The sequence below is a fragment of the Candoia aspera genome, chromosome 2 (genome assembly GCF_035149785.1).
Source record: "Candoia aspera isolate rCanAsp1 chromosome 2, rCanAsp1.hap2, whole genome shotgun sequence".
NCBI lineage: Eukaryota > Metazoa > Chordata > Lepidosauria > Squamata > Boidae > Candoia > Candoia aspera.
In genome coordinates, this window is record NC_086154.1 from 98,234,095 (window position 1) to 98,378,273 (window position 144,179).

Below are 144,179 nucleotides of genomic sequence, written 5' to 3' on the forward strand. Positions count from 1 at the left end.
CTGCATTTTACATCATTGGAAGTGAAGAAATGAGTTCGAGGCCTGCATTCAGAGACACAAGAAGGGGAAGTGAGATCTTGTGGCCACTGGTAATCTAGGTTCCAGGAAGGTTGACAGTAACTTCAGAAAGCGGCAAGAGATGGTATTCGCATGAAGGTGTCTAGCTGGAACTGTACCACCTTAGCTCTCTGGTAAAGGATCCTTTAGATAACTTGTGGTCCAGTTCTCCAGGCCTGAGGAGATCAATACTGTGGTATTAATCAGGGTTTCTGCAGACATTTTGCCCCTTGTCTTTGCCAGACTTCCTCAGGGCAATGGTTCAGGCTGGGGGTGAGCTTGCCCTGCAGCATTTGAAGTCTATAAGATTCAAGGGGATCACCTGGTGATGGGAGGCTTCCAGGAAAGTGTTACTTGGTTGGTGGTTGGGAGTGGTGGTGTCTCCATTTTGATTGGTCTCCTGTTTGTTATGGATCTGATTTGGATCAGGCACCTGACTGAGTGGTAGATTGTATCCAGTTGAAGGGATCTTTCTGCATTTTAAAACCTAGCAACCCTACCCACCCACCCCGATTTAAGCTTTTTTCTGACATGTTAATTTTAAGCCAGAACCTTCACTGGGATGGAGGTTTCCCTAACATTGGGGAGTATTCTGTTCAGCTCCATGCTTGCTGCCTAAAGTGGTCCAGTCCAGCCACAGATACATACATTACGTAGCAGAGCTGCTGACTGGCCTCGCATGGCTGCTGTCCCTGAGTTCCCAAAAGCCTATTAGTGTTGAAGCAGTGCTCACAGGAGTGGTCTAATTGTGCAAAAGCTGGAGCAGGCCAGCAAAGACTCGTAAACATGTTGGCTTCCTTCAGTACTCTGAAAAATAGCAAGCTTCAGCTTCCAGTTTCATAGAAAGAAACGGGATTTTGTATGAGTTTATGCTTCTACGCAATGCTGCTCATTCAGACTCACAAGCAGAGCTTTTGTGCATATTTGCTGTTGGCTTTTCATCAGAATAGGGTGACAGGCCTAAACACGTATGAGGGGTGATTCCCACTGATCTAGGATGGACTTGCTTTTGAGTAAACACGGATTAGATTGCAGTGTCATTAAGTCTCTTCTGCAAAGATTTCAGGAGCTGTTTATAGATTATGCAGTGAGAATGATAAGTTTCCTAGAATATGCATTCAGCAAGGAAGTCAGCAGCCTGCCGTATTTTTCTGAAAGGTGAGCCTGTGTGATACGTGAAGTTATCATATGTTTAACATTTGAAAGGAACATTGAAAGACCTTAGATGTACATCTGATACATAATAGGTGAAGCAGTCCCTCCTTGTATAAAGAAAGCATATATTGATATGCTTCGGTTTGCACAGCTCTTCTTTGGATTTGGAAGCTGTGTTTCACATTTGACAGTTTATGATGTAGAAATAGGGATGTTGGCCAGTGGCCATTGAGCACAAAACTGTATTGAGCACAAAGTAGAAACTGCCTGGTAGTGAATACCAGGCATCTAGACAAAGGTCAAATAGGCAAAGTTAGGGATTGGTTATTACTAAATAAAAAATGGGGGCTGGTATGTAGCTCTGTTGTGATTGAGACTCATTTCAAGTTTTTGAGGGCTGCCTTACAGCAATTTCTTGCTGCATTGCGGGGTGTGTGTGTGTGTGGAACAGATGGATGGACGGACAGATAGACAGATAGCTAGAGGGCACCTTGATTAAATTCTATGATGGAAAGTTGAACCACAAATATAATGGAGCCACCAAGATGGCAACTGGAATTATTTGATAGATTTGGACATGGCCTTGTAGGGAGGGTTAAAAATCTTTGAAATAACTAAGCAAAGGAATGTGCCTGTCTTCTAAAAGGGACAAGTAAAGCCCATGTAATAGTGTTTCTTCATCACCTAAGTGCAAGATGGGATTAATTCCTGGGGGGGGGGCGGGGAGTAGAAAGAGAAGCAACCATAATAATGGCAGAAATGGGTCATTTATTTTATATGGGGAGAGTAAAAGAATTAGTTGTGCCTGAGTAAAGAAAGAAAGAAAAATCTAACTAGCTCCTTAATAGTACTTGATCTGTATTTGATTGATTGATTGATTGATTGATTGATTGATTGATTGCTGCTCTAGTGTTTCAGTTAGGGTCCATGCTCACTCCTTTCCTAAATACATGCTTAGGGTGTCCACTTGCCTAAGCATTATACTTTTGCAGATAGATGTCAGGGGCTTAGTATTTAATACGTTGGGGGCTTGAATATTTTTTGACCAGATACTGCCTGCATATCGTACTTAGAGTCACAAACAGATTTTTTTTCATAAGCAAAAAATGGTGTGCAACCTTGGTGGTAGTGGTTCTTTTTTCATGTATGTGACCCATTGATTGCTTGTATGAGTGGACTTCTTTTTATGTATTTATTTATTTGTAAGGGCCTTCTGTTACGCTTTTCTTATTCTATTATGCATCTTCTTGCTCTCAGTAATGTAGGCTGATTTGTGAGATGGCTATGGGAAGGTGCTAGTTTACAGTATATGTGGCTGACTCTTTCTGAGTATAAGAACATGGGTGGCTGCCTTATTTCACACTGAACTTGTCTTCTATCTAGCCTAGTATTATCCCCTCTGCTTTGATTGATGGCAGCTCTCAAGCCGAAGTCTTATTTTCCCAGCATCTGCCATCTGATCCTTTTAATTAGAGATGCCAGGGACTATATCTGGGACCTTCTGCATACAAAGTATGTGCCCTGCTGTGGTCCTTACTCTGATTTTATGGTCTGTAATTTTATCCCACAGTGAGATAACATTGACGACTGCACATTTCCTCTCTTTCCATCTTTAGAATGCTTTGCTCCTAGGTTTTCCTTCCCCATCTGTCTTGCTGGCATCTGGGCACTGAGATCTTGCTACAGGAATCATTCCCTTTCCCGCTCCCACTCTTTTCAGCAAACAGAGTTTCAGAGAGAGTTTAAAAATTAGCTGTGCATTCATACTCTTAGGAATCAAAGACAGGAAGGGTAGTATACTGTCTTCCAAGTTCTCATCTGTACAGGGGTGCAGTACATTGCTGGGAATCTAGCAGTGGCCTATACCAGTCTCTTAGTGAACACAGTGTACTGAGAGCCTGGCGGTAAGAAAATGGTCAACAATCTCTGCAATAGTGCACAATTTGCCATTCTAGTTTTCAAGGAGCTATAAAGTCTCCATGGATTTGTGATTCTAGTGCCTTCTTGCAAGTGAATGCCTTTTCTTGGTGCAAGAACCTATTTGAGATCACACCATATCACCCACAACAATGGTGCCACTAAACTGACAAGGAAATTAGCGTTTGCCACATCATAGCTTCACCTTAGATCATTTGCAAGAAACCCTGCTTCTGATGGAGAGTGCAGCAAATGTAAAAAAAAAAAACACCTTCATGAACAATAAAGACCAGGGTTTCTCAACCAGGGTTCTGTGGACCCTAGGGTTCCACGAGAGTTCACTAGGAGTTTCCTGGGAGATCATGATTTATTTAAAAAAATATTTAAAATTTGGGCAACTTCACATTAAAGAGGTTTCATTCTTTACTTTTAGTTTAAGAACACTGTTAATGCATGTATGCAGGCCTACCCATGAAACAAATATAGTAATTTTGTAACTTCTGGCCTATATTTGAGCCTGAATGTGCAGGGGTTCCCCGAGGCCTGAAAAATATTTCAAGGGCTTGTCCAGGGTCAAAAGGTTGAGAAAGGCTGATGCAGACAATGGAGTGGCTGTTAATCTAGCATATACAGAGAAATCAACCTGGCTAAGCTGGCCCTCAGTTTATCACTAGCCTTTAGTCTTGACCTGTAATTTCTGCTCTCTTCCTGCTATTATTACAAAGCCAAAGGTATGAGAGATCTAGTGAACTAAAGAAGAAATAATCTTTGGACAGAACATCTATCATCTTATTGAGGGTGAAAAGGTAGAGAGAAAATGGGGAAACATAAATGATGAAGATGGGTTGAGATGGAGAAGTCACTTTTGCTCCTCTGCCATATGGAAAAGCTAGATTTGGAGATAGGTATGTTTCTGCTTAAAAAAAAACCCCAGTTGGGCGTATGATGGGAATTATATAATTATATGAATGTCTCTCTCTCCAAATATTAGGACAGGCCAAAGGAAGTGCGTAATTAACTTATAAAATGCATTACATGATTACAATTATCATTATCTTTGATATTCTTAGGAAAAGATTATGCTAGCCTTACCTACCCAGGCACCTTCTGAATGTGCTAAGCTATAACTCTAAAAATTAAAAAAAAATTAAAAAATTTAATTTACTGGCCATTCTGGCTATATTCTAGGGAATATAGCTCAATGTACTTGGAAAATCTCATGGAGGGGAAGGCAAATGCATGGAAGATCTAACAAGAATGATCTATTTAAATGGATCATTAAATGGATTGGAAAAACATTCATAGTTCGGAGTATTACATGCAGAGGATGAACAGCATCAACTGTCTGGCTATTAGGGGGACAAAATTCTGGACTAGATTAACTTTGTTTTAAACTAGCATGATGCCTAATCTTGTTACCATGATGACAATGGGAGAAAGAAGTAAAAAGGGCTTTGAAGCTCTTTCTCTCACTCACCTCCCACAAAACCAGGAATAGACTACACACTATAGTATAAAATTGACATTTAGGCAAAGGCTTACAGTATAAAATTGACATTTAGGCAAAGGCTTATGGGAAGGACATCCACAGCAATGGCTTTATCTTTCCTCTGTGCTCCATTTCTTTCTGCCCATCCCAATTCTGGCCTTCCCTTAGTTTTTCTGAAAGAAGAAGGTGGTTAGATTTGATCTCCCACCCAGCCATGTGCTTCTAAATATCTACCTGCAGAGCTACTGCCATCTTAGCTCTCATACTTACAGTCCTAAATCCTGACCTGCTAGAGCCATTTTAAGTTTAAGGTTAATTGATTTGAGACCATCTCTCTCTTTTGTCCTTTATTTACTACCTAAAATCTCATTAAAAATACACACAATGGGAGAAAGAAAAACTCAAGGGGCAAAGTAGCAAAACTCAGCATTATAAAGCTGTGGATTAAAAGAACACAGAAAACAATTTCCTAATTCTTCTGTAGCAGAGGAATAGTGAAGAGCTTCTGCCCAGGAGATGAGCCATCCTAGTGTGAGACACTGATGCTGTGATTCCGCGGCCAGCATTTGCAAAAGTCTGGGACAATAGCAACTTCAAACGTTGCCCATAGACTACAATTATTTTCAAATTTCTGGATCTCCCAATATGAATTTCCCAACCCCAGTGTCTGCCAGGAGGTACCCATCCTGTATTTCTAAGGAGCCACGAGTCCTTCAGCTCACATGAATGTAGACAAGACTACTTGCATTCCTAGACTCATTTAAAGAAATCCATTTCTGGTGACTCTAGAGAGGTAGTCATTTTATTCTCTTTTATTTTAAATCTTTCCTATTCTCCTTATACACAGACACACACACAGCAGAACTAGAGGGTAAATATGTATTAATAATGGATCCAACAAAAAATAGACCTCAAAGTCTAAAAAAGAATATGGTAGAGAGAAAGGACCCTAGCTATATCAGGCTCAAACTAAAAAAAAAAAACTGTCCCAAATACTGTATTCACAAGAGAGTGGATGAGGAGAAACAACAGGACAAAACCAGCTACAGGGAGAAAATACTTCTAGAGCCTGGAAACAGGGATTGAAAACATCGCTTCCTCCATTACAAAGAGGCCTTAGGAAGGTCCTCTGATCTTGATAGAAACTGGTAGCAGTTTCACACCTATGTCCTGGAACAACTCAATGTCCTAGAGACATAATGCAAGCTATTGGTCGTGATCCCTAGCCAAGGTGATATCCTGACATAAGCCTAAGGAGGCCACACAGACATGGATAATGTCCCAGTCTGATAATAAGAACAACAACAACAACAACAATAATTTATTAAATTTATATGCTGCCTGACTACCAGTGACTGAGCTGTTTGCAAACTGTTAAAAACATTTAAAAACAAGGAAATAACAAAAAAAGAATAAAGATGGCAGAAATTACAAAACCAGATGGGAACAAAGAAGAAAAGAACAATCACGCCAAAGGCCTGGGTGAAGACTCAGGTCTTCAGGGCCCTTCAAAACACCAGGTCAGGGCTGTTCAAATCTTGGGAGGAACTTCATTCCATATGGCAGACACTGCTATAGAGAAGGCACACTTCCAGGGTCCTGATAGACGGCATTGTTTAATTGAAGGGCCCCAGAGCACGCCAACCCTGCCAGATTGGACCAGCCGGGCAGATACTATGGGAGACAGGCAGTCCCTCAAGTAATCACATCCTATGCTATGTAGGGCTTTATAGGTAACAACCAGCACCTTGAATCACACCCGGAAGCAAACTGGCAATCAGTGCAGCTCACAAAGCAGAGGTGTTACATGGGCATACTGAGACATGCCCATCACTGCCTTCCAGCTGCTTTCTGGACCAGTTGAGGTTCCCAGGTGGTCTTCAAGGGCAGCCCCATGTAGAGCGCATTGCAGTTGTCAAGCCATGAGGTGACTAGGGCATGAATGACTGTCTGAAGGCCCCCAAATCTAGGAAAGGGTGCAACTGGTACATGGATGAAGCTGTGTAAAGGTGTTCCTGACCACCGCTGCCACCTGCTCATCAAGCAGGAGCTATGAGTCTAGGAAGACCCCCAAATTGCTCACCACCCTGGAATGGGGAAGTACCAGCCCTTCCAAGGTCAAAGATGGAATATCTCCAGATCTGGGTGGTCCAAACACCTGCAGCCACTCAGTCTTGGTAGGGTTTGGTCAGAGGTGGTTCCTCCCCATCCAAACACGCACAGCCTCCAGGCACTGGGACAGAACCTCAACAGCCTTACTTGGCTGGCCTGGAGTCGAAAGATATAATGGGGTATCATCAACATACTGATGATACCGAACCCCAAACTGGAGGATAGCCTCACCCAGCGGTTTCATGTAGATGTTGAAAAGGAGGGGAAAGGGAATAGAACCCTGTGGCACCCCACAAAGGAGGGGCCTGGGGAACCATCAGTCCCCCCACAACTAACATTAACTGGAGAAAGGAAGAGAACCACCGTAAAATGGTGCCCCCCATCCCCAGCCCATGGAACCGGCTCAGAAGGATACCATGATCAACAGTATCAAAAGTAACCAAGAGGTCAAGGAGCACAAGGATAGATGTACCACTGCCATAATGACTCTACCACAGGTCATCTACAATGCAACCTGTCTCAATCTAGGAAAACTACCTGTCAGAAACTGGGGGAGAGGAAGGTCATGAGACTTGAAGCAGGTAGGGGGAATATTATCTGCCAGCCAAAACTTTGATGTCAAACTATTTGCTAATTTAGAACTGTGTAAGTTAATGTGCTGAAACCTTTACTACTGATCATGCCATTAGCACTTGCTAAAATCCATAACTGGGTGGAGGGAAATCTCACTGTATTTTTATTAGTGCAGATTGCTGAACATATCTGTGGTTTTGTATGAATACAGTATACTGTAGATTGCCCAACAAAATCTTATCTCTTGGCCATCTATACTGGGCATTGTCTAGCCCAAGAGCAACTGGTGTGACAGCCATGAACACCAGGGTACAGGTGGACATTTCCCTTGGACCCACTAGACTTCCTGCCTCACTTATTTTTCATGTACTGTAGTTTTAAATTCTGTAACTTTAAAAACCCAGCAGGGTGCAAAGCACTAGTGTCATCTTCGTCTCCAAAAAAATGTTTACAGGACTACATAGGCCCCACAGATATTTTTAGAAAATAAATGTGGCAGGTGGCTAGAGCCATGTATGTGCTTTGTGTGAAAATGTGCCTACTTGTGCAAAAAATAGGAAAAACAGCATCTAGCTGATCTTGGTTGTTCTAACAAGCTAAGCAAGGTCAGCCTTAGATGTATTTGAAGGTAACAGAGAATATTCTAAGGGGCTGGGATTTTTTTTACCCACTGGTAAATGATCATTTGTGTGAGAGCACCCACACCATGCTGTCAACTATTCTGTAGAGCAGTGTTTCTCAACATAGGCAAATGTAAGATGCGTGGACTCCAACCCTCAGAATTCCCCAGCCAATTCTGGGAGTTGAAGTCCACACATCTTCAAGTTGCCAAGGTTGAGAAACACTGCTGTAGTGCATACCCACACCTGTCTCTCAAAATTCTAAGTGTGTCTCCCAAGTATGAAATCCCAGTAGGGATGAATGTGTTTAGCCTTTGGTTGGTATTAGATATTCATACTTAGTCATCAGATGAAATAGTTGTCTTATGAAATGTTCTTCTTTATCACAGTCAATTAATTTAGGTTATAATTTATAAGCAGCAGCAGCAGCAGCAGCAGCAGCAAAGAAGCCAATATTTTTATTTAGTTCTACTTGGCCAATAAAAGTCTTCCTATTGTTGGAAGAAATTAAGATCTCTCCCTGCTGTTTGTGTTGTCTTCCCTAGAAACACTGTCTCCATGCTCTATTGCCTTCTCCTTGAGAAGGTAAAAGGTTAAAGGTTCCACATGAGTTTGATGCAAAATGAATGAGAATGAGTTTGATGCAAAAAGGAGATGCCAGAGATTAATATGTATAAAGAAGCCCAACTGTTTAAACAGAGGACTTCCTTCCAATTCAGTCAGAAACCCTGGAAACACTGAAGGTTGCTCATTTACAGATATTAGCAGAACCCATTCAGGTAAACGTTCTTCCCCAGCCAAACAGATCTCCATAATCCAATCACAAAGGATTCCTTCCAAGGTGAACATTCCAAGCTAGTAGAAAAAAAGCCACAGCCCCGTGGGGAACCCAGCGGACCAGGACAGGAAACACCAACAGCAGGGGGCCAAGCCACAGAGCGCCCCCTCTCTGAAATCCGGGAAACGACACTTTTCTCAAATTCCTAGGGGGCGGGAACACCTTTGCACAGCCATGGCCTAGCTCTCCTATAGAAAGGGCTTATGGGGGAAATACTGGTGTGGCCACCCTCAACAACACGCTTACTCTGTATTTTGTGTTCTCGGAGAATAAACCTTCCACCTCTGTTCCAGCAACTGCCTGCGTCTTTTCATTCCCGGCTCGGGACGAACCCTGGTAAGAATTCCTTCTAACACTATTATCACATTGTGATTCTTAGTCTTTCAAAAGTTCCAGCATACAGTGTTGCCAGCATTAAAATGTTTACATTTATTTCTGATCTGATAAATACATAAAATTTATGAGTTGGTAAACCTTCTTGGAGCCTAGCTGTGTATCCTACTCTCAGGATTTACATTTCTTTACTCATCTATATTTTTATTGTATATACTGTTACCTGCAGTCTGAAGCTTTTATTTGTTCTGGAATTATTAGAAGTTTTGTTAGGTGTATTGGCACAGCTTGTACCAAACCTGTGTTTAAGATCTGGCATATATGTAAGACAGCCATCAAATCAAATTGAGATGCAGATTAGACCAAACTTCCCAGTTGTGTCCCAGTTCTTGACATTTCCATTGCCCTCAAGTCGCTGTAGGAGCCGAACTGATTTCGTATACAACTTCTAGGTCTACCTCATTCTACTGATGTCCAAGCCATCCATTAATTAGTATAGATGGTCTTGGTTTTGATGGAGTTTTTAAACGTTAATAAAAGAACTCCAAGCAGCTAACAGCAATCTTGCAGAGTAGAAGTGTGAACCAAAAGAGAACTTGCACATTAAGTTTAATTACGTTTAGAAATAAATTCAGTCTTCACACTGTAGTTAGATGAAGAAAAATAGAGATAGCTTACTTTTATTCAGTAGATCTGGATACAAGTAGATTCATAGTAGAAAGCATTTAGTTATCACTGGTTCTTGGTAGCAGAGGATGGTTGGGGGAGGGCTGCATTCCTGCAGCACCTCCTGCTTGCATGCCTGTCCAAGAGGTAATGGAGATTGTTAATCCCCAAGCCCAAGAAGAAGGAGGAAGAGGAAGTCAGGTGACCCATGTGACATCCCACAAGCACAATAGAGATGCGATTTGCTAGAGCGACCCCCTTATGCTTATGAGACAATGCTGAGTTGATCCCTGATAATTCCAACAGGTTTAATGTTTTAATTATTAACATCCCTTCTCAAGGTATTTCTGGTTCTCTGCATAGAATATAGTGCTATTGTCTTCACTGTAACAATAGAGACTGTTGAAGACAAAGGAACAGAGAGGACATGCAAATGACTGCAGGCATCTCTACTGAAAAAAATATGGATGCCTTTGAAGATTAACCTGAAAATCAGCCTTTGCTTAGGAAGGATTTCTTCCCTACTGAAATTTACCCCTTTATGAAACAGTGCTTCTCACTCTTTTCTTTCTCTGCCCAATTATCTCTTCTCCTCTTCTCATGTCCATCCAGTTTTGTTTCCCACTTTCCCTTCCCTACCCACTGAATCTATTGGATACATCATCCCTGTCTATCAAATTGTTCCCTGTATGGTTCAGAATCGAGGAGAGATCCTAATGGAAGAGAATATCTGTAACTCAGGGTTAAGCTGTGGAGCTCTTTGTGCTATCGGAGCTTGGTTGTTTCCTTGCAGACGTTTCATTACTTGACTAGGTAACATCATCACTGCTAGTGAGTGTGCAGTTTGCTTCCTGTTTATATACAGTAGTTTGCCCTGCCAGTGTTGGTGGAGGTGCGGTTTTCTCCTTGGTAGTTCCTTGATTAGGTCATTGTTTTCTGCTTGATTGTTTAGTATTCACTGGGGAGAAGAGATCTGTCTGGTGTGAATTGAGGAGGAGAGATCACCAGGTAAGAGGAGGAGAGATCACCTGGTGTCCTACTTTCTATCTGTACTCTGCTTTTGTTATGTACATAAAAGGGTTAAAGCTGGAACAACCAAAGACCACTTCCTTTGGGATTCTTCATACTAATTATACTTTTATTGTTTCCTGTGGCTCTGGGAAGTTCTGTATCTTTTGATAGATATATACTATAAATTCTTGCCTATTCATCTCTCTTTCCCTTTGTCTCTCTCTCCCTCCCTCCCTGTCCTTGTTCTGCCTGCCTTTTGTCTTGTTTGTGACAATATCCAGTTTACTGTTTTGATGTTTGCTGATGTTTAATAAACAAACATCAAGCTGTATTTGTTGCTAGCTGAACTAGATGCAGGGACTGACTGTGAGTGTGCTGGGTACAAACTAAACTGGATATTGTCCATCATAATTTTTCAAGAAAAAGGTAATGGGCCCAGCAGGGAGCCAGAACTAAACTCTGAGTGCTCAGAGTACCCCAACACACCATAGTCACAAAACATCCCAAATTATTTTCAGGCATTTGGTCAAGCATTCACTGAATTAGCACTCAGGGCCCACTCTTCATGGGTACTTATTAGGATTTAAAACACCCTAATTCAGGAACACTTTTTTCACATCTACAAAACTAGCATAAAGTTTTTGAAAGTGGCAGTGACATTGCAACTGGAAAAATCTTGTTCTTGAAGATGGAAAAGAATTCACATTCTTGAGCATGGAGATAGAGACACTATTTGAAAAGATGGACCTCTCAGACATTCTGGAGATGCCATGTCCAGAATAAGCCCAAACCAGGACAACTTGGATGAAAAAGGATCAATTACTTATATATGAAATAATTCTGAAGTTGATCTTGACAAACTGTAAGTTGATTTACCAGTAGTGCTTCAGAAAGTTGATCTGGGACAAGCTAAGACATATTCATGCTCAGGAATGAGCAATACTGTAATATTAAAAAAACTGAAATCTGAAATTATCAGGGAATGGAAGTTCAATGGAATATGTATCAGAGTATCTCTCTATTCAGAAGACAATAAAATAGTATGAAGTTTTCTGATGATTTAATCAAGGAATTGTTATTAATTTCAGTACCAGAAAAGTATAAATACACGCAGTAGTAGAGTTAATTAAACTTCCTAACAAATTTTCCCTTGAGAGTGGAAAATGAGAAGGCATACCAACATGATTGGAATGATGCAACTGAAGGGAATTCTCTAAACAAGAAAAAAGGGAGAAATGTCATCTGTCATTAGTGTAACAGAAAGGGACATATTAAAAGAGAATGCAGACTTAACAAAGCTAAGACTCATACAAGAGATAATGAGATCAAATGTCATAAAAGAAAAGCCAAGCCTGCATGGGAACTGCAAAAACAATGAGGTGCAAAGAAACAGTACATTAGCAAATAAATGCTTACTTGACATTGGATGTGATGCTGAATTTGGGGGGGAAAACAGTTTTTTGCTGGATAGTGGTGCATCAAGTCAATGTATCTGCAATAAGGAGGAATGTTAACTTGTAAGTCTTGATGAACCTTATCAAGGAAAAGTTAATTTAGCAAATGGAATGTTGATAGATGTGGAAAAGGCAGTATTAAACTGAAATGCCTTATAGATCATAATGAAAGGAATATTTCAAGAAGTATATTACATACATGAATTGTATGCAGATTGCATATGTTTTTATGCAATGTGACTGTAAAATTGCACTTAAAAATGAAAGTTGCACTGTTACAAAGGCCCATGAAGTAATGTTGAAGGGAAAGCATGGTGAAGCTAATTTGCTGGAGTTTATGCAATCTGAAACAAACAAAATAGCAGGATGGATACATAATAATAATCCTGCAAAATGGCTTAGAAGATTTAGTCCCAGAGATGAGTCTGTTATGAAGAAAATAAGGATAAGGACTTAATAATTGGACTGAATGTTTGTCCTTGCAAGAAACAAAGGAATCAAAATGTGACTGTTGTTTAAAAGCAAATGGAAAAAGGATCAGCTTTCCCAAGGCTGAATCCAGATAAGCCAGCCAGCTATTGGAGCTTGTATTTTCAGACTTATGTGATCCCATGCCATTCAAAATAAAAGGTGGGAAAAACTACTTTGTAATGTTCATGGACTGCAACTCAAAGTATAGCTGCACCTATCTCTCAGCCAATAAGAGTAAAATACTACAGAAACTCAAGTTGTACTGTCTTTATGTAGAAAACAAGTTCAACAGAAAAATCAAGTTATGAAGGTCTGTTAATGGGGGAAAATATTGCAGCCTGGAACTTGAGAAACACTTGAAGAATGAAGGCATAAAACCTGAAGAAATATTCATCTATAGCCCTGAACAAAATGGAAGACGGAATCAAAGACTGTTAAGTACGGTAGGGTATCTTCTGGTTGATGCAGAGTTACCAAAGGGCTTTTGGGGAGAAGCGCTTAACACAGCTGCTTGTCTGCAAAACAGTTAACCAATAAAAGATGAAGGTAAAACCCCACATAATTACGGAACAGGAGCAAACCCAATCTGTCATGCATAAAGGTATTTGGATGCAAAGATCATGCATATATCTCTAAAGGAAAAAAAAAGGAGCAAATTCAGTTGCAGAGCCTGATTCAGAAGAACTCTGGACTATCAGGTGGAACAAAAAGCTGTAGAGGTTTGGATTTAAAAACTGAAAAAAATAAACAGTGTTACTCATAGTAATGAAGAAGAAGGAGGAGGAGGAAGAGGAATGATAACCCTAGATGAGCTGCAATATTTAAATGCTAGTGCACACCAGTAGCACCTGGTATTGCCAGCTAATTGTTTTGAAGTTTGCTGCAGTTTAATAAATAAACATCGTTACTTTTTTTTTTTTGCTAGCTGCACTGAGCAGTGTGTGTGTTCTCTGATCTGGATGTAGGGATTGACTGGGAGTATGTTAGATGCCAACTAACTGAAAATTATCCACAGTCATTTCCCAACAGAATCTTAACCATTCTCTACTCTGTCTCCCCCCCCCACCCCCTTCTTTTTCTGGATTCTATGGAAGGAGAGAGCAAAATGTCTATGTGAGAGAGAGTGTGGTTGGATATATATGGATGAGGGTCAATTAACTTGGTGAATGAGACCATTTTAACCAGTAATTATTTGTATTTTTCAAATTAAATTAGATTTATGTGTTTATTTTTGCTTGGTCCTGTCCTTTTGGGGGGAGGTATGTATATAACATACCTTAACACTATATATCTAGTCCTGCCTTAGGCATGAAAGCCAGCTGGGTGACCTCGGCCAGTCCCTCTCTCTCAGCCCAACTTACCTCACAGGGTTGAAAATAGGAAGAAGAAGGAGTATTAGGTACAGTATGTTCACCGCCTTGAGTTATTTATAAAAATAATAAAGGCGGGATATAAATAAATAAATAAATATTTGCACCTGCAAATATCTCAGACATTTCCTGGGAAGGAGATTTCTAGGATTGGTTTGATCTGCAGTTGGCAACCCTAGGCCAACTGCAGATCAAACCAATGGGGAAATGGACAGTTGTATAGAATATTATATTTCCAACAATATCCCTGGGCTCCATTTGGGTTTTGTGGACGCTTTTTGAAAATAAAAACCATGCATGGCTGCTTTACTTCAAAGTATTCTCAATTGCCCAGAAAAAAGCAAAGATGGACTGAAAAGTGGCCAAGAACGCCTGACAGGGCTAGAGGAATAGTGGGAACATGTTCTAGCAATTTACTTTCCATTAAATCTGTGTTTTGTGACTGACCACATTCATCCTGGCAGCCATTTTGTGAGAGTGCCCACTTTTCGCTTTCAAAATTCGAAATTTGGAGCTGCCATGGTACACTCAAGGATCACTATTACAATGTATAATGCAAGTGAGATAACATTTTCAAAAGAATGTTTCCAGCAACTCTGAATGAAAAAATAAGTGTGGGGGGAGTGTATGTGTATAACTCTGTTCTTCGTGTCTCTGCTAGCTCATTTTTGTGCTAATTTGCTAGCATGCCTTTATTAGCTCTTGCTGAATGCAGTAGTCATATTTTTGTTGAGGTTAAATTTAGTATTTCTTGTACTGCTCTGGTTCTCAGCAACCATTTGTTTCAGGAGAAAGGACTCTGTGACCTTATGGTGCCTTGAGGCTACACTAAACATTTTTGGGGAGAGGAAAGGCCTGTAGGGTATGGGGCAGTAATACAACACAGCCTAGATTTGAATGGAAATTTAGGGGGTTTTTTCCCCTTTGCTCTTAAACCATATTAAGCCTACTTTGGGCTTTATGCTTTATTTTTAATGTTTTGTTTTCCCCTGCATCAATATGGTGGGAAACCATGTTATTGATTTTTAGCACTTATGGTTGAAAGTGTCCATAGAGGACAACAAAGGGATTTGGAGCCTCGGACTGACCACCCCAGTTTTGGAGAAGGTTTTCAACACTCCTCTTCATAGGGAGTTTGATCCCAAAATGTATTATTTCTAAGAAAATTGGGGAAATTGTGCATGACAGACATGACAAGCTCCAAACTGTAACTGCTGATAAAAACGGTTTTCCTTACCAAACAGCAAAGCAACACTGGTAGATTTCTCCCCCTCCACCACCCCAGTTCAGCTCATGCATTTTTCACTCAGAATCCGTTGAGAAACATTCTCCCATTTTGTCTAGGCTGGCCTTGAAATCGCTTAGATTGCCTCTACCAATGTAGCACCATGTCTGTCACTAAGTATTTTTCTTAAAGGAATGGGTTTTGGAGCAGCTGCGGAGAATAAAAGGAGAAGTGATCTGAGTCAAACTCCAGCGTTGCTGTTGGGTAAAGGAAAGGCCTGTCTGACTCCACAGAGAAGCATCCTGAGCCCAGGACGACAGAAGTCCCTAAATCAGAGCATCACCCAGCCAAGAGAGGGCCTGCTCTCAAAGGGAGCCTTTGTGAACACATTCTCCAGTCATCTTGGGTGTTAGCGAAGGCCAGAAAAGAAAGGAACGCATCATATGTGTACAAGGAGAAGGCCTCGTTTGATGGCCATCTCTTTAATTTCTCTAAGGAGCCTACTTTAATAAGAAATAGGTGTCCTGATGCTGAGATAAATCAACAGTGTCTAAGTGGAGAAAAACGGTATTTCCTGGGGCAGAATCGTTCACGCTGACAAATCCTGTGCAAAAAATCAACCTGTTCCTCAGAGATCTTGTACCTGAAACAAAAATGCATGCACAAACCAATTAGAGTCATGTCTCTCCCTCCCCCTCCCCCGGAAAAAAAAATACAAGGAAAAATGTGTCTACCTGTGTACACCATCGTGTGAGAATCACGCAGTTGTCTATTTTTTCTGATTATGTATTTTTGGAAATCACACTGGCTTCCAGATAAGCCTAGTTGTGGTGAAATAGACATTTGCCTGATTTGAAATGACAATGTAATGCTCTTCCCCCTACATTAGGATTATATCTGTGTAGGAAAAAAAATAATGTGTGCAATGGTCCATAGCCTTTAAAGAAGTAAACCAATTTTCTATTCCTCATGCCTCAGTCTGAAAAGGAAGCATTTCTGAAACTCCTTTGTGTAAAGACTGATATCTATAGTAGAAGGATTACAACGTTCAGGCAATGCAGTACGTTGAAGTGTGGATCTCAATGCAGTCCCTCTGCACTCTAAGTTACTTTGGTGACATCACTGACAAGGCTGCCTCCACAGGTATAGCATAATCGACTGCAGAAGGGAGCCTTTACATAATTTGCAGAAGTTTCCACATGAGCAGGAATCATACTAATACAGAGGTTCCCCTCACGTGGGAATGTTTGTGCGGATGCAGTGGATTCTCGCTGCAGACAATTGCAGTGAGCCCCTGGAGGAGATGATTTACTGAGGTCACAGCCTGGCTTAGAATGGGGAGGACTTCTCACCTTTCATTGTGTGCTAAACTCTACCAGGTAATGTATCATCTGAACAGAGTTTATGTTTATGTTTCTGGAAAGCTCACAGATCTCAACCCAGAGGAAATGGGTCCATTCACATGCCCACAAGAACAGTCAAGGAAAATCGTGTCATGTAACAGAATAGAGCATGTATGATAGCATGCTTGCTTTGTAAAAGGCCCAAGATATTTTGGTGTCTCTAATTTAAAAGGACTAGGATATAAGGGATGTGCAAAATGACTCGAATACAAGATGCATTTTGGAATGTGAAAGAGGTGTTTCAAGTATGAAGCAGTCTGGCAGTCCTTCAAGCTCAAAACAGTGTTTCATACGTACGTGCATGTGTGTTAATGCAGTCTTTTTCTCTTGCTCCAATACCATGCTTATTTTGCAGAAAATTGGACTCTTAAATGCTGCATCTAAAGTGAGTAAATTATTTCTAAATGCCATGAACCTTCAGATGGAATGGCTTCTGGGTATTTTGGATAGTCTTAAAGACCTCAATGTTGAATGCATTTCTAGCTTTATCTGTTCCTACAAAGTAAGTCTAGCAGTGGCAAAAGAAAAGAGAAGCCTTTGTTTGATCACAGTGGTTCAATGAACAAAAGGGAACCACTTCAGGTTTTAATTGTTAGAAGAAAATTCTAACCTCAGATTCGGAGAATGAGACTTGGGGAAGGTTTGATATAATTTTCTGCATAATGGCTTTTAAATCCTGGCACTGAAGATGTTGGGTGCAATGTAATGTGGGTATTGGCCTACCTTGTGCAGCATTACTGCTTACAGAGCAGTTAACAAAACAAACCCTATTAAAACAATAAAATCAATAATCAAAGGAAACACAATAAAACAGCAGGACAGTAGAAGCATAAAGTGGCAGAAACAGATAAAACCAAATTCACTTGGTACTTTAAAAGACCTAGAAAATTAAGAAGTCTTTAATTGGTGCCAAAAGATTTGACTCCACTTAAGTTTCCTCCAGAGGGACTAAAAGTACAGACCATACCCTAGAAACTCTTCCTGGTACAGGTAGTCCTCAACTTACAACCATATGTTTAACAACCATCTGAAGTTATGACAGTGCTGGAGAAAGTGATTTTCAACCAGTCCTTGCACTTATGACTGTTGCAAGGTCCCTGCAGTCATGTGATCAAAATTCGGGTGCTTGGCAACCAGCATGTATTTACAATGGTTGCAACGTCCTGGGGTCACATGATCACCATTTGCGACCTTCCCAGGGGGCTTCCAACAAGCAAAGTCAATGGGGGAAGCTGGATTCGCTTAACAACTGTATGATTCACGTAACAACCATGGCAAAAAAAGTCGTAAAATCAGGCACGACTCACTTAATAACCGTATCGCTTAGCAACAGAAGTTCTAGTCCCAATTGTGGGTGCAGGTCAAGGACTACCTGTAGTGCCTCCCCTAAGCTCTGAAAGCAGGGGGGTTAAAGAGAAGGGCCTCCAGATATGATCTTTGAATCCTCGCAGGTTCACGTGGGAGATTATCTTTAAAGTAGTTCAGTCTGAAACCATTTAGAGCCCTGCTGATAAACACCAGCATTTTGACTTTTTCCTAGAAGTGGACCATCTGCCAGCAGTAGTGGATTGGTTTTTGTTTTGTTTTCACTTGTGAGATGTATGCCCTTCAACTAGTTCCAACTTTAAAAAAAACACTTTTTAAATAATAATAATAATGCGAACTACCTGTTTTATTCTGAACTATAGTTTTCAAAGGCAGCACATTTATGTCATACAACAGTTGAGAGTGTATGGATCCCTGTGACCCAGTTATATTTCTTCACTAATATTGGAAGTTAAAAGTGCAACTAAACAGAACCTCACTGTACAATTAAAAGGTTCCAAAATATCAGCTTCCTGAGTGAGGGGAATCAGAATTTACAGTAGGACTGACATAGTAAAATCCTTAAAAAATGGAGCAAGAGATTTAGGGTACTTATCACTGTTGTATTTTATTTATCCGTGAACTTATAGGTCACCAAATTGGCTCTGGGTAACTCACCTTTTCTTCCCCCACCTCTATATATACATACACACACACACATGCATTCTGAAAACTAAGCTCTGGCTAGCTCTTTTCCACAGAGAAAAAGCAGAATTTACTATTGATGTCAGAAATATCCCTAGCAGGATCTGCAAAAGGTGCTCTACCAAACACCTGAGTACCTGGGGCACTGTATTGGAATAGGTGGTCTTGCAGGTAACTTGAGCCAAAGCTATGTGAAGTTTTGTACACCAAAGGAACACCCTGAGTTTGATAGCTAATTCAACATGAAGGTGATACAGCATCTCAGAGGGCCATTCTCTACCTGTGCTGCCTCATTCTAGACTATCTTCAAAGGTTGCCCCATAAAGAGCATATTGCAGTAATATGACTTTGAGAGCATCTGCATCACTGATGCCATGTGGTTGTCCAGCATCAAGAACCAAGAGAAGTCTTGCAAATCTATTACTTAAGAGCAACCTCCATAACCAGCAAAAACTTCATCCTGCCCAAATTCAGCTTCTGCTTGCTCTTCACATCTAGCACCTGAATGCCTGGAAACACTAGAAGATTCTCAAAATATCCGACCTGAACTTTCAACTACCTGGATTCAGCCATACAGTATGTATATTCGTGCTATCATTACTCATGTCACCTGTCCTCATGTTTCATTATTCACAACAACTCCATATATATGGGTGCTATTGACTTTAGTATGAGATGGGGCTGCTTAGGAGATACCATATCAAATGCCTAGGAGACTTCATTATTTCATTCTCAGCCATAAGGCAGGCAGGCAGGCAGTTTTGAGAAACATCTCCCTGAGATGCTTGGAGTACAGTGGGATCTACTAACCTTAGGAGTGGACCAACCTAGTTTAATCTCCATCACTGCAGAAGAGAGTTTCCTGTGACAACCCACCTACACCAGTCATTTGCGAGCCCTGTACACTGGACCCCCCTCTGGAACTAAAACCGGTTTCCAGACAATCTGGGGGGAAAACCATAGAAGCCACAAAAGCCTGAGGTGTGCCTGTTAAGTTAGCCTTGGCATCTCCCACGGTCAAAAGCCTTAAGATCTCATTTCATGCCTGAGATCAACAGTGGCAGCACAGTGGTCTGTTCATCAGTAGAATCCACCTTTACCTGAATGCTGAGAACAAGATATATGTCATTGAAATGATTAGAGATCCTCTGAGCAGGACCAGAACAGGAGTTAAGAGTACTTAGGAACTGTTACAACACTACCTCCCCAACCTCTAGGTATGTACCGTGCCTGGATGGAGGTAGGTGAGCCCATACAGGTTCCTTTGCCACTTCAAGCCATTTTTCTGGGATGCAGATCTGGCCCAAATTTGAGATTATTGAGAGACCAACAGGCACAGATCTCTTCCACCATATCTCTGTTTGGTCCATACTTCTTGGATAAGGGCAACACAGACATGGGAGAAGCCTAAAGAATATCCAGGCCACGACAACTTACTCCTTACTGAAACAACCATGTAACGCAAAGAATCACAAGGATATGAAACATACGGTGGGTTGGAAGGGAACTCAACAAGGGGAGAGAATAATCAGTATAAGGGAGTAAGTGGGGATGACCTAAAAACACCAACTATCCTTGCTGTCAACAATTTCAAACAATTAAAAACCCTAAAATATTTTTACCCACTTTCCCAATTAAAATAACTACAGTTGAACTACTCCCCTGCACACCTGTTCCTGCCCTTCTTCTCTCCATTAGATATTAACATGAATAAAATATTTTTCATGAAAAAAACCTAAATTTTTTAACAAATAAAAAATGAGAAGGATGACACTGTTTTCATATCATCAATATCTGCCAAATAATTTTGATTTCCCAGACCCATGAGAGGATCTTGGGGTCTGGGGGTTCTTAGACCATACTTTAAGAAACACTGGTATATAACAAACATTAAAGAAAAATCAAGGGAGACACCAGGTGTCTAATTTCAACAGCGCCATTAATTCAACTGCACCAATCTAAATTTTAGTTTATGCAGCCCTTAGAACCAAGCAAGATGTGATAGTTTGCTCTGAGCTTCTTCCTCTTAAGTTACTTAATTCAAAGTGCAGATGGACAATCCATTGCCCACCAATTACCTGTGCAATCCTCAGTAGCTGGCAGCTGATTGGTGGGTTGGGGGTGTAAAGTGCTATCATGTTAGGGAAGCTCTTTTTCCCAGGGGGAGAGCATGTGCTCCTGACAGCCTGCCAGTCAGCTGCCAAGCACCATGGACAGGAAGAGGAGCTTGCAGATGAGAAGCAGTGGAGGGAAGGGATGATATCTCCCCTCTCCAGGTGAATGAATGTGTGTATAATATGCGAGTATGCATATGCATTCAGAGCCCCCAACAAAGGGCCCAAAAGCAGATGTAGAAATGTTGCCTGATTTTAGGAAAAACAGGAGCGATCATTTCCTCTGTAAAGGGAACCTATCCAGCAATCCAGAATAAAAGAAGGGCCTTTCTCCCTATTGTGTGTCTGTTCAGATTTGCCATCTCCCAGGCCTTTCCTTTCCAGAAAAATAATTACTCTTTGTTTAAAGAAAATGGAAAAACACATCTTTGGAGCAAAGAGAGATGCAACTTCATGTTGTGTCTAGCTTCATCCTTACAACATGAAGTCTCCGTTTGCAAAATGACACATATTAATAGGGGAAGAAAATAATAACGCCCACTTTGCTTACATCCTATTGGGCGTCTTAATGAGCTATTTGTATTCAGTGAACAAATCTTGGAATAGTTTCCATAATTTCCTGGAAATATTGCGCAATGTGTTTTTCTCATGAAAAAAGTGAACAGTGTGTTTAGGACTACAGTAGTATTAAAAAGGAGAGGAGGGGGCAGCAGCTAGAAAATAATACAGAAAAATAATAATGGGGGCTGACAGCATAAACCCTATAACCCTAATTCAGTTCTAGCCTCTGTTCTCATCTATAGTCTAGACAAGAATATAAAGATTATTTCCATTCCTATCAAAATGCACATATCTTACTGGAGCCCAGCTGAACTCTGCAGTGCAGTAAAAAGTTTTCAGCCAGATGCAGATCTGCATCAGCTACATGGATGGATGGATGGATGGATGGATGGATGGATGGATGGATGGATGTTTTTGCAGTGGACTCCAGTTTGCTTCCAAAAGCATATAGAAGAACCAAGGGCAACAGTTTTTAGTACAGGGTTGTGCCACACAGATGAAAGCTAAAGGGAACTTATTTTCTTTAGACAATGAAAGTAGGGTATGTTGGAGATGTCTAACATTTTTCGTAAATCCAAATAGCTTTCTATTTCATGATAGATATACTCTAGGCGTGCTGATGAAAAATTGTATAAAATTTCTTTAAAAGAGCCCAGATATAGTTGTGGAAGATGGAGTCTGAGGCTAAGGTAGTTAGACCACTCATCATCTTGAAGATGCTGATCCCAAAATATAGGCTGTCAGAATCAGGCTATGATTGATGGAACTGGAATATCTGGTTAGGCGTCTTTGCTACTACATACTTCCACAGATAGAAGGCATGTCAGGAATAGAAATAAGTCTAGAGGGACCATAGATGGACACAGTAAGCTTACTGTTCAGATATGCATGCAGTTATGACATTTGCTCATGGATTGTCAAAGATGACAAATCTGTGCATTTCAGTTTTGCTCCTGGCTGGCTGACAAAATGTCATAATGGAATCTTGGGTGATGCAGAATCTCTAGAGTACCGGTTTTACCCAGAAGAGCCACATCATAAGAATTTAGAAATCATAAAAGGACAGAAATCTGGCTGTTCACTTCCTGATACCTGAGCCTTGTGTTACAAATAATAATAAGAAATATTGAAGATTACACTACGGCTGCTTAAAGTAACAGAAAATGGTGTGATTTTTAAACTTGTATAGTGAGAGATTCGGGCCAGACATATGTGTATCCCTGCCCACACATATACAAGGCCCATACTACGATGAAGGACACCATTCACCCCAGTGGGACGGAACAAGGATGGATCACAGAAAGGAGGAGGAAGACGATTAAAAATGTTTTCTCTCCTCCTTGCAGTTCTGATCAATAGACCTGTTTCCTTACCAATGTGGAAATGGCCATCTTGGTTGCACCTACCTACATACATACAGGGCAGGGGGAGAGATTATTCTTTCCTCCTCCTCCTTCATCCTGATGAGGATTGTTATTTTGCCATTGCTATTTAGTGTGGGCAAACAGTGGCCTCAGCTGCATTGCCATCCTGCAATCACTGAAAGACGTGAAATTAAATCAGGATGCCTATCTTGGTACTGCTAATAACAGTGCCAGAAGAGCAGCCTTTTTCCTATTGTCCAGTGATGGACTATTCAGGGGAGTGCAAGGAACAGTGGGCAAGCTTCTTTTGTCCCTGTAGACTGCGGGGCCAAAGGCTATTGATTGCCCATCTAGGAATTAGGCTTTGGCCTGCCGGTTATTGTTTCTAGTATTACTCAATTAAATTTAAAGAAGCGTGGAAACCTGGATTGCAGTAACCCAGCACTTGTGAACAGCAACTCAATGGATGTGGGCTTTGAAGCCCGTCTCCTTGCTGAAGGCTTGATGATCTGCATCCAGTTTAAGATCAACACACTGGGTGGATAAAGGGTTACACCTTGGCTGTTGCTCTAAGCTGTGTGAGGATAATTTATCAGCCAGAAAAAGCATTGGCTTATATTGATCTGTGCGCGGCCTTGTGCAAATAGAGTCAGAGGGAGTGAGAATTAGTCCCAGCATGATGGTGACATTACTGTTTCTATTACAGAGCAGCCCTGCTACTGCTTAAAGCCATGCTGTGCTAGGTGGTGAACAAATGCGGAACAAAAAGTGCCCTCTGCCGCAGAGTCCTCCCAGTCCCGGTTGTCAGGAATAGGGAGGTTTGGGAGGAGGGACTGGACTGGACTGGAGAGGGGCACATTCTAGACTGGGGAGGGAGCCTATCCCCACGTAGCATCCTTATCTGCCTGCCTGCCTTCCAAGAATCTCTTTTATACTCAAAAGTTTCAAGGGTGGCTTTTAGATATTTGGAAGCCTACAGTACACCCCTTTGTCTCTGCTTCTCTCTTACTTACTTACTTACTTACGTATTTACTTCCTTACTTATTTCCCAAATTTCTATTACCGCCCATCTCTCCCAAAAGGGGGACTCTGGGCAGATCTTCTTCAGGATCCCTTCTGCCTGATCTCATAGAACCTCCCTGAATCTTCTATTCCTTCCTGACCCAGTGGCTGCCTACGATGATGACAGGAATATGAGAGACAGATCAGAGGGTGGGCAGGCTGGCACTCCAGTTGAGAAGCTAAACCATCAAGTGCACCAGGAGTGAAAAAAAGCTCTGCGTTCTGCACCCCATGGCCAGAGCTCCCCACTCACCTGTGGGTAAGCCGTCCTCCCAGTCTCTTGTTCTTCACATGGCACCAGGGACTGGACTGCTATAGACTGCAGATGCTGGCCTGCAAGGGAGAAATAGGCAGAAATGGGAAAGCAAAAAGAGAGAGAAGAGGAGAAAAGGGAGAAGGAAAGAGAAAATATGGTTATCATAAGAAGGCAGAATTGGGCCTCATACATTACTAATAGGGGGCCCTTGGGAGTTGGAAAAAAGAAGTTGCTGCCTCTCAAGTTGCATTCAGTATAAGTGCTGCATCTCAGGTTGTATTTAGTTACTTAATTATTCTGAAGTCTCATATCACTGAAAGAATCAGGAGAAATTCGTATTGTAATTGGATCAAATTGGTTCCACATAAAGCCCTTTCTCTTTAACTGTTAGTATTTGTTCATAGGCCAGGATCTGCATTCAAGGAACAAGCAAAAACAGAAAACTCAGTTTTTTCCAGAGATAGTTCAGTATTGAGATTAAGAAAATGAAGAACCCTCTAGGGATCAAACAAGTATCTGTATTCTTCCATCAAGGGCAAAGCACACATCCACCATCGGTTGGTTTCTGGGATAGCCTGAATTCCCAATTTAGGGAGACAGAATTGTAATCAAATGAGAGGGGATCTAGAGAAGTTTCAAAAAACGATTAAAGGATTTTAGGGGATTAAATAAGGGTGATTAAAAATGCTCAGCATATTCAGAGCAAAGAGAGGAAGTACATAGAAACAGCCTGATACTATTAAGAGGCAAAGTTCATAAATAATAAAGGTAAGCAAGGATTTCCCCTCCCTTTTTAGCACAGAGTTGATGATAAAGAGGAGGTTAAGCATAACTGGAAAATGTAAAATAAGGAAAACAAAGAAGAAAATGCTGCTGAAGCACAAATGTTCCTCCTCTCTTCCTCCTCCTAGGGGTGAGAAAAGAACACCTGCAGTCATTACCCATTTTCATAACTTAATCCAGTGTTTCTCAACATTGGCAGCTTTAAGATGTATGGACTTGAACTCCCAGAATTCTGGGACTTTAAGTCCACACATCTTAAAGCTGCCAAGGTTGAGAAGCACTGATTTAATTTGTTTAAATACAAAACAATGTATATTCTCTGTTGTCTTCACTAAGGATGCTCTGGTGAATGTTCTGCCCACTTCTGCCAAGGATCTCTTTTATCCTTTCTGACACCAGAGAATGAGTTGATAAAGAAGGCCCAAACAGCACTTCAGGTTGGTTTACAATTTGTATAAAAAAGCGTTGGTTTGTGTTTGTCATGCAAACCAGAATAACACCCTGATTTCATAAGTTGGACAAAATGGCAAACAAATGGAAATTTCTATCCCCGAGTGGATGAGGAAAAGATGGAATATGCAAATCTGAAAGTTTGTGAGACTATCAGACAGTGGCGTGATATTCTGAACTAAGCCACTCTAGGGGCTTCTGGAGGGGTAGATTCTGTTTTGGTGTTTCCAGGAAGAGGAAAATTATCTCCATCAGATGTTTTGCTCCAAGTTGCATTGTTTAGAATAATTACCATTCAAATGAAAAAGATCTGTCCCCTGTGATACATTCCATATTAACCATAGTTGTGATTTTTGAAAACAGGAAAATCTTAATCTTGGTGAAAAATCGTTTTAGTGCTCTAACAGCTGAGTGATTCTTTAGTAGCTATTTTACAAGGTTGAGGTTACCAATTTCTTTTGTGTTAAACATAAACATTCAGGCCCATTGGGCAGAAAGCTTGTGCATGCATAGGAAGAAGTCATTTTCCAAGATGAGTGTAGTGAAGATTATTTTGGAAGCAGGGAACAGATGGGATCTGTCAAGAGTGCTTTTGCTTTTGAACGAAAAGCTTTGCTCTCAAGCCGGAGATTCCTAGGACTTACTGATTGCCCCAAGAATGCTGCAGTGGCTGCAAGGCTGTCCAGGATGATGGGTAAAAAAGAAGGAAAGGTTAAGGTTGTTCTTGGGGCTGATAAGCTCATCTATGGTGGGAAATTCAAGTATGCCAAAGTTTCCCAGGACCAGATTATGCCAGTATTGCTGTATAGTTCATGTTAAGGGTTAATTTTTTTTCACCAAGTATTATCTGTTAGATCAAACAGCATATATATTATCTTTATGCTGGAATGAAACATTTCACACACATTATGGTACACTCGAATGTTCTGTAGCTTACATTTGCACACTTCAAACAAAATAAAATGGCTGAGATATTTGTGTGAAAGGATATTGCATCTTCCACTTTTACAGAAGCAATCAACAGGATAAAAGTCTGGCTGCTTGGTGACCATGCATAAGATTCAACTATCTTCTCCTATAAAGCAGGCTTGGAAACTAAATTGTTTGTTTATTAAAGTACTACAATGAATTCAAATCATTACATCAAAGGAATACAATCATCAGTCTAACTCAGAGCATTAAAACCATTAGGAGAGTTAGAATCATCCACAATAAACCTTAAAAACTGTGTATAGTGAGGTTTAGTACTAGGTTCATCCATTGCATTGAGCCATGGTTGGTAATTAAGTTACAGCCGGCGAGCCTAGGTTCATACAGCATGCTAAGATAAAATTAAACAAGTCACATGAATCTGTCAGTCTGATGAAAGAGAATGGTAGTAATCTATTGATAAAGCAATTCACTAGGAAGCAGACATTTAAGAATAAACTAGTTCTTGAAGCAGAGAAGACGACATTGGCTTCAGGAATATGTGTTTTCCTGGAAAAATTGAAAGGAGAGGAATGGCTTTTCCTTGTGTCTTGGGGGAGAGGGAAGAAGGGAGGAGGTGTGGGACAAACTCTTTGATAAGAGTCACAAGTGATCAGTTTGAGAGAAAGATAAGTTCTCAGTGATTTCCTGAATCCAGGACCAAATATATTCACATCAGCAGGGTATGAGAAGCTGTGTGAACTTCCTTTCCTGTATCTTTTTTTTAAGCAGAATTTAATCCTTTTGCTCCTTCCAGTGCCTAAAACTTCAAATGTGTTAGCCTGAGTAAAACTGATTTATAATTTTTCTTTACATTTGGCTCTGAAGAGGAAGGTTAAACTCAGCTAAAATATTACATGATGGCTACTTGTATGACTTTTCCCCCCAAGCAAGATCTGCAGTTTTACAAGTCCTAATGAAATGGGGTGAGAACATTCAGAAGCACTCACAAAATGTCACTACACAATTCATCAAGGAATGCAGTGTGCTAGAGTTTCCATAATGCTGGGGCTTCTCAGGGCCTATAATTTATTCTGTTTCCATCTGGTCCCCTGTACCATACTAAGCCATGGTAATACAACCATAGTTTATTGAATAAACCACAGTTGTCTAGGAAACATGTTAAGCTACAAACCCTTAGATAGTTGGATTCACATAACACATGGGTGCTTCTGACTGACAACGTCCTTCCCAGCTGATCATGGCCACTCACTTGTGTGCTAAAGACTGTTATCTAGTCAGCAGCCATGTCACTTGTACCACCCACAGTACAACCTCCTTGGTTGCCACTCAGTTCATGTGGCCTCTTCTTGCCGTCTTGTTTCATCACCCAGCTCCCTAGCACTGAGTAATTATTTTTTTCTCCAATAATTTTGAAAGGACCATGGTTTCTATGGTGAACAGGGAGGTGAACCGGATGGGCTACAGAAATAGTCATGTATAGCTCCAAGGATACCCAGCATCTTGTCTTCTATTTAACCAGTAAGTCTTACTCCTACTTTTCAATTGCTGACCATAGAAGGTGGAGAGATCCTGATTCCAGTGCCAGCTCTCTGTTCACAAGGCCTTTGTCTGAACTAATAAAAACAGTGGTCCTGCTTATAAAAGCACAGGATACACTGCAGGGAAAAGAGTTTAATGACAGAAGTTGCCAGGGCACCTTTGTATTTAGAAGTGGAATCTAGTCCTCTTGACAGCCAATAAATCCACTGATACTGGTCTCTGTTAGCACTCTTGGACTCTCCTATTTGCACCTCCTTTGGAGTTATTGTTAAATGCTCTTACTCAGTGGAACTGGACAGAATTGGGAGGGGAGAGTTTTCTTTTAGACAACTTTTAAGGAAGCTTAATAAGAAATTTATCTTTTCCATTAGCACAAACCAGAGGCAGGCATGTAAGGCAGTTATTTCAGGAATTAGATAGGATGATTAGGATATTGATACAATGCCCCTAAGCGTGGCTTTCAAACAAGTACAATTTGCAAACCATCTTATGGCAGTAGGTTGATTTTTGAACCATCAAGTTCCTATAATGTTAGATATTGTTTTCCATGTGTAGAGACATTCTGTGTTCAGGATTACTGGCTTAAATATTCATTGTGTCTTGGTTTTGACATATACACTACGTAATTACTGTTGCAAACCTTGCGGGGTTTTTAAAGCTACAAAGTAGTATACTTTAAATATGTAAAATTAATAAATAGAAGGAGCCCTCCCCCAAGCCATTTCAGATTATCAGTTTGGAATAGTAGTTCATTTCTTGTGTAGAATACAGATCTTTTCTTGCTAGGAAGTGGTTTTCTTTCATTGCATTTTCTTGCAACTAAAGCTGCAATATAAGAAAGCTGTGAGACTGTAATTCTTTGCTGGGCTAGTGGTTTCATGGATAGCTATTTGGAGTGTTTAGTGTGGTTTCACAACTCTTGACTAAACCTTCTGAACAATTTTACTGTATTACACAGAGGAATATATCCTGCCTTTCATATATCCTGCCTTTCATAGGCCATCTCCTCTCTCCAAACAGTGACTAGGGCAAGACCTGTTTAGCTTCATCATGGCAGTTTCAGCGTAGATCTCCTCTTGATGCATTGCATGCTCCCTTTCTCATCAATGTATGCTTTGTTTGTCAATATCAACCCCTCCCCCCCATTAAGAGTAGAGCCACTGTGGACTGGATATCTGCCGTATGACCATCATTGGGGGTAGGTGACCTATCAGATGATCGAGGTGGTGAGTTAATCTGCAGAAGGCTTACCAACTCCAATCAGCTGAACTAAAGAGGACCAACTTGAAAGGGCACGAGGTTGAATGAGGGATGTAAAAAGATGTCAGTCCTGTGTGAATCTGATTTCTGGTTGGAGGAGTTCAGAATCCAGCCAATAGGCTTTAGCCATGGGTCTGGCAAGGAAGGAGAGGTCAGTGCTAAAAAGAATTCCCATTCCAAGAACCTTTTGGTGCCTGGGAAGGAAAGGAGATGTAAAAGCACCCATTTTCCTAGGATGATCCTCATATGCTGCTGCATTTGTGTCATGATTTAGGCTTGTAGGAGTCTACTTTATTCTAGGTCAGACTGTTTGTCCCTCTAGCTGGATGCTGCCAAGACCAAAAAAGGAATGGGTGATGGTTTGAACGCATTCCTTGAACATACTGTTTAAATAAGCTGAAAGAGAAGATCTGCTTACAAGCACATGGAACTAAAGCTCACTCATCTTCTAAAGTAAAGGGTCAAAGCTGTGCTTCCACTCCAGTGTTCAACCACTGGATCGCACAGCACCTGCTCAGAACACAACAAATGGCTTTTTGCTTCCCTTGTATAATAATCTCTTCTGGGCCTACATCTGGCTGCTGTCTCACCCTGGTGTACATTGCAGAGATATGTACATCGCTGCCCTCTTGGGGGTAATGCAATAATTTGGCAGTTTTAGATGTAATTAGGCAGTTTCTTAAGAAGCAGCATCTTGTCCCAAGAGAATGCAAGCAAGAGAGCAGCCTTGTGGAGAGTTGATAAATCCATAATTAGGGAGGGTTTTTGAGAGTGTCTTTAACGCATGCCGCCCTGCCTGGGGAAGTGTATTCCTGGTCCTGTTTCAGAAGGCCCAGAGCCACTAAACTGAAGCATCCTGGGACAAAGACTTGGGGCCCAGCAGACGAACTGCATTCTCTCAGCCCCAGGAAGGGGTGGGCAGGGGGCAGCCTCCCACCTGCTTGTTAAATCTCTAGCTTAAGCTGGGATGGTTTGGGTCAGTTTGCCTGGCAGAGCAGGAAATTAACATGAAAGACTCTGTGGGGATAATCTCTCTCATCATTAAGAGCTGACACAATTGGTCAGGAGCCAGCCGTTGCAAAGAAAGAAGGAAGGAGGTGACGGTTGGAACAAGGGTGCTTTCTCCAGCATCCCTACACATTGGCCTGGCACTAAGGCTGCTTGGTGAGATAAGTGTTTTTCCCACTGAATGCATTTTGAAGCCACAACAGATTCTGAAGCGCTTTATAAATGCTGATCATCATTGTGACCAGTCACATTTATTGTTTGGTGTGAGTGCTAACCCCACCTAGTGCATGATAATAAAAATCCAAATGTTGAATATTGGCAGTTTGGGACAGCTATTTCCTTGGAAAAATTAATAGCAGGGACTTTGGTCAGTGGTATGTGTATTATACTATTCTATTAGCTTGATGTGCAGTGTGATCATCTTCAGTCATAGAACCAGTACACCACAGAGGTACATGGCATTTAGCTGTGATTAAACTTCTGACAGAAGTTAATACCCCCAAAGATGTATTATTGGTCTTATCGGAATAAAAAAGATTGTATGGAGCTTCAGTGAAACGAGTGCTCTGCATCAAGATGTAGATTCACAAATCAACAATGTCCATCAGAGTTGGGGTGAAGAAAGTTGTGGTGCCCTGCACAAGTGCATTAGTACCAAAGGAGCCTCTATTGAATATGTCAGGCATATACATGTTTCCTTCTGTATTGCACAGCCTTCTTTGAAGGTAAATTGTTCTCCAGATTAATTGTTGGTAATGAACATCTGTTTAAGGCAGGGTTTCTCAGCCGGGGTTCCATGGAACCCTAGGGTTCTGCAAGAGGTCACTAGGGGTTCCCTGGGAGATCACAATTTATTTAAAAAATTATTTCAAATTCAGGCAACTTCACATGAAAGAGGTAAGTTTCATTCTTCATGTTTAGTTTAAGAACACTGTTAATGCATATATGCAAGCCTACACATGAAACCAATATAATAATTTTGTAATTTGTGGCCTATAAGTATAGGGTTAGCCTGAATGTGCAGGGGTTCCCTGAGGCCTGAAAAATATTTCAAGGGCTCCTCCAGGGTCAAGAGGTTGAGAAAGGCTGGTTTAAGAAGTTGACCTTCTATGTCAATCTTAGCTCCTCATAGTTTCAACCATAAGGAAGATTGGCTTCTTCCAGGATCTCTTTTATTTCTCAGACTACACTATAGCCCTGAGATTTCCTGAAAAGTACAAACCCAAGTACAAACCAGGTCCAATCTGGCTTAGCTATTGTCAAGATCAGTCAAGTTTGGCTGAACAGTCACCATGCTGGCACACAGAAGGCGCCAAAGAAAGTGATTGTTGTCTCAGCCCTCAGTATGCCCACAACCTGCTCAGAACACAGTGTTCCCTGGCTGTGATATATACAGTCCTATTTTACCCCATCTCCTACCCTATTCTACTAGAAAATTTACAGCTGCTTGCTCATGTTGTGTCCTCAGCTTCTATGGGGAATCACTGTCTCTGTGCCAGGGAACCAGGCACTGAAGCCAAGAGCTGGACATCTGTATCTTCTCATTCCCTTGGCTGTAGCTGTCAGCAGCCTCCTTCATGTTAGCGAACCTGGGAGAGTTACAGTGCTCAGTAACAAACACTCTTTCCCACAGGGGTTGCAATACCTTCCTGCCACAGTAGGAAGAACTCAATAGCAGAGGGCATAGGATGTGAGAGTAACTGGAAACAGCAGTTTAATGCTAGTTCTGCGGACTTTATTGAAAACGTTGAGTGATTTATTATGCTTCTCTTCAACAAAGCGTATCTTTTTTCATATGCAGAACTCACATTCCAAATGAATGTAAAAGAGGTTGTGGATCTCCTTTATAGGACCCACAAGCCCTGAGAACTCCCAGCTTGTGATGTCTTTTTTATTGTTAGGGATTTCCTAGAATCAGCTTCCAAAGTCTTTCTTCAATACACACTTCATTACTCTTCCAGGTCAGAGAATGCAAATAGATTCCTGCACAAGGCAATGGAAGGTGGCATGGTGTTCGTTTGTTTGTTTGTTTTATGACAGTATAGTGTACTGTTCCATTACTGAGTGGACATTCCTTTGGTCACAGTGTGTAAGGGGAATGCTGTTCTGGGCCATAGTACATGAGGTGGCCAAGGAGAGGAAAGATCCATTGCATTTAATTCTGCTAAGATCTCCAGTAGCTCAGCTGGATTGAGTAGTAGTTGGTGCAGCATCTATCTATCAGCAGGGGGTTTTAACGCTCAGGAGTGGATTATTGTTTTTTCTGTGTTAAAGATACTTAATCCCATGTTTACTCCCTCCTTTGGGTGAGCAAAGGCTATGGGACAACCCTACAACAGAGCAAATCTTCTATATAAATGGTGCTCATCTCAGAGCTGGATCAGAACCCCTGTGTCCAGTCCTATTTTCTCAAGGTACATTAAATTTCAGATGTTGGTGTATTGAGAGGCAAAAGAATTACATGATTCTGATGATTATTGGGTCAGCATTAACCAAGATTTACTTAGCATCTTCCTTTCTCTAAAACTAAGAGAATACAGATAAGGCCTTCTAGAGGTAGGCCCCAGAATTTGGATTTCAAGTCCATTGCCTTGGAAGCTTGAAAAGTCCATTAGTGAAAGTTCTGTCAACCTCACATATAATCAGGACCCTTTATGAAAAGGAATCTTAATCCACCAATGATTATGCAAATGTGTGGCGTAGTGATTAAGGTGATGGAGATCCAGGTTCAAATCTCTCTCTCTCTCTCTCTCTCTCTCTCTCTCTCTCTCTCCCCCCGCCCTTGTATTTTTTATTGTTGTCTCCAATACAGTATACTGGTGTGGTGTAGGTATCTGATCATCATTACTTGCTTTATTTCAGCATGACCTCAGTACTCTCAAAGTTAGCATGCAGTAATCTCTGTATTCCAGTGTACCCACCAAAACTGACTTATTCCATTGAGTTTTGAGCTAAGTATAAAGGTAGATAACAATCTCCCTTTAACTTAGATCAGCACAACAATCAGATCCTTACTTCCTGACAGAAGAATTCCAGATAACTGTGATGTAATCCAACTTTGGGAGCAACAGCAGTTCATGTGGTGATGACAGGGAAGAGTCCTGCTTTATATCTTGTGTTCCTACTGCTTTCTCTGGAGGTGGAGCCACATGGAAAAATCAGAGTCACTTTTCCCAGGATGTTGCAGGTCCAAGGGCCAGCCGGCCTGTACGTGCAATTTTCTTAGTGGAATGTAAAATCCGTGTGTACCATTGGGGAAAGAAGAGTGGATCGGAACCATGTGACTAGAAAAGGTATTTGAGGAAAAAAATGATATTAGAGAAGAAAAAAGGGGGAACAGAGATGACAGTGCAGAGAGCTGTGTAGCGGAAAAAATGGAAAAAGGAAGATTGATGGAGATACAGAGAAATCTATTCTACAGCAGAGAAAACAGAGGGTGCAATTTGTTGTTATGTAAGTGGACAGAGACACCCTCCCCCCAGCTCACTCTTCTCTTGCAGCCTCCCATATGCTCTCATATGGGTTCAGGGACTCTCACAGATATTAATGATGCCTAGAAGGCTTCAGAGGGGTAGAAAATCATCCCTCCTATTCTGTGACCTGCTTCTACTTCCATTCACTGAACTTTACCACTGGTTTGCATGAGCAGTTATTGTAGGGGGTGGGGTGGGAAACTTCAATGTTCATAAATTATCTAGAATCAAGGTAAACAGTGAGACTTGTAGAAAAGTTCTAATTATTCAGGATGGAAAAATCCTAGGCCATTGAATTTAATTCCAAATGTCTAAACTGAGTGAATGGTTTGGTATAAGTAAATATAAAAAATAAAATCCATATATAAAAATGGGGTCTGGGCTATCTTTGATTTCAGAAGAAAGGGAGGGAAAGAAAACCTTAGTTACCACATCACTGAAAAAGATAACATCAATATGAGAAATTGCAAGAAAAGAAACTGAAAAGAAAAATCAAATGCCACCATGTGTTCAATAAATCTGAGTTACCACTGTATCGAAATGAGGAAACAAAAAGACATAGAGATGATTTGAAAATGGTTTTTATCAGATTTGCAGATGACACTGAGCTAGGGGGATTCCTCATTCCTCAGAGGACAAAAGCACATATCAAAATGACCTTGAAAAGCTTGAACACTGGGCCAAGTCCAATGTTCAGTTGTGGAAAGTACAAGCTTCTGTGTCCACATAAGAAAAATCAAATATTAAGGTTCAGGTTTGGGAAGACTTGGCAGCAGTTGTGTATGGAAAGGAATTACAGGTACTAGTCAACCATTAGTTGAACATGAGCATTCCATATGATGTGGCAGCTAAAAAAGCCAATAGGATATCGGGCTGCATTAACATAAACATTGTATCTAGATCAGAGAAAGTAGTTGTTTGATTATTTTCTGCCAGGGTTGGACTGCACTTTGAGTACAGTACTGATTTCTGGGCGCTGCACTTTAAGAAGGGTGTGATATTGGAGACTGAGAGGAGAGATACCAGTATGTTAAAGAATCTAGAAACTAAGCCCAAGAGAAACATTTAACGAAGCTGGGAAGCTTTGCTTGCAAAAGAGAAGGTAACAAGGAGATATGATAGTGGTCTTCAAATATTCATAAGGCTGTCACATACAAAAAGGGGCAGACCTCTTCTCGGTTGAAACCAAGAGGAAGACAAAGACCACTGGATTGAAAATAAAAGAAAGGAGATTCAGGATGAATTTTAGGAGGGATTTCCCAATTGAAAAAGCTGAAAAGCAGTGGGACAGTTTGCCTATCACACTGGTAGAGTCCCTCTCGCTGGAGGTTTTCAAATGGAGGCTGGATGACCACCTGTTAGAGATGTCTTAACTGATTCCTGCACTGTAGGTCATCTAGTCAGGAGCTGGACTAGATAACCTACAAAGTCTCTTCTAAATCATATGTAATTCTACAATCAAGAAATACCTTCCTGGTGATGGCTAAAAGCCCTCAGCTAACTAGTGGAAGTAACTTTAGAAAAATTGAGACTGGGAGCACAAGTTATAGGGTATGGAGAAAACAGAGAGCAATTATTTCTCACTCCTCAACATAGTAGTAGATTTTGGGAGTCACCAATAAATCTAATTGATTGGAGATTCCTGCCATATAATTAAGTTCTGCAATTCACTAACCCAAGATGTGTTAATGGCCATTTGTTTAAGTAGATTTAAAAGGAGATTAGACATGGTTCCTGAGGGATGATAACTTAGTGAAGCCTGCATGTATATAAAAAGTATACCTCTGTCTACCAGTTGCATTGATGGAGACCTTTCTTTCTTGTGTGATTGCTTCCTGGAGTTATTTGGCTGCTCATAGTGCAAAGCAGATGCTGGATTTTAGATTAAAGATTTTAAATTAATTCAAGAAATATTTTCAGATAGAACTGAAAGATGGAGGTGAAGAGGGGGAAAGAGAAAGAGAAAAGATAAGATAGATAGAGAATAGTTAATGGACGATGTGATTTGAGCTGTACAGTTTTTTTCAGGTTTCGTAATAATGCCAATGGACTAATGGACATTATTTCTTCTTTCTGATTTGTGATGATGACTGATTGCCCTCAGTGTTTAATTTAACCAAGGTGGGGAATATGTGGATAGTGCCATTATATTCTAATTATTAAGTAGCATGGGCATTAATTGTACCTTAGGCTATTTCTTCATTTCAAAAAGAGGGGGGGAAAGGAGGAGATGTATCATCAAAAAAAGAGGAGGATATGCATTTGCATAAACTTTACATTTGCAGATTTTGAATGGATTATTATAACTTGAGTGTGGAAGACTAATTACCAGATGGCAACTCAGTATGCTGTCCATGTGCTAAGGTTTGCTGTATTTTTAATGATTATCTTTAAACCAGATTTGAATTGGACATCTCTTTAAAAAAGGAGTTTCTTTGTAAAATAGGACAAAAAGATACCCTGTCACATCTGAATGAATAGTGTTGTTGGATAGAAACAATTAAAAAGCATTTAGCTTCTTGATTGGTGTGGCCACTGTTCCTTTCTTGGCCCTGTGTTTAGAAGTCAAGTCTAGGTGGGCAACATTTTTGCAGCCAAGAGCCATACTAATAGTTGGGGGGGGGGCAATGATGCCAAGCTGGTGAGCTATGTCATGCATATCAGGAACACATTTTTCCAGGTTTCCCTCTCTTCTGGGAATGGGTAGGTGGGATTTTCTTTCATTCTTTTAAAGTATTTAGAGCTTATTTTAGGATGTAAGAATTTTCACCTTGATTTTCCACAATTGTCTGATAAATATCAGCAGTGCAGTTAGAAGTTCCAGGAGCTATAGGAAAGGATGCGTACTTTGCTTTAAACTTTAGCTTTCCTAATTAGAGGAAGAAAATGGCATTGTTTCCTATATCAGAAGCCTTCAGTTTCAGTAATTGTGTGTCGTAGCATCAATGGAGGGATGGATGGTAAAGGTAAAGGTAAAGATTCCCATTTAGTCGTGTCTAATTACTAGGAGGGGTGGATGGCACAAGTAAATTCTCTCCTTTGTACAATGAGGAAATAAACCCACAATATTTATTAATATTTTCCCTTTGTTAAAGATAACCCCAGTTTTAAGAATGTTCTCACTATGTTTGATGCCCATTTCATCCCTGAGAGAAATGTTGTCTTTGAAAGGCCACCTTCAGTCAAAGAACTCAGAAGCATGGAAAAATAGTTGAACCATTTGTTAAAGCTTTAAAAAAGTAGTCTGAATACTGTGCATTTACTGATTAAAAAAGAGAAATGCCTTAGAGATTGGTGCTTGGAATTCTAGACAAAAGCCTTTCTGTAACATTTCAGCTAATACAGGACTTAATTCTTCACAAAGCCATAGAGACGGCAAGGCTCTGTGAATTGATCAGAGAGTAAGTACAATTAGGGGAGGTCTTGAAGGAGATAACCTGTATTCCATAAATATTGCAGGAGCCATTTTGAGAATTCACTCATAGTTCTACAAAAGTCCTGAAAAAAATACAGCTCAGCGTTTGGAAACCAAAAGCCACACTCTCTTAGATAACATGTACAGTGTACCATTTCAAAAGGTTCATAGGATTATGAACTGTTTCCCAGTTAAGGGAGGACATGATTTCCAAAAGGCCTTACCTGTGTCTTGGGCTGCATGTATTCAGGTAACAGAGGAAACGGCCACAACAGTAGAAGAGCCAATTTTTCATTTCAACAAGATATATTCTGTCAGTGCCGTTGAGCTGAAGACATCAGCGCAATGGCACACATGACAATAACAAGGAAACAGAGGAAGGGGCTCAAGATAAGTAGCCATCAACTTACAAAGACTAAAGGACAAGAGACAATGGCTAAGCGGATCGCGAGGCACACCCAAGCTGTTAGCGCTAGCGCAACGGAGATCGCCCAGCTGACAGCAATCACCGGAGGAATAGGGAAACTGATGATGGGCGATCCCGGAGCGCCAGCGGGGCCTCGCAACCCCTCACCTACCGGCAAGACAGCGTGTTGGACAAAGGGGGGTGACGTAACCGCAAGTGAGGGGGCGCTGACCGGCGCGGGGTATTTAAACCCCGCACCGGCGCGCTCCTGTCACTCTCAGCTTTTTTCTACCACTGTATCTACACTACGAATAAACCAGAGCCTGCTTCATCGGAATCAGCGTCTGTGTATTACTCGGAGGTAGGCAGCGCATGACATATTCTCACTATTGCATACATTTAAGCATTTGTTGGACAGCTATTAACTTGAAAATAGAGTCATAACCTTAGATAGTTTCCTCACTTGTGAAGTAGTTCTGTAATAGGACTGCTAAAAATGGGAGAAATAGAAGGGGTTGAAAGGATGGTCAGTCAAAGGTGATTCTGTGAACATTTTGTTCTAACCCTATGTCAGACCATGAGACATACAAACACCCTGTAGGATACTCATTCCGTTCTTTACATGATGAAAAAGAATCTAGCAAGAAGAAAAATTAGCGTCTTATGAACAGAAAGGCAGGCTACGCTTTGTAAAATAAATATATAAATATTACACCATTAAGAAAAACGTGATGCCTGTGTGGTACCAAATATGCATTTGTCTGGTTCCAGAAATTTGAAGTTGCATTTAAAAAGCACATATTTCCACTAATAGAAGTTGTTCTCTCACAAGTGGCAGAAGTCAAAGTATTTTCCAAGCTGTATGCCTCAGGTGGTTTGTGGAAAACCCAACCAGAGGGCTAAATTGGCTGCCTTTATCACACCCTTTGAGAGCTTCTGTTTTTAACTTTCCCATCATAGTAGTACTCCCAAAGTTTTTCAGAGGAAGATGAGAGGGCCATGGAAACACAAAGGGAATCATTTTCTTCATAGACAGCATTCTAAAGCATGCATATAAATGGAAAACCATGACCAAAAGCCCAGCCTTTTATTTGAATAGGATCCATGAATCCATCCTTAAATTGAACAGAGGGAAATGTGTTTTTGACGAAATGGATAGGCTTCTTTTTGACTGGATAGGCTTACAGTCTACACAACATGGGACAAAGCCAAGGAAGGTAAATGTCATTTGTAAATGAAAAGCGCTCGCACAGTCTGGAAATGGTCAGGTTTGTTGTTTATTTGTTTAGTCGCTTCCGACCCTTCGTGACTTCATGGACCAGCCCACGCCAGAGCTTCCTGTCGGTCGTCAACACCCCCAGCTCCCCCAGGGACGAGTCCGTCACCTCTAGAATATCATCCATCCACCTTGCCCTTCGTCGGCCCCTCTTCCTTTTGCCTTCCACTCTCCCCAGCATCAGCATCTTCTCCAGGGTGTCCTGTCTTCTCATTATGTGGCCAAAGTATTTCAGTTTTGCCTTTAATATCATTCCCTCAAGTGAGCAGTCTGGCTTTATTTCCTGGAGGAGGGACTGGTTTGATCTTCTTGCAGTCCAAGGCACTCTCAGAATTTTCCTCCAACACCACAGTTCAAAAGCATCTATCTTCCTTCTCTCAGCCTTCCTTATGCTCCAGCTCTCGCAGCCATATGTTACTACGGGAAACACCATTGCTTTAACTATGCGGACCTTTGTTGTCAGTGTGATGTCTCTGCTCTTAACTATTTTATCGAGATTTGTCATTGCTCTTCTCCCAAGGATTAAGCGTCTTCTGATTTCCTGACTGCAGTCAGCATCTGCAGTAATCTTCGCACCTAGAAATACAAAGTCTTTCACTGCCCCTACTTTTCTCCCTCTATTTGCCAGTTATCAGTCAAGCTGGTTGTCATAATCTTGGTTTTTTTGAGGTTTAGCTGCAAGCCAGCTTTTGCACTTTCTTCTTTCACCTTCATCATAAGGCTCCTCAGTTCCTCTTCGCTTTCAGCCATCAAAGTGGTATCATCTGCATATCTGAGATTGTTAATGTTTCTTCCAGCGATTTTAACCCCAGCCTTGGATTCCTCAAGCCCAGCATGTCGCATGATGTGTTCTGCGTACAAGTTGCATAGGTAGGGTGAGAGTATACAGCCCTGCCGTACTCCTTTCCCAATCTTAAACCAGTCCGTTGTTCCGTGGTCTGTTCTTACTGTTGCTACTTGGTCGTTATACAGATTCTTCAGGAGGCAGACAAGATGACTTGGTATCCCCATACCACCAAGAACTTGCCACAATTTGTTATGGTCCACACAGTCAAAGGCTTTAGAATAGTCAATAAAACAGAAATAGATGTTTTTCTGAAACTCCCTGGCTTTTTCCATTATCCATCGGATATTGGCAATTTGGTCCCTAGTTCCTCTGCCTTTTCTAAACCCAGCTTCTACATCTGGCAATTCTCGCTCCATGAATTGCTGAAGTCTACCTTGCAGGATCTTGAGCATTACCTTACTGGCATGTGAAATGAGTGCCACTGTTCGATAGTTTGAACATTCTTTAGTGTTTCCCTTTTTTGGTATGGGGATATAAGTTGATTTTTTCCAATCTGATGGCCATTCTTGTGTTTTCCAAATTTGCTGGCATATAGCATGCATTACCTTGACAGCATCATCTTGCAAGATTTTGAACAGTTCAGCTGGGATGCCGTCGTCTCCTGCTGCCTTGTTATTAGCAATGCTTCTTAAGGCCCACTCAACCTCACTCTTCAGGATGTCTGGCTCTAGCTCACTGACCACACCGTCAAAGCTCTCCCCAATATTGTTATCCTTCCTATACAGGTCTTCTGTATATTCTTGCCACTTTTTCTTGATCTCTTCTTCTTCTGTTAGCTCCTTGCCATCTTTGTTTTTGATCATACCCATTTTTGCCTGGAATTTACCTCCAATGTTTCTAATTTTCTGGAAGAGGTCTCTTGTCCTTCCTATTCTATTGTCTTCTTCCACTTCCGCGCATTGCTTGTTTAAAAATAATTCCTTACCTCTTCTGGCTAACCTCTGGAATGTTGCATTTAATTGGGCATATCTCCCCCTATCACTGTTGCCTTTTGCTTTCCTTCTTTCTTGGGCTACTTCTAGTGTCTCAGCAGACAGCCATTTTGCCTTCTTGGTTTTCTCTTTCTTTGGGATGTATTTTGTTGCCGCCTCCTGAACAATGTTGTGAACCTCTGTCCATAGTTCTTCCGGGACCCCATCTACTAAGTCCAGTCCCTTAAATCTATTCTTCACCTCTACTGCATATTCCTTAGGAATATTAGTGAGCTCATATCTAGCTGACCTGTGGGTCTTCCCTAATCGCTTTAGTCTGATCCTAAATTGTGCAAGAAGAAGTTTGTGATCTGAACTACAGTCAGCTCCAGGTCTTGTTTTTACCGACTGTATAGATGTCTGCCACCTTTGGCTGCAAAGGATGTAGTCAATCTGGTTTCGGTGTTGTCCATCTGGGGAAGTCCATGTGTAAAGCCGTCTCTGAGGTTGTTGGAAGAGAGTGTTTGCTATGCAGAGTGAGTTGTCTTGGCAAAATTCTATCAGCCTATGTCCTGCTTCGTTTTGTTCTCCCAGGCCATGCTTGCCTGTAATTCCAGGTGTCATTTGACTGCCCACCTTAGCATTCCAGTCTCCCATGATGAAAATAACATCTCTTTTAGGCGTGTTGTCCAGTAGGTGCTGCAGATCCTCATAGAACTGCTCTACTTCAGCTTCTTCAGCATCTGTGGTTGGGGTGTATATTTGGATCACTGTGATGTTAGATGGCTTGCCCTGAATTCGAATTGAGATCATTCTATCGTTTTTTGGATTGTATCCAAGCACTGCTTTAGCCACTTGACTATTAATTATGAAGGCTACTCCATTTCTTCTGTGGTCCTCTTGTCCACAGTAGTAGATCTGGTGGTCATTTGATGTGAAGTGGCCCATTCCGGTCCATTTCAGTTCACTGACGCCCAAAATGTCTATCTTTAATCTTGGCATCTCACCAATAACCACATCCAATTTGCCCTGGCTCATAGATCTTACATTCCAGGTTCCAGTGGTGTGTTGATCCTTAGAACATCGGATTCGCCGTTCACCACCAGCACCGTCGGCCGCTAGCCGTCCTTTCAGCTTTGAGCGAGCTGCGTCATCACGTCTGGGGCTAGTTGAACTCATCCTCTGTTCCTCCCCAGTAGCATTTTGACCATCTTCCGACCTGGGGGTCTCATCTTCCAATGGTATACCGACATATCTCTGGTTGTACTGATCCATTTAGTTTTCATGGCAAGAATACTGGGGTGGGTTGCCATTACCTTCCCCAGGGATCGCATTTAGTCTGACCTCTCTGTCATGACCTTCCCGTCTTGGGTGGCCCTTCATGGTTTAGCTCATGGCATCATTGAGGTGCTCAAGCTCCAGCACCACAACAACGTAACTATCCTTTGCTGAAGAATGGTCAGGTACTTCCTTGCAAAAAGCAAAAATAGTTCTGTTGGCTGTGAGAGAATTTTCTATCAAAAATCCTCACTAGCCAATACTTTTATTAGACTAATTCAAAGTTGCAGACAATGCAAATATAAAGAAAGCTCACACAGTATTTTTTAGCTGTTGACTGACCTAATACTGTAAAGGCATTAGCTCAATATAGCACATCAAGTTGCATCTCTTTGCATCTATTGTACAGAGCCAATCAATAACCCTACTATGAAATCTATTATACCCCAATTTTGAGAATTGGATGAGGACACTGTCTTTACAAAGATAAAGACAATTTTCTAATTTCGCTGTCAAGAAACCTGCATTGGTCCACGCTGATGCAAGGAATTGTCAGAAAGGGTGGGAAGTGCGCCTGCACTTCATCTAGTTCAGAATAGAGGCCAGCTGTAATCTGCTTCAGAAGTCTTAACAAAGCTGAAAAATTCTATTCATAACAGAATGTATTTTTAATATTTGGGCATGAAAACAGTTTTAAAGATTCCTGCATAGATATTGATTAAAGGAAAAGATGTTGACCAAGTATCATTACGATGTGATTATTTCTAGTAAGAATGATATTCTTCCCAATAATTGAGTGTGTTCCATAAAAAACACTGATCATGACAGTTACTGTGTCTGCCCCACAGGACAAGTAGAAAAAAGTTAAGGGGTGTGTGTAAGGTTACATGTTTCTCAACTGCTATTTTTGTTATTTTTATGCAAAAAAATGGTTTCATTAGATCCAATCAGCTACTCACAAAGATAACTTCAAGACACTTTACATGAAGTTTCACTAAACTGGTGCAAGCCAGGTATTTTGAAACTAGAGCTCACAAAATCCTCCATCAATTTATTGGCTAAGTGTTGTAAAAGTGGAGCTGGATCTCAGCCCAGGAGACTGGGAGTTCTAGTCCCACCTTAGGCATGAAAGCTGGCTGGGTGACTTTGGGCCAGTCACCCTCTCTCATCCCAACTCACTTCACAGGCTTGTTGTGGGGAAAATAGGAGGAGGAAAGAGTATTAGGTATGTTCCCAACCTTGAGTTAGTTGTAAAAAATAATAAAGGTGGGGTAAAAAAATAAATCTAAAAAAACAACAACTAAACACTTCCTAGAACAACATTGTTAAAACCCAGAAGGGTAGAGACCATTTATAGTTCCCAACCTTGAGTTAGTTATAAAAAATAATAAAGGTGGGGTAAAAAAAATCTAAAACAACAACAACTAAACACTTGCTAGAACAACACTGTGAAAACCCAGTAGGGTAGAGACCATTTATATCTCTGGGGGAGAGGGGGGCATTCCATAGAATGTGAATGCCATTGAGAAGACTTATGGCCTGGTCCATCCCCCTCATAAGGAAGGGGAACCTGCCACAGGCTCTCCTGTGATGACCAGCCTGGCATGGCAAATGAACTTATCAGCTGGAAAATTTTCCACTCAAATTATTGATTCCTAAACTTTGGAAAATACCAGGTTGAGGAATGCGTCCTTGTTCTATATGAGGTTAGGATGTTCAAAGAACAGTGTTTCAGAAAAACTAGATTTGGTTGTGGGTACGTAAATACATTGTAAATTATAATAAAAAGGAACTTTTATTATTATACCATAGTATGGGGATGAATAACCAGTATTTTGCAGTACATATGGGTCCCCAGCCCTCTTTTTTTGCAGCTTTCAACCACCCCCCGCTTCACACTGCCAAATGTGAGCAGCCAAGTGCCAAACAGGCATACAATGGCCATGATCAGGGGGCATCTGGGTATATAGATTGCAACATGCTAGCAGAGGGAACCAGCATCTCCCAAGTCACACTAGTGAGGTTATTGAAGAGCCACAATTGATGGATACAATATGAAGGTGGATACAATATGAAGGTACCACAGCCAGGCCTTCTTGTGCCCATGAAACCTCCCTGTTGCAGTCAGTTGTGAGTTCCCATGGATGACTATGGATGTCACAGTATGATTTTACAGTGGGCACTACTGCTCATATGTTCAGTTCTGTACATGAATGTTGTCTGAATAGGACTGATTTCCTGTAAAAAACCTCAACCAGTAGTAACAGGCTGTCCTCAAAAATCAGCCTTGCCCACTTCATGTGATTACCTCTAATCCTTGACTGCTAAAGATAATAATTTAAAAACGTGCAGCTTCTGGTTGTCAAAACATGACTAGTCCCTGATCAACAAGTAAAGAAATCTTGATTTTTTTCCTCACCAAATACCTGAAATTAAGTGCATCAAGTGTCTTAAAAATGAACTACTATTTATAGTAGATATTATTTTTACTTTTCAGATGCAACTAGATCCATGGTCCTGCAGAGACCCTAGTTATTGGTGTCAGAAATAGGGCCAGTAGGTACAGGATGAACATCCTCTGAAGATATAGCCAAGGGCTAGGAGAATAGACTCCAGAGAAGCACTTTAAGCTTTGAAAAGAAGCAAAACAAAACAAACAAAAAACCAGAGGAGAGCAGAAAAATGGGTTTGCTGTTGGCTCTCTGGAAATGCCAATGCTAAAGTTGTTGGCAACCTTATATGTGTGAAAGGAGTCACTGAGAAAAGAATAGCTGGGAAAACATCTCTCAGACATATAGAAGAATGACCATGTACTCTGGGCTTCCCCACAGACAGTTCCTGAAGCAATTCTACAGTCTTGGAGCTGACAGGCATTTCAAGCCTTGAGTCCTTGTAAGACGTCCTTTAGGCTGGCAGCTGACAACTGCCTACTCTAAAAATCTGCTATTAATATGAAATGGTAGCCTGCATGGCCTGTTTCCTGAATCCTTCTATAGCTGAATCCAATAAGTGACATCTGGAAAAGAGGGAGTACGACCTATTCACTATATAGCTGTGGCTTACATCATGTCTTATTTTTCCTATGCTTGGCTTCACCAGATTCTCCCAAGGCAGGGACCAAAAGCCATCTGATTGAGAAGCTGGACAGAATAATCCTGGGGTGAAAGACTGTGCTGTCATTATTGATCTCTTCTTCAGGTCTTCTGTGTAACTTACCCTCTTTCCTTAAGGAATTATTGTGCTCTGATATGAGAAACACACACATAACAAATGCTAATAGTGTTATTTGCTCAGTCATATGATTGTGTTGTGGTTTTCTGACAGAGCTCCAGTGCCTTCAAAAGTGGTTTGACAAGCAGAAATGTAGTAGGTGAAGCTTCTCCTATAACTTCTTATCTGTGACATGAAACACTTTTCCTGCTATTTTCTGCTGGTTCTTTTCTGCAACTTTTTGGTGAAAAGGGGCCACACTCAACATTTGAGGGAGAGGGGAGGGTCAGAGTGGGCATGATGGTGATCGGCAATGAGCAGAGTAACCAGATTTCCAAAAGTAAAAGCCAGGACACATTAATTTGGAATATATTTACATATTTATTAATGCTAATCTATAACATCAGGTACATGTGCAGGCAAAATTAGGCCCCATGTCTGGGATGCAAACATCAAGACAACCACTAGATGATAGAAAAGAACAGCAGAAAACTCTCTTTGCTGCCATCTAGTGATGATCTAGTTTTTTGCAGCCCAGACATGGTAACTCTAAACACCATGAAGAGGCAAATGTGGATGTTAATTTTTCCTGTGCCATGACTTGTGCTGGTGCTGTCAGCTGACCAGGCTGCCAGGATGTCTAATCACACCAAAAATGAGTGAGGTCTTGTCACACACAGGGCCAGGATTTTCCCTTTCCTCCCTCCCAAATTTTGAGCCAGCTGAATGGCAGTTTTAACTGTTACATTTATATTAGAGCTTATAGAGCAGGTATTGTGCAATTCCTGCCTCAGAAAGATGGAAAACCATGCTGCGTATTTTTGGCAATCATGTAACTAGATTTTACAAGCCACAAACATGGATTTCAGAGCCTCACACAGTTCAGTTTGCCCATCCCTTTACTAAAGGAAGACTGTACTGAAGGAAGAAGCAGAATGCTGCAAAGAAAAAAAAATCCTGCTTATTTTGTTCAACTCTTGTCATAATGTTATTACTTTTGATATAAATTGGTAATATTTGAGTAATGCTGGAGTACCGAAGAGACATTTCAGGGTTTGGGGGGGAGGAGTGGGTATTTTTGTGGGAGGGGGGGTCCTTGGTTAATCTGATTTCAATCAAGTAATCTTGGAGGGTGAGGGGTGAAGGCACAATTCAAACTGAAGAAGACTTTGAAAATGGTATTTTGGAGACTCCTGAGTTTCCTTGGAAGCTATTCAGGATTACTGAGGGACAATAGTTGACAAGCTTCCACCAAAAATGCTGAGTACATTCCAGGGCACATACTCAGTTCACACAGGGAGACTGCCAGATCCAGAAAGTCTGGCATGTGCCAGGGATGTGCTGGATTTATGCTCCCTCATGTATCCAGCCTCTTTGCAATGCACAACTGCTTCCATGTCTTGTTTGTTGTTTATTCGTTTAGTCGCTTCCGACTCTTCGTGACTTCATGGACCAGCCCACGCCAGAGCTTCCTGTCGGTTGTCAACACCCCCAGCTCCCCCAGGGACAAGTCCATCACCTCTAGAATATCATCCATCCATCTTGCCCTTGGTCGGCCCCTCTTCCTTTTGCCTTCCACTCTCCCCAGCATCAGCATCTTCTCCAGGGTGTCCTGTCTTCTCATTATGTGGCCAAAGTATGTCAGTTTTGCCTTTAATATCATTCCCTCAAGTGAGCAGTCTGGCTTTATTTCCTGGAGGATGGACTGGTTTGATCTTCTGGCAGTCCAAGGCACTCTCAGAATTTTCCTCCAACACCACAGTTCAAAAGCATCTATCTTCCTTCTCTCAGCCTTCCTTATGGTCCTTGTCTTAGATGCAGGAATTTCTCAGCAGATAGGTAAATAATGAAACAGTGCTCTTGATTTTTTATCTACAAGAGAAAAAGACAGAAATATGGTTTACTTTCTGATAGAATATTTGAAAGCCACTCCCTTAATGTCCAAAATAACTTTATATCTCAAAAGTAAATCTGACAGAATTTAACTCAGTTATACTTCTATATATGGGCTTGTATCATATCCAAAATTTGGGTTTCCCTTAACATAAAGTCTTAATATTCTAGCTCTAAAGTATCTGTTAAATCCGAATAAATCTTCAATAGCTGGGATAGAACTTACGTTAACTTTGAATCTTATATATAGATTCTATTAATCTTAGATATATACTTTGCTGGCTATGCTGTTAATACTTACATATCACTTGGATTTTAACAACCATCTCTAGTTTTTAAAATTATATATGTTCAAATACATGAAAAGAAGTAATGAAATACTGAAAATTCTAATCTGATTATGACATTTATAAATTCCCTGTTTATTCACTCCTTGTTTTATCTTTCTATATTTTTCTCTGCTCTTCCTTCTTTTCTTTTTCAAATTCTTAATAAAACATGATTTTTAAAAAGTGAAAAACACTGCATTTTAAGTTACCTTAGCTGTGAAGTATTAGAAAGCTTACCACTGTTCCTTGGTTTCAAGAACTCAGAAGGAACACATCTCTAGCTGATATCAGTCCTTGGTAAACTTGTGATTTAGGGGCATTCAATGGAGGATACGTTTACTGTAAGTGGCTGTTGTTTTTGAAGTTAAATGGTGGACAGATAGCTGTGTGTCACTGAAGACACTTTGTAGGGATATCTTAAGTTTTGAGACTTGTCAATGGACAAGCAGACGAACCACCCCCCCTCCAAAGAAACAAGTTTTCTTTTGGAAAACAGAGAGGTGTAAATAGAATCTGCCTTGAATGTTTTTAGCATTTTCTGGCAATGGCCAGAAACGAATCCTTGTGGTTTCCAGCTTCTTCTATCTAGAGATGTTGGTTTCTTGGCAAGATGTTGACCCATGTTGTCCATTCAGTTATTGCACAGTATGTTCTGATGAAAATCTTGTTAATATGTTTTCTACTACAGATTAAGGTTACTATGGTAACTAATCATTTTGGCTGGGGTGAAGAGGTTGAATTTAATTGTCCCCTTTTCACGTGTTAATGGTTGCATTGCCTAAGGGGAAGAACTTGCCAGGACTTGTTTTAGTTTCAGTTTCCCTTCTGTGTAGGCTTGCAGAGAATATGCAGCTGAGAGAAATCTCTCTTCTCAGCAAACAGCCTTTAAATATGTTTGTTTTCTGTAAATAAAATTATTTTTATAGAAATGCCTGGTGTGTGACTTTTCTGATCTCTCCTGGGCCAAAGGCTTTCTAGCACTCTGCCAACAGGTTATGGGCCCAGTAAACAGTCCAGTAAACTCAGTAAGCCGAGTAAAACCCAGAGAGAATAGAGAGATCAGCTCCACACATCATGCACAATTTAAAGGCAGGTAGCAAAGACCTGTGAAGATTTTCTTTGGAGCCACCTGGAGATTTTCCAGCAACTGCCGGTCTACAGGACAAAGAAGCCAGCTGAGGTGACTTGCAAAAGAAGGAAGAAGCCATGGCTACCTCCCAGCCCTCAGCGATGCCTCTGGAGCGCCTATCAGAGACCAACTATTTGAATTGGGCCCTGAAGATGGAGATGTATCTTCACAGAGAGAATCTTTGGCTGCCAATTGGTGAGCAACCCCCCCCCCAAATCCCAGTGCTGAATGGCTTAAACAGGATGAGCGGGCTAGAGCCACCATTATCCTGGGAGTTGAGGACAATCAGCTAGTCCATGTGCGAGGTATGCTGTCTGCAAAGCAACTTTGGGACACTTTGAGAGACTTGTATGTAAAGGCAACAGCAGGGAGTAAAGTTACCCTGACAAGAAAGGGAGTAAAGTTACCCTGTACAAAGTCTACCTTGCAGAAGGAGATAGCCTTCCTGAGCACCTGCATTATATTCAGCAGCTGTTTGTTGAGTTGCAGGAGAGAGGAATGGAATTTACACCTCTCACAAAATCCTATATACTCCTGTCCTCACTGAATGAAATGTGGGACACTCTGATTTGTACCCTGGAGGCTATGCCTGAAGCAGACCTCACCCCATCGTATGTTACACAGCGCTTACTCTCTGAATGGGAGAAGAGAGAGGAAAGATGCCCCCCCATCTCTTCTGGAAAGCTGCAGTACCAGAAAACTAGGGAAAAGAAGGGAAAAGAAGCTGAGGCTACAGGACTAGCCAGCCAGAGATGCTTCACTTGTGGTTCAGCTGGACACTTGCAGAAAGACTGTGCCTTGAGACCCAAGAGTAGAAAGACAGAGAAGAAGAACACAAGGGCAACACAGAAGAAGGCTCTTCAGACAAGCCAAATTGCACAGGTTGCTGAGAAGGGTAATTCTGATGTATGGGTGTTAGATTCTGAGGCCAATTGTCATTTATGTAATTGTAAAAGCTCTTTTGTGTCATCACTGTCTAAAACTGAAAGACAGAGTGTATCTTTGGCTGATGGGTCTGTGACCAGAATTAAGGTGACTTGTATTTATCCTGCTTGGGAGAAGCTGTAAAAGGTGTGTTGTATGTGCCAAATTTACAATCAAACCTTTTATCTGTGGCACAATTGGCTGCAACAGGGTATATCATAACATTTAAGAAAAATGGTTGTGAGATACGTAAAAATGGAACATTGTGTGCTACTGGTATATTAAAAGACTCCTTGTACATTGTGCAAAATGCAAGGAAGCCAAGCTGCAAGGCTGCAGTTGGCAACACTCCATATCATGACCAATGTGTACACCTGATGCACAGGAGATTTGGTCATGCTAATTTCAAGTATATAGCACAAATGCCACAGCTGTGTGCTGACCTAAAGATAAAACCCTGTGACAGATACTTAGATTGTGTAGTTTGCAAAGAATGCAAAACACTAAAAGCTCCTGTGAGTAAGCACAGTGACAAAGTTACAACTAGACCTTTAGAAATTGTACACTCTGACATTATTGGTCCTTTTGCTCCAAGTCTTGGACAAGCAAGGTATGCAATGACCATCATTGATGATTTCTCAAGATACACATTTATCTACATCTTAAAACATAAAGATGAGGCATATGAGACATTTAAAGGTTTTGTGACATGGGCAAATAGAAAATTCCCTAGGCCTGTATCTGCACTCCAATGTGATAGAGGAGGAGAGTACCTTTCTCACAAATTCAAAAGGTTCTTAGCTGAAAAGGGGATAGAACAAATTCTTTCTAACCCTTACACCCCTCAGCAAAATGGTGTTGCTGAAAGGAAGGGCAGAACTTTGCAAAATGGAAATGCTATGCATGCTTAAAGATTCACATTTATCTTTTAAGTATTGGGGAGAGGCAATATCTACTGCCTGTTATGTACAAAACAGATTGTATAACTCTGTGATTCAGGACACTCCATTCCATTTGTTTTATGGTGTGAAACCAAAGGTAAACCATCTTAGAGTGTTTGGTAGCACTGCTTGGGTTCATATTCCAAAACAACAGAGAAGGCAAGGAGGTCCCACAACAAAGAAAGCCATCTTTGTTGGCTATGAACAAAGCCAAAGAAGCTACAGGTTCATAATGGGAGAGAAATTAATGATTAGCAAAAGCGCTTCTTTTGATGAACAAAACTGGGGGAGCTCTCCAGTTGATCTGACCACCACAAGAGAACACCAAGGACTTGCTGATGGTGATCTTTTGCCTGATGAGGATGTTAAACCAGAAAAGCAAACTGAGGTTCTGTCTGATGAGACAGATGCTTCTCAGGAAAGTGATAGGAGTCAAAATTTAAGCCCTGTATTACCTCGCAGATCTCAGAGAAGTAATAAAGGCGTTCCTCCATCACGTTTTCAGGCTGAAACAGTAAAGGCTTTTCACATATTCACAGAACCTGAGTCTTTAGAACAAGTGAATGCTTTACCACCTGAGATTGCACAAAATTGGCATTCTGCCATGCAACAGGAATTAGCATCCTTGAAAGAAAATAAAACATGGAAACTGGTAAATCTACCTCCCAATGAACGCTGTCTAGGTTGCAGGTGGGTTTTCAAACGGAAAAGGGATGCTGATGGCAAAATCCAAAACTATAAAGCAAGGTTAGTTGCAAAAGGGTTCACTCAAAGGAAAGATTTAGACTTTGACAAGACTTTTGCACCAGTTACTAAAGGTGAATCAATTAGATTACTGTTAAAAATTGCTGCACTCAAAGGAATGTCAGTTCATCACTATGACATTCAAACTGCATTTCTCTATGGTGATTTAGACCACAAATTATACATGCAGCAACCCCCTGGCTATGAAAAAGGGGAGAATCTAGTCTGTGAACTGCAGTAGTCAATCTATGGGTTAAAACAAGCTGCTAGATCCTGGAACCAAAAATTAGATGAAATTTGGTTTTGAAAAAGGAAAAGCAGATCCATGTGTATATATGAAGAAAGACAAACAAGGCTGTATGTATCTGTGCATTTGCTGCTGTTCACATCAACAGAAAAACAAAGGCTTGATTTTGAAGCCTGCATGAAAAGCCATTTCACATGAAAAAGCCTTGGAACTGTAACAAATTACCTAGGTTTGGAAATACACAGGGAGAAGGATGGTAGCTTTCTGTTAAACCAACATAGTAAAATTCAAAAGCTCCTAGAGGATTTTAATATGCAAGACTGTAAACCAGTCTCTACTCCGATGATAACAGATTTTCAGAAAGATATTGGAGAAACTCAGTTAACTGAGGCAGAGAAATATAGATCTGCAATTGGAAGTTTACTGTACATTGCAAATCATTCTCGCCCAGATATCTCAAATTCTGTGGCCGTTTTAAGTAGACAGGTAGAGAAGCCTACATCTACTGGAAAGGCAGCATTGAAGAGGTTAATGAGGTATTTGCAAGGAACAAAGAATTATTGCCTGAAGCTAAATGCCTGTGGAACAGAGAAATTGCAGGCTTTTGCCGATTCTGACTGGGGAGCAGATGTCAGTGACAGGAAATTCACTTCTGGGATTTTAATTCAATTTGCTGGATCTAGCTTAGGCTGGCATTCTAGAAAACAAACACTTGTTGCTCTTTCCACTGCAGAAGCAGAGTTTTATTCTCTAACACAAACCTGTAATGAGGTTACATGGTTTAAACATTTGTTAAAAGACATAGGCATGGAAGTGAACCAGCCTATAACTGTTTATGAGGATAATCAAGCTTGCATTGCTATGGCAAAATCTGAAGCCTGCAAAAATAGGACAAAACATATCGATATTAGATATCAATATATCAAAGATATGATAAGCAAAGGAGAAATAATGTTGAAATATTGTGAATCAAAAGTGTCCTAACAGCCAGAAGTCACGCTGAGATGAGGAGTAGGTCTCTAGTGTTTATTACTGCTACATTAAACAGAATCCTAACAAACTGAAGAAGTGTGGGAAAAACCCAGACAGATAAACCCCGAAAGTCAAGGCGGGTCTGATCTGTGTCTCTTTGAATGGCTGCTTAATTCCTCAGTACTACGCATGCGTTTTCCACCCTGCATCAAGGCCCCCTCCTGCTTGTCATCAGTACTCATGACAAAAAGACATGATTGCTGATATTTTAACCAAACCTCTTGCTGTACCAAGACACAAAGAGTTAAAGCAAATTGGTTTGCATCTTATTCTGTAGTATAAAAAGGGGAGTGTTAATATGTTTTCTACTACAGATTAAGGTTACTATGGTAACTAATCATTTTGGCCGGGTGAAGAGATTGAATTTAATTGTCCCCTTTTCACGTGTTAATGGTTGCATTGCCTAAGGGGAAGAATTTGCCTGGACTTGTTTTAGATTCAGTTTCCCTTCTGTGTAGGCTTGCAGAGAATATGCAGCTGAGAGAAATCTCTCTTCTCAGCAAACAGCCTTTAAATATGTTTGTTTTCTGTAAATAAAATTATTTTTATAGAAATGCCTGGTATGTGACTTTTCTGATCTCTCCTGGGCCAAAGGCTTTCTAGCATTCTGCCAACAAGTCTTCATGAGAAAATCTGCCCTTTTGGGGTACATGTCTGTTGGACAGAAGCAGTACTTCCAGTTCAGTGCCCTGACTCTTGAAATATCCTCTTCTAGAGAGAATAAACAGGGTTTCATAAAAGGGAAGACATGGATATGTTCTGGGAAGACATGGATATGTTAATCTGAAGAGACAGAGAAATGCTGAATGGAGATGCTGATTGGGGACCACAAGGTATATACTTTAGAGCAGGAAAAAGAATGTAAGCATGATTTCTACAGGAGGCAGATTAAGGACAGGAGGTAATAATTCACCCCAGTGCTAATTCTGTTTGAAACCAGGCTCAAGTCTTCTCCTCTTTCTCCACCAGGCCTGCTGTGATTTACTCTCCCTGGGGATGAGCAGAGTGGCTCCTGGTCGCTGACTACTCCAGCATTCACTGCAGGATGGCCCAGCTCATCCATGCCCTTTGGAGCCTTTGCATCACCACGGTCCTTGTCACCTCAGCCACACAAGGTAAGGGAACGGAGGACTGGCATTCCTCAGGAAGGAGGGCAGCTTTTGATGAATCAATTCATGAGCCTGCACCACTCCACCCTAGCAAGAAGCTGAGACAGCCCAGGGAGGAAGAGGGACACTTTTTTTTTCTCTAGACAAAATGGAAGATGTGAATTCTGTTGCAGTTTCTGAAATAAAACCTTTTATTTTCCTTTCACAATAAACAGTAAAAAGAATTTTAGAATAGTGTTTAGCGACTTCCCTTGACAATGTCAAAATATTTTCTAATTAAGTACTAAAAACAGAACTGCCTTATTTAGAAATGTATAATGTTTTACTGTTGAAATCTCTGTCTCTTTGTCTCCTGTATATAGGTACCTGATCAAATGGTATTTAATGTTCTGTCTTCCTAACTAGCAAGAAGAGGCTACTGTCTCTAGTAATGCAAAGCTGATCCTGGGACTCTATTATAACAGGGCTCTATGGACAGTTACTAAATTCCATCCGATTTTTCTTAGGCCCCGGGGTGGGAAAAACATGAGCAGCAAATGGAAGGAGCATGCTGATGTTAGAAGCCTTGTAAGCAAATAACCTGAAGCTGCTTTTGGGAGACCCAGTTCTACTAACAGAGGGTTAGATATGTTCATTGTGGGGTGACACTTTTTTTCCTGAAAAATTAGCAGGCTACTTTGGTGCTCATGCTGCATTTACCTACATGGAAGGTTTTTGAACTTTACTAGAACTTTACTGTGACTACTATCATTTTTTTTTTCTGGCAGGCATCCCCTACTTGTAACAAGTATGGGAAAGGTGAACATTAAGAAGGAAACCTTGTGTAGCAATGGGTTTCCAACCAAAACTTTTTGAGACAGTTGAAAAGAACTGTCTCATAAAAGAACCAGGAAAAAAAGAGACCACCTATATTATCAAATCATGGGCAGGGCGAAAAAAAAAAAAACTAAGCAGAGAGGAACCATAGGCTTCTCACTTGATATAATGGTTTTTGTGGCGGGGGGTGGGGTCCAGCCTTTTTCTCAGTTCATTCCTGTCTTCTGTTTTTATGCTTTTTGAGCCTTTCTGCCCTGTTTCTTCTCAGTCTTAGCAAACAAAAGCTCAACAAATGCTTCCAGATCATCCCCTCATACATAATTTTGCCACATTGTGGTTAGAGCAGCTTTCTCAGATTTGGTACTCTCCTGATGTGTTAGGCATTCTGGTGGGGATGATTGAAGTTGTAGTCCAATGCATCTAAAGATCCTAGATTGGGATAAAGTTGTAAAAGAGGTCGATTGCTCTAATATGCAGTTAATTAATATATTCTGAGTGCTGGCTAGGTAGTCATTGCTTTATTCATTGCATTCCAAAATACCCTCATGTGTTGCTCATACATGTGGTCTACTTAAGCATACAGCTGATATTAGAAACAGGAATCCTGGTTATCAGCTTTGGTCTGTCCCCATAGATTTCACACTTTATAGGGGAAAGGTCTGAGTCATAATCCTATTTGTTAATAGGAAAGGATCCCCCCACCCAATACATTAGTTAGTGACCACTGCTTTTCTATACATGTTCATTTCCTTGGGCTTATATTCCTCCCTCCTCCCCACTCCCCCAACAGGAAATACTGATTTCTGAGTTGGATTTGAAATGTATCGTACAGGTAAAAGGGTCTCTGAACAAGGACTGGAATACAGAAAAAATTACATTATGTGTTATCAGTTTAATTTAAAAGAAAAGAGGAAAAATGGGTGAGGATATAAAAGGTGCTCCTTAGAATAAGGTATGGTTTCCAATCATTATTGGTATTTAATCCCGCTTATATTAGTTGGGCAGGACTATTCTTCAGTAATTATATGGCATTACCACATTAAATTTTATGTAGCATTAGGTATTTCCTGCTTTTGGATACAGACATCCCTCAAGTACTATTTGAGCTCTAACTCTAAGGTTCCTGGAGGGGAAGGAGTGATAGAAGAAGTCTTGTTTTTTTTTAAAAAAAAATGGATCCACACAGCATCATCTGCCTCATATTCTAATCTTTAGACTGGATGACTTTGACTAGTGAGAATAGAGTTGATCAGAAGTCTCAGGTCTCCTGCCAAGAGGAAGAATAGGCATCCTTGGTCTGAGAGTGCAGGGTGACTCTATTTGTTTAGATGAACATACCCTTGAAGATCTACCATATTTCAGAAGACATTGCCAGGGTAAAAGAGAACAAATTTGTTTCCTAAAGAAAAATGCTCAGAATTCATAGAATGTCGCCTACCACATTTGTCCTAATGGAAGAACCTTCAGCTGGCTTCCTTTTGCTTTGGGTTTTCAGATTTTGGATGATAGGAAGATGGGTAATTGAGTACTGCCTATTGGGACCACAAAAGGCCAATTCCATTTAGACCCAGGTCTCTGGGCTCATCGGAGCATTTGTCCACATTCGTAACATCTCTTGGCTAATACACTTAACCACCAATGCTTCTTACTCAGATGTGTACTGGCCCATCACATATCCTTTATGGGCTACACATTTCAATATTTTCTATACTTGTTCTTTTTTACAAAAATCCTGCAAAATAATCTTTACTGAATCCCATGATGAGCTATATGAACTGTGCAAATTAGGATGTTATCATTTACTTTTCACTGTTTTCCTCCTGTAACCAGTATACTACATTTCTTTTCCACTTCCCCTTGTACTATGAATATAGCCAAGAAATTAAGGTGATGGAAATGTGGATGCTTTAGCCATATGGTTTCTGTCCTAAATTTTATTTCATATGACCCTCTTGGGTCTTTGCTCAGCCAGATTTGATTGGTAGTGGCAGTTTATATGCCTAAATTAAGGATTTGATGTAGTCTCAGTTTCCCATTTGCACCTGTATGCTTTTAACTTGACACTTCTGAATAAAATAACGAGAAAACTGTTTTAAAACAGTCTTGGTCATTATAATACTGAGTACATGCAATCTGTTAAAGTCCTTCTGATGTCTACTCTAGTTGGTTGTTTTAGTATGATAGTCAGATGCTTTGAATTGATAATTGTTACCTATCTTGAGCCTTTCAAATATTGAAAACTTTTATCAAACAATAAACAAAACTGAGGAAATATTGATCAGAATCATTACAGTATATGCAAGTCTTGTCTTTTTAAAAAAGCTTTGAATGCCAAAGGCAGATTATTATGGGAGTTTTCAAACGTTGTGAGTTTTCTTAGGCTTCTGTGTGAAAGATTTTAGATGAGAGATAAACCTGGAGAAGCCCTAGCAAAGCATTAGTCCTTCTCCCAAACAACCAGAAGGATTATTAAAGAACCCTTAGTTTAAAACAGGAATTCTTTTTGGAAACAAACCTTAATCAACTTTAAACCATGGGCTCAGAGGCCAGTGTTTTAAGTCAGGATCCTTGCTTAGGATATAAAGCTATAAACAGATTAAAATGAAATTTCACATTTCTGAATTCCTCCTGCTATCAGAAACAGATTTCTCTGGCTTTGACTTAGCATGAGGTGTGAACCCATCCCAGTGTAACTTGTAACTCAGTGTGATGTCTGAACCAGCTCACTTTAATTAGTTCAACAAACCCTAGATAAAACGTTAACCTTGAAAGAAATCTTGACCATCTCTTCTGGAATGGGTAGGGCCACAATTTTCTTTTTCTTTTTTTTGAGGGACAAAAATGGGTGCCTAAGCATCTACAAGTCTTAAGCCTCCTGGACAATAAAACAAAACTAAAGACAATTGAAACAATAGGAAAAAACAGAAAGTCATATACCAAGCTAAAATTACCTCATATGCATAATGGAACCAGCAAGAACTCTGACCAAAGTCACACTGAAAAAGCAGTTTTTGCAGCCTTGCAAAATACGAGGGCTGGAGCCAAGCATACCTTTGGGGGAAGCCTGTTCCAGCTGTGGAGGACTTTGAAGGTAATGACCATCACTTTGAAATGGACCTGGAGGTAGTAACTATACACAGATATGTAACCACAAACAAACAACATGTGTGTACTATTGCAAGAGAGCAGAGGGCACTGATGTGATTTCTGTCTGATCCAGTTTGCTGTGAGAGATGAGCATTCTCCCTTTCTAAAGAAAGCTGTTTTAAAGATGGTTTCTCCATAAAGCTTCCAAGCTGCCCCGAACCAGGGCCTTTCTGTTCTCTGCTTTTCACTTCAAGATGGTACTGTAGTGATGGCTGCTTCTGGCATTTCATTTCTCATACCCCTTTGACAATAGCCTGGCACTTGGAAGATGCATCAAGCCAATAGGCACATGGCCTTTGTGTGTGTGTGTGTGTGTGACTCTAAACAAAACCAGATGTGTGCTAATGCTTGGCTCATAATCTGCATTATTGATCTTGAGGCCTGAACAGAAAGGGGTGATGCCCGTCAGTGTTCCACATAAAGCAGTGTTTTGACTTATAGTGGACAGAAACATAATTGATACCCAGGAGGACAGTAGAACTCACACAAACAAAAAATTTCAATCCAGATTCTTCCCCCATTTATCCCGTTTGGTAAATTATCTCAGACGCATTATCCTGAATGTCCAGGATTCCTATCATCCATCATTTGAAAGTCAGCAAGTCACAAGCACGCCCAGGGTGTGGGTGATTCCTTGAGCATGAAGGTCTCTGCATTCTGTGATGAATAAAGAGTCAATTCATGGCAATTATATCTTCCTGACCATCTTCCTGTCCAATTCTACCTTTCTGCCCAATTCCAATCCTCAGTATACCCTTCCCTATGTGTCCACAGTGAGAGTTAAACATACAGTACATAGGTATTCTGCAGTGGAAATGTACCCTTCTGTAGCTAACCCAGCTAGATGTCAACGTTATGGTGAGGGGGAAAGAAGACAAGTCTAGAAATGGTGAGAAGAAGTAAAGAGTGAAGTTACAATAGTTGGAAAGCAGTGACTAAGTGTATGCACATCTTTGCCCCACGCCCGTAGGATTGCCAGGTTCAGATTTCAAGATTAAACTTAATTCTTTAGGACCCCAAACCTTGGAAGAGTCAGCCTATGTGAAGAAGAAGTAGGTGCTAATCTGCCACTTAGAGATGTTTCATATTTGTTCATAATTGTCATTTTAGCTATCCTTCATTCTAGCTGTGGATAAGTGAAACGAGAGTCCAGCTAGGCAGCAAGGAAAGGAAAGGAAATTAGACCAGAGAAGCACAAGGACTGGCATTGTCACTGCAGACCATTGTCACACCCTGCTGGAGCCTTTAAAGCTTCTGACACAGATATTTGGGGTTTCGAGCTAACAACAGTACCCAACTCTGTGATCATCTTTCTATTCAAAATCACAGGCATGTAGCAAAAAGCTGTAGTAAAGGCAGCTAATGGAATGAGGAGGTGGAAACAAAGGTTTCTTCACAACATGATGCCCGTGAAGTGTTTAGCAAAGGCTCTGATCACACCTATCAGGACCAGTGGAGGGGGGAGTGAGTGTGAATTGCTGGAGAACAGTAAGTATACCATCCCTTTAAGTTAGCCTGTTATTCTCCGATGCAGCAGAGGACACTGTCCTGTTGACCATGTTAAAGCTGCCAGCCAGCCTCTGTTTGGTAGAATGGGGGTGGGTAGGATATTGTTCTTCACTTCAGGCTGCCAGTTATTTGGAGACAATTCTGACACCTACAATTTTCTATAGTCTGCCCTGAATTCAAGTCAGCGCCATAGCCTTAGCAGTCGCAAACACTTTAAGATGCAGTTGGGAGGCTGTGGTCTTTATTGAAGAGAGCCTCTCCCTAGGCTACTGGTATGAAAATCCATAGCTTTGACAGCTCCTTTTCTACTGTATTTGGCACCCAGCTCTTTCATCCCTTCTTCATTTACTGTCCTCCACTGGTGTTACTATTCTCAGTTGCCCTTTCTTATTTTTTCAGCTCTGACCTTCTCTTGTCTGCTGGGCTCTCCCCACATCTCAAGCACCAGCGGCAGGCTGTACTAGTTAGTTACTCAGCTAATGGTTTAATTACAGACTGCCTCCACAGGGCTCTTCCATTAACCCAGCAAGGGGGAAGGAAAAATTACACAAAGAACAACTACGACATGCTTGCTTTCTAGCCCCCTCTCTTATCTTCCCTTTGAAGTCCTGAGTGCCGCTAATGTGTGCTTCCCACTAGAAGCTTTGACAATTGCCCTTGCATCGAAGGCAGGAACCTCTTGGCTGATTAGAACAACCATCAAGGAAGAAATAAGAAGCCCATAAGGAATGCAGATGTTCTGCCAGATGGGGCAATAATGTGCCCCCAGGCACCACTGCTAAGCTCTCCCTGCCATTTTTACCTGGTGGTGCACCAGCACCTTCCTACTCTCTCCTTGGAGACAGACAGACAGACAGACAGAAAGAAAGGGAGACACAGAGAGACAAAATGGACATATTAATCAATGTGAGGCAGATTATAGTGGCTAAAACAACCAGAAAGAGGGCAGGCCAAAGCAAATAGAGTGCCAAACAACCAGGACATTTCTTCCTGGATGTTGCTGTGTAAAACCAGATTATAGTCATCCGTTCACAGTTGTGCTCTTGAGGCACACAAAAGTGTATCATTGCTATCCTTACCATTTTGTCAAGCTCCTGTCTTCGTTAGTCATCCCTCTAAGGGATTATGAATACATACTGTAGGGCTGCATTTTACCTTTCAGCAATTCTGTCCACAAAATGAGAGCAGCACCTGCCAGGTAAGAAGTAACACTACTTCATCCTTCCAGTTTAGCATACAGAGGAAACGGTGGGGACTGAGAACTATAGAGAGAAAAGGTGACCTGTAGGCCAGATGTTGGTCATCTGTGCACTAGGCAACAAGTCATCTTCTTTCTGAGACAGCTTTCATTGTAACTGGAACACAGCATGACATTAGTATGTAGTTACAGCAAATTTACAGTAGAGAAATCTTTGGGACAAAGGTAGTCACTAAAGGTGGCTAGATATTCCAAAGTGATGCTTGTAAAATAGGGTGTTCATTAACAGTCACAGCAGGGGCTGGGCAAAGGAAGGATGAATCTGGGTGACGGAACAATTGGTGAAATGGATGGACCTTGTGTGCCAGAGTGAATTTTTGCCTGCAGCATTCCCAGGAATAGCTGTGCCCAGAAAACCCTCTTCCACACAGCTTTCGTTACATCATATAGAAAAAATGATAAAATAAATACTTAACCACTATTATTGCCTGATGACTAGGAACTAGTCCCAAAGATCTAACTATTAGGATGCTTGATGTCCTTATCATCATCTCTCTGTTGCTTGTAGAGATGGTGACAGAATTCTGGAAGTCTGGACTTCCAGCTCAGTCTCCATTGCTATCCTTCCTCCCTTTAACAAAAATGAACAGAAACATCTAGCATGGATCTTTCTGGAAACCTTCCTAATAGCATGTTTGGCCTTCAAATGGTTTTTCCTCTTGTTTACTTCCCACCTCCACCTCTTCAGTCTCACAAAACCTTGCAGGATTCAAAAGGATTGCAAAGAATTTTCTCAGACCCTTTTCTTAGCGGCTGTCTCTAAAGTGGGTCATGAGTGGTGTGGGAAGCCAAGAGCTTTATGAAAAACATGTCTGGGTTTTTAAAGACATACCTGCCTAAATCTGTAGAGTTTAGTTGGAATATGCAGCTCAGCCCAGCGAATAGGAGCCAATTTTTATTTTCTTTTTTTACTTCTTTGGTGGTGCCATGACACACATACCTTCACATTTATGACCTACACAGATGTGCCACAGTGGAGGTATAAAGGATTCCAGATCCTTACTATTCTCCATCAAAGATTGAAAGCAAAAGATGTGGAGAAAGATGTTGCAGGTCATGCAACATGCAAAGTATAACAGAAAAATAAAATTCTGGTTTACCTATCTCCTGTTTTGTGCAGTGGGGAAAATACCCTTAGATTTCTCAGGCTTTGGCCTCATTGAATACTTAAGCAGGGGAGAAAGTTACAGTCAGCAATCAGGAGATGGAATTGAATTTCAGAACTGGGTTGCATACTAACCTGGGTCCTTACTCTCTCATTTTTTATTCCAGCAGGTCTAAGCCGTGCTGGCTTACCCTTTGGCCTGGTTCGGCGGGAACTGGCATGTGAGGGCTATCCGATTGAGCTGCGCTGCCCAGGCAGTGATGTCATCATGGTGGAGAATGCGAACTATGGCCGCACAGATGACAAGATCTGTGATGCTGACCCCTTCCAGATGGAGAATGTCCAGTGCTACCTGCCGGACGCCTTTAAAATCATGTCCCAAAGGTAAAAAGCTTTATAGGTCTCCAGGAAACATTAAGGAGCAATTCCCCTTCCATGACCTTCCTCTCTGTCACACTGCTAGACACAAAAATGATACTGTAGAGCTGGAGAAATTGCAAAAAAGGACCTCAGCAGCTTTGCCATTGAATGCCTGAAAAATAACAGTGGATGCTATAATGATACTCATATAAAACTGTGGCATATGGACTTTTGTTACCTCTCATGCAATACTGGAATTCAGGGTCACTTGCTGAAGCTAAATGCAAGGAGGTTGTTCTTCTTTATTGTGAGGATAAACGGGGGGTGGGGGGATCACATATGCCTCCTGATCACTTGAGAGTAAAGGTGGAATATAATACTCTCATCATCATCATCATCATCATCTATTATAGCTATAGTTAAATACTAGTTGCATTTGGTTCGGTTTTACCAAGGTTCTTCTGTAACTAGATTTCACATAATGAAGACTGCATGAAATTAAAAGGAAATCTGCTTGCAACCTTCAGCTTACTGAAAAAGTTTGAAAATCTGGTTCATTGTAGCGACCAAAGCCCACTTTGTCCAAGAGAGGCTAACAAAGAGAGAACGTGCACATGCTTTAGAGTAAATGAGCAGAAACGGGTGGGTCACTTTGAACAGAATAAATTACAAAGAAAACTTTGGAATTCACAGCACTGGAAATGACAACTGCTCAACAATTCAAATCTCAGCCAGTCTACCTTCATTGTTTTGAGCCTAAAATAATTCAAGTTTGTACAAGCCATCAACTATTCTATTTATTATTCCTCATTAAAAATTCCCTGAAGTCTCCATATCTTCCATTATGTATACAGGTCAGGTAGTCACAGACTTTCCAGGAGATCTTTCCATCTAAGCGGTTTGACCAGGTAACTTTAATGGGAAATGGTGTGGATATAATCCATCCCGAATCCAGCAATGCTTTTAACAAGGTTCCACAGGATCTCACTGACAAGTTGTTAAAGTGGGATCTGGATGGCACTACTGTAAAGGAAGTCTAGAATTGGCTGGCCAACTGCACTCAGTCGGTATTAATGGCTCTAGATCAAGGTGGAAAGCAGTAGCCAGTGAGCTCCAGCAAGGATATATCTCAGGACAGTACTATTAACATTTTTATTAACAACCTGGGCAACAGGATTGATGGTCTGCTTGTCAAATGTATGTATGATACAACACTGGGAGGTCTGGCCAACCCTCAGAATAACAACTGCGGTCTAATATAGGCAGGTCAGATGACTGGGCTGAGAAAAACAAAATGTCCTTCATCAGGGAGAAATGTAAGGTAATACATTTAGGGAGGGAAAACATAGTGCACACGTGCAAGATGGCCTGGAAGCACTACATTGGAGAAGGACTTGGGTGTGATCTCTGACAACAAGCCATGAGCTAGTAGTGTGACACGGCAGCTAAAAAAGTTAACGTGGTTCTGGACTGCATCCAAAGAAGCATTGTTTCAAAGATGCATGAAGTCCTTCCTTATTTATTTATTTATTTATTTATTTATTTATTTATTTATTTATTTTCTCTGCCACCCATCTCATATACAATGACTCTGGGTGGCTTACAGATAATAAAATGACAATAAAAACAGCACAATATAAAATCAATACAAAAAAATATACATAAATACCAATAAAAATATAAACATACATAAATGTAAAGTATAAAATTCAAGATGGCATTAGGATCTTATCCTTGGCACGATCACAGTGCCAGCCACCCCCATGAATGACTATCCCCCCTCCCATCCCAACTGAGGTGGCATAGCCATGTTTTCACCCCCTTCCGGGAGGCCGGGAACATGGGGGCCTGTCTTACCTCCAGGGGTAAGCTGTTCCAGAGGGCTCTGCACTAGTGAGACCATACCTGGAGTACTGTGTACAGTTCTGGGAACCACATTTCCAGAAGAACATTGATTGATTAGAACAGATCCAGAGGGGAATGACAAGAATGACACAGGTTCTTGAACACATACTGTACTCTTATGAGGACAGGTTGAAGGAACTTGTGATGGTCAGTCTGGAGAAAATACATGGTATCAGTATAAAGGCATACAAAAAGGTGCCATAGGGAATATAGTTAGCAACTGTTTTCCATTGCCACAGAAATTAGGATGCATCTAGTTGCATTGTTAGTGCATTGTGTGGCAGGATGACATGTGGTCAAAACATAAGGCTTCCAATTGTCTTCAGGCAAGTAAGAGATGAAGTGTCCATTTAGTGAGCTGCATCTGTCATTCCTTTTCCCTAAACAGAAACCAAGTGAAATTTAGATCTGGTTGTAAAGTATACAGTATGACCATCAGTGTAAACTTGGGCAAATAATACTGAACTCTGACAACCTAAGTTTTCTTTCGCTTTATTTCTTTTCCATAGTTTTATTTAACATCTTCATTCTTTTTAAATATGCATATGTGGAGTATCTGCTAAATATATGGTGTATGCATTTCTTTGAGAACCAGTTTGCAGTAGTGATTAAAGGCACCAGGCTAGAAACCAGGAGACCGTGAGTTCTAGTCCTGCCTTAGGCATGAAAATCATACCTGGAGTACTGGTATGACTTTGGGCCAGACACTCTTTCTCAGCTCCAGGAAAGAATACAAGGGCAAACCACTTCTGAAAGCACTGCCAAGAAAAGTGCAGAGATTTGTCCAAGGAGTTGCCAGGAGTCAAGACTGTCTCAAAGGCACACAAAAAAAGTATTTATTTACATGACAGACCATAATTGGTGGTATTTTTTTCCCAGGGAATTCTTTGACAATTCTTTCTCATTCCTTCTTGTAGCTTTAGTGGGAATAAATTAACAATTCTGGACTGGTGTGGCAGTGATCTTACACTGGGGGTTTCAGGAGCATGAAGGGGTTTTGGATGCAAGGAGTCTCCAACTTGCCCTGGATTACCCTGTTTCTGGCCAAGTTCTCCCAACTAGTGGACCTGGGAGTTAGGAGTGTTTCCTGAGAAACCAGAGCTATTCAGAATGTTTTTTCCATTTGCCAGTGACAGACACATCTTTTTTCACTATGCTGTAGTTTTTCATTTCTTTTTTATCACCAGCATCATCTTTACAGTTTTTATTTTAGATCCAAAAAGCTTTTCCAGAGTAGTCACTCATAAGCATAAAACGTGGTAAAAGATCAGCCAATTTAATATTACAAATCTTCAAAACAGGATCAGTTGCATCCAAGAGGCTTAAAGGAGTTTCATTTCAGAGTTCATTTTTGTGAGCTTTGAAAAATCATGGAGAACAGGTGTAGTGCCAGAGGATTGGAGGAGAACAAATGTTGATTCCTAGCTACAGTAACTCATACCTTCACCACCTGCAGTGAACACTACATGGGTCTGCATTTAAGACCATCCAGAAGCTATAATTGGTTCAAAATGCATCCACCTGCTTGTTAGTGGGACACATCATCAGGAATACATTACAAGGCCCTGCATTAGTTTCTAATAGTCTTCTGGGTGCAGTTCAAAATGTTGGTTTAGACCTATAAAATCCTATATGACTCGTCACCTAGATATCTCCAAGACTGCATACTCCAACCTGAATTAAATTGGCCCACTCATTTGTTCAGGAAAAGCTGTTGGTAGTGCCCCACTTTCATGAAGTGAGGGGGACTGAGGCATTGAAGCCATGTTCTTAGGAACGGCCGCCCAGCTGAGATCAGGCTGTCCCCCTTGGTGTGCTCTTGGAAAATGCTGAAAACTGAACTCTTCCGAAGAGCTTTTGTAGTGTGAGTGGTGCTATCTGGTTTTTTATTTTATTTTATTTTATTATTTTTACTTACTTTTGGCTTTGATTTGTTTGGAATATTGTTGCTTATTTATGGATATCTTATTCATATTATGTGGACATGGTATGTTATATATGTTTGTTAACCAACAAGAGTCCTTGAACATTATAGCAGGTCACAAGTTGAATGAATGAATGAATGAATGAATGTGAAGAAAAAAGAGGACCCAAATAACTACAGACTGGTCAATGGGGGCAAAACTGTGGAACAGGTCTTTAAGCAGATTTTTACGTGGGCCAGACTGTACTGCCGTTAGACAGATACAGAGCTGGCTGAACAATCATACCCAATGAGCATACACCAGGAGTTCAAGCTAGAAGAAGGTGTTGAAGCATATTGCAAAGTCTGTCTTAGGCTCTGTACTGTTCAACATATTTATAAGTGACTTGGAGGAGAAATCAGAAAACATAATTATCAATTCTGTGGATGACACGAAGATAGAGAAACATGGTATCAATGATCAGAAGGCTATTGACAAGTTGGATCAGAAATCAGCAAGATACATTTCAAAAGGGACAAATGTAAAGTTCTTCATTTAAGTGGGAAAAATGAAAGGCGTGAGTATAGGATGAAAGAAGCCATGCTGAGCAACAGTACATGCAAAAAGAATCTGAGTGTCTTGGTGGATCCCAGGTTCAACATGAACCAACAGTGTGATACCGCTGCCCAAAACCCCAAATGTTATCCTAGGCTAAATCAACAGAAGTAGAACGTTAAGCTCAAGAAAAGTCATTTGTCTCTATTCTACATTGGTTCCGACAACACCCAGAATATTGTGTCCAGTTCTGGGCACTGCAATTTAAGAAGGGCATTGACAAACTAAAGTGTGTCCAGAAGAGAGCATCCAAAATGAGGAGGAACCTGGAAGGAAAATCTTAGGAGGAATGTTCGGTAGTATGTTTAACCTGGAGAAGAGAAGAATCCAGGGAAACATGATAGCTGTCTTCAAGTATCTGAAGGGCTGTCATGTAGAAGGCTGGGAGGAATTGTTCAGAGTTGTTCCAGAAATTCAGACAAAAACTATTTAAATTACAACAGTGTAGATATTGATTGGCCATCAGAAAGAACTTCCAAATGGGAAGAGTTGTTCAACAGAGGATCACACTGTCTTGGGACCCTTTTCTGCTGGAATTATTTAAACAAGGGCTGGATGGCCATCTGTTGGGGATGCTGTGGTAGTGCATTCCTCAATTGGGCAGGTAGTTAGACTAGGTGATCTCCAAGGTACATCCCAACTCTTAACATTCTGTGACTCTACAACACAAAACAGAAATGTAAAGCACTTCCAATTCAGCATAGCAAAGCTGCTAAAACAATTTAAAATACAGGCATCAGCACCATAAAACAATTAAAAATCTCTAACTAAAAGTAGAGAGAGCCAGTTTGGTGTGATGGTCAAGGCACCAGGCTAGAAAGCGCAAGACTGCAAGTTCTACTCCCACCTTAGGCACCAAGCCAGCTGAGTGATCTTGGGCCAGTCACTCTGTCTCAGCCCTAGGAAGGAGGCAATGGCAAGCCACTTCTGAAATCTTGCTAAGAAAACTGCAGGGACTTGACCAGGCAGTCATCAGGAGTTAACACTGACTTAAAGGCACAAACAACAACAACAACAACAAGTAGAACCCTTTGCTATATGTCCTGCATTTCAACTCCTATGACATGCATTTTTCTACCCAGTTATGCCTGTATCCAAATATAGTGTGTAAGCTTTGCTCCTTGGCTCCCTTTCTTCACCTTTGTGCTTCCTTTGCCTCTTTCCACTATTAGTCTCTAATATTCCAGTACAGTTCTTTCTCATACCCTGATTTGTTTATGGATAGCAAATCTGCCTTCCATTTTTCAACCATCATATAGTAGGATTCACTTCCCAGATAGCTTTCCAACCTTCTCAATACACTTCCCTTTTTGCTGTTAATAGCATGCAAACATGCATACTCATGTTGTTTCCCCACTAGACAATCCTTGAATGGTTTACTACATAAGGAAATAGGATAATTCAAAGTATAAAGTCAACAATTACAAACATCAAAGACAGTGTTAGCAAACAATACATCAGAATTTTCAAGACACTTATATTCTGTTGCCTATAGGTCTTGTTTGAAAGTTTTCCTAGCCAAGCTAATTTGGTTTTCTCTTAAAACTATGGTCATTATTAGAATTCTAATGCTGAAAGGAGCCGTCTGAGCAGTTACACAGTTCATAAACATTATATACAATCAAAAAACTTTCTGTAAATAGCCCATTTTTAGCCTGATGTGTACATACTTTTCTATGTACAAAATTCTCTCTGCCTAAAGAGCACTTTCTCAGATTAGAACACCTGGAACAGTCTTGCACAGCTCTTGGTGAGAAACAGATGTGCACCTCATTATAGATTCAGGAAAGTTATCCATTGCTTAATTTTTACTCCACTATCACCACCAATTTTGTTATTTTGTTTAATTCCTCAATTCTTCTTTCCCCACAACTTTTTTTTTTAATCTTGACTTATCTCCTAAGCTTGCAGTCAGATGTACTCTTGTGATTTTTCTCTGAACTGTAATCCTCAAATCTCATGTTTGGACCCTTTGAATGAAGCATTCAGAAATGAGGGACATGGTGCGTGGGTTTTCTAAATATGATGACACGTCCAACTGAGTAGATATTTTATGGGGCTGCGCAGGTCTAGAAGCGCCACTGCCCCAGCCTTGTCCAACTTACTTTACAGGTAAGCTGAGCTTCAGTGAAAGCAGGTGGTGCCTGTTTGGTCCCAGGAGACCTAAGCTGATACGGGCTCCAGTTGCTCTGGCAGCCGGCAGCCCCTGGGAGTCCCCTTCCAACCTCTCTTGCATGTTGCATCAGCCTTTTGAGGAGAGCAGGTGGCAGGAGCTAACGAAGTGGGAAGTAAGGGGACAGTGATTTTTGGTTCTCCTTCTGGATCTCCATGCTGCTAAGAGTCAAATGATTGATTTAGCAGTAAGCTGTGAGGAGACTGCTTACTTGAAATGTCAGATGGTATCTGGAAGGATGGGTTGGGGGATTTTTTTTGTTTAAAAAAACATATACAGATTTTTAAATTTGACTGGTTACCTTTGGGGATCAAGTCATTATTGCCTGATCCCCAAACGTAACCAGTCAAATTTGCCCATCTCCCTGCCCACCCTTCCCCATTTTGTGCTTGCTTTTAAGATGTAGTAAGTTCAATGTTTTCTTATGGTAGATGCCCATATTGGGCCAGATGGACCCATTATCCAACAGCAGGGGAGGACTAACTGAATCACTTTTTCCCCTATAAGACAATATCCAGGTCTAAATAGCAGTGCTATACAGGAGTTATGCTTCTTCTTCAAATACAAATACATATTTGTACAAATACATGCTTGATCTTGACAAGAAAGAAATATAGCTCAAGTACTCAAGCATCTATGTGCACTTACAGATTTCTGGACAAGCACTAAATACTAAACTTCAGTATTTGAATTTTATTTGAATTTGCTTGCGGTATTCTCTGTCAAGATCTGCATCTCAGACAGTACCCAGACAGTACAGTAGTTGGGGGTCTACCGTCCTTTCAGGGAAGAATATTGCCTGATTTCTGACAAGCCTTCAACAGATCAGTTCTGTCATGGGACGGGTGGAGGACTCCCTATGAGTACATTAGGACAGGCGTATCATTTAGTTATCCTAGTATTAGATGTATCTGCTCTCAGCTTGTAGCTTCATATCTGAGATTACCACCTGCACCTGAAGCATCCGGTGCAGTCGTTTTTTAAAAGCTCTGGAAAGCATGTGCAATTAAAAGTGTCAGTCAGGTCCATCTAGTGGCGTCCTTTAGAACTGCATTATGTCTCTGCCTTAATTATATTTTCCTCTTTTTTCCTTTCTCTTTCAGGTGCAATAATCGGACACAGTGTGTAGTGGTGGCTGGCTCAGATGCTTTTCCAGACCCTTGCCCTGGCACCTACAAGTACTTGGAAGTCCAGTATGACTGTGTCCCCTACAGTGAGTTCATTTCTCATTGTATTCTGATGCATCATCTTGTTACTGTTCTTGATCCAAATGAGATCCCCGCCTGACCCAGGGAGGAGAGATTCCACAGGCTGGCACACCCAGACAGTACTGGCACAAAGCATGGGATCTACTTAGGAAAAACACTAATTAGCACTGAAACAAAGAAACAAGTCTTGACTATAGTGCCTATCGTGTTAGGGGATTTCAATGGCTAAAATAAGAGTAGACTTCACCTAATTCCCGAGGTCTAAGAATGGGATTGAATCGAATGCATTAGATCTGGAAAGCTGAGCAAGAAGAACCCTGATTGTTCCATTGTTAAATCGCCTTATGTTCTATGATCACTGTTCTCATTTCTCTACCTTTTCTTGCCATCTAGTAGTTTGTATCCTTGGGTGCCGTGTATTTGACTGGGTTAGAAGGTCCAGTTCTAAATTTGGGGAATAATATTTCTTGAGCAAAAAAAATTATTTTTTTTATCAGATTTTGGATGAAGGTTGAATGCCAGATCCTTTCTTTGTTTTTACCTGAGCCCAGAGCCCTTCATGACCTTTGAGCATTCACGGTTGAATATTGCCCGGCATTGGTTTTCTTCATGATCATATTTCAGTCCACCTCCCCTGAAGCCAGGTTTAAGAAAAATTAAAATTCATCGTAGAACAGGTCTTCAGGGAAAAAAATTCCCCCTGCGTCCATGTAAGGCCACCCACGACTGCAAATGGAAGGTGCAGGTGCTTGAAATACATGCCCCTGATGTGCACTGTATGTTTCTGATTGTTGTAGATTTGTTTTTGTACATACGTATGGATCTATGGCATTTGGCTAATCCTTATGTGAGTGTCCATCTAAAAAATATACCCACAATCTATCTTATCTATATCTATATAGACATATGGATATACATACATACATATTCATGCTTCATAAGGTTTGAGTATATATATGCATTGCATCCATGCATATATGGTCTGTATGCCCATATGGATGGTGGAGTGAGGTATATGGCTATCTCTGTGTTGGTGTGCAGTGCATGCACATGACTCTGTGTGTGTACACACATGCATGTCTCAATGTTTCAGCGTGTGCTTGGGGGTGGTTTTGTGTGCTTTGTATTAGAGCTAAATCATCATCTGGGAGGTGGGAGGTGGGAACCTGTTTTAAGTGTAGCCATGGCAGCAGTAGGAAGGGTGCTGCCTCTTCCCAGGAGAGAGGCAAGTGGAGAATGACTCTGTCACACGGCTGTCCTCACATACTGAGGTTAGAGTGTTTGCATACCCACATGTGCTTTGAATGCCGCCAGGCTCAATTGGATGTGTGGCCATTTGGGTGTATGTACATTTTGGTTTTGAGTACCTGTATGAATGTCCACATGTGTGAGTGATATATCAATGGCCTTATAAGTATGTGTATGCATATTTATTGAATATGGGCATGTATGCACTTGCACCATCATCCAGACTAAGAGACTTAAAATGAAGCTTGACAGCTGTTCTCTTCCTTGGAAAAAGAGGAAATTGAGGTAGGCATCCCTTAAAAAATTGAGATAATGCAATTATTTTTCTCAAAAAGGACATGTGATTTTTAAAAAATACACACAAGTATGCTGATAAATTGAGAGGCTTGTGAGATAATCATGAAAACTGGAACCAGGACAGTTTTCTATTACAAGCTTCCCTGTCTCCTGGAACCAACCTTTTTTTCATTCCTACTGATGGATCAAGCTGAGTAGTTGTGGGGTGGTGGGATGGTGGTGATATAGCTGCCACTCCCTGAGCTGGTTTCTCAACTATCTGTGACCACTAGGACTTGCTGAGGAATCTAAACTATCTACAGTTGGATCCTGTGATGTTGTGGGGGTTGGGGGGTCAGGCAGGGAAGAACCTTTTCATTTCAGAATAGCTCCACAGAGCCTGACTTAAATCTGTTTCTCTTTGTATCATGGATCTGGACCAAGCCTAATAAGTCTCATCTGGCAAGCCTAATAAAAGCTACTGAATTGCTAGCATGGGATGTCCTTCCTCCCTGGGTCAGCAACTGATACACCCTCTCCTTTCCTATTCTGTGTTTTTTGGGGGTGTGTGGAGAAGGTGGCTCTTCCTCGCATCATGTCTTACCCACTCTCCACTGGGAGGGAAAACCTTTCAGGGTGTATCCCCTTCCCTCCATGCTAATGCCCCTTTGGTTTCTCCTCACAGATGAAATGGAGTGATGCAGGGCAGACGTGGCCTCTTAACTTCTTAACGTTCATTCCTGCCCCTTTTCCTTCCAGCTATCTGATGGTGCCGAAACAAATCAATCAACCAACGCTCATCTCAGGGTGTAACCAGTCCTGACCCCTCAGAGTTAACAGCACTGAGAATACACCAAACCAGCAAAGGGCACTAAATTGTTTGCTTTATAAAAGGGGAGGGAAGATGAGAATGGTTGTGACAGGAAAGCAAGTTAGGTAGATGTGCCAATAAGCATGATAGCACAGTTGTGGAAGCAACCATCTTCTCAGCACAGGTGACCTCAGGGCCTGTAAATGACCCACGGCATCCATTTGCATACACCGCAGTTTATATATGATTTGTATAAGTAATATTTATACAAATAAATATTAAACATTTATAAATGCATTTTAGTTTTACACAGTCATTTGCATGTTTCCATAATATAATGTATTTGTATTAAATATGCACACATGCACATAAACTCCCTTCCTCACATTTTTCAATCTCGCACACACATATTTATATATATGTAGTATAGTGTACACACAGAAGTGTGTATTGTATGAAAGTGAACAAGGATTGCCAGGTAAATCTCTTGGCACAGTTTATAATTACTTATGTATTCCATATCAATTTATCCCAGTTATACCTATCATATAAATGCTCTGGCCAATTTACTTGTTCAGACATTCATCCACCAAGTTTATGAAACTGCAGTTGAGCACATTACCATGAACTCTTCTGTGATCCCCTTCCTTTCTCTTTTTTCTCACGTTCTGGTCTTTGAATGGAGAGACATTGACTTTGGTTAAACCAAAGGTTCCTATAAAAATCACTTAATGAATGAGTAGAACTCAAGCTAGAAGATCCACAGCACAGGCCTAGAGTGGACATCTACAGCTTCCAAGCCACAGTTTATTAAACTACGGACATATGTCTAAGTGAAGCCACTGTGTCTTCTTTTAAAAGTGCTTTGTGGTCACAGTAGGTTTTCTGAGGAACCAGAATTCAGTTCCTGTTCTTGTCACACCTCATCCTGTCTTGGTGTTTCTGCTACTCTCTGCTGGTTGCTCTGTCCTGTTTCTTTAAACAGGGGATAGCTTGATCCAGTGCTGTTGCTGTTGGGGTCAGGACTGGGGCAGGCAATGGGAGGGAAAAGCCAGGAAACTGGAGTTGTGGGGGAGAGAGATGGGTCACAGAGGGAGAGCAGAGATGAGAGGGGCCTCTGGTGTCAGATCCTTTTGCTTCTTTCTTTGCAGCTCCTTCCACTCTAACCATACACCAATCTTCCTTCCTCAGGGGCCAGTCTGTCATGTGGAAAAATAAAACCATTTAATGTGTCCTATTTTTGGTTTTGATTTTTTTGAAGTGGATTTTTATTATGGTGTCAATATTTTTTAAAACACAACCTCCCTCTCCCCTACCTTCTTTCAGCTTCTTCCCAGCTGTCCTTTCTCTTCTTTCACTCCACCTTTTTCTGCCGCTTGCTTTCTTTGCTTTTTCATAGACCAGGGGTGCTTGGTTCCTCTCTGCTCAAGGAATCTTTCACATGATGGGGTGTGGATGTTTAAGCAACTTGCAATGCCACCACTCGCCCAGGGAAGTAGTTGTTTGTACAATACCTGGATTCTCTCCTATAAATGATTGAAATTGCCTAGGTTTTGCCAAGTGAAGACTTGTTAAAATTAGGCAAAGAACAGGAAGTTGCAGGGAATGCAGCACTTAATAAATCTGGGGGTTGTGCCAGAAAGAATCCACATTTAATATTTATATCTGCATTGGGCAGATTTAGATTAGATGAAAAGCCTCATATTATCACCACTTTTGCATAAGACTGACCAGATTTCTAAAGTGAAGGTATGATGTAGTTTTTAAAGAGAGATCGTTAGGAGATCCTTTATTCATAATGTGTGAGAGCTTAGCTTCCTCTTAATTTAGCCGTTTGTATAAATAATCTAGTTTAGTGTAGTTGGGTTAGGCCAGGAGATAGATTCAAGTCCTTGTTCAGTCACAAATTCCTTGGATGTTTGGCACCAATCACTCTCTTATTTTTGTGGGGATAAATTGAGGAGAGGCCTCCTATAGTAACTTGAGCTCTTGAAGAAAACGTGTGTTTTTGTGATCACCTGAAAAAAAATCTGAGTGGCTTTATTGTGGAACTGAGAAGCCATCGTTTTCCCTAAAGGACATGATAGGGCAGCCTAAGCCAAAGAGCTGGACCCAAGGTGAAGCAGGAGTGCCCTTCACTAGGGAAATGTACTGCTCACAAGCTCTGTGAAGTCATAGCATTTCACAGTATTGCAAAAGAAAATGCCAGTCTTCCTGCAATTTCACCTACACTGTATCTGAGCAAGAAATAAATTGATTCATCTCTCCAACACTGCCAGCATGATAGGATTGGAGAGATCCAGAGGTGCTTTGAGATCAATGCAGAATTCTTATGAGGTACAGTAGGAATCAAGGTATGTGAGGTGGAGGAATTGGGAGGCGTAATTCCAGAGACTATTGAAAACAAATTTTGAGCCTGTATTCAGACAACCTTACACCTGATTTTACGCAGTATGTTCCTTCTTTCTTAATACTATGTTACACATGGCTCCGATTTTGGTTCTTGTTAAACAAAAAAAGGAGGTACTGCAAATCTAAGATCTACCTGGCTACATTTATTCAATCCATTTTTAAAAGAGTTTGAAAATCTTACACACACACACACACACACACACACACAAATCAGCAAAAATAGGATACGTATACCCATCAAGAAATGAAATTCCTCTTTTAGACTGCCTTTAGCTGTCTGCCAAAACAAATAAAATCATATTATGTTTCATTTGAAGTCAGTTCTGTAACCCAGAAGTGGCTATATTCAGGATTGTGAATTCTATCTAGTTTTTCTTTTCTAGAATCGCAGGAGTAAAACCAGATGCAGAGCTTTATACATACATAGAATTAAAGATGAGGGCACTTCTGAGCACAAACCTAGGGATCTGTTTTCAACACCTGAATGAACTAAATGCAGAGTTATTTCACATGAAAGTCCATTCCTGCCAGCTCTAAGGCTTTTTTTCACTACAGTAACAGGTTTAGGCAGAAGAAAATCTTACAGTTATAGCTACTTTTAAACAATTGGAAGACGTTGTTGCAAATTTATTGCAAATCACTCCAAGTTCTACAAGTAGATACCAATTTAGCTTGCGTTTTTCCTTGCCCTAATTAATTTAATCATTATGACTACTGCCAAAAACATCTGTAAAATATTTTATAAAGATGCTGAGAATGTCTTGAAAGATCCTTCCCTGTTGTTTTGGGGCATTAAGTTCCGAAGATTTATTTTTTGCTTCAGAGCCATGAAATCTGACTCCATATACTGTATGTCTGAAGGGTAGAAAAGGAAACTATGTAGCTATTCCAGCTGTGCTGGCATGTAGAATGAAGAGTGATTTCCAAATAAAAAGATGGAAATTAATTATTATTGTTATTATTATTATTATTATTAGAAAAATATTTTGACTTAATTTTTTGACAAAGATCAATACTCACACTGTACCATTAAATTTAGAGGTAGGAGCACATTCTATTTTTGGCATCACTTTAAAAAAATGAGAAAAAAACAAAGATCAAGGAAGATAATAAAGAATCGAAAGGAAGTATGATCAAACTGACTAATAGTAGTCAAAAATAGGTAAAGGTTAAATGGAATCTTAAGTGGCTTCAGCTATTTCAGTTGATAATTCCATAGAATGCCAAATAATAGTTGCCATGGCCAGTGAGAGTAGGACTAAAAGAAACAGACTTATGATGCAGTACAGTAGAAGTACTGGAATTTTCTTGTAGTAACAAGAGCAGTTAACAAAGGAACTAATTGCCGAAATAAACAATGACTTCAGTACAAAATGACTCAATATGTGAGGAAAGTTTTAGGACTTGTGCAGACTCCATGATTCGTAAAGAGCTGTAGTTTGATTTATTTTAATAGAACAAGTCTTCATCCTTCTGTTTTTTTCTTCATTGATTCTCTGCTCACATCTATGTGTTGGCAAAGTTGGAGGCCCCTGCTGGCCCTGTAGCTGCAATCCTGTTTACCTATCCTTACTTATGAACACTTGCAGATGCAGTCTCTCTTTATCCTGATCTTCTTCATTCAGACTACTCCTACACTTCTGATGTTCTGACTGCACTTCTGACCAGAAGCAGAGTGGTGTGTGGTTCTTGGAAAACTCTGGGAAGTGGTTCTCATAGATCAACCTCAGGACTCAGTTAGTCCGAAATGTCCTTTGTCAATAGAGCTGGCAAGACTGATTATGCAACTGACATCAGCTAGAACTCTTACCCTGAGACTCCATTACACTTTGCCCTTGAGAGGAGAGATAACCTGAGCCTCAGACTAGCATCCTACATTCTTTTGTAGGAATTTAGATACTTCTTCTGCATGATCCTTTTAATACTACTCTGCTACTCAAGGCTTTTAACATATAAAATGTATAACTTTGAAAAGAACAGCTATTCCCCTTGACTTATTAGATCCTTGTGCAAAAAAATGTTTATCAAAATACCTGTCATTCAACCTATTTGTTGCATATGTTTCTTGTAACATAACTACATGAGGTTTAAATGATTTGACATAATTAACACCCCTTTTAGTTCTGATAATCCAGACCTGGAATCACCTTCTTGCAAGTTGATTCCAGGGACAAAATTAGATGTCTGTGGTATATTTTCTCTTAGAGGATGCAAAAATCTGAACATTAGCCAAGTGCCAGTCAGCTGGTGTTGTGATTGCCTAAACAGGGTTCTCTTTTAATTTTGGAGGCCCCTGTGTTCCATAGGCCTGGTGCAGACCATATAATTTTAAACTAGTCTGAGTGACAGCTTCTCAGTGTTTCATGACCCTGCTGGCTTCAACTGTCCTATAATCATTCCTTATATTCATGTTTACACTCATACATTCAAGCAATTTAGACTCACTCTTTTATATACAAGAAACTTGGATTTATAAGGCTCATAAATAATGATTATCTGATAAACATTCTGATAAATCATGGAATGAAATTCTAATCTTCTGAATTACAAATCCTCTTAGCAATCCACTTGTATTATATTTTCCTCACTCCAAATTCTATGTAAGTAATCAGTTAATCAGGTGTCATATGTATACTTATTCTGACATAAGCACTGGTATATTTTTAAGCAATTCAGAGAGCTGCCTCCACAGGCTAATGCCCAGCAGGCGCATTGGATTACAACTCCCATCTTCTATAATGTATTATCAATGGTCATATGAACTAGGTGTAAGCATCTGACACACTTGTCCCAATAATGGTCTGACTCATGCATCAGTTAAAATGCAGAATTCAGATTTATTGTAGATGTGTACAGAGCAAAGGAAAAAGCCACGACTAAAGATTCCTGCCTAAACTACCTAATTAAAAACAAGCAGGCAAGCCAGAACCCCCTTTCACATTCCTTCTCCCCTAGCTCCAACAGCCCTGCATGCCAAGTCCAGATGTCTTCAGTTGGTATGACCTTGACTGTCATCATTAGCCCAAACAGCGTACTTTCACACTCCTGTTAGATCCCCCTCCCTTCTGGTGCTTGACATGCGTTGGCTCAACATGGCAGATGAACACGATCAAATGATTAATCAATTCTTTGATCATGGATTCTGACACTAGGCTTATCAGAAGTTCTTATAGAGGACATGAGATTGGTAAAGGCTGATCCAGAGTCTCACTAATTGAAAAAGAAAAATATCCTATCTGTTAATGTTTGATATGAATATGCTACTAAAGGAACTGAAAAGTTAAAATTAACCCTTCCAAATTCATCTCTCCAAAAGACAGAACGGGAGAACTACAGATAGAACTTGAGGATACTATGAAGTTATAATTTCATAGTATCCTCAAGTTCTATCAAGTTCACAGTATCCTCAAGTATTTGAGGTATCCTCAAGTATTTACTCCACCTGACCTTTAGAACATCTTGCCCCCGGAGGTGAGATTAGCCCCATCGCTCCTAGCCTTCTGGAGGAATTTGAAGACCTGGCTCTGCCACCGGGCTTGGGGCAGGGAGGGGAATTGTCATACTTGGGGTTGGCTAGTGCCTTGAAGTGCCCCTCCTACACAGTGACTGAATGAGACCACAGCCATCTGGATTTTATTATATTTGGTAGCTCTGTGAAATTGTTTTATAGTGTGTTTTATATTGAAATTTTATTATATATATATTGTTTTATATTGTAAACGGCCCAGAGTCCCTCCGGTTGGAGAAGATGGGTGGTGACAAATTTGACAAATAAATAAATAAATAAATAATCTCATACTACAGCCTTTGCCAAGTCATCTGGGACCATGCAGTCTTCCCTGAAGTTTCAGATTTTGAAATGTAAAGTCTCCTTTGATTTCTGGTGACTACGGGCATGCCCATAAGGTTTCCTTGGCAACAGTATGAAAGTGGTTTGCCATGACCACCTCTGGATTTTTTTTCAATTTCTCACTCTAGTCTGTGGCTTGAGTGTGTTCTAGTAGACTCCCAGCCTAGTATTAACCAGATCTGTCTCTGCTTCGCAAGAATTCCAGTGTTCCTCTGCATATATGTGTATATACCATTAATTGCATATGCCAACTTTGTTAATTTTATAAAAGTGCTTTTTTGTGCTTCTTCCTGAAGTTAAAGGCAAAGTTCACCTCTGATAATCTTACTACTTTGCTATTTCTTTTCACTCAAATTTTATTTTAGATTGATATTAGAGTATAAAAAGCATATAGGTCTATTCAGTTTAGCACTGTTTCCATACTGTGGTCAGACAGATATTTCCATACAGGCCACGGTCAAAATATTAAAGGGAAGGGCAAAGGAACTTTGGAGGAACCCTATTCTGAATGTGGAAGTTCCAGTTAGATATCATGGCTAGTAGCTAATTATAGACAAATTCTTCTATGAATTTGTGTAGTCCAGTGTTGTGCAGCTTAGTGCTCTCCAAATCTTGGGAGTTCACAACTAGCTGGAATTCTGGGGGTTGGGTTCCTTGCCTATCTGGACTTAGGATCTTCCATATGTTGTTGGGCTCCTAACAATCCCAGCTAGCACAACTAACAATGTTGGAGAAGCCTACTTATTTCCTGCTGTTTTTTTAGCCATATTGGAGCTCTCTTGGGGTGTGATTACTGAAGCAAATCCATTCTCCCCTTTTAACTTAATTTATATATTATCCTTACCACACTGTACAGCTACCCTTTATTTACACTCTGAACTACAGCTTGAATCAGAGACATGTTACCATTGGCCTCAGATCACCAGTTGGTGTGATTGCCACTATATGCCATAATTTATATACTGTAGAGTTCAGAAAGGTTTTAGCTTCATTCAAACCACAGCTCTCCTTATTACACTATATCCTTGCTTTTGTTTCCTGCTTCTTATTATAACAATTCCCTCAAAGGGTAAAGAAATGCTACTTCTAACATTTCCTTCTTGCATCTCTGCCTAATTTTGTCCTGCATACTATTACAGTTACCCGTAGATTACAGAAGTCACCACTCCAAAGTTTGTTGCTTTAGATCTTGCTTTGGAGGAATAAATTTATCTGAAGAAACGAGGACTGCCAGACCTTAACTTGTATTATATATTTTGTTATGTAAAACTAACAGAAAACTGTATAGAAACTCACAACAGTATTAACAATATAATACAAATACAAAATTATAATCATGACAATAAAACATGCCTGGAAAATTATATTATAAACTGATCAACTCCAGAAATTTTGACCACATTTCTTGAAAATCTAAACTATTGATATATGTTGTTTTTTACCATTTGAATTGGTTTTGTTTTCTTCAACAAGGGGCAAGAAAAAGGGGCTTTGGGGCTTAACTCAAATATTACTACCTTCTAAATTATTCATCTGCCATCTATCATATCTCTACTATTTGGGGCCAGTCCCAGCATTGTTCCATTCATTCATTGAAGATTGGGTATGACTTGAAAAGAATGTCCTGGCCCTTCATAGAAAACACATGGTGTGAGCCCTAATTGGATCTGATTTCTAAAGTGGGGAGAAGGCTGAGAATGGCACAGGTAATCAGTAGCAGCTGCCTTGAGGCCCTGGTAGGCTTCTTGGAGTCCTCTTGCATTCTGCCTCCAAAATTTAGGACTGTGATTTGCCATTAAAATTTGGTGGCATAATGTTCATCTCACTACTTGTGAGAGTTTTGCTCAGGGTGTTGCCTGTAGCAAGTGTTCAAAGCAAGTACCAATCTCTGTAAGTCTACAGTAGACCTATTGGCCTCTTTGGATTTGTAAGTGCAGAAAGGCTGTTGGAGAGTTTTGAATGTGAATGATACACTGAAGATTTTCAGTGAAATGTAGAATGACTTTTCTTTCTGAGATGCTTCTACCACCACCACCCTCCTTCCTATTCCTTGGTTAGGCATAGATGATTGCTTTTCAAAATCTTAGTGGCAAGAATGTGGAGCTATCATGGCCCATGATGAACACATTAGTGTTTGTATGTAGCACAGTCATACCAGCTTTTCCAGTTTCTATAATACTTAATACTGTTAGAACACTAGTTTTCAGATATTAACCTCTGCTGACATAGGGGTGTGTGCATGTCACAGGTGGCTATTTAATACCATCATGACAATTGCCAGATATATTTGGGCTAAAGCTCTCAGAATTCCCAAGGATAGATGGGAAATTGAATATATCAGTTGCACTAAGAATTACTAAAATTAGAAAAAAGCTGAAAGAGAACAGGCTTTATACAGAGAGAGAGAGAGGCCCCTTTCATTTTTTTCTTAGAATACTGTACTTCTACATTGCTTAGGAACTTCTTGATTATACAAACTGTTAGCTAGCAGAACAAGCTACCTCATGAAGTGGCAAGTTCTCCTTCACTGGAGGTTTTCAGACAGAATTTGGTTGGACATCAGAAATACCGTTCAGGATCCTGCACTGAGCATGAGGTTGGACTAGATGACCTCTGTCTCTTCCAACTCTGATTCCATGATTATTTTTATATCAGTATAGTAGTAGTGATTCAGAATCCAAGACAACTTCCCATTAAGGGATGAGGAATTATTCTTGTTCTACATAAATAATTATATAGAGGATAAAAGAGGATGAAAGAAGAATTCCATCTCCATTGGATTGTCTTTAATTTTAAACATGAACCTGCTATTTGAGATTTTAATCTAGAAATGGCTTTGAGAAGCTGCAGTTGAATGGCAGAATGTCTTCATAAAGCCCTAGATTGAGGGCTGGATTTTCCTAAAAGGCCTTGCAGAGCTGCTTCCAAGTTAGCAGATCATTGGTTAGACTCTGCACAATGTTGCACTTCAACATCTATAGAACTGCAGAAAATGTATTTATTTATAGATGTATTTTTAAGTTTAGATGCTGCCCACTCCAAGAGCTCTCGGCAGCTTACAAAAGTACACATATAACAGATAATTCTAAACTATTTAAAAATTCTAAAACAAATATTAAACTCAAAAGTTTTAAAATACTCTAAACAGTACAGGTGAGAGCCAGTTTGGTGTAGTGGTTAAGGCATCAGGTTAGAAACCAGGAGACTGTGAATTCTAGTCCCACCTTGGATACAAAGCCAGCTGGGTGTCCTTGGGCCAGTGACTCTCAGCCCTAGGAAGGAGGCCATGGCAAACCGCTTCTGAAAACTTGCCAAGAAAACTGCAGGGACTTGTCCAGGCAGTCACCAGGAGTCACTGACTTGAAGGGACCAATTTGGGCCTAAGCCATGAGGAAGAGAGAGAGAGGAATAATATTAATATGTAGAAATATATATTGAGCTATAGTTTACAGAAGAATAGGTTTGGTTGGTTTTAGAGTAGACGAGCAGGTAGTGCATGTCTTTGCTCAGGTTGGGTCAGCTGTCCCTAGACATTAAGTCAAGATTTGGGGGATTTTTCTTTTCCAAGTCTTATTCTTTCCCCCTTCTTCTTGCTCTCTCTCTCTCTCCCCAATTCTGCCTTTCTCTCCTGCAAATGCTTTCCACCCAGCAGACCCCTTTTGTGTTTTGCTCTTTTGTTGTCCTTCCTGGCTGGTTTTGATTTCTGACTTTCCTTCTGAAGGGCAGTGTCGCTGGCACCAAATTTAAGGGCGGGGGGAGGACCCTGCACACCTCAAACATGCTGTCAGGAGGGGGAGACCCTGGGGAGACCTCCCCCAGCAAACCCCATGCGCACCCTCTGCCTTGAAGCGACTCCAAAGCGGGAGGGGCTGGTGTTCGTTGGGCTGGCGGGGTGAAGGGGGGCGGGAGATGGACAGCTGAAGAAAAAAATGATTACTTTAGGGTGGGGGAGAAACAAAAGGAATTTAATCTCTTTTCTCTTTTTTTTCCTTCTTGCACTTTTTTTTTCAATATATTTTTTCTTCTCTCCCTTCGATGCATAAAGTAGAAGTGGAACAGAAAGGTAAACAACAACATTACCACTGACCCCACCCCTAACCCAGCACCTTGTTTTTTTCTCTGTGGCCATATTTAATGTGACCTTCCTTTCCCTTCCCTCCCCTCCCTGCCCCTTCTTCTCCTAACCTCCCTCCTGCCCTCCCCTCGGCTTCCCTTCCTCTTCTTTCTTTGGTCTCACTAATTCCAATTGGCACCCTCTCTAGAAACAAATCTGCCAATCACTAAACAGCCACCCAGCAAATAAAGGAGGTAAAGCCATCACCTAACAACAGCCCTGCCAAACGTGCCATGTTTCTGTGCTCACATGTGGAGGGGAAGCACCATGAATGCTTGGGCGATGCCTGTCCTTCTCTGGTTTTGCTTCCTTCAGGGGAAATACACTTTTCCAAACCGTTCTTGCCTGCGTCTTTTATCATTCAACTGATTCTCTCTGCTCCTTTCTTCATGTTTCCATGGCAACCAACTGGGTACCTTGGCCTACCTCAACCACTTCTTCTTTCTTTCTTTCTTTCTTTCTTTCTTTCTTTCTTTCTTTCTTTCTTTCTCTCTCTCTCTCTCTCTCTCTCTCTCTCTCTCTCTCTCTCTCTCTCTCTCTCTCTCTCTCTCTCTCTCTCTTTTAACCCAATTTCTGATTCTTAAAATATGCTTGAAATTTTCTGGAATTTACACATAACATTTTGTCACCATGCAAAAGAACAGTAGGAGCTTCTGTTTTCATTTAATTTTTTTCCCCCTTGATTGCAATTTGGGCATTTTCAAATACTTCTTCCAGGGCTTCCTGCACTTTTTTAAAAAGTCTTTACATGTATACATTGAGCATTCATTTTCTCCATTATGGAATGAATTTGGTTTTAAGCAGTCAACAAGATCCCAGGAGAAATGCATACCTTTGATCCTATATTCAATGAAAGTAGATGCCCTGAAATCAATGGGGCTTTTTTTTCCCTCCTCCCAAGTTATGTGTTCAGCCTTATAGTGTAAATCACAAATTTAGTTCTCTCTTGAAATGAAAGGCTTTTTAAAATCCACTATTGGATAGAATGGGGATGTTCTTTTGAGCTTCTTAGCATGCTGGAGCCTTTCCCAGTCCTCCAGAAGTATGGAATGACAGTTCCCAGACCATGGTGACTGCAGATGATGAGAGCTGTAGTTTAGTATATCAAGATGGCACCAGGCTGGGAAAGTCTACAATTAGTAGTATACTACATAAGGAACAGATGCTCATGCTAAGTGGCATCACCTTAAGCAAGGATAAACTCAGCCTTCACCATGCTCTGACAAGCAGAGTGAATCAGATGTGTGGCTAAAGCTGAGCATTATGACTTCATTTGTAATCCTTCTTTCAGTGGAAATTTCACTCTAAGCTTGTACAGTTCTTTGATAAGAATTCCCAAGTTGTATTTGAAATTGAGTTTACTTTCCTTGCAAGTATACTCTGAGTTGGCTTGAAAAGCCTTCTTTTCTTTTTGGTGGGCTCTACTACCAAGATGACATGGAAATTAGATAAGCCCATAGTAAGGAGATTTTTCTAGAATATATATGCAGTAAAATATTGTGATATATTAACCACTTCAATGTGGCCATTTTTAATTTTTGTGCATATTATTTCTTTTTCTTTCTTTCTTTCCTTCCTTCCTTCCTTCCTTCTTTCTTTCCTTCTTTCTTTCCTTCCTTCCTTCTTTCTTTCCTTCCTTTCTTTTTTCTTAATTCCTGATCAAATCCTGGGTGATTTTGTGTTTTTTAAAAATTCTTTCCCATTTCTGCTTTTTTTTAATTTAAAGAAAGTTGCAGTCATGATCATTGGCTCTGTCTGTTATTGGGGGAAGATGGGGATGGTGCATGAAAGAAGGGGGTCAGTGAATGTGTCATATTGGCTAGATTTATTAACCTAATGTAAGTATCTGAAATCACAATTGCAATGAGCCTCTTTGAACAAGAGACAAGCTGTCAAGTTAGATCTAGGAATTTAGCAAATTAATTGGAAGGTAGTAAAACTCAAAAGCCAGGCTTGATTCTACGCAAACCATGTCTTTCTTTTCTCCCACTCCCCCCTCTCTTTCTCTCTGTTTAGTTTGTTCTAAAAGCACGGTTGATTTCCCGCCCCCCTACATTAGTTTGGAATTTTTTCCCAAGATTGGGGATGGAGGCATATACTTATACTTTTCTTTTCCACAGGTTTCCATGGTTTTGGATGTGGTTTTTTACTGATCGTTTCCTTCTCTGTTTCTGACATCTTCTCCCCCAACCCCAGAACACAGTTGCCCCCATCCCGAATTAGAAGGCTGAGTCGACACTACCCCATCCATGAGGGATCGGAACCAGTTAACGTTTTGTGCTGCCCCCCCCTCGCCAGCGCTTCATTCTTTAATGGTGTGTTTCTCCTCCCTGTGCCAGGAGTCATCCATCCCACCCCACCAACCCAGATGGGAAACTGGGCTGAGCTGAACCTGTGAGAGTCCAGGAAGCTGCTGGTGTTCAGAGCAGGGAGGCAAGATTAGACACCTGAAATTCTTTGAATCTTGCCTACCTCCTCCCTGTCCCCATCCTATTCCATCTAACGTTCCTTAGCCTCAAAATGGGGGGCATGAATCTGGAAATGGTAAAGATGTTCATGTAAAACAAATCATTGTTAAGGTCAAATTGCAGCTGACATCTCCAGTTAGATGGGTAAAGATAGAAACTGGAGGCAGCCCATTCACCTGCATATAGATACCTACATAAACAAAGGAATATAGAGACCTTTACATTAAGAAGTATATTGCTGTATGCATTAGAGTGTGTGTTCGTGTATGTATGTATGTGCATGTATGTATGTAAAAATACACATGTGCAAACAAATCTTATGCAAATGCACAAGAAACACAAGCCACAAGTTTCATTAAATAGGTAGTATACTTTTAAGTATGGTCCAGCTGTTCCTGTAAGCATCAATGGATAGAAGGATGTGCAGACATCTCCATGAATAGCCTATAGAAAAGCATAAAAGCTTATAGACTGTAAATCATGACATTCATAGTAGTTCCTGGTCTTAAGACTCCTCTTTTTCTTCACGTTTGTAGTGTCCTTACTTGGGCTTAGCTGCATGTTTTGAAGAAGCAGGATCAGAGAATGGCTCCAGGCAACCTGCCCATTCCCAACCCATAATTGACAGCCTTGCTTGAAAGTAAGGAAAAACACAATGTGCAATGTGTGACAGAATATTGACACAAAATTTATATAGCTACATGTAGAGCAGCCAACCATTCCTAAGGCCTTCTTGGTTCAGAACAATAGCAATTGAAGTTCAACACATCTGGATACTGTCAAATTAGATAGGGCTGGTTAAGAATTGTTAGGATAAAGGCAGCTTTCCCTTGAATTTCCCATTCATTAGGATACTTTATAGATAGAGATACTCATAAAGTTACATTAACAAGTAGAGGGCTTGAGGTGCTAAAATAATATGTTAATAGATATGACTTTTGGAGCTCACAGGTTCAGACTCTGGCTCTCCAGCTATGACTTTCCAATTATGAGCTGTTTCCCTGACACATGACCATCATTTTGCAGGGAGAGTTATATGGGTTTGGACGTGGTATAATATGGGTCCCTGGCCATGTGGTTGCTTTGATCTTCTGGGGGTGTAAGAGGGGAGGTCTCCAGCATGGGAATTCCAACATGGCCTCTCCCAATAATGAGCAGAGAAACTTACGTTCCAGAAGGGAGGAAAGGAGTCCATAGTAAATATTGGAGGAAATTATCAGAGGAATGTGATCATGATGAGTGAGTGATAACATTAGCAAGTTATACACTTTGAGATTTCTGCCATGGAATCTTCTCCATGGCTACCATTCATTTCTAGACTTATTTTACGACAGGAGCAATGTATGCAGTTATTTCTCACATTACTCTCCAGGGTTTTGGTGTGTTTTTTTTCCCCTGGCATGAGTACCACAAAAATCAATAACTTTTCTGGGAGTAAAACTGATCTTTCCAAAAACTGGTTTGTGGAATACAGGTGTCAACATCATGAAAGTAAAAATTGTGTTCAGCCAAAGTGATGCAACACTGGCATGGTCTTAAAAACTAAGTCTTGAGCCCCATGCCAGTAAATACAAAACCTCTGAAGTGGTCATCACTTACACTTAGTGAGTCTTGAATAAGTTTGCTCTTGACTTAGGGGGATTCACTATGACAGAGTTTTAAAATCATGGATTAGACAGAGATAGGTAGCTAATACAAGGAACATCATGCAGTGCTATAAAATCCAACTGCTTCGCATTAAGCACTTCTTGTCTGGTGATTCACAACAGAAAACACTACAGGGATCTTTAACAGACCTTGTCATTAACATCTAGACTAGTTGGCTTCTCTCCTCCCTGACTCATTGTCATACAGTGGTAAACCCATTCATCACTTGGCATTCCTCTGCACCATAGATCAAATAAAAGCTATGCTGTTGTATGCAACAACACTAAGTGGAGAATCTTCAAACACCTGGTAGACAATAACTGAGACAAAATAAATTGTCTTTCTTCCTAATTAAAAGTGAATAGGCAAATTACAGGTGGTCTTCCTTGGTCTGCTATATCAATGCAATCTTTACACAGGTTGCTTAAGGTATTTAGAAGGTCAAAAAATGTATACACTGTGGATCTCTAGCTGGCACAATTATAGCTATGATATGAAATGTAACTTCCAAATAACCATTGTCTCTCTCAGCCTGGTTCCTTGAGAACTGTCTCCAGTTCTCAAGGGAAAAATAATGCTTACTAGTTAGGTTTATAGTAGCCAGCATTCTTATTCTTGACAAGAGATGGGCAACATGTGGGTCACATGTGGCTACTCCAACCTTATTTTCACTTCCCCTATTGCCCTCGAGGTCATAACACTGAATTTCATCAGCATTTTTTTTACAGTATTGGAAGGGACAAAATAGATATGTTAACCCTCTAAAAAAAGAATAACGAATTTGTTTGGCATTAAAGGACACCCTCAACTCTAATAAACCCTGTCTCCTCTACCCTTCAAAATCAGGCTGAACATTTCTGGTGTCATCACAGTGTTATTGGTCATAGTCCCTGCAGCCTTCATAGACAGAATAATAATAAAATAAAATAAAAGCATGGTCCCTACAGCAGAAAATCCCTGGCTCAGCCCTCCTCTAAACTCATTATTATCACTCACTGTGAATACCTCTTTTCCATTCCATGTACCAGTTCTCCAAATGAGCTCAGGAGGCAGAATTTGCCAGCAGCTAGATTGGCAGAATATTTATTAATCAGAATTATTTATTATTACTAAGTAGGATTCAGCACAACATCTCCATGGAGACCCAAACACTGTGAATAAGAGTGAACTCACCAGGTTGCTGACTCAGCCCTGCTTGCTCCTCCTGGAGTTATCCAGGGATGTGGCCCTTGAAAACAACTATCTGTCATACTCTTATGACCACATAATCCCACTGATTTTGATGGAATATAAGCTTTTTTAACTGTGGCATAGAATATGCTCAGAATCCTAACTTAATCTTCTCCCTTATGCAAAACTGGATATGAAATGCATTTCTGTCCTTTTGCACTGAAGCTCTGCCTGAACCTGGGAAATCAGAGGGGGTTTATTTATAATATTTATGGGAGCTGACACTGCCAAAAATGCTATTTTCCTCCATGGCTGATGCCAGTCTCCATCCTGGATTATTTGCCAATAATTTCTAGAGCTGTTGGTATACCTCATCTACTTCCAAGTGTGTGGTGGTATGGTTTGATGTGGAATCTAAGTTATGCCCAACTCCAATTAGCCTTGCTACATCTGGAGTGATGTGGCATTTCATAGCAACTGTGCAGATGTAATAATGGCAGAGCAGAGAATTCACTACTGTATCCACAAAACCCATTGCCAGACATTTTAGGGCTGCTATAACAAAGCCCAAGTGCCGTGTGAGGCTGCAGAGAGAAAAAAATACCTTTACGCCCACAAGTGGAAACTGTGAACTAGCCCCCAGCAGAAATTGGGTTGCTGACAATCCAGTTTCCCCTAGCCCTTGTACCGGTACATCAGTGCTTATACATCACAGCATTATAATGCTGGGTTTCCTTAATACAAGCACCTTGCAGCCTTTAAGCCCTACACCTTGGATTTGGTTTGACTGCTCCAGTGTCTCCTGTATACAGTAGCTGCTTAGTGACACTGTGCTATAATAGACAGGTGAATTCTCTGCTACGATCCTGCTCTCCTCACTCCGCTCCACTCCGCTCCACCCCTCCTTCCACCACTAAATGCTTTTCTTTCCTCCCAGCCTTGCTCCAGCTAACCAGAGGCAGATACTTGCAGAATGCTGGCCTGCTTTGTCTTCCTTTTAAACTTTTTCCTCCTGGCTTTCCCCAAGACTCTGGGCGGCCAACTGGGGTGTGGGTGGAAGGGCGGGGCTTCCTTCCCCCTCTGCCCAGGCCTCCCTTCTCCCCACCGTCACTTCACTCCTTCACCTCCTGCCATGTGCACTAGCCTCATGTCCTTTGCTGCTCTGAATCAAACCTGGCTGATCAGTTGCTCCAGTGGCACCCAGGATACTGGAAGCAGAAGCTTTGGGTAACTTCATCCTTCTGCTCTGATCCAGAAGGGAGACAGTCCCTCTGCTAATCTACAGCTCTCTGTCCCCAGGGTTTAAAGTCTGTTTCAGAGGAAGAGGAACACCCTTTTTTTTATACTCAGTGGGCTTCTCAGCAGCCAAACTCTGGATTTCTTTACGCTTGTTTTTCTTTCCCCATTGCCCATTCAGTAATGTTTTTATAATAGTAGAGCTGGCAGGCCCTCATTCTTTTTCCACGGGAAGGCATTCCCTCAGAGCTGTTTGGAAGACAGTGATAAGGTGTAGAAGAATGTTCCTCAGAGAGCGTGAGATAAAGGAGTCTGAAGCAATGGAAGTTTGAAACCTGGGCTCCTAATTTCTGCTTCTAAATACATGATTATTTTCTGTTTTAGGAACTGCACTGAGCTAACTTGCAGCTCTGATATTCTAGCTAATTACTGCAGCCCCAAGGAAAAGAAAGACCACTAATAATTGCCTTTGTAGATGCAGAAATGGGTCCAGTTTCTGTCTGCCTCATTATTATTGATTGGTATGCCAAAATAAAACTGGGCTTTAGGTGCAGCATGATGATGGGGATAGATTAAGCTTGGTCCATGGAGCTGGTGAAACAAATTCCTTTTGTGGGTGCTATAATCCTCTGATCAGCCTATTTCAGGATTCAGTGGAACCAATATGTTATAGGTATCCAATAAAGTAAAAAAGGTGTCCTTCCTCTAGAGATACCCATAGAAGATAAAATTCTACCAGTCCTATAATCCCAACAAGCATACACTACTCAATGCATTCCTTAGGATAGACAGTGCCACAATTCCATACTTAGTTTCAAAGATATGATGTGGAAGCTTAACTTCCATACCATTAGATGTATCCCCTTGGTATCTCCAGTGGAGAGGACTTGTGAGGTCTAGCTCATTGTAATTGCTTTTCCAGAGCTTTTAACTCTTCTGACCTCCAAAGAATGAGTAAAACATATGGTCAGGGAATAGGGTTTGTAGCGGTAAGCTTACCAGCACTCCTGTTCATATTTCTGGGTTATCCAAATGATACCACTTAGAACTTGGCAGGGAAACAATCTGACATTCCCTGCTAAATTCTGAAGTATAGCAAAGGAGGGAGGATGGTTTGGAATCCTTATATTCCCATTTTAATTTGATCTGGACAAAGTGTTGATTTCCTCTGATGCTCCCCACCCATTCCTCCCATTATTTAACATCACTGAGCCATCTCAGCTCAATAACAGATAAAAGTGTCATGATTGCAGCTGCTCTGAAAACTCAGCGCGGATTTCACTTCTCCTGCCAACAGCCTTTTACAAATTTATCCTTTCTCTCTCTCTCTCTTTCTCTCTCTCTCTCTCTCTCTCTTTTTTCCTTGTTCTGTCACATTCTCTCTGAATTTTCACCCTTCCCCTTTTACCCAAACATCCTTTCCTCCCTTACATCCCCTCCCTAGTATTCGTTTGCCCAGGGACGTTGCACAAGATCCTGGAACCTACCTCGGCCCACGAATCAGAGCACCAGTCTGGAGCTTGGTGCAAGGATCCTCTTCAAGCTGGAGACCGAATATATGTCATGCCTTGGATCCCATACAGGACAGATACCCTGACAGAGTATGCTTCATGGGAAGACTATGTAAGTGCCCGACATACCACCACATATCGCTTGCCCAACAGAGTCGATGGCACTGGCTTTGTGGTGTATGATGGAGCAGTCTTCTACAATAAAGAGCGGACACGCAACATTATCAAGTATGACCTGCGGACACGGATTAAAAGTGGAGAGACGGTCATCAACACAGCCAACTATCATGACACTTCACCCTACCGCTGGGGTGGCAAGACTGACATTGACTTGGCTGTAGATGAAAATGGGCTATGGGTCATTTATGCCACTGAAAGCAACAATGGACGGTTAGTGGTGAGCCAGCTCAATCCTTATACACTACGCTTTGAAGGCACATGGGAAACTGGCTATGACAAACGCTCGGCATCCAATGCTTTCATGGTGTGTGGAGTCCTCTATGTGGTACGGACAGTCTATGTTGATGACGACAGTGAGGCTGCAGGGAACCGTGTTGATTATGCCTTCAATACTAATATGAATCGTGAAGAACCTATCTCTCTGACATTCCCTAATCCTTACCAGTTCATCTCTTCCATTGACTATAACCCCCGTGATAATCAGCTTTATGTATGGAATAATTACTTTGTTCTGCGTTACTCTCTTGAGTTTGGTCTACCTGATCCTAGCACTGGTGAGCTATCATCCTAGGACAAAGGTTTGGGTGGGAAAAAAGGAGCTGTCAGTGATTGGAAATTATGGATGCTTGATTTTTGTTCCAATTTTTATGGGATTGATAAAAATATTTGGGGACAAAAATATTGAGTCAACTTGCATAAATGTGAATTTCTTAATTACACAATTTTGCAAATAGATCTTAAGAAATTATCTTTTAAAAATAGATGCTTCAATACATATTTTATACCAACCTTCTTCAAATCAGTGTCTTCCAGCTGTGTTGGTCTACTACAGTAGAATTACTATTTGCACATTGGCTGAGAATGATGGAATTTGTAGACCAACACTTCTAGAAGGCACCAGGTTGGAGAAGACTTTTTACATTTAAGCTTATATATTTCCTGTTCCCAGTTGCGTATGAATTAGGAATGCTATCTTTTGACTTGATCTAAATGTCAACAAATATATATTTTGCATATCCTACAAGTGATTGCAGGTTTTTGAGGCAAGTTCCTCAGCTTCTACTATTTGATATGAGGGACAATAATCACATTCCAAGAAACTTTCAAGTATGTAGTAGTAAGATGGCTTTAAAAAGAAAGGCTTCAATTTTTGCGCTGACTTCTGAAAATATCTTTACTTTTGCCACTTGCTGCAAGCAGTTTTTCAAGCTCCAGTCAAATATTAAGTATTGGAGAGTTTGTTCACCTCAGTTCAAACTCACTGTGACCTCAACAGAGTCAGCATGTGCCTGAAAGTCTGACAGTTAATATCACATGGAGTTTAAATTGAGAGATGGATTGTCTGATGTTCAGTATTTGGCAGAAGCCTAGAGTCTACAAATAATAATTCCTTGAAGCTGGACAGAAGAAGAAAAAAAACAGTCTTGTTTTGAATAAAAGAGGTCCAAGATTAGTCATGCTCTGGTACAGGACCAGATCCAGATCGGTTCATCACAATATGCCACTAATTTGTTTCTCTCACATGGTCCATTCATCCCTGTCACACAGCTTCTGCCTGAATGGCATTCCAAACTGAGCATTTCCCCAGTTAATATCCCCATGCTGTGGCTGGGTGAATGGGATTTAGCCTTAGTGAGAATACAAGATCCGTTGTATCTGAAGAAGGAGTGACACTCATATTTTTAGATGGGATGGGATGGAATAAAGCTTACCTTTTCTTAAACTAGCACTAAATGCTACATTTTGCTATATTTTAGAGTTAAAAATGATTTCAGTGAAAACATGGCTTGTATTTCATATTCTCAAGGAAGATCTGACAGAAGATCTCATGAATGGTATGTGGGCTAAGAGAGATACAAGGAAGCTGGTCCATATTAACCATCTTAGATATACTGAATCAAAAAATGATATAACTTGGAAATTTGTTGAGTTTTTGCAGTTTATATAATCTACACAAGTAAGATCCAGACACACTGATATATAAAGGAATGATTGTGCCTCGTGGAATATTTGTCATCAGTGAAACAAGGATCAGAAAATTGGGGCTGGAATCAGTAGAGAGGAAGAAAGAATAGACATAATTCATCTGGTAACAGTAACTCCTTTTCAGAATATTCTACATTTGAACATTTAGTAATCACTACCGCCCTTTTTTAAAAAAAATATTTTTGCAACCATGGCAACTAGAATTTGTGATACTAAAGAAAATCTGGGACTCTTTGGAACTGCATCTTTTGTCACAAATGTGATCATGTATTAAATGATTATTCCATGCAATGGGATTTTCTGGCTAGAACAAGTAATGCTGCAGCGATAGCTCAGTAAGAGAACACATGTTTTACATGTACAAAGTTTTCAGTTCAGCCCCTGACATCTCCAGGGTAAAAGGTCTGAAATAGCAATGCTGGGCAAGAAAAGTCTCTGCTTAAGATTTTAGGGATCCACTGCAAATCAGAACAGGATAAAGAAGTACCATTAGATTGGATCAATGCAGGACAACCTTGTGAGAGTAGAGTTATGATAGCATGGATGTTTTTTGAAATTAAAATTCTATAGCTGAAGACCTGAACAGGAAGGGAGGGATATTTTGTGCCTGGGAAGGATTGCTTGTCCTCAACTGTCTTTCTGCCCACAGGCCCGGTCACCTCGACGCCACTCAGCACGACAACAACTATTCGTCCTACCACTGTCACCAGCACAATATCACCTGCTGTTACGACTACTCGGCAGCCACCCCTTACAACCCACCCCATAGGTGCCATAAATCAGAAGGGTACAGAACTGCACCCAGTCACTGCCATAATGCCCAGTACCCGCCGTCCACCAGCAAACAATCAGCACATCTTTCCAGAGCTCTTCTGTGAAGCAAAGGAGGTGAGGCGTGTCCAGTGGCCAGCCACACAACAGGGCATGCTGGTGGAAAGGCCTTGCCCAAAGGGCACAAGAGGTAAAAATAAGCAGCTTCCCCACGGGTAACCTTAAAGGTAAAGGGTAAAGGTTTCCCTTGACATAAAGTCCAGTCGAATCCGACTCTAGGGGGCGGTGCTCATCTCCGTTTCTAAGCCTTAGAGCCAGCGTTGTCATAGACACTTCCGGGTCATGTGGCCAGCATGACGACTCGGAATGCCGTTACGGGTAACCTTACTACAGGCAAAATGTTCTGATCTTTATTGCAGAGGAGAATGCCTTTGAATGCTTACCAGATCCAGATGAGAGAAGCTGGGGTTCAGGCAGAGCATAGTTCCTCCATTAGCCAACACTACAAGTGGCAAGAAACCCTGTATTGGCATGAGATTTGCTATCCTTATTCCTGTTTCTTAACCTACCTTTGTCTGCCAATTACCTGACTTCCCTCCAACATACAGGGTGAAAAAACCTAACAGTCTTTATATACCTTCAGGCTGTCCTTGGACATTGTTGGGGTTACTACTGGTGTATCTCTCACTCACGAACTTGGGATGAGATGAAAACAGCAGTAGGGGGAAGTGGCAAGAAAAAGATGCTGCTGGAGCATATTTGCGCTGTAATTAAGGGCAAGGGAGGAATCTACCTGGGAAGCCAGCTGGGCATGACCGCAATAATGATTCTTCAGAGACCTTTAACAATGGGTTGTTTTTGTAGTAGAACACAGATAAGGATGAGAGGCTGAAACCACATCAACTGAAACTGATTAACAAGTCTCTCCCATGTCTTGCTCTCCCACCCACAGGTATTGCCTCTTTCCAATGTCTTGCTTCTCTTGGTATTTGGAACCCACGAGGGCCTGATCTCAGCAACTGCACAAGTCCTTGGGTCAACCAGGTGGCCCAAAAGGTATCACCTTTTCCCCAGACATTCTTCCGTACTCTAGTCCTTAATCAGACAGTTCATCTTCATGATGGGTATCAGGCTTCTTCACGCCTGCATAACTCTTTTACTGGATTGAGGCTAGTCTACATTTCTTTCCTCTTGACAGATCAAGAGTGGAGAGAATGCAGCCAATATTGCTACTGAGCTTGCCAGACATACGCGTGGTGCCATCTATGCTGGAGATGTTAGTTCCTCTGTCAAATTAATGGAGCAGCTCCTAGATATCTTGGATGCTCAGCTGCAGGCACTGCGTCCAATTGAGAGGGAGTCGGCTGGCAAAAACTACAACAAGGTGCATGGTGGTATGGTAGTTGGGAGACTGTGGGAGCCTGTTCTCAGCAGGTTGGGTGTTCTAACCTTATATAGTACTTCACTTCCCTGGGCCGTTGAAACAAAACAGCAGTTTCGGAGTGTGAAACAAGGTATTTAATAAAGCTTTTAGCAGCGTGAAGACGCAGTGTTAAGCTTCTGCTCGCCTTTCTTCTCTTTTTCCTTTTTCCTTATAATAAACTGTTAGCAATTTAGTTTTGAAGTTATGAAGAAAAATCTTTTGATGACTGCTTTTGAGGTACAGTCTACCAGATGCTGCTGCTATATAGACTCTGCTCACGTTCATTGGTTTTCTGTAGGATGCTGTATTAGCTCTATTGATAACAATGCAAAGAATAGGTATCGTGTTATTGAGTTAATACGACTTAAGTGTGTAAGATTACATCCTAACAACTCTGGTGATAATTTTGGATTTGAACCTGAGAGCATTAATCAAAAACTTAAGAATTTGACCAAATGTACAGTGTGAGAAAATAAAAAAAGTTAGAAAATGGATCTAAAAAATCGTCCAATTCAACTTGTCTGTTTGAATAACAAATTACCAATGAATTAAAAATTAAAATTAGATTCACATTGTCATTTAGAATATTTCTTTTTATTACCTGCTGTCTGATATCTGAAGTCTTCATAGCCAGAATAAACAATTTTAAGCGAACTCATAAATAAAACGTATTGGGGTAGGGAGAGGCCTTTTGGGAATTCTAATTATTTTCTCCCTATTTTGGCATATGTACCATTTTTGACTCTGGGCCTCTATGCTGTATCCTACAGATGCATAAGAGAGAAAGGACATGCAAAGACTATATTAAGGTGAGGACCATCAGTGTTCTGAATCCAGGTAGGAATGGCTGTGGGCAAGAAGTAACATGCCAATAGCTTTGGGTCTCAGGAAGATGCTGACATCTCTCTGAGATCTGCAGGTTTCTATCTCAAACAAATTGCTTCATTTAGAAGTACCCTATATTTAGAGCCGCATTAAAAAGTTGTTTGTTTATATTTATTAAAATATTCATATTTTGCACTTCTGATGTATTCATATTATATTGTATAACTTTCTAGCAGTACATATGAAAATGTTCAGCAACCCATAGAAATTACAGGAAAGGGACAAGTGAACCTTTTGGGGAAGGACTTGCTTTGCTACCAAAAATACTTTTTTCTTTTGTCTTGCCCAATCTTACCTGAATCACAGGTGAGACATAGGACAAAGTCCTTTCTACAGCAAAGGTCCTCATTTAAATTGCTCTGGATATACAACTGAGATGGAGATCCAGAAAGCATAACCACATGAGACAGTCATATGTGAAAATCCGAACATTGGAAACAATACATAGAAAACTTCCATCAAGCCTATATCATTTTAATTTTGTGTAGGAGGCTATTTGTAGTTATCCAAGTAATTTCTCAACTACTACTGCTACTAGTACTACTTAAAAACTACTCTTCATTCTATGCCAGGGTGGCTGATTTAATAGAATATAAAGTTTGGTGGTTTCAAACAAACAAACAAACAAAAGTTTTGCAGAACAGCAGAACATTTATTTGGCACTAGGGACATAAATGCATGCTCTTGAACTGAATGAGACAAAAGAGGCTCTAAATCAACCTTCTCAGCCTGGCACCAACCCCATGTCTTGAACCTCAATTCCCAGACTAAAGGCAGGATTTAAATAAAATAAATGCGGGGGTGGGGGGGAACGACCCACCAGCAAAGAAATCTGGAGGGTGACATGCTGGGAAGGAAAAGTCATCTAAAATAAATGAGAAAAAACTTTTGAACCTATGATAAATTATATGAATATTTAAACATGGGGGCTATGCTTCTCCTCATCCTGCAAACAAAGGCAATATCTTGTAGTTGCCTGTAGAATTGACCTAACCACCTTATAATACCCAAAGTAATGAAGAGCAATGCCTATGGTTCCTGAGATGAAAAATTGCATTTTCCAGTTGTGGATTGCTTGGAAAATACTGTGGCTTGAATACAGAATTAGCATTTCAGAAATTGAAATGCTCCTTCCATCCATACAAGAATTTTGATCCAATGAGAATAAGCAGTAGTTAGGTAAGAAAAAGCGGGTGGTGGTGGGGATAAGCTAAAGTTACTACTTCCATAAATGGTAGCATCTTTGGATCTGCTCATTAGGAAATGCACCCAACTAGCAATAGCAAAATGACAGGCAATCTTAGACCCTCCAGGTTTTGAGGATTATAAAACACACAAGGCCCAAGTACCATGGATAAAGATCAGGGACACAGACCAGTCTTTTGTCTGTCAGATGTAAGTGGTAGCATGAATCAGTCTATAGCCAGCTTAGCTTAGTGGGGAAGAAGAGGAAAGGAAAGTACAAGAGCAGAAGAGGAGCTGGTTGGAAAGGAATGGACTATGAGAAGTGTGTCCATTCCCTCAAGCTCAATGTCATTCTAGGCTGTGGTGGAGACTGTGGACAACCTCCTGCGTCCAGAGGCACTCGAATCATGGAAGGACATGAATGCCACAGAGCAGGTGCACACTGCCACCATGCTCCTTGACATCCTAGAAGAGGGAGCTTTCCTTCTGGCTGACAATGTCAAAGAACCAGCCCGGTTTGTCACTGCTAAGAATAATGTTGGTAAGCATCAGCCTGCCTGCTTCATCTTGAAAAAGTCAAGGGGGAGGAAGGGAACTGAACAGAATGTGTGGGTGCAGCAGATTTGTGTCTCTCTGCAGTAGTTTTAAGCCAGCCATTCTTGCTTCAAAATGTGTACTGAACATTATTGTACACAGTGCCTGTGCTCTGTAAACGTAGGGAGGAGGGAGCCTTTATCAAATGCAGGCTGTCAAAAAGAGGAAGCTGCTATTTACTTTTTAAAGGCTCTTGAGTTATACCTCCTGGCAGTGTCCTTATTTCTCTGTTGTACTCATAGAAAAACAATCTGTATTTCTGTTGCATGACACATTGGAGAAACAGGTTTCTTACATGGAAGCATCATTCATTTCATTTGTTCTTCATTACATATAATGAAAGCATATATGTAGCATTCCCCATGTTCCTTGCTTCAGCAACCTGTCTACTAATAGGTCTGTGGAGTCCTGGTGCTCTCTGGGCCTTGTTGTTTTCATTGCCAGACTAGGCAACATCTTCAGTGTGAAGAGGGAGTGGGCCTTGCTCTCAGTTTATATACTGTGGCTTGCCCTGCTTGTGTTGGTAGGGGTGTTGTTCTCTCCTTGGGAGTTCTTTGATTGGGCTGTTGTTTGCTGCTTGGTTGATTGACTGAGTTAATAGTCCCTTGATTAGGGTGTATTGTGCTGTTCGATGGTTCATCTGGTGTTAATCCTAGTGTTGATTTTTGCATATCTGGGTGTTGATTGCTGGCAAGGCAACGTCAAATTCTGGCAATGAAATGTCAAATTCTGGCAATGAAACGTCTGCAAGAAAACAACCAGGCTCAGAGGGCACCAAGGACTCCACAGTTCAACCCTGAGCTACAAATATTCATTTTGATTGGTACAAATAGGTCTGTAGGGTAAAAACAAAAGAAAGATTTTCACAGATCAGGCACAAGGGTGTGTCTGCCTGGCACAGACCCTCGCAGCATGGTAGCATGTTGCCATTCAGACAAACTCATTCAGACAAAGCATCATCAGTTGGCCTACTTTACAAAGGTATTGCGGTGATACATAGCAGTAGTAAAGTAATAATGTAAGATTATTATATTATAACACAGAAAATTATGAAGTGCTTTTCTCATTGTTTTGTGCTATAGAACTAATAGCCATGGCCTATAAAATATTATCAGTTCCCTTTGCATGTCTGTCATGTTCTACAGTGACCCAGAAATTGAGTCACAACTTCCCAGGCTACTGCTTTAAAGGGTGCTCAGATTCATCTCTTGAACAAGACGGTGCTGCCACGGGGAGAATCCTACCAAACACAGCTACACATCGGATGCCACATTAAAACCATTTTTAATAGGCAACAAGTGCAAGTGTAGCTGATGGTGTTAAAGCAAGTGAAGAAGAACAAAGCATGAAACCAGACTATAGGAAGAAGAGAAGAGTAGAGTTAGGAGAGGTAGAATTTAGAAATTTCCCAGCCACTCTCTTGGCCATAACCTGCCCTATTGAAGATGGAGATACCCTCCTGTATCTCAGGCTGTGGTTATCTGTTCTTGAAGTAAAATCCATTCATATGCTATTGCCAACCTGTAGTCCAAGCCATTTTGTTACATGGAAATGCCATATTATGTGCTGCTAGCTAGACCAAAACTATCAGAAAATCCAATCAGTATTGCAAGCCATTCTCCTTGAGTGCAGAAAATTCTAGTAATAATGTTATGCAGAACTATAAATTAATATCTTGCCCAGGCAACCTGGAGAAACATACCTTTTGTGTCTGGTGCCAGACTGAACCCATAGCTCTTGAATAATAAATATAGAAACCAAGTCTCCTGCCAGGTTTCTCTGGTGTGTCACTGCTTCTTGGATTAAGTGACCTCAGAGCAATGGAGCAAGCAATAAAACTGTAAAATGGCTCCAGCTCTTTAGATACAAAATGAAAACAACAATCCATAATGGAGTGGAAAACAGATCAGAATAAGTGGAAATGGTACAGTTGCCTATACAGAATTCTTCAATTTAGCAAACAATTTAACTGTAGCAATATGAGCATAACAAAACCAATTGTAACCAAATATAGTATTAAGAGAAACAAAGTAGAGAATGATAATTTAACATCTACTAAGCATTTGAAGGTCATAGCATAAAATTAGCATGACAAAAGAGAGATTGAAACCAAGTCACCCCATTTCTACTCTGGTAGTCTAAACATGAAGTAATATGAAGGTTACATCCAGTATCTGTACAGAAACATGCAAATTTTCAAATAAAAGGGTGATTGTTAAAGCTTTTTAGATTGTTTGATCTGTGTTTCTGTGTTAACCCATTCCATTGTTCTCTCCATTGTAGTGTTGGAGGTCTCTGTGTTAAATACAGAGGGGCAAGTGCCAGATATTGTGTTCCCACATGAATATACTACCAGAAACTCAATCCAGCTATCAGCCAACACAATCAAGCAAAACAGCCGTAATGGTGAGCAAGGGAAGGAATTCCAGGTTTGGGGAGGACCTTAATAAACATTTTCCTGGAACATTTTGGAGACCATCATCATGCAGTTGTCCCTTTTCCTCCCTTTCTAGCAATAATTGATCCTGTCTATTATACCTCGGGGCTGTAGGCCTGATCTCCTTTCCCTTTGTTCCTCAGGGGTGGTCAAAGTCGTTTTCATCCTCTACAATAATTTGGGATTTTTCCTCTCTACTGAGAATGCCACAATCAAGCTTGGAAGTGAAGTTGGTCCACTTAGCCCCTCACTTGTTGTCAATTCCCAAGTTATTGCTGCTTCTATCAACAAGGAATCTAGTCGTGTCTTCCTTATGGACCCTGTCATCTTTACACTCTCCCACCTGGAGGTGAGATAAGCATGATTCCTGGGATCACTGTACCTGTTTCCTTTTCTTTGCCACATTTCAGTAAGTCCCATACCCTGGTACTTGGTGCCTTGTAATCATCTCTGTACTAAACTACAACAGTAGCAACGTTACACACTGTAAAGGCTTCACTGCTGATGTTCTGGGCATGTATAAAGTCACTTTGTACCAAGTCATATATTTTTTCTATATAATAAACTACCTGTATTCAGGAAATGCTACACCTTCTTCTCTCCCACCATTATTCTATTGATGACACCCAGACACATTCCTCTTTCCACATAGGACAAGAATCATTTCAATGCCAATTGCTCTTTCTGGAACTACTCAGAGCGTTCCATGATGGGATACTGGTCCACACAGGGCTGCCGACTGATGGAGACCAACAAGACCCACACCACCTGTGCTTGCAGTCATCTCACCAATTTTGCTGTCCTCATGGCACACCGTGAAATTGTAAGAATATCACTTGCCCGAAGAAGGATGGGAGGAAATATGCCAGATTGTTGGGGGGAAGGAAATGGTTTCCCATCATCATTGCAGGTGTACTCATGGTCATCCTTTTAGCTGTTAATGCATGCTGAATCTTTATCGTGTTATATGGGTCATACATAATATCAGGGTAGCTGTTACCCTTCAAAATGTTAATGAAATGGTCAGTCTATGATTTTAATAAAAATGAAATGGCTTCACAGTATTAAGAAGATGACTGAATCAGACAGAGGCAACCCAATAGTTGAGACCATTGTCTAAATTACTAAGTTCAGTCTAAAATTCAGCTGCACAGCTGAACTGCATAGGAGGATGGGGAGCCACACACACCAGGCTTATTCCCTTTTTCTTTTCAGTATCAGGGTCGCATCAATGAACTTTTGCTGTCTGTCATCACCTGGGTGGGCATTGTGATATCTCTGGTCTGCTTGGCCATTTGCATATCCACCTTTTGTTTCCTCCGTGGATTGCAAACTGACCGCAACACCATCCACAAGAACCTCTGCATCAATCTCTTCATGACTGAGCTCCTTTTTCTTATTGGAATTGACAAGACACAGTATGAGGTATGTGATGGTTTTCCCTTCAATTGTTCAAAGTCACCATGAATGTGCAGTGAGATCTGGGAGGTACATTAGGAGGCATGATATAGAATATGCTAGAATGGGGCTTGCCAAATCAGTGTGACACTGATAAGCCATTTTGATTCAGAAAGTAATGCATATGTGTGTATGCCTGCATGCATCTCTTGGACCGCTGTTCCACTGAGGATCTAACTGATCTCTGAGCATTACTAGAAGAAATATTAGACTGCAAAAAAAAATTCCAGATGTCACATTTTCAAATATTTATTTTTGTAGTTCACAGAAGTAAATTATTCTAGCTTGGAAGCAGAATTCTGTTTTCTCTGTGAAATGTAAATGTCTCATCATGGAGGAAGGTTGCCTGCTGTAAACTGTTGCCCCTTGCTCAATGCAATGACAGCTTAGTCCTAAGGTGATGGTATTGATTATGATCATGTGGTGGTGATGATGATGATAATCATAGAAGGAATAGTATTGCATCACGCATTTACCTCAGTTGTGTGTGGGGGGGGCTCCGTCTGTCTGGGCTATGTGGATAATATAAACAAAAAAAAGGTAAAATGGAGCAGCTTACTCTCATTATTTGGCAAAGAGAGGGAACAGGAAGGAAGAGAGTAATAGGAGACTGGTCCTTCTAGGAATTCAAGAGCATTCGTCATAGTATAATCTCATCTTATCAAAACTCAGAGAAGAATCTCTGTGTTATGAATAACAGGAATAATATTTAAGGCTGTGGAAGCGGGAACTTAACATAATTCAGCACTGCTATGTAGGCAACCAAGAGCTGCAGGTTATGCAGTTGCTCCCAAAGAAGTTTTCTAGTCCTAGGGTCACATGATGAGTGGAAGTAGGGAGATTGATTGGAAGAATATTGTTGTAGGTGGCCAATGTAAAAAAGAAATGGAAACAGTATGTGGCCTTGCATATATTGTTACCCTGCAATTCCATCACTGCTCACCATTACCCAGGCTGGCTATGCTGATGGAAGTTGTAGTCTGGCATTTGGACAGTCTTTAAAGAGCGACAATTAGTGCACAAAATGATTTGTAGAGACCAAGGCAGCCTTCTCTTTTTCTAATATTAACAACATATAAATTGCATGCTATTTTATTTTATAGTAATTACATTGGAGGCACAATAAAGAGATCTTAAATAAATCAATATATTCCCCCCACATACACAAAAATCCATGCTAATTGGAATTCTTTTCCCCTCAATCCCAGATTGCCTGCCCCATCTTTGCAGGGCTACTGCACTACTTCTTCTTGGCAGCATTCTCCTGGATGTGCCTGGAGGCCATTCACCTTTACCTCATGCTGGTTGAAGTCTTTGAAAGCGAGTACTCCCGCAGGAAATACTATTACTTGGGTGGCTATTGTTTCCCTGCTCTGGTAGTGGGAATTGCTGCTGCCATTGACTACCGCAGCTATGGCACTGAAAAAGCGTAAGTAAATTGTCACTGCAGGCCAGCCAAACTATGCAATAGTCAAGCTGTGAGATGTCCACTGTTCTTTGGGTCTCTGTCTAAATATTTCTTGATCTCTTTTGGCAGTTGCTGGCTTCGAGTTGATAACTACTTTATCTGGAGTTTCATTGGACCTGTTTCTTTCGTTATTGGGGTGAGTCATTGCTGGATTCTTTAGTATAGTTGAGGTGGGATTTCCCTCTCAGTTTCAGAATCCAAGGCCCCAAGCCAAACCTGGGGAGAGCACTAAAGTCCTTATTCCAACACTTCCCAACCCTTTAGATACCCCTTCTCTTCCCAAAGATCAGAAGAATGTCTGGGAGGTTGTAATGCACATCTCACTCCAAACCATGCAATCCTATAGTGGGAATTCATTGCCAACCTGAGAATGGCACAGAGAAAAGCTACTAACTGGGGGAACTGTAAGGCAAAGAATTCCATCTCACACACACCCCTTCACATTCATCTGTACATATCCTCCAGATCAACCTTGTATTCCTCATGATCACTCTGCACAAGATGATCCGCAACACATCTGTCCTCAAGCCTGACTCCAGCCGACTGGACAATATCAAGTGAGTTCCTCTTTTGATTCCTTTTGATCTTCTGATGTAGGTCCAAACACCTCCTTATCTTAACAGCTTAATTCCAGTGCCCTCTGAACACAACAGTGTCTGTTGAATCTAGTTCTTTTAAAGCAGTACACTGGAACAAAATAGGCCCAGCCCAGACAAAGTAGGTATCTTTGTGTTTAAATGCAGGACATTTCCCAAGACATTAGGACAGAAAGCCCCCATCTGCGAGGTCCAGAAATATCTCATTTGTGGGAATCAAAGCCTTAGTTCCAGAGAAAGGGGTTTTAAGGGTTGAAATGGTCCTTTCAGCATGCTAGGCTTTGGGGGCGACTCATTCCTCAGAGACAGGATGATGCCTTGAAGCATTTGTCTAGCCAAGGCCTTTGGACAGCTGATGTTTTTGCAGCACAGCACACTGCAAAGATTCCTTAAAACCTGCTGTCATTCCCTCATTTTAAAAAATAACAACCTTCCATACCTCTATAAAAGGAATTCCCATTCTCTCAGATAAATAGAGTAAGGCTATTTTATTCAGCAGGAAATGAAGTGAAAAGCATGCTTCGTTAAGAACATTTGGAAAGATTTATGCTGCAAATAGTTTACAAATGACAAACTGTCAAAACCCATGTGTTACTCACAAGTTCACACCTTCTTACACCTGTTTTCATAACAGTTATACAGTGACTGTGGTTGGTAGGGAGAACATACCTTGCTTGTTGCTCAGTTAAGACAAATAGTTTCATTTTAACATCTATCAAACTGAGAAGTACAGAGTTCATTTAATCCTTAACCTAACTCAAATGGCTCAGAACCATGCTTAGGGCAGCTGGAGCAAGAGTCAATGAATGCATCCAAGAGAAGCTGCTAATCCCTTATGAATTCCAAGAAACAGGGTGGGCAAGTTGGCTGAATGCAATCCCTGAACACCCTTTTTAGCAGCTCCCAGAAGCCCCTCTAATCATCATGATGAAAACCAGTGTGTTGGTTCCCTCCATTTTCAGTCAGGAAATACATGAAAACCGAATAGAAGACCTCAAACCTGGTTAAAAGAAAAAGATCCCTCCCATGCAAATATACCAGCTCTATCCATGCATATGATATAGCCCCATCTACTTCACATCATTGCCTTTCCCACTGCAACCTTCAGTGTTTCTCTTAAGTGCAGCCTTCAGCCACCAAAAGATTACCCACCCTATTATAAAGAGAAGAGTGAAATGTTCTGTTCTCAGTTGTACCGGGTTAGTGGTGTTATAGCATGGGATTCATGGAATTACTGTATGTGGGTGTTTGTACTGGTGTACAAAGAGATAGATGCGACTTCCCCCACATACAGTTGTTTTTGTATAATATTGATTGATTGATTGATTTGTAAGATTTATATGGCCACCCAACTCAACCAGTGTGACTGGAAGTTCCAGTTCTGGAATATCCAATCAGTATGGCCCTGATTTGCACATGGATTAAGAATCCTGTAAATCTGAAATTCAGTAGCGGGGAACTTTAGCTCTGCAGGTATTAACTGAGCTAAAACTCCCAGCAGGTTAGCTAGTAAGGGATGCTGGGAACTGTAGTTAGCAATATCTGGAGGGTTTCTACCTCAGATTGTAGCCTGAATTGATGTAGTAGTTTTTGCTTCCTAATATCGTTATCAGCAGAGTACAACCGTTATTTTCAGAAAACAGCTCAGTTCTTTCACACCGATTTTTTCTGTTTTTCCAATTAGTTTACCAGGAAATTGCAAATAATGTATAGTATTTACTGTTGGTATGGTTTTGCAGCCCACTTCCTTTACTGTTGCTATGTTTATTTCGGATTCCAGTTTAGCTCAGTGTGTCAACATGTTGCTTTGGGTTTTTCAATTTTTCATACAAATTGACAGGTCCTAATATTACCCTTTATGCAGAAAAGCAGAAGAATTAATTTTAATGGCATAAAATAAAAAGGAGAAAAATCCATAGCATTCACACAGGGAGTACACGAATGTCAGTAGAAGAAAGAAATATATTTGTGCCCTAAGTGTGCTTGGAAATAAGTCTTCTGACAGTCTCATAAGTATTTATTGGCTCAATCCAGAGGGACGTATGGAGGGGGTAGACCTCATTTCTCCAGACAGTCCGTTCAGATCTTCAGTATCCACAGGCTGAGAATATTAAACAACAGAATAAGTAGTTCCCAAAGGTATAACATCATACCTGCTCTGACAATGGATTCCAAATCAAAATGCATCTGTCAGCTTCATTTGCAAACAATAATGTCAGCTGCTTATAGTGAGGCATAAAGTCCTTCAGCTTCTCATCCCACACTCCCAGCATCCTGTTGGAGGAAGTGCTGCACAGGATAGAAAAGCAGATGCAATGGAAAAATAGGTGATTGTTGCTGTCTCCACTGCCATGGAATAACGCTCTACATCAGCTTGAACCTTTGCTGTCCTGACTGATCCCAAGATTTCGTCCAGTTACACTCAAAAAGCTGTCATGCCTTTTGTTTCATATGTTTCAGCTCCCATCAAATCCGATGTTGATTTGTGGCAATACTGTCTATTGTTCAAGCTGTTTTTATATTCCACAGATAGCCAGTCCTTCAACCGTGACCTCAGCAGAGGACACAGGAAAATCCCCAAGTGGATTCAGGAAATCACTCAGATCCATTAGGCACAGGGGCAAACAATTTTAACCAGTCTATAACCTGTGCAGAAGTTATACTGGTGCCCAGCCTAAAATAAGCAGATAATGAACTGTCCATGACAGTGAATTACATAATGCTTCTCTACCTTCAAATCACTTCTTACAACCTGAGCAGAATATCAGCTCTAGAATAATGTCCACATGCATGTATGGGGCCAAATACTAACTGATACTGCCCATGGTAGCAAGGCAGACAGGATGAAATCCTGATTTACTTCTGAGTGAGCAGATTCTTGAAATGATCCAGGACAAGAAGGCTAGGGCAACCCAATGCCATATCCCAAACTGCTGAGCTAGGCCAGGAAGAGTGACTGCTAGGCTGTAAGGAAGATGATATAACAACAGAAGCCCTACATTGTTCCAACCACCCAATCACAAAGACATTCACTCAACATTAGTAGTCTGCTGGTGGGAATACTGTATCAGGCCAGTGAGAGAGAATTCATATAGAGTTTATCTTTGATATATCACACTACTGGGGGAGCCCTTATGTAGCTCTTTAAAAAAAATGTATACATGAGAAGGCTTTCCTACTGAAGTTTTTCAGATGTATGCATATGAACCAGGAGGCAGAACAAGCTAGTACATGTGACCTGAGAAGCAAAATGAGTTGATTGATTCAACTCATGTATGATTCTGGAATTTAAGCTAATAAAAATATAAAAATTAGAATTAAAACTAATGGGCACTACCTTGAAGATACTTTGGATCCCAAGATTAGGCCATAACAGGTGACCAAGAGGTGGACACACTGTTGCAAGGCTTCCCCCCACAAAGTAATTACGTTAGACTCTCCCGCTGCATGGCAATATCCTGTGCCTGTTATCAGCATCGCTCTAAAGAGAACAGAATAAGAAAATGATTTGGACTTTCCTTGCTGCAAAAAACTCAGAAATGGAAAACAAACCTTTCAGGGAAAATAACTAGGGAATACAACTGTATAGTTCTGTACATGAGGGACATTTTAGTGAGAAATCCCCTTTTAAAGGAATGCACTCAAAGGTCCAGATATAAATAGGAACATATTGGGAATAGGAAGAATAAAGGAAGACAACAATCATATTAAGAATATTCCGAATAAAAAAGAATGAGGTCACACCTTGTTATCTATTACCTACCTGAGGAAGGTCTTCGTAGGATATGTGGATAGTTCCATATAGAGTGGATGCTATATGAGAGGGAACATTCAGCTTCCTATTGCTAAAAAATTCTTGACTTAACATATTTATAGAATCTGAGAGCAGCAAAAGCCAGAGTTTTAATGAAAATTGAATGTTGTTTAATCTAAAGAAAATATCCTCCATTTCTGAGTGTCTGGAACTTTCTTCTTACTAATTCCAATAGCATCAGTTCCAACAGAACGAAGTTTAAGAATGAGCATAAATGTGTGAATGCATGCTCAGAAACAAAGCTGAAGATATATGGAATGAGGCCAACTGACAAAGGGCTAGGCTGGAGCACAGTTGCACTACAAAAAAAAATAAGGGGTTGTCCTATTTTTTATACCTTTGATATTTTAAAACACCATAACATTAAAATAAGTATCTCTATATCTAAGAGAGATAGAAGAAAAAAGAATGTTAAGTTGACCACCAAACTTACCTTTAGGATGGAGGACAGTGTAGGAGATTGTGAATGGTGAGCGTGGTATGATGTTTTTTTCCCTATCTCATTTGCAATACATGAATAAAAGCAGAGGGCAATAGCAGAGGGTGAAAGTAAAAGAGGCAGCTTTACAGCAGCCAGCATGATTGGATAAGGATGAGTAGGAAAGCAGAGCTCACTAAGCGGTTTTTGACTAGTAACATCTGACACACACAACCCCATCAGAGAACTGGAGGGGTTTTTTTTCTTTTCTCCTCACATGCGTTCTCACCCATTTCTTTCTGTCTCACCCTCTGGCATCAGCAAATATCACAGAGTGACTCTTCCCTTCATTATATATACAGTAAAGAACAAGTACCAATGCTCAATTTCACACACAGTTTCTCTTTCCTTGCCACCTAAAATCACCCCTGGGAGAAAACCAATGAAAAATTGTTCATAGATTCTTTCTTAGAGAGCAAGGAAGAGGACAGCTCCTTCCAGGACCACTGAGGCCTGGGAACGTGAGTTGGCCCTGGAGAAGTATTGATGTGCTCTGGCAATTCTTAGTTGGATTTTATCATCACTGTTTTAGGCTGCTGTTCAGGATATAAGTCATTTAAATCTCACTTAAGGTCCCTCCAGCCTCTGTCCTTGTGGCTTGTTGTGTAGATGAGCTCTTTGGTGTACTTCTTCATAAAATCTACAGCACAAGCTGTGGTTCATCTAGTCAGTAGCTCTGTCTCATCAAGCATTGAGGCCATCCCTTAAAAACCATGTTCATCTTCTCAAGGCAGTTTTCCCTGTGTTCAAAGCTGAAGAACCCTTTCTGAAAGTAGAAGGAAGACGTGAGAAGTGAGGCCTCCACATTACCAGTGCCTATCCTGAATTTACTAGTCTCTCTTTCTACAGGTCTTGGGCACTTGGAGCCATTACCCTCCTTTTTCTCCTGGGCCTCACCTGGGCATTTGGCCTCCTCTTTATCAACAAGGAGTCTATTGTCATGGCCTACCTCTTCACTACCTTCAATGCTTTCCAGGGCATGTTCTTCTTTGTCTTTCATTGTGCACTGCAGAAAAAGGTGGGTAGTCCTGGGTCAGAACTGAAGGACATGACAAAGGCTAGAATGGGAGGTTGAGGAAAACCAGTGGAGCTGATCCTGCAAGGTGCTGACCAGGGGCTTTATGAAGGCAACAGGGCTTCCTAGTCAGGAGCCTGGGCTTTTTTGCAGAAAAGCAGCATTACTGTAAGGTACTTTGAATCTACATTGACCAGTAATGAATTGAACTATCTGATGAGATAATTTTAGCCAACCATACTAGTCTTAATCAATTAGCTGATAGATTTTGGCATAGATTTTGTATATGAGTAAAAACACTAGTTTTGAACCCAGGTGAATACTTCTTCTGTTATTAAAATAAGCACAACACATAGTGATTTGTGAGAAGTGTGTTTGAAGTTTTCAGACAGTGTTTGTTAATCTGCTTTTTTGTAACTACTACTCTTCGTGAGTAATTGGGACACCTTTTTAGTCTATACATTTTTCATCATTTAAACAATTAGGTGAATGTTGCATCTCTAGTTTTGCATGAAGGTAAAGATTGTGTCTGAAAGGCTAAGAACAGTTGCTAAAAGAACAGAACAGCATGAAGAATCCTTGTGTTGCTGGGAAATGGTCTTCTCCTTACCAGTTAAAAGATATTGTGTAACTATTCTGTCTTTCTCTTCTTAATGATTGTGTGTGTGTGATAAGCAAAAAAGACAGAAGCAGTAGCAAAGGAGGCTCCAGGTGCAGCATGTTACCAACTGGATCCCTCTTAAGCCATCACACAATGAATGCCTTGTCTGAAAGCGGAATGGAACAATGCATTTTTCCCTTTCCTTTTTTCTCTTCCCCCTATTTTGCATTAGGTGCACCGGGAGTTCAGCAAATGCCTGCGACACGCATCCTGCTGCCTACGGAGCCCACCAGGTGCCACACTAGGTTCCCTCAAGACCTCAGCTATCCGCAGCAACAACCGTTACTACTCTGGAACACAGGTAAAGTCTGGCAAGGGTTAGTGCAGATCAGTCACTGAACTGAGGATATTGGAACCAAACTAAAATTTTTGAGGGGACCAGGCATCAGTGTAGGATGAATGGGAAAAACAGACAGATATGGTTCTGTTACATCCAGAGTGGGGCTGTCTTTCAGAGCCGAATCCGGAGAATGTGGAATGATACTGTAAGGAAACAGACTGAGTCCAGCTTCATGGCAGGTGATCACAACAGCACTCCGACACTTAACCGAGGTGAGTGGTCACTGTCCATCATTCCCAATGAACCTGTCCTAAACCAGAATGAGAATATGCACCAATACAAGTGAAAAGGGAAATTAGTCCTTATGAGCAAGAAGATCTCCTGCCCTAAGTGGGCAGTCACAAAGTCCCCACTTCAACTTCTAACCCAATACTCCTCATCAACTTCTAAAGAATCATCCTTCTCTTTCTTAGCTATCTCTGGAGGTCCTCACAAGAGAATGATAGAGCTCTAGTCTAGCATGTCTTGTAGTGACTATTCCTCCAAAGAGCTTCTCAATGTTCTTCAACTCTTCCCCACCCCACGACCAACTTTTTCTGCCCAGATACAGACATTTGTGTCCTGCAGAATCCTAACACTTGTGCATATATCTCTCTTGCAGGTACAATGGGGAACCACCTGTTGACCAACCCTGTGCTGCAGACACGGGGTGGGACCAGTCCCTACAACACACTCATTGCTGAGTCTGTGGGCTTCAACCCTGCCTCACCCCCTGTCTTCAACTCTCCAGGTAAGATAGTCACCATCTAGAAGGAGAGTCCTTCTCTTTCTCTCTGAGCTTGTGGCTCCAGATTGGAAAAAGGTTCTGCATTCATGCACCTAGTAAATAGAAAGGGCATTATACAAATCCAGACTACAGTACATGCATTGTACAATTGGGGGAGAGCAACATTTTCAACTCTGCAGAGGTTGAATCTGAGACTTTATCCATGAAAATCACAAGCTCTTCCACCAAACTCTGACCAGAGGGATATGAAGATTATGGATCATGTCTAATATTAGAGAATAAGCCCTTTTCTTTTTTTCTTTTTCTCTCCTAATCAATGCTGCCTCCAGGGAGCTTCCGAGAGTCCAGTACGTCCCTCCTTTCCAGTTCCATTTCGCAGTAATGTTTCCTTCATTGCTAGTATGACTGGCAGGCTGGGGTGGGCGCAGAACAGGCTTGGGCAACCGTGTGCAATTCTGTCTGTTGGCTGCAGGGAGTGCTGGCTCTGGGAGGGACTCTTTGGGCTTTCCATTTCCATTTCTTAATCTTGGGGAGGCCACATGGTTCTTGCACTACCTGCTGTGGGCACCAGATGGAGCAAGAAGCACCCACAAAGCTCAAAAATACCCAACCTAGCCACCCTCCCAGTCATGCTGGGTTAAAGCAGTGTGCCCAGTGATCTAGCTGGGGCTCCCTCCTCAAAGTATTTTCTTCACTGCTTAAAGATAGTTTATTCTGTTGCCTTTCATCAGGTTTCTTCTGTGGGCAAAAGAGGAGGCATCTGCGCTGCGTAATGCATGTGGCTGTGCTTGGCTAAATTAGGCATTTCCCATATGGCTGTTTTCTTTTCCATGACCCTATAGATTATGGATAATTACACTTTCCCACACACAGACACTCGTATGATTCCTGACAAGTCCATTTAACACATGTAAGTGGGCATTGCCCACAGATGCAGCAGTTCTAACACAAACATTTTTAAACCTCATGCACTTGAATCCTGGGCTATTTGCACACAGTTCAACCCAAAGAGAAGGGAATTGCAGAGACCTGCTCAATGAAAAAGAAAATCAAAATTATCCAACTTCTATTTGGACATACATTTTCTTAATGGCAACAGTTCTGTATGTTTGCTCTTTGTTTTATAATGCTGGGCCTAATTATCAAGTTATCAAAGTCACCCTATGCTTGTTTTTAAATCTTGTGGAAGCTGGGAGGCCCAGACAAGGGAGAAAGTAAGACCCTGCTTCATACAGGCAGCCATCACTTCAGACGTTTCAGAAAATATTTGAGCCTTGCTTCTTCAGGGAGTGACTGCCTTACTTAGCGAAAGCAACTCCCTGTCTTAACAATTTAACATTTTCTCGAAAGCTCCCACACTGGGTATAGTGTAGCAATTTCTTCCAGTGGTGCAGTTATATAACTTTATATTCTGGACTTCAGGATTTTTTGGGGAGAAAACAGAGTGTTTCATTAGATGAATACTTCTAAACATGGTTAGCCAGCCCTGGTGCCTTTGGGGGGCCGGCGTCTGCTGGATCTGAGCTCTGAAGGCTCTTCAGCAAAGGGCAAATCAGTGAAAACCACCTTCTTCTCTTTAACAGGAGTGGGTTTGGTTAAGAAGTCTCCTTGTCTCTTCCACAGGATTGTAAAAATAGTTGGATCAAATCTTCAGAGTGTCTTGTTGAAATAAAGGAGACTGTAGAACTCTGAAATAAGCCCTATTTGCTGAAATGTGCTGGCCAATTCAGTTCAGCATAAATTACCTTTCCAGCACTAGTTTCAGATTCACTTTTGTTTCCCTTTTTTTGCAGAGGGTGGGGATGGAGTCAGTTTGAGGCTACCTTCTTTCTCTGAACATAAGCCAATTATCCCAGGGGAATCATCCCATATGATTCTCATCCAGACAATTCTCCTTTGTTCCAGCACAAACACACCCATAAGTGCTTGTGTGCCTGAACATTCATAAGTCCATGCTGCTCAGATGCGTTTCTTCTTTCATACGTGACCAGTGAACAGCTTGCCTGTTAATGTATATCTCAGTTCCCAGAGTTATTGCTTCCACTGACCCCAGAAGGCGCGCATGGTCTCCCTCCAATTTTCTGCCACTAATGCCCCTATCTGTGCTGCCCCTTACAGAGCACCCCCTGAACAACAGCCGAGACGCTTGTGGCATGGACACCCTCCCGCTCAATGGCAACTTCAATAACAGCTACTCCCTCCGCAGTGGTGACTTCCCCGCCGAGGGTACCAAGATGGCTGATTGTCGACGAAACCTGAGTGATGCTGCGGCCTTTGAAAAAATGATCATCTCTGAGCTGGTGCATAACAACTTGAGGGGGGGAGGCAGCGGTGCAGTCAAGGGAGGTGGGGGTTCCACTGAGACCTCCAATCCCCCTGGGCCTCCTCCCCCTCCCAATGCAGTAGCAGGGGGAGGGGGAGCCAGCAATGAGGATGATGCCATTGTGCCTGATGCCCCTTCCTTGACCCATGAGGAGAACATGGAAATTGAACTTATGTATAAGGCCTTAGAGGAGCCACTCTTGCTTCAGAGGGCGCAGTCCATCCTCTACCAGAGCGACCTGGAGGAGTCAGAGAGCTGCACAGCTGACCTGACAGAGGGGGGTGACGGCCAAGCTCCTTCACCCAACAGGGACTCTTTATACACCAGTATGACCAATCTGAGGGACTCCCCGTATCCGGACAGCAGCCCTGAGGCAGTTGGGGAAGTGCTTCCTCACGCCCAAGCCATCAATGAGATCTACTATACCAACCGGCCAGCCTTGGTGCCGCGCAACCAGCTCCAGGCCTACTACCAAGTCCGGAGACCCAGCAATGATGGGTATTTGGTCCCAGCAAGCTTAGAGAACCCTGCAGTGGAGGGAGATGGCCAAATGCAGCTGGTGACCAGCCTTTGAGGGGCTGAAAAGGGACTGAGGGACCATACCTCCCAACCCCAACATGGCATCCTTGCTGTGACCTGAACATTTTCATTTTTTCCTGGAGAAATGGTGGGGAAGAAGAGAATGGAGCAGGCTGGGGAATGAGTGGAGGAGAGAAGGTAGAAGAAAGAGCTGAGGCAGAGGTCTTCTCCAAAGAGATGGGTAGCCATTTTATCCAGCTATCTTTCCATCCGCTTAGTTTTCCAGACAGAAAGTGAGACATTGCCTATTAGAATATGTCAGTTCCTTTTCCAGGCAAATGGAATCAAGGAAAGAGAGCAGTATCTAGGCAAGAAGATCAGACTTACAACAATACCTCCTAGAGAGTGGAGGAGGAACCATAGATTGAGAAAGTTTGAAAGTGGAATAATTAATTTTTTATTGCTTCAATAATCAAAGCCATGAGGGTGCCATATGCAGAGAATGGGAAACATGGGGGAATACCCTGCACCCACTCTCCACCCTCCCTTCCCCATGACTTTATTGGCTTGTTTTTCAACAAGAAAAAAAAAGAGGAACAAACAGGCACATGGCCTTCTTAGGGTTTAGGTGCAACCAATGGCCACCCACCCCCAAATCATAGGAAGAGGTACACATGGGGAGAAAGGAAGGAGTTGTTCAGTTGATGCTTAAGACCAGAACTAGCCTTCCAGTATTTGTTGGAATTCCCACAGATTATCAGTGGGATTTCTATTGGCTCCTTATTTATTGCATCAGAGTGGCAAGACTTCAGAAAAATGATCTTTTTTTTTTCTTTGTCCTTTTAAAGCTACATAGATGTGTTTAAGATGCACCATTGCTTCTAGGGAAGAAGGAGGAAGTAGCACTGAGCTGGCTTATTTTCGTTTTTTCTTTACTTTTTGTTGCCACATTTGATGGTCATTCCCCCTTTTAATTTCTTTTCTGTGGCCACCAAGCTTGAAATCATACAAAATACAGATGAGGAGGGATGGAATTGAGGGCAGCTGTCAGCTCTGTCAATCCCTCACCCAGTCTACTGTGTTCCTTCTCCAACGTTTAGTAGTGATGCAAGAAGAATCATCTTCCTTCTGTTTCATTCCTGCCTGTGAAGAAGCAAAAATCAGGAGTACTTGCAATGCAAATATGGCTGCCATCCGAACATATTTGGGACCACATGAGGGGAAATAGGAGTGTTGAACTCTTTCTTTCTTTTTTTTTCCAAACTGGATGGATTGTGTCTTTCAAACAAATGAGAAAAACAAAACAAAAACACTAACCCAGACTGCACTTTTTTCCCCAAAGGAAGAAATAGCAAATCTCCCTCTTCAAGCACAACTCAACTTTTCTCAGCAGCTCTCCTCCTGGGGAGCTAGAGGAGGAACCGGTCTCACCTAGAGGCACCATATCTCTGGCGGGCGGTGGGCAGGGAGAAAGGGGTCTAAGGGAAGGGGGAAGGGATGTCAGTTGAAATACTGTAAATAGGAGATCCTCAAAACAACAAGCAAGAATCGATTTACTCACTTGAAAAAGGAAAACTACAAACCAAGGAACTTTTCTGTCTGGGTTTGAAATATATCTATATCTATATACTAATAGATACAGATATATAGCACTCCGCTCTGCTCTGGCCCCATGTGTATATGGGAGCATTAAAGGGGAAAGAAAATCCCTGCTTTGATGAAGACAATGGGGGGAACCTACCAAGAGCAGATTTTTACAATCAAGGAAAGAAAAACATTTTGGCACAATTTTTATGTAATATATAGCATATACTGCGTCATTTCTGTGACCTTGAAGCATTTTCCCTTTCCTTCCAGATGAGGTACTTTTTTTCATACATCCTGATGAAGTTGGTTATTTTCTCATTAACTGACACTTTGCAACTGTGGGTGGGGAAAAAAAAGTTTTTACCGCAAGACCCAAAGATGCTGTAGTTCTGCAATGCTGTAGGTGCCAGGAAAATCCTTTGCTTTTAGAAATTTTAGTGGCAGGGGTGGGCAGATAGTGTTTCATTTCCTTTTTAAATAAGCCACACTGTTGGTATTTATTTGAAACATTCAGGCTAGCATTTGCCAGGTGACATTCTATCAAAGAAGAGAAGTGATGTGTGGTTTCACTGGCCAGAGCCTCAAAGCATTCATTGTGTTGGTTTTGTTTGGGTTTTGATCCCCTGCGGGCTGGTAGATCAATGACTGTTGAAAGCAGAAACCGAGGGTCAGCTGCTTTCAAGGAGGCCTTCTAGATAGCATGGGCTTTCTCTCTCAGCATCAGAGAGAAAGATGAACCATCCCCCAATTCCTTGTCCCTCCATTCATCTCTTACCTTACTGTCTTTAGTAACAACCAACCAGCGCCCCCCCACCCCCATGAATTACCATATAGGATCTTTAGATGCTTTGTACTTCACCAGGAGGCAAATCTAATCCTGATGCATTTGCATTTTCAGTTCCCCAGTTTTCCCCTGGGGTGAGGCTGGACTAGGCCTTTCTAACTCCTGCGACACCCCAAACTGTCCCTTAATCATTTTGGGGAAAGAGAAACTTACCATGCTACCTGTACCCATTTGTCCTTTTCTACTTGTACTGTAAATACTGTAGAAGGTTATCTGCCAGCAACAACAAAACGTGCAGGCGAATTGCATTCTGTGGCTTTACATTTAAGATAAACGGAGAGATCTCTGGAGTGCAGAACTTGAGCTAGTGTGTTTTGGAATCAAGAGGGATTACTTATAGTAGAATTAGGTGGAATTTTCCACGTAAAACCTTTTTCCCCTGCTGTTCCAGCTCACAGTAATAGCCACACTCCTGTATTAAGTCACAATAGAATTGGCACTTTTAAAAGTGTTCAGGCAGCTTTTGCTTTATATCCAGATCATGAATTCACAGGGCACAAGGAAATGGATCGCAGGGCTTTTTGTCCTTTGTGCTGTTGTATTACTCATTGGTATTGCAGGGCAAGAAACTGAGAGGATTGGCTAGGATTGCTAGCAAACCCTTCTGAGTCCAAACTCCTTCCGCCACACTTGATTTTGCCCCCAACTAAATTTGTGATTACCGTAAGTGAAGATAAGTTCCCACTCTCATTTCCCTGTTCCATCCACAAACTGTGGTTCTGATCAGCCCCCTTCCAATACCAAATGGCCTTATTCACCCCACTTCCCTTTGCTGCGTTGGTCCAAGGAAGGCTCTAGGTTTAGGAACCTCCTTGGCTTTAATACCAAGAGGTACCTCCATTTGGAAACCTCGCATTAAAAGCAAAATGAAAACAAAGAAACCAAAGACTGCCCTTGTTCTCCCTGCTATGAGATGAAGCTATGGGGATTGAGTTTCTGGCAGCCCAGCATAAAAGCTTTGCACTTTCCTGCATGTTAGGTGTTAGGGGTCCATGCAGCAGGTGAGATTTGGAGAAGAACAGGAAGGAAGAAATCAACAAGTAGATGAGTTAGTATCAGTGTTATTGCACACACTCTCCTGGTATAAGAGGAAATGGTGGGAAGTGGAGCTCTATTGACGTTAGGAGCTGTGAGGAGGGGATTTTATTGTCCAGGTTTTGGAATCAACCCAAATGTTCTCAGCTTTATGTTGGGAGGCAGCTTCTTCCTGTTCTCACATTTGGAATTTATCATTGCCCAGTTCTTTGAATGTTAGTTGCCTCCATGCAAAACACTACCGTTTTGGATTTGAGTGAGCTAAGTAGAGACACACACATGTATTTTAAATTTAAGCTGAAGAGAGAAGCCCCAAAGAATTCTGTATATTAGTGGGAATGGGTAGAGACACAATGAGCTGTAAGCAGATATGGAATAAAAGGAAATAGGGGGCATATTTCACTCAAGGATCAATATGACTATCTAATTGCAGTGTTTCTCAACTTTGGCAACTTGAAGATGTGTGGGCTTCAACTCCCAGAATTCCCCAGCCAATGTCCCTGATGTAGCAAAACCATGTAAATGGTGAATTCTAGCTGAACTGCTCAGTAGCAGAATGTTTTAATGCTTTTGTTTTGCATTTGGACTAAAGGCCTAAGGAAACTATTAACAAGCGGCGGGAATCCAGAGAGGTGATTTGGAGAAACTAGTTTCTCAGAGCAGACTGATCCTACTGTAATTTAAATGGAGGACACCTCCACACACAGCATTTCAGAAGATAACTTGCCTGGGCTGCAATTATATTTGAACGCTACTCTTCTTTATTTTATAATCACATGTTATAATCTTTCTCCTCAGCTTTCTGAATATTTTTGCTGGTTTTCCCCCTTTTTTCTTACAGCTCTTGTGGGGAGGGACATAAGAGTATCCAGAATAACACTATGCTCTAAATAGGGTTGTACCATAGGTTGTAGAATGGCATTGTGCTGCTTATTTAGTTCTGCTCTACTCCCTAACACTGAAATGGCTGGGGGTGGGAGTATTTTTACTGCCACAGCAGAGCTGATACCATTGCACTTTCCAGCTTGAATCCAAGATCTTGTGTACGTGTGTCATCCTGATCTATTAACACGTTGTAGAGATTTGGGGGGTGAATATAATTTCCTTCTGCAGTAATGATACTAGTTTCCTTCAAGATGGCAACAGCATTTATTGGGAGAGTATAGAGTTTTGCTTCTTAAGGTTTTCCTAGGAACTTCACCATGCAGATGCCCTCTCCTCACTCCAGCAACATGCACGAAGGTAGGATGCTACCGAGTCCAGTTGTGCTGCTTCCAAAAAACTCAGTGTCATTCTGTCTGAAATCCTGGATTGAGTTGGTCAGAGGAGTGTCTTTAGCTTGGCTAATACAGTACAGATACTGTGTCTTTGTGTCTTTGTACAGAATCCCTCTTTATATTTGTCTTTTATTTTATAACATGGAATTCTCAATCTGGAGGTCACAGGAAGGAATGAAAAATATCAAATGTTTGAAGAAGAAAACCAGGAGACTCCCCCAACGGTATTGCTCATCATGAGTGCTTAGGAGATAGTAACTGCTACTTCCATACTGATAGCCAGAGAGGGCATGGGCTTCCTGATGTGAGCCTGCTCAGCTTCCCATTCAACAATTGTTCTTAATGTCTCTGGTTATTCTGTGCATGGCGTTCATTTCTGCTTGCAGCCCATTAATTGAAGGGCCTGGACTGCAGTTCTCTTTCTCTACACTTTTGTCTAAGACTTATGCAAATCCGTGAGCTCCACTCACTTTAGCAAAAGTATTCCGTTCAGCTTCTCCAGAGCCATTCCTTATCACTGCCTTGGTGCAATGAAATCAGTTGTGCAAGTTAATCCAAATTGTCCCCTTTGGCCTTCAGGGCAGCATAGCATGGAGAATATGGGCCATCATCTAAGACATGACCTGTGTTCTCCATTCTTCTGAAGATGGTTGGGGAAGTCAGCCCTCACCAGCTACACTATCGTCTGCTCATCAAGGCCAGTTATGTCTTCTCTAAACCTGGCTGTCTGCAAGTCAACATGAGGGGCACATATGCATAAGCTAGTTCAGGACAGCACTACCTCTAGGGCAACTTTAGAACTCAGACTCTGCTGCTCTAAATATCACTCTGAGCTTAATCACTGGAAGCAGTGGCACACACGCTCTGTTCCCTTTCTGTGTGAGAGTGAAATGCACTTCTTTCTTTGCTAGGAACTCTCAGGCTGCTTCCAAACTCTTCATGTGTGATAATGAAGGGTTATTATTTTGCAAAGTCCATGCGAGGACAGCTGTGAAGCCTGAACCAGCAACCAGCAGCTCTCAGAAATGGAGAATTGCTCATCCTTCTCAAATTACATGAATAAGGCCGGTGCTCCAGTAGGGTCTTTATTTAAGGGGAATCCATTTTCCTATCATTTGATGAGGGGATGTCTTCTGTTGGCTCCTTAAGCCAGCAACTCCTCTCTTGAGACTGGTCTTGTTTTTAAGGTCCTATGCACCAACCCGTGCCTCTCTCCTCTGTGCACTGTGGTGCCATTATAGCAAGACCACCAGGGGTTCCAGTGTGAATTCTTGTGTCAGATTCGTTGTGCTGGCTGGGGATGATGAGAGTTACAGTGTCGGGAAGAGACTGAGTTGGGGAAGGCTGCATTAAATGTTTCCAGGGAAGACATTTCAAGGAAACACAGCAGTGCAAGAGAAGTGTTCGCACTAGGACAGGGAAGGGATGTGTGACGGCAGAAGCGATAATGGCACACTGTGGAGAGCTTCAGTCTGGTTTCCGGTTCAGGCCGTGCTGCCTCTGTGAAGCTGTCCCGCCCCAGCCCTTTCCTTGCCTCCATTGCTATTCCCAGTTCTGTTTTCCCCCAGGTTTACCGGTGAAGCCGTGCCTTTTGAATGGCAGCGTGGAAGGAAGGCCTGGGCCAAGAGGTCAGGGCTTGTGGGGAACAGTTCTGAGTCATGCTCTCCCACCTTGGCCCCTCAATTCCCCTTCTTCCCCATGGTGCTGATCCATTTCTATTTCCACTCCACTGCTTTGGTCCAATATGTCTTTTCTTCCTTTCCATTTCTCTGTCTTTCAGTTCCTTTCCCGTCCTTTCAACATGCCAAACCAATTTTGGGTCGAGTGCATTAAACAGAAAAAAAAATATATAATGAAAAATTTAAAAATATTTAAAAAAAATGGAAACTTGTTGAGTTACAAAAAAAATTAAAACAATAAAGGAAATACAATTTCTTGAAACTATAGGTGGCTGTGAATTTTTTTAGTGTTAATTTGTTCATGAGAACAAAGCCAGGGTTGGATAAGCCTCTTGTCTTAACTAACAATTTAGTCTCACCTCATTCTTCTAGGGGCTCTAAGACAGGCCAAATCCGTGTGTTTAGAGTTGGTACTGAAAAAAAAAATGACACCTCAGTCAGGGTGGTTCATTCTAAGGATGAAACCAATTACTGAGTACAATACTGTGTTCTAACATGTGCAGCATAAAAAAAAAGTCTGAGAATAGCCTTTACTTGTCTTGTTTTCCCAGCAACTGTTCTATTTTTTTTTTTTTTAATGGCCAGAACTGGCTAAACTTTTTGCCTTGTTTGGGTCTCCCTGGGCAGGGCTTCGGGGCTGATGTGCTGCCCTGCCCAGGGAGTCCCACTGTGATTCTTCAATGTCCTCACTGCAAAGGCTGGCTGTGCACAGGAGTGCTGCCTCCAGGACAAGGCTGGGGCTGACAAGGCCCTGTGGCCCTCTTCATTAACTCCCAGACACCTCAGGCACTTGGTCAAGGGGACAGGGCTACAACTAGGGTCTGTGTCACCCAGGGCAAATATGGATTCCGCACCCATTTTGGCACCCCCCCCCCAGCACAGCGCCCGGGGCACATGCCATGCCTGCCCCCCCTTCCCAGTTGCGGGCCTGCAAGGGGAAGGGATGCTGGGTGTTGTAGTTCAGGAATATCTGGAAGGCCTCAGCTTCGCCTCCCTCTGTGCAAGGAGCTGCTCTGTTCTACCTATACCACAGCTGCCTCTGGAGTCATTTTCTTCTCTAGCAAAGCACGCTGAGCAGCTTCCTATCTGGGGCTGCCTTTGTGTGGATTTTAACCTCCTGCTTGGCTGTCCCTGAACAGATTATTTAGAAGAAGAACGAACCTCGTGCCTGTGTACTGATTCCCATTCCATTACGTATCTTACCTCATGGTGAGTGCTTTTCGAGGGAAAGTGTTGACGGTGAGAGGGGAGGAAGCTACTAAATGCACTTGTGATGCAAAAAGAAAAAGCCAAGGAAGGAACTACAATTAAGAATGCTGCAAGATTTGTGTTCCCTTTATTTATTTATTTTATATAATTTTTATTGAGAAAAAATTGATGTAGAATTAAAAACTATGGAAATGTAAAGAAAGAATTTAAAAGGAAAGTTTTAAAAGAAACAGTGAGAAACAGTAAAAGTCAAGAAAAGAGAGGAAAAAAAGAAAAAAATATCTAAAGAAGCATCTTCCAATCTTCTTTGTGGCAGTTACAAACATGATTCTTACCATGACAGAATTATGCCCAGCTCAAATTTGGGAGGTGGGCTATGCATCCATGATGGAGTTAGCAACCTAGACTAGACTGCAGGTCACAGGCCAGCCCGCAAACCTTATAATCTTAACTCTATGGCATGTATAGACTAATATGATACACCAGTCCCTCCATGTGGCTTGGGGCTCTACTACCATCATCTCCTTTTCATGCCACAGACCCATGGGGTAGTTTGGCAATGCCACAGAATGGAGCTCTGAGCCACATGCCCAAACTCCACAGCACCGCTGGCTGAATTAGGCCATATTCAAGACATAAACATTGTGGTTGTGGTAATAGTGGCAGTGGCAGTGGCAGTAGACCTAGCAGTGATGGTGTTGGTGGTACTGGTGATACTGCTTTTGCCCCAATATGCTGCCTGTGGTTCTCACCTTGTAAAGCATCTTTGTACTGTGAGGAACAAGCTTCATTTACCATGCAGGCAATGGCCAAGAGGGAGCTCATTCTGTACTGATGTAGCTGATGCAAATGCAGCTGTAGGAGGAGGTGGGACACAGGCAATTCTGAGCACGTCATTAAAAGGTTGCACTGCAGTTTCTTCTTAAAACTGTTTAAAGGCTGCAAGGCAGCCTTTGTGTGCCATCCAGATGCATTGAACTACAAATTTTATGGTCTCTAGCCAGCATAGCTATTGGGTGAGATGATGGCAAATGTGGTCCAACAAATCTAGGGGGTCAGAAGATCCATTTCCTCCCTCCCCTTTTCATCCCTACAAGCTATTTTCCTGATTCTGATCTCCCACACAAGAGCAAATACCAGCTTGAAGAGCACAGGGAGAAATGAAGATGACATTGCGGGGAAAAAATTCATCTCTAGTATTTTGACCCTGAGTCAGATATGAGCTACGTTACACCCCTCACCTGCATTCATAAAGAGCAAATAGTGCACGAGATCTCACCATGGATGTTTCAGTATCATCTCAAATTCACTGCAGCGAACAGAGTGTTCATGTTGGCTAAACTGCCAATATCCTACATCTTTATGTAGTTGGGATTTGGCCAAGATACCACTCCCCATTGGCTTGTGATTAAAAAGGACTTGGCTACTATTTTCTGGATTGCAGTCCATGCTAATGAAGCCCAGCCTTAGAAGGAACATAAGCATCTCTATTGTAACTTGGAGAAATCAGGTTTTCCAGTTTAGCTATAATCCTATTCTGCCACTCTTCACATAAAAGTCCACTGAGCAATGTAACAAACAGTAAGAGTTTTAAAAAATCAGGGATATGAGTATGCAGTGAGATAAAACAAGATGCAGAGAAATGAAATTTAGAGTATATGAAGCTTAGCAACAGAGCCTATGGCTGAATTATTTTACATCTGGGAACAATGCTGAGTTTTGTGGATTGACCTTAGGTCAAAGGACATCTGCCATCTTGAACATAGAATTTCAGATATTTGTTGTCAACATTTTCTTTCCATTCTTGACAAAGCAGGCAGGCCTACCGACTTCTATATGGGAATCAAACTAATCACAAGGGCATCTGGCTATAAGGTCATATCCAGAATCAAATGAAATAAAACTTTCACGGCATGGCCTGTCTACTTGGGAGTAAGTCACATGGGAAGTGTGCATGCAACTCACCTTTAGTACTATTCTCATTCTTTGGCATGCCCAGTGGCTCCTTGTAAGGAAACATCAAGTGACCTGGATTCAGTCCCTGGAATTGTTTTCCTCTAACAAAATACTTCTTAAACTGATCCACCCACACAAACATGCTGAATCCTTCTCAGCCAGGAGATTCTATCAGAAAGATCAGTTACCTTTCCACTGAGCCATAAAATGTTAGAAGAAACTAAAAACACAGACACAAGTTTATGGGGAGCATTTTCCTCTATAACTTTTGTGTTGGAATGATGAACTTCTTTCTTAAATTAGCACCATAATTCTTCCTGGGTTTAAAAATAAAGAAGTAGCATGTGTTATATGTTGCTGGCCACAAGCATTCAAGCATCCTCATGGCAGATGGTTCCCAGAAGGAGGAGATGGGCTTGAAGCTATTTTTAATAAAAACCAAACTTTGTTTATTTGGCTGAACATGTGAGAACTCAGCTCTGTGAAGAAGCAGGGCCCTTGAACAACTGGGAAAACCTTCGGGAAGCTGGAGAGCAAAGTGACAACTTTAACGTGGCTCTCCTCCCAGATCTGAAGGTGCTCTTTGAGTGTCCCTAACCAGATGACTTTCTCAGGCTTCAGAATGCACTGCAGTTTCTTTTTGAAATGCTTGAAAGGTGTGAAGCGGCTTTTCCATGCTGTCCAGATGCATCGAGCTACAACTCCTATAGTCTCCAGCCAGCACTACTATTTGCTGAGGTGATGGCAACTGTGGTCCAACAAATCTGGAGGATACCAGGCTGAGGAAGGCTGCAGCAAGTCACTCCAGTTTGAAACAGGGAGATTTTTAACTTCCTCTGCCCCTCCAGCACAGGCTGTTCCAGACTTAAAATCCACAAACATATGGAAGATACCATAAACCCTGCAGCTGGATGCACACTGTGGATATTGGTGTTCCTGTCCCCCAGCTGCAAGGATATTTGTTACTTTGGGGTCACTGCATGTGTGAAATATTGACCACCAGTGTCATCATTTCTCTGGAATTCAAGTACCTCAGTTTACTTGAAAGCTGGAGGGGAGATTTCCAGGAGAATTTTATGGTAACTAATCCTTCACTGGGGAAGAGAGGAATTCCAGGTGAGGGGGAAGTTCATGACCAAATTAGAATTATTCTCTGGACCTTTCCCCCCATTCTCAGGGGCTATTTGTCACGCAGTTTTCTCACCAAGGAAATCAAGGTGCACTATTTGGCTCTATCCAACTTTCATACTCAGAATAAACCTGTGAAGTTCCATCATTTCAGTTGCAGAGGTAAGACGGTAAAGGTAGATTTGTAGCTGTGAGGCAAGAGGTTCCAATTGGCAGGAACTCCCATCTCGTCCATCTTGTGAGAGTTTACCTTCTCTCCCAAGCTGAAGGGGCAGTGGCTCCTTGCTGCCATTGCTGCCATGGCTCTGACTCTTCTGGAGGGTGGCAACATTGTGCCCCTGCACAGTGGCCAATTGGGGATCTTTGAAAGCAAAAGCAAACTACAGGAGGGAAGAAGGAAGGGGCAGTGGGCTAGCTGGGTGTTGTTTTTAGCAAAGTCTAAAAGTGGGACGCGGTGGCACTGTGGGTTAAACTGCTGAGCTGCTGAGCTTGCTGATCGGAAGGTCGGCGGTTCAAATCCGCGTGACGGGTGAGCTCCCGTTGCTAGTCCCAGCTCCTGTCAACCTAGCAGTTCGAAAACATGCAAATGTGAGTAGATTAATAGGCACCGCTTCGGCGGGCAGGTAATGGCGTTCCGTGTAGTCATGACCACGGAAGGACAAACGCCGGCTCTTTGGCTTGAAACAGAGATGAGCACCGCCCCCTAGAGTCAGACACGACTGGACTTAATGTCAAGGGAAACCTTTACCTTTACCTAAAAGTGGAGGAAGCCCTGGCAATTCAAAGGGGTGAAATGACAACACTCAGGGAACCCTAGAGCCCATGTGGTAGCATGAAAATGTTGGTGATGGTTTGTTGGGGGAAAAGGACCCTATTATGAGCTGGATTACATGGCATGCTAAGTTATGACTTGCCTAGCCAATGACCCTGAATGAGCCATAGTTGGAATAAGCTATATTCTTCAAACCACAATGGTTGGGTTCAAATATGGTAAATCCCAAATAAGCACAAACTTCATTTTGGCTTAGCTTATTGTGTGAAACTAGTCAACAACCATTTCACACTTCATGAAGACTAGAGGTCTAAGTAATGTTTCTGTAGTTTCAGTCTAACATGCTCTGCCTTTCCCTGTGCCATCTTAGCACTGCCACTTGAAAGACTCCCTTAGCAGAGAGCTATGTACAGAGTGGAGATTTTGAAATAGCAGAATTGGGTAACAGATCTTATTTTTTTCTGTGTTTTTCTCTGGAACTGGGTGGAAATGCCATTTGAAATAACAGCTCACTTTATGGTAAAGCCACAAAGCATTACAAAATCATAAACATTTGAACTCAGTAATGCAAACATAACATCTTGATTTGTGGGAACTAAAAGAATGAGCCAGCAAACCATTAGGATTACAGGGTGTGTGTGTGTGTGTGTGTGTGTGTGTGTGTGTAAACCAGATGTATGAACATGTACCAAACAGCATCCCACCCCATCTTTTCAAGACAGGAGGTTAACCCATTTGTCCCAAAGAGGGAGTGATAGAGCTGTCCCAAGTTGCAATGAGCTCTGAGCTATTCTAGGGGGTTAATGCAAGTGTGTGTGTTAACTCCTTCCTTATCTGGACTAAACATAACATCCAAACATTTTTAGCTATCATTTTGAGTTAGCAGAAATCATAATCTGAAACCAAGGCTTATAGTTTCTAAGTGTGTGGGGACAAGTTAGCATTGCGAGGGAACGAAATAAGTGCTTGATATCCTTTATTCCCTGTCTTACAAAATTAAAGAAGGCTATTGAGGCTGCATTGCAGTATTTTAACTATGGCTTGTTGAATAAGGAATAGTGGCCAAGTCCATGCAAAATGTTACGCCATAAGAGATTATTTCCAAACCACAATGACTAGGTTCATACCACATTACATTATGGTTGGCAAGTGGTACAACCCAGGTTAGTCTGTACATGGTGCCAAAATGGCAATAATAAGGAAAAGACAGGTAGATCTATAAGGTCAATTTGTACCTGCAGGATACACATTTTTTACCTACATGTCTGCCCTGTATAGACTTCAAAAAGGGATACACTTAACTACAGACAAATTCATATTTCATATATGCATATAGTCTAATGGCCCTTGTTTAGGATATTTTGACCACAAGGAGTGTTCTCCAGCATGGAAAGATCTTCCTAGGGATAAGAACATGTAGCTATCTGAAATCTGTGCATACTGAAAGACCACTTATTTTAAGAGATGAATTCACTCACATCCCAGACAGTAGAGAGGAATGTTACTTCAAGCAGCCATCAGAGATCTGTAGTTACCAGAAGGTTTTACAGTGAGATACAGTATCAATGAACCTTCTGTCTTCCCTGCCCCACAGTCCATCAGTTAAAGATCCTAAAATCAGTCCAAGAGATCACCATTCCCCAGCAATCTCTAGCCCATCCAGGGTTCTTTAGGAAGAGGTGTGTAATCATTTCAGCCTGTGAAGAACATTTGGTTTGCTCTCAGTCTGCAAGTGATTTTTTTCAACATGCAATTGTGGAATGTGCTGTTCAGTCAGCCTGTGCAAATGAAAAGTAGGCAGTTGAGGGTGCTGTGCAGATTGACTCATCTCAACCAAGTTTGCTTTGGTTGTATGAGAAAATTAGAAGATCAACTAGATTGAAAACCTACCTCCAGCTACTACATCTTCAAGCCTGAGTTCATACATTACAGTAAGATACTGTGTGTTTGGTTGGTTTTGGCTTAGTATAATGTTTTCAAGGAGAGCCAGTTTGGTGTAGTGGTTAAGGCACCAGGCTGGAAACCAGGAGACCATGAGTTCTAGTCCCACCTTAGGCACAAAGCCAGCTGGGTGACCTTGGGCCAGTCACTTTCTCTCAGCCCTAGGAAGGAGGCAATGGCAAACCACTTCTGAAAAACCTTGCCAGGAAAACTGCAGGGACTTGTCCAGGCAGTCTCCGAGAATTGGACATGACTGAACCGATAAAAAAAAAAAGTTTCCAAGACTGTGCTCCATGGATCCCTAGAGGTCCCCACAGATAGTGCAGGAGATTTTAGGGGCAAAGGGGAGGAAAGTGAAAGAAGGAATATAATCCCCAACAACTTCAGCCTTCTCATTATCTTTTTTTCAGAAATCAGTGTATTTTAGAACTCCTTCATATAAAAGTTTTACTACTATCAACCATAACTGTACTAAAAATGTTTAAAACCACTTGCTGGTATGATAGTTTGCAAAAGTTGTTTGGGATATAGTAGTTCACCTAAGAAACCCCTGTAAACTGTTGTGAACCCAGCAATGGTAGTTATTTAAATATGTCACATTCACCATTTGAATGGCCAGGGGCTGAATGAAACTTTTTGGGGAGAGTGAAGGACATATGGGCAGAATGTTGATGTAATGCAAATGGGCCCTTATGATGTACTTGAATAGGACTGGAGGTTTTGTTTTTCCCTAGTTCTGGAGAGAGATTGGTAGGAGGGGTTGTTTCTTACTCTCCAATTTCCTATAGTTAAATAGCAATTATTTTTGCAGTTGCTGTCAGATGGGGGTTCAAAGGTTGAAAAAGAAAAGATATGGGGATATAGGCATCCCTAGGACCCTAAACTACATACCTGTGATTTGGCTCAAAGTGAACCTAGTCAATATACCACTGAGGACAAGCCCAATGTTGGGCACCACAAAGACTGACCCAGTAAACACTCTGAAATAGCATTCCATCAAGGCACTGTTCTTATTTGAAACAAAGTCGATGAACAGATGGGGCTAAGGAGAGACAGGCAAAGAGAATTTGGGCAAGGCATAATATGAACTACACAAACACATCAACAGACCCACTGACAGCCATTAAACAATACCACTGTTTGATTTCTGGCTTGGGTGAGAAGGACCTGCTCCCATCACAGAAGGTGAGAGAAGCAGGCTCTAGCTTTGAGCAGGAAGAAATAGGAGGCTGGTGTGCATAAGTTGCCCTTCCTGCTTTTGTGCTGTGCTCTCAGAGTGGAAAGAAGCTCTGCTGTAATTAAACAGGAACTAGTTTGGATTTAGTTCTGACTACTACAGCTATTAATGGCCCAGGCTCTGCTTTTAATTACGGTGAAACTCCTGGATCCAAATACCAGAGAGCATCAGCTTCTTGTATATGAGCACACAGATTAATTAGATAACCTAAAATAAAGTGCCCTAAAAGAGCTAGACACCTGAATACTGTTTTTCCCACGAAAGAAATAACTATGGGTTCATCGAAACAATTAGACTAACCAGCCTGGGACTTCTCTGGGCCATGCCTGTGGTTCTGTGCTGCTTCCTCCCTAAGAACTAGGCTTTTAAAGGCTTCTATTTTCTGCCTTCCTCCTTTCTAGGCATGGCTGTTCTGAAGAAGGAACAGTTTGGCGCCACACAAAAGAAGAAGTGCACTTTCTTAAGATATTTGCATAGTTTTGGGAACAAGATCTACGCACCTAAAACTTGCACACTGCATCAGCTGTGGAACAAATCTTTGGCTGATTTGATTGGCCTTGACCCTCTCATGGGCATTCAGCTAGGTTTTGTTAAGAGATGTGCTGAACAATACAGACACACACACACACCTCAGTCTGCTTTGATGGAGTTCCACTTTGTATTAGGTACAAAGCCAAATACCCAAACATATCCCATGTGTGACAGTCTTCTTGATCTGTATGTGCTAGGCTCTAAACCCCATACTTCCCAGCCAGCTTGGTCATAGGGAATTTCAAATGAGTGCCACTTATCTGACAAATGGATCAATAAAGGAAAAATTCCCACCTGGTTAAGGTGCCCAATCCCAAAGAGTCCTCACTGAATCTATTTTCCTCAGATTCTAAATAATTTGGCATATTGTTGTTAATAATAAAATCCACATAAGCTAATGCTTCATAATTTGTTTGTAGCAGTCTTTTCACTCTCCTAGTGGGTTCCAGTCTTATCCCCTTGCTGTTGGACAAGCAAAGAAAGCAAAGGCATTGAAATACAATGTTTAGCCGTATTTCATGCTATCCATCACCTTTTCCCAAGACAAGGCAATGGGCCACTGAGCTGTTTCACGGAAAGAGAGGGCCTGGATTTGTATTTCGAGGGGTATGAGTGTGTTTAAACCTTAATATCCCTAAAGAGGCTGAGATCATCCACACAGTCCCAACCATCAAGGCCTTTGTATATTTATCCTTGGCTCTCATTATCTAATGGGAGAGGAAGTGAGAAGGAAAAGGTCGTGGCACAGATTGTGCCTCTGCAGTCAAACATGGCATAATGGGATTATATTGGTCCCAAGAGAATGCACAATCAACACTGCAGACACAACAGCACTCACGCCTGTCTCCACTACACTGGACAATGGAATTAGTGCTGACACAGCAATAGGAAACTACAGACTGATCTACAGGTGTGTGGCTGTTTCTCCCATTTGCCTCTGCAGCGGTCTTAGGTGGACAAATCATTTGGGTTGTATTTTCAGATGACGAGAGGAGCAGAAATGGAAACATCAGTATGATATTAAATGTTCCACAGTTAAAATGGAAAAACAAAGATAATACAATCTGTATACCAGGGGGTGTGAATGAGTAACTCAAATGCAATTTAATTATGACTGTGTTCACCCACACACTTAACCTAGTTATGAATTAAACCTTTTCCTGGATTTGCACAGTTCGTGGGATCGTAAGTTAAAATGAGCTGGATTCACATAACATGCTAAGCCACACACACACAATAAACACCAACCAAGCTTATGAGATTGTGTGAATGCATCTGCTAACTCTTCATCTGATCTGTTTATATAAACATGTCTAACAATTATATCAGCTGGAGAAATTGTACAATTGTTATTGAAGACATCGCTATGATGGACTTGGGGAGTCCTTCTGTACAGCATCTGTGACTTCAGTGGAATAAGGTCCCAACTACATTATTAAGTTCCCCTCCTCTGCAGTTCAGGGGAACTCAGAGAAATGAAGTAAAACGGAGATTAAGGGTGTGATCTGAAATGGCAGCTAACTACCAACAAACATTAAGATACCCTGTGCTAAGAGTTTCACGGGTTATTATGGACAGGCTAGGTCTTAGATAGCAATCAGGATATGTACAGAGCACAGGAACAAGACAGACTTTCCTCTGTGTTGTAAGATATGCCCAGATTCTAGGTTTAACTGAGCCTCCTTGACTGCATTATGGCAGGGCCATATTTCCTCAGCAGTAACCTGTTGGGAGCTGATCATGCACAGCACCCATTCTGATGCCATTTTTTTTCCTGGCACACCACTTTCTCTCCTTTTCTTTCTCTTTTACTTTTCTGACAATTTCTTTTCTCTCTTTCCCACAGTTTGAACTGGTCACTCGTAAAGAGCTTTTCAGATTAAGTCAGGGGTATTTTTGGCCCTATAATCACATTTCTCATCTTGAGAAAGACAAGCATAAAGTAACACCCATGGATACAAATACCCCCTCACTGGATGGCCCAAGGTGGCTGAAAATATTTATGAACCACCAGCAGGGGTAAGTCTTCTCAGGAGGGCTCAGGACCCCTTTTTTAAAATCTCTGAAAAGTGCTGTTCTCTCTCTTGTGGCTTTCCCATCCTTTCTCTCTCCCCCACAGTTTCATAAGGAACTGCTGTCCTTCATTTTCAAAAACAAGGAAGTCATACACAGCCTGTGACCTTCCCATGTACTCAGTGTTATCCACATTACATGGCAGATGAACTTTTATAAACTGTTAAAGCATAGGTCTAAAGCAAGAAAGGAAGTGAGGTTTACCCATCTCCAAAGCTTTTCTGGGGTATTGAATGAATTCTTCATTAGGCTCTCTTTTCTGACTCCACCACCTCAATTCTGTTTTTCTGCTTACCTTTTTCTATTCCTATCATATACTTCCTCCAGGATTACCACACTGGAGTTTCAGCATCGTAACAATTTTGTGAAGCAAATTAAATGGAGAGGCAAACCAGACAAAGGTGTGAGTTGGGCATTTGTACAACTATCTCTGAGGCTCAGTCTAAACATTGTGGCACACTGTGGGAGCACTCTCCCTTTGGCAATTCATTGCTTTGGACTTCACCTTCCCCCATAACCCTGCCATATCTCAGTTTCAAACAGCTAGGCAACTACTAAATATCAGTTGCATGAAGCCAGAGAAACTGTCTAGACAGCATAGTACTCAATGGGTGAAAGATGTTAATTGCACAGAACGGGCTCTAAATGTCTTTCTCCTTCTTTGCTGCATGCTTAACAAAGAAGAGAGAGTTCAAGAGATTCCAAGGCTAGAGTCACACTTAAATGAGGAAAAAAATAGTTTTTATTGATGATATCTTACAAGGAAGGACCCTAAATTACCTTGCAAAAGGATGTGTTCAGGCCAGGCGCACCACAATGGAGTCTTTCTATCTTAATGCCCCATATATGTTATAGGTTAGTCATATTAAGTGTACACGAACCCAAACCATGCCTTTTGTTTACAATTTTGTTTACAATCACTGTTTATAAGACATGATCACCTATCTAGCACATGCAGATTCTGTGATGGCCATTCACTCTGCTGGAGATGTTAATATTTGCTCCCAGTCACCCTGAAACCAGCCATTTCCCTCTCCCAAGTATGGGATTTAGGCTGAATGCCCAGTGACTATTTAATCCTAAATTACACAACCCAAATCATTAGCTGATTTTTGTGTGATAATATTTTCTGGGGAATGCCCTCACACTGCAGCAGTAAAGAATTTATTTTACTGTATCTCTTTGCTGCTGTTGCATGGTTATCTGGAATTTTGCAGGCTTTAAGTGGTAGACCTACCTGCAGCCTGGCTTACCACAATAACCTCACCAAACCCCAGTAATGTCATAGGAAATGATAGACTGGGTAAAATAACTAGTATATTGTCCACAGCAGAAACAAAGAATCTGGTGCTGTCCAAATTTAACTTTACTAGTTGTCAGTTGCTTCCCCCATTCTGTGGAGAATGCAAATAGTGGTCAACATGTTTTGCTATACAGGCAGTCAGGTGTTTGCAGCAGGGAACTGTCTGCATACAGCTAGAGTAGCTTACTACAGAAACACAGAGGAAGTCCTTGTGCTAAACTACAGTTCCACCATTCTTGTCCATACCCGAAGGACTGCAGGCACAGCATTCCTTAATAGGACATAGTAGTAAGCAAGGCTAACCAGGGATTTGAGGAAAGGAACATGTGCCCACGTCAGCCTGGAATGTCCAATCAATGCCACTCTGATCTCACCAACCACTGGTCACCTGACTTTGCTTCTGGTGTAACGAGTGGTGACATGTAACAGATTTCATATTCCTTAAAGCTGTTGTTGGATGCTTTTGACTTAAAGTGGAAAACAGCACTATAATTTTCTAGTATGCCTGAAGACAACGTAAACCTGTCTCACTCATGGGCTGGGGATGAGATAAATACAACTTCATGGGACTCAGAAGAAAAAAAGTATTAGCAAGGCATGTTTATGTTGTAGACAGGGAAAGGCTGAATGATCAGGCTTGCTAACCAGGACCAACCAACCACATTAACCCAATCATTGTGAGATGTATGTCTATGTCTGAAAGACAAAGATCACTCTTCCTCTATGGGCTACAATCACTTAGAGTTGATTAAGATTGAAGTATAGAATTCTCACAAATAAATAAATTAGGGCACCATAAATTAGGTCAAGGACCCACATTAGACTGTACATCTCACTGGTTATATCCACTATTCAAAACTCTTGTGCAGTAATCAGCCTATTTTAAATTCAGGTTAATCAAAGGACTAAACGTTGTTGGAATTTAGATGAATTCTTATTCTCCTAGGAATTGCTGCTTTCAGCAAGTATGTTTCAGAAGCTTAAATACAATCCTACAAAACCTGGATTAGTCCTCTTAGCAATCAGTCTGATCTTTGGAAAACTGCCAAATATCCTAACCAGTAAGACTCAGCTCTCCACACATCTCTCAGTTGCAGTTTAATACTGTTGATCAAGTTTGGAAAGGCATCCTCACAAGAGTATGGTTATGTCCATTGGTAGGGAAAAAGCTGGGATCCAGAAGAGTTTGTCTAATTATTAGTTTAGCTCAGACACTCATTCCAAACTTTATGTGGAAGCTGCATGTGCCTGAGTCATTGTGCCTATGTGCTCATTCAAGTCAGCTAGCCATTGCTTTCTTTTTTTTAATGTATGATTCAGTCTAGCAACTTGCATTCAGGCTGATTCTGTCACTAGACATTGGTCTGAGGCTTGTTATATTTATTAAGCAGGAACATATGGTATTTTTCCCTTTTGGAAATCCAGAAGTGATAATAATCAGGATCTGATGGGATACATATCATGTTCCAGAGGGCACAATTTACATCTGCAACTCATTTTAAGCAGCCTTTCCAAACCTGGTGGACTCCAGATATTATGGATTTCAACTCCTATTGAGCATGACTATTGGTGGAGGGTGATGTGAGTGACAGTCTATCACATCTAGGGATTATTGGGATGGGAAAGGCTATCTTATGATGTTCTTGGCAATCAGTGAGAACTGGTTTGGCTGAGAAATTGTAATTGGTAGTTGCAGAGCAGTAATTATTTGGATGGCTAATTCTGAGTTTAGCAGACTCAGTAGAAGATCTGGTTTACTAAATGCAAAGTTTCTTTGGAGTTGTCTTGGACTACAACTTCTAGAACTTAGAATTCACTTTTGAATTCTTATTGAGATTAGGCTGCAAAAACAATTCATATATTATGAAATGACATGAGAAAAACCACATTTGCTCACCTGCCACTTCAGCAAGTTCCCCTGACTTAATCCCACCATCCATTCATTTGGTTCAGCACTCAAAAGGCTCCCTGCAACACATGCACATAGAAGCCTTTTTCACATGTTCAGGTAAGGTGTTCAGCATGGCTGGGTCGACAGCGATGCAACAGGATGTGGGTGTGGTGAATATGCCCTTCTTCCCTTTCCATGTTTGGAAGTAAATCTAGAATTCTAATTCTAAATAATTTAGAACAATTATCACAATCATAATTGGTAGATCTATGAGGAAAGTTACACAATTAGGGAAGTGCACAGAGATATTTCTCTCAGTTGTGTATTATTGCTTCCTGCTGGTGCTAGACCTGGAGAGACAGTTTTCAATTTTTCTTAAGTGGGACATGGGAACAAATCCAGGATGTAAATATAGCTGAATTTCTTGGAAATGACAATATCAAAACCCAGCATATATAGAAGGAAAGATTGTGGTGAGAAAAACACTGTACTTAAGAGTTAACTATCCAGCTGTGGGAGACAAAGGGATGGAGAAAACATGATTAATTAGAAGACAATGTGAAATAATAGTTTATAAGGCAAAAATCCCTCAATGTGTGGGCAGTGTTAAAAATACCAGTATTACCACATATACAGTCTGGAAAAAAAATAAGCAAATAATCATATTGCAAAAAGAGTGAGCTAAAATAAGCTATTTAAAGTATATTTTTAAAAACTCATATTTCAAATGAGGGAGAAATTTGAGCAAGTTAAATGTAAAAAGAGTGACTTTTTAAAACAGCTAAGAAAAGCACAAGACTATGAAAATTAACATTGCAGGGAGACTGTTAAAGAGTTACGTTTTTAGAAGATAATTCAGTTAAATTTAATTATTTATTCTAGCTTCCATAAAGATTTCTGATTCAAAGTAGCTTCTAGCATTTTGAAACAGTATTTGTATTAGTTGAATGCTTATGAAATTTCATGGACTGTATTTCTTTTACCAACAATTGCTGGACCTTTAATAAATGCATCTACCAATTTACACTGAATCTCTCCCTGACCAACAATGAATTTGAATATAGATTTTCATATACAAATGACACTTTGGCAATGCTTTATATGGAGGTTCTTGAGTTCTGTATATAGTTTGCATGCAAGTTCTGTATCTTATAGATTTGGCAAACTCACTCCACACCACTGAAGTCAAGTCAACAAATCTTGAAGATGGAAGAAGAGAACTAGTTTAAGTATCCCCTTTTGCACAGCTGTCCTTCATACCAACTCAGATTTTCCTTTCTCCCCCTATTATCCATAAATCCAAGCCTTCTCTCTTCAGAAACTCATCTCTGCCTGTTCGTACTGGTGACATTAATATTTCATTCAAGTGCATCTTCCCTCTTAATTAAGACTATACTGTAGTCATGTTATCTCCAGCTAACCAAAATGCAGGACTCCTGCCTAACAAGAATGTATCAAAGAAACATTCTGGCAGGTGTAGCTCATGGGAATAATAAGAGAAGCTACGTTTGCAATACATTCGCCCTTTCATGCAATTGCAGTGAAATGCAACTGCTGCTTTTTTAAGTAGGGCTACCATATCCAAGGTGCAAAAACCCGTTATGTCCACTAGACAGCAGAAAAGAGATACAGAAACCTTCAATTTTGCTGCTACCTGATGGTTATCTGCTAAATATGGTACGCATAGATGGGATTTACAAATCAACATACATAAGGGCACTAAACAGGCACTAAATTAGAACAGTTAATTTTATTTTGTGTACTGTAAGGCAATTTCCTAAGATGAATTGACTCCATAATCATTTGAAAGATAGTGTCTTGGAGTTATTATTGTTTGGTCTTTCTATTTATCTGGCTGACAAAAAAGATACTCTTAGCATGGATAAAGTCACATCAGAGGAAGTTGCCTCACAACAAGCTCACCACCATCAAGTTTCCTCAGCTTAGCGACCTCAATATGTGTTAGAATGTAAATGCCATATCTGGAAAGCCCCCAAATTACTCTACAATAACTGGCAGGTGCTGCTCATGGTTTCAAGCATAAACCTCTTTAAAGCTCTACATGAAGATTTTAAAAACAACAACAAAAAGGAAGCTATTTGATAATCATGCTTTTGTTACCCCTGAACTCCGGCTTTGGTTGAGAACTTCCACCAAGTTCTTTGCTACTGGGTGCTATTCTACCATCTGTTCAGGAAGCTTCTGGTTCTGCAGGCATATTTTCTAGACTCAAAAATAGGTCTGCATTGGGCTTTTGCTTCTGGTCCTCAAGGAAGTATATTAAAAAAAGCTGAAATGCTGCGAAAACAAATTCCAACCAAGCTTATGAAAATGTACTCTGACTTCATAGATAAACTTGTTGTGACTGCCTGTGACATCAAGTTTCAAACATATTTGAAATAGATGTTGCCACATGGCACAAATTCTCAACCCAATGAATCCAGAGACATATTTAGTTCAGCCAACTTGCCTTTCATAAATAGACTTAAATGCAGGATGATTTTTAAGTACACTCTGACAGAATTAACTGAACAGTCATTCATTTACAACAATTATTTATTCCCATTGTTTTCCTGGTTTTGTTGTAATAATCTAACATTAGGGAGTCTTTTGGATTGCTTCAAGGAAAGAAACATGTTTTTAATTTGTGTAGCTATTTTTAACTTATGTACATTTTCAGCCTTCTCTTTCTCATCTGTTCGTTCTCCTGAGAAAACAGTCCTATGCTGGTGGGGGTGGGCAGGGTTGTCAGACAACTATCTTTCCTCTCTGGCTTCCTGAATTCTTCTCTTTTCCCACTTCAGAAAATTCTATAGATCATATCAATTCTGTAATGCATTCTCCTACTCAAGGGAAGTAAAGAAATGTTAATTAATCCCAAGCCACAAAGTGCGCTAGCACACCAGCTACCATCTTTCCCAGCTGATCCTCATGAATTTCCTGGCTTTTTTTCATCTGTGCAGAGGACTGTGCAGGTCTTATAGCCTACCCTGGGGTCCCCAACAAACCTGCATTAGCAAAGTTAAATAACTTTCTGCTAACCCAACAGAATTCTTTACATGGAACTGGAAAATCTTTGAACTGCCCACCCAAGCAACTGGCTGGTATGGGGGTCCAAAACACTCTATAAACAGCAATGGGACAAGACAGCCTGAAAGACAATGTTCAAGATGTAAATGCCAGCCCATCAAACTTCAGTACATGGAACAGCATGAATGGCCATCTTGTTTTTTGCCATTGCCTTATATCAGTCTCGAGGAGAACGTTGTGAGCAATCATGAGTTGTTTCAGCACCAAGGTATGGTGAATTGTTAGGTGTGCAGTTCCTTTCCCTATGTCACAGAGGGTTCGGAACTACATACAAACTCATGTTTTTATTTATTGTTACTGTCTGGAATCAGACATTTTAGTTGAGGAACTTCTTTTGTGTGTCAGATGCTGGGCCTTCTTGGCTATAATCCCAGTCTGTAGCATTTGTTGTCAGAAGTCTAAAAATAATTATTTGGTAAACATACACACACACACACAAAATGCTAAAAGACAGGGATCCTAGAGGAGAGCTGTGGAATCTACAGGAGCCGAAAATGTCTGATAGCACCTTTTCAGACTAACAACTTTTATTAAAAGGCTTAAATGTGAGCTATAGTTCATTTCATCATATGCCTGGAATAGCTATTGGGATAAGGCAGGGTAGGGGGTAAGGGAGATAAAACAATGGGTTTTAAACTTTTGATAAGGTAATTGTAATCTGTCTCACATGTAACCAGCATCTGCATAACCAATTTGTCTTCCCTTCCCCCATTACAATTTAAATCTTACCTCAGTAGTCACTCTGTGCATCTGATGAAGTGAGCTGCAACTCATGATAGCATATGCCTTTTAATAAAACCTGGTAGTTTGATAAAAGATAGGGGTTGATCTTATTAACTAAATGTTCAGAGAGCTGTGTCTTTTTACTCATTTAGGTAAAGATGTGAATTTCAGGTGATAATTATGAAACTTTACTGTATATTTTAATTATATCAAGAATTGTAATGCATACTTTAATTTCTGTTAAAATATTGGGGTTTAGATTTGCAGAAGTTCAAGCAAACTGCAAGGAGAGGTTTGATCAAATTCAGTGTGGACAGTACCAGTGAGAAAAATATCAGAACTCCAGTGTATTTCACACCCTTTAGTGTACTCTACACTTGAGATTCTTGTGTAAGAGTATGACTCAGTCTTACATGCAACTGCGCTGAGTGAAAATATATAATCTGCTCTTGCAATTGTAACATCCTGTTGAAATGAGTTCTTGCTGTGGAAATCAGCCAAATTTGAGGACATGATGACTGCCCGGAAAGCCAGTCCGCATCACAAAGCCCTTATGAGATTAGCAGGATCACAACATGCTAAGGGCAAGGTGTATGTGTCTATATTTGATAAATAATTTGGATCAGAATGAATTGATCCAGTTATTGATACAATCCCATCATTTACTGCCATAGAACAAAGCATCTTGAAAACTCCTACCCCTTAAAAAAAATCTTGTAAATCGATTAGTAGGATGAGCAGCTTGAAAAGACACAAGAGAATTTAGGAACTTGTCAAAGTGAACTATTACATACTTCAGTGTTTATCCATGGCACCGAACTTGATCTGATATGCACAAAACAGGAACTAGCGATCAACACAATATTTGTCAATTCACAAACGACTTTGAAGCTCTGCATTTCTCCCTCAAAGAGTTATAGGCAGTTGCCTGCTTTCCCTCTGTCAGGTTCAGTTTGGCAAGACTCCTGGCTTCTCATCCAAATATGTAAGCAAGAATACCCAGCTTTTTGCCCGTACTGACCTATTTTTGTTTAACCAAGAGCTCAAGTGACAACTGAAAACTGTGGTTTGAGTTCTTGGTTCTGTTCCCTTTTTTTCTGAAACACAGAAGTTGTATACAGTATCAATAAACATCTAAGTAAATCAGCTCATATTCTGTATTTCTAGAATATCCAGAATTCAGGCATGGGCATGGAAAAGAAACAACATTGGATGTCCTGGTTGATTACCTATATCAGGGCTTACATGGGGTGATTGCACCGCCCAGTCCTTTTTTTAAATAAGACTTTATTAAGGTTTCAAAATACAGATAAAATGCAAAAAGGTTGAAGAAAAGACAAAAAAACCCCTAAAAAGTGAAGTAATTAGAAAGAAATACAAAAATGACTTCTGACCTTCTCCAACACAGATACAAACATAAATACATAATACATTAATCTCTTACTCTAAATTAAACCCTGGTAAACATTATTTCTATAAGCTATGGCAACTTAATCATCAAAACCCAAAATCAAAACTTCATTTTTTTCAGATACAAGCAAAAAGTCCAGAGGTGATTTCCACATAGAAACAAATCCAACCAAATTGTTCTCTTTTATCAATGCTGTCAGTTTTGCCATCTCTGCCAGTTCCATTAATTTCACCACTCATTCTTCCAGTGTGGGAATTTGTATGTCCTTCCACCTTTGCGCATACAGAAGTCTTGCCGCCATTGTCATATACAAAAACAAAAGTCCCAAATTTTGTTTCAAGTTGTTTATCCATCAAGTGCCAAAGGAAAAGTTCTGGTTTCAATTGTACATTCATTTAAAAAATCTTTTGAATTATAATACATATTTGCTCCCAATATTTCTTACCTTTCTCACAAGTCCACCAAAGTTGGTAAAAAGTACCTTCACCTTGGGAGCATTTCCAATACACATTTGATATCCCTTTATACATCTTTGACAACTTATCAGGTCTTAAATACCAAAGGTACATCATCTTATAAAAAATCTTGTTCAAGTTATAATCCAATGTAAATTTCAAGCCTTTGTTCCACATGTTCTCCCACTGATCAAGCATAATATTATATCCAGCATTTGTTGCCCATTTGATCATACAGTCTTCAACATATTCATCTTCCAAATTCATTTGCAATATTTTATACGTCTTAGTAATAGCATGCTCATCACTAGCACATAAGTCCACTTCAAATTGGTTTTTTTCATTAACAAAATTATAAGTATTTTTGTCCAAATTAAATTGTTCTGTCGGTTGTGCAAAAGTAAATCAATGACAAATATGACCTTCCAATTCTAATTGTTCCCTTGTTTTAAGTTTAGGCTCCCCTTCCACAAAGGCTGACAACTCTGTATACTTCAACCAAGATGGTTTCCCAATCATCTCTCTTCTAAAAAAGGCTTCTTGGAGTGATAACAATAAAGGTACATTAGGAGACAGCTTTATTTTATATTTATTCCAAACCCTAAATACGGCGTATCTAACAAAATGATTTTTAAAATCCTTATTAACTTTAACTTTATCATACCACTAACAGGCATGCCACCCAAATCTCAAATCATGTCCCTCCATTCCAATAATTTCATATTCTTCAAATTCAACCATTCCTTCATCCACAGCAAACAACAGGAATCAAAATATAGTTTCAAATCAGGTAATCTTACCCCCCTCGCTCTTTAGCACCTTGTAACAATTTATACTTAATTCTTGGTTTCTTCCCTTGCCATATAAACTTAGATATATCCTTTTGCCATTGTTAATATGATACTTCCGCTGTCAAAATTGGTATTGTCTGAAATAAAAACAACATCTTAGGTAAAATATTAATCTTAACCACCGAAATCCATCCCAACAATGATAGTTATAATTTATCCCCCCTAGGTCTTTTTTTATTTCATTCCAGACTTTAACATGATTATTCTGAAACAACATACATGTTTGACAATATAACTCCCAGTTATTTAACCTTTTTTTCAATTTTAAAACCAGTCTTGTTCATCAATATCTCCTGGTCTTGTATAGTCATATTTTTAACCAACCTCTTTGTTTTCTGTTTATTTTCAAACCAGATAGTATCCCAAAGTCTTTCAGTTTCTTCATCAAATCACCCCTACTAGTCCTATTGTACTGCTCTTTGGCATTCAGCACCATCAGCCATGGCATCCCCCTTGACCACCTGCAAGGGCTGGAGTGGAAGCACCATCTCCTACCTGAATAGGCAGCATCAGCCAGTGTGCATGAAGAACAGGCAAGCCCTTGACTCCTCCAGATTGTGATGTTTGTCTCTCTCCCCCATGCTTTTTAAGATCCACCTAGAATTTCCGGGAGAGATAATCTGCTAGTTTGGGGTGAGGTATCATCAATACACTCATGATACTTAATAATATATTGCCACCTTAGGCTGGGCTGGAGACCCTATGAAGTTCCTGGCCCAGCTTCTGGAGGCTATAAGGAGCCAGATGAGACTAAACCAGTTCAGATTAAATACCTGCAAGACAGTGTTGCTGTTTGTAAGCGATCAATTTGGCTTGATTCCAATTACCACTTAGGCTCTGGACTTCCCTAAAAAAAGCAGGTTGATGATTTGGGTGTTCTCCTGGGCCCATGGCTACTGCTTAAACAGTAGGTGGAGGGCATAGCTGTGGGGGCCTTGTCTAGCTTTGGTTGGTGTGCCAGTTGTGGGCCTTCAATATCAGGCCCAGCCCAAGAACAATGAAGAGTCAGTGTATTCCAAACTCCAGTTCTTTATTTGCTCTCACCGTACAGACAGACTCTTGCCAGACTAAAGCTATCCTACTACCCAAAGGGGAAATAACCTAGGAGACTCTAGGGCAGGGCTACTCTAACTCTTTGTCTCCCTGCCAAGGCTTTCCAGGCTTTCCAGTCCTCTTATCTCCTTGGAATGCACTCCCTCTTTCCTGAGAACCAGAGGGAGCTTCGAATTCCATCACATTCAGGGATCAGGGCACCCTTGCAACAGTATCCTATGCCATCATCACCTCATGGTTAGACTGCAAAGTTCTGAACATTGAGCTGCCCTTGAAGACAACTCAGAAGCTGCTATTGGTTCAAACTGCAGCCTCCAAACTTCAGATAGGGGGAGGGAGGCTCAACCTTTGTTGTCACTTCATTCATTCCAATATGCCACTGGCCAATTGAAGGCGCTGGCTTTGATCTTAAAAGCCCTACATAGCTTGGCACTCATGTACTTGTAGGATCATCTCTCCCAATCACAGTCAGCCTAACCTGCGTGTTCATTTCAAGAGGGTCTGTCCAGGTCCTCACCCCATGTGAAATCAAGAGGCTTGGAACTCAGAGACACACATTCTCAGGGGCAGCTCACACACTTCCCTGCCGATGTATGGGGAGCCCCCGTCTTGCTTGCAACCCAACTATGAAACCCAGTCTGTTCTGATTGGCTTTTGGTGTGAGCGACAGACCTGGGCTGCATTTATGATTTTTACTCTGTGAATTATGTTTTATTTTTCTTTATGTACACCATCTGGAATAGTGGGAAGTAGGCTAGTACAGAAGTGGTGCTATTAAATATCTGTGAAAAGTGAAAACTTAAAAAAAAAAACAAGTGTAGGAAAGAATCCTGTTTGCTACCACTAAAATATGACCTCAATTCAAAAAAATATGGTGCAATTCCATGAGTCCAAATCTCCTCAGAAGGAGAAAAATTGACTAAAATCAAGAGCCAGAAATCCGGTGATCCCTCTACACCTCCGTGAGTCGCGGGCTAACAAACCCGCCCTCCTCGCTTGGATCTCCAGTGTGAGCGACGGCTTCTGGTGATGTACCTCCACCTGTACTTCACTGAAAAGGAGAAATAGGCGTCCTCTCACCTCTTCTGAGGAAAGCCATTCCACCCTATAAGATACCGTCAGACTTCGAAGGGAAGGCGCGAGGGAAAGCGATCTGGGCCGAGCCCAGCAAAGGCCACCTCTCTCGGCCCCAGGCCCTCCTTACCTTGGGCGTGTTCTGATTGTAACAGGCCGCCCCGCCCCGCCCCGCCCCGCCCATCCACTTCGCGGGGCTCTACCGGCCTCGGCGCTCTCACAATCTCAATCTTCGCACTGCCTGCCGCCTTAACAGCATGGCTAACCTCACCCCCAGGCAGCTTCTGGCAGCAGGTAAGTGCCTCTGTGCAGCCTCGCGCTTCCGGGGAAGCCCATCTTAGCTGGACTCCACGCCGCTGGGTATTTTTTTTTAAGCTTCCTGAAGATCCCTCTGGTTCTCAGCGAGATTTTTGCGGCTACGTGGAAAGTCTCAGTAGTTAGCGGCGGTTCCGTTGTGCCTCCTCCTGTTCTCGGGATGGGAAAATGTTGGGGCAAATCAGACTTTTTTCAGCTCTGAACACCGTGTTGAAGTGGCCGGTGGTGAGGTCGTTCTTCATTCGTAACAGAAACCAGATGCTCCTTGCCCGATCTCACTTGATCAAGATTCTGCGAAATTGATTTAAAACTTTTCTAAAGGCAGCCAACAACTCAGGCTGCGCTCCGTCGCGCTTTTCCTTCCTTCCTTTTCCAGCGATGTAACTTCATTATGGGGCAGAAGGCATTGCTTTTTCTGTTCGAGGCCGTTTAACCCTTTCTCTGCCAGCCCTTTGTCTTTTCAAAGCGCTCGCCACGCCCCAAAGTTAAGGAGAAACGCGGCGGAGAAACGTGAATGGAAGTCGCTTTTCTTACCTCTTTAAAAGTTGGAATAATATCCAGGGAGAAAAGTAGGGAGGGAAACGCCAGGCAATATTTATTTACCTGTAGCATTCGCCGCTAGGGACTAAAGCTGGCGTCTATCGTAATTCTCCCCACCTTACCCTCATAGCAAGCTTGTAAAATAGATTAGGCTGAGAAGGTAACTGGTCTAAGTCGCTCGTGAGGCTTCAGGGCTGAACTGCAAAGGGACCTGAATCTGTCTGGTCTTTAATTGGAACCCACACTGGCTTCATCATTACCAGTATTATAATTCAGAAGTGAAACTTTGTGCAGCTTTAAAGTTCTTTTTCGAGCAAGGTGATAAGTAAGCCCCCCTCCCCGCCCCCAAAAGAGCAGAGAAGAAAAACATATCTACATTACTTAGCTGCGTGAGCTCTGACTGTGAGGTTTGAGGAGTGCAAATGCTTAATTACTTCCCTAATTGTATCAAGCACTACCTACACTTTGAAAAAAGGGAAAGAGACAGAAGTTCTGTAGCAGCAGCAAAGCCTGGATCATGAACTCATCCTGCAAAGTATATATCAGAAGAATCTGATGCCCCTAAAAGACCACAGACCACACTCTGAAAAGTAGCAGAGTGACAGAACAACTGAAGGAAGTCCAAAAGTAAGAGAAATAAAATCCTGCATTAAACTGAGGATGTACTAGATCAAAAGAAATAGAATCATACATAAAATACAAGACGAAGGTATTTCATTTTTTGTATGTATATTTGGCTGCTTTTGGAAATGGGAGTTGAAGAGAATGCACATCCAAGAATTGTTCAGTTTTTGAGAAGATATGAGAAAAAGGATGTTCAGCTCCTGGTAAAAAGTTGGGGTGGTAGAGGAAAGAGTTGGTTTATGGACCAAGAAATAGTAGTGCAAAGTATCCCTGCTCTGTCTTATTACAGGAGCTTGGTTGTGACAAAAGCTGGCTTAGCTTCTGAAGAGAGAATAGAAAGGAAGTTGAGAAATGGGAGTGTGATGGATGTGACGGGACGGGAGGTCATTTAGAAGAGCAGCAAGTGGGAGAATTCCTCTTGGGTGATGGGACGAATGCTTTTTAAACCATTTTATGAACAAATTTAGTAAATTAAAAACAACAAAACCAAGTTTTCACTTCAGGGTGGAGACTGATTGTCCTTCTCCTGGGCTGAGGGGAGTGGGAACAATAAGGAAATTTTTCAGCATGCAGCTTGGCCAGTTTCAGTGAAAGGCTCTTTCTCTGGTTATTTATATGCTGCCTTTTCTTACAGGAGCTCAAGGCAACATACAAAACACAAAAACTGTGTTTATCCAACACATTGAACTACAGCCAACCGTACTGTAGCCTTGCATGTTGTGTGATCTGGCTCATGTAGTTCAGTGTGTGATGTGAGCTCAGAAAAGTTGGGTTAATAG

At 41.1% G+C, this 144,179-nt stretch overlaps 1 protein-coding gene across 1 annotated transcript; it reads left to right on the forward strand.

Moving 5' to 3' along the window:
- Nucleotides 1–52,871: 52,871 nt before the first annotated feature.
- Nucleotides 52,872–114,576, forward strand: ADGRL1 (adhesion G protein-coupled receptor L1). Its single transcript, XM_063292526.1, has 23 exons — nucleotides 52,872–53,204; nucleotides 61,204–61,417; nucleotides 69,094–69,203; nucleotides 81,844–81,858; nucleotides 89,875–90,675; nucleotides 92,757–93,068; nucleotides 93,831–93,934; nucleotides 94,077–94,262; nucleotides 95,072–95,110; nucleotides 96,729–96,912; nucleotides 99,249–99,371; nucleotides 99,546–99,751; nucleotides 100,055–100,225; nucleotides 100,618–100,827; nucleotides 102,069–102,289; nucleotides 102,398–102,464; nucleotides 102,794–102,885; nucleotides 108,066–108,234; nucleotides 109,065–109,193; nucleotides 109,348–109,444; nucleotides 109,834–109,962; nucleotides 110,289–110,306; nucleotides 112,078–114,576. The coding sequence occupies exons 1-23, from the start codon at nucleotides 53,135–53,137 to the stop codon at nucleotides 112,854–112,856; spliced, it is 4,446 nt and encodes a 1,481-aa protein (XP_063148596.1). The 5' UTR covers nucleotides 52,872–53,134; the 3' UTR covers nucleotides 112,857–114,576.
- Nucleotides 114,577–144,179: the final 29,603 nt, after the last annotated feature.

Coding starts and splice junctions, on each gene's coding strand:
- ADGRL1 (XM_063292526.1), top strand. CDS start 53,135: ATGGCCCAGCTCATCCATGCCCTTTGGAGCCTTTGCATCACCACGGTC. Junction 96,913..99,248: donor CACTGCTAAGAATAATGTTG/GTAAGCATCAGC, acceptor TCTCCATTGTAG/TGTTGGAGGTCTCTGTGTTA. Junction 100,226..100,617: donor TCATGGCACACCGTGAAATT/GTAAGAATATCA, acceptor TTTTCTTTTCAG/TATCAGGGTCGCATCAATGA.